This window comes from Vulpes lagopus, chromosome 18 (genome assembly GCF_018345385.1).
Source record: "Vulpes lagopus strain Blue_001 chromosome 18, ASM1834538v1, whole genome shotgun sequence".
Taxonomy (NCBI): Eukaryota; Metazoa; Chordata; class Mammalia; order Carnivora; family Canidae; genus Vulpes; species Vulpes lagopus.
Genome location: NC_054841.1, coordinates 10,173,102 through 10,317,280, shown reverse-complemented (window position 1 = coordinate 10,317,280; position 144,179 = coordinate 10,173,102). Strand labels below are relative to the sequence as shown.

The 144,179-nt window shown below is 47.9% G+C and overlaps 1 long non-coding RNA gene across 1 annotated transcript; it reads left to right on the top strand.

Moving 5' to 3' along the window:
• The first annotated feature begins 65,744 nt into the window (after positions 1–65,744).
• LOC121477771 lies at positions 65,745–123,185 on the top strand. The gene is made up of 4 exons (XR_005984367.1): positions 65,745–65,904; positions 74,176–74,265; positions 122,284–122,457; positions 123,089–123,185. It is a non-coding gene; the product is annotated as an uncharacterized LOC121477771 (long non-coding RNA).
• The last annotated feature ends 20,994 nt before the right edge of the window (positions 123,186–144,179 follow it).

Below are 144,179 nucleotides of genomic sequence, written 5' to 3'. Positions count from 1 at the left end.
CGTGGAGTCGTAATCCGTGGAGTGGGGAGGAGGGTCCACTTCCCAAAGCCCATGGGGCGTCATTGCCTGTTGCCGTGGAGATGCTAGGTAGCTTCAGGAGACCCTACCTGCACCCTACTTCAGGGGCCGCCGCCTTTCACGGCAGAAGGGCCTGGCTAGTGCTCGGAAGGTCCATGGCTCACCCCGTCCCTGGGGCTCCTCACTCTCCGGAGCCTATTTTCATCGTCCTCAGTGCAAATAAATTTTTATTTCACAGTTTTGTTGGATTTTGATGGATTTAAAAGCATGGTGTGAACCCTAAAGTGCGATGAAAATGTCAGGGTTTCTTATCATTATGCGTAGGAAGGAGGGCCCGATGGACCCTCCTCGTCTAGTAGTTGATGATGGCCGTGGGTGGGGTGCTGTGCGGTTGGGAGGAAGGGAGAAAGAGCCCAGCTTTGTAACAGTTGCAGATTTCCTTGGTGCAAATCCTCACATCACTGCTGATTTCCACCACGGTTGCCATCAATGATTTCATAACCCGCTTGTAAAATTCTTGCATGAGCAATGACTGGATTCCTGGGTATCGAACAGCTGGCTTTCTCAAGCAGGTAAGAGCCAGCTCCAGCTCACCCTGGCCCAGCTCAGGTATCAGACTGCCTGGATTGGAACCAGCTCTGCCTCTGACTACATCTGTGATCTTGTGCCTCATCTGTAAAATGGGGATAAAATAGTACCTGAAACAGAGATTAAATGAGATCATGGGTATGAGGTGTTTCCTACGTGGAAAGTGCTCATGAAGGACCACCAGCTGTTGTTATCCATGCTACATCGCTTGCTCAACTGATGGTGCGAGGGTCTGTGTAGACACACTCACACCCCAGGGTTACCCGGTCCCTGTCCTCTGAAAATTGTTGGCTCACCCCATTTCCTGCTCAGGCCCCTCCTGGGCACCCAGTCTTTTATATACACATCATTTATTCATCTTGTCCTGCTGAGCTCAGAGCCCTTGCCTTGGACCAGGCTCCTCACAAATAACACCTCACTTAATCCCTCACAGCAGCCCTGTGAAGGAAGTACACTTTTACTATTCCCATTTTACAGATGGGACAATTGAGATCCAGGGAGACTTAAGTGAGTGTCATAGCTGCAAGTAAGGAGAGGCAGAATTTCAATCCTTGCATCTAAACCTTCCCCCACTGGTTTTGTTGTTGTTTTTTACAGGAAAAAGCCCATTTACTTAATTTCCTGGTGTTCTTTATCCCTTTTTTTTATAGCCGTTTATTGAAATTAAATTTACATACATAAAATTCCTTTTCAAGTGTGCAACTGGATTTTTAATATATTCACAGAGCTGTGCAAACATCATCTTTGTCTAATTTTAGAACCTTCCCATCACCCTAAAAAGAAAACCCAGAGGCCCCCCCAAAGAAACTCAAGAGACACTGGATGGCTCTCTCGGCTGGCACAGAAACCAGCCTCGGCCCAGCCGCCTGGGGACGTGGGGGCACCGGGGAGCAGGAGTCTTTTGCCCACATTCATTGACACCTTGTCCAATCCCAGGAAGCATCGCCTGATTCTCCGGAGCCATTTGTTCTGTCCCCTGCCCCCAATGTGAAGGGAGACAATTTAATTATTTCCAGGGCCACGGGCCCTTCTCATTTTGTTGCCTGGCTCCATCTCCTCGCACATCTTTCCTGGTTTTTGGAGAAAGGTGGCAAGTGGGGAGCACTGGTACCCTCTTTGCCTCTGATTGGAAGCCCTTCTGGTGAAAGCTTTTGCTCTCCTAGTCCCCTGCCTCCTCTCAGCTGCCCCTTCCCACTGTCAAATATCATCTGATTTCAGGCACCGAGTCAAGGAGCTGTGATTGGGACCCCCTGGTGCGCCAATCAAACATAGAAATGAATGAGTGGTTTTTCCAGACAAACCTGGAGGCTGATGTTTGGTACTTAAAAATCAGGCTGGGTTTAATCCCGTGGGGGGGGGGGGTTAGGGGCGGGGGGTGGGGCAAAGGGGGGTATAGGCCGCAATTGCCATCTGATCATAGTATTGTCTAAACAGCCCTTTGAATTTATAAATGACACGTGGGGGGCTATTTTTAGCTCCCCAGCCTCAGAAAGCACTCCCCACCCCCAGGACGCTTCTCACGTGATAATCTCTGCTTCTGTTCTTTCACCTTCCTTGGGGCTGTTTAAACATGCAAATCACGTTCGCCGGCCCTCACCTTTCAGACTTTTTCTTTGTTCCTCGGTGGCAGGTGTGAAGAAGAAAAATGTGGTGGGCAAAATAATTTAGCTTTGGTTGTGTTTGAGACCGAGAGTCTTTCGATTTGTAAGCGGTGCCTTGTAGGTGAATGCACCTACATTGTTTCCTGGAGGCTTTTTTTTTTTTTGGCAGTGAATTCTGTGGATATCTGGAAAGAAAGAATTTCAGCAACATTCCAATGGATCCCACGGTAAGAGAAAGACCCAGGCCTAGGCCCATCTCAAGACCCATAAAAGGCTTTCAGGGACCCTCATCCCAGTGCCCTTGGGGATTACATCCCGGGTGGTACATTCAGGCTTAAAGAACAGGGCTTGGGGCAGCCACGGTGGCCCAGGGGTTTAGCACCTGCCTTCAGCCCAGGGTGTGATCCTGGAGACCTGGGATCAAATCCCACGTCAAATCCCACGTCAAATCCCACGTCCAGTCTCATGTCGAGTCCCACGTCGAGTCCCACGTCGGGCTCCCTGCATGGAGCCTGCTTTTCCCTCTGCCTGTGTCTCTGCTTCTCTCTCTCTCTCTCTCTCCCATGAATAAGTAAATAAAATCTTAAAAAAGAGAGAGAGAGAGAGAGAAAGAGAGAGAGAGACCAGGGCTTGACCTTGGCCTTCGAACAGGATGTTTCTCTTCTCTGTGGACTGCAGGCCCTTCCCGTGGAGGGAAGTCAGTGAATATTTGTTAAATGAATAAACTTTGGGACTAGGCGCAAGGATGCTCCTGGTGCCTTTTCTTCTTATTGTCAATAACCCCGACCCCCCAGTTGCAAGAGTGTGTGAACATCATTCTCCAAAATAATAATAGCCAACTACATGGGAGGCAGCCTTCCATGTACTTTACATGAACAAACTTTTTATCTTCCGAGATGGCAGGGTTTCTCGGTTTGGGCACTGTTGATATTTGGGGCAGACAACTCTTTGTTGCATGTGGCTGTCCTGATGCTGATGGTGTCGCCAGCCCTACTGCACCCACTCCCCTCATGACAACCGCAAGGGTCTGCAGACATCACCAAATGTCCCCTGGGGGTGGCAATCACCCATAGCTGAGGACCACTGGAGCATTTGAGGAGGTAAAAAAGAAGTGGAAGAAAACCAGTACAGAAAGGTGAAAGAGGAAGATAGGAGAGAAACCCAAATAGAGGAAAGGTGAGGTGTGAGCACAGAGGGAGACAGGTAAAGGCAGAGCGGGGCTCAGGAGACCTGGCCTTGGGGCTCCACCCCAAGACTGAATTGGCTGTGGGCACCCTAGGTAAGTCTTCATCTTCTTTGTGCCTTGGTTTTCTCATCTGTAAAATGGGCATCTGGCACACAAGGTTTGTTGTATGGAGCACATGAATAGCGAGTAGGGAAAGTGCACTGCAGATCCACATAATTCTTTTTTTTTAAATTTATTTATTTTGGAGAGGGGGAGAGAGGGTGGGCAGGGGAGAGGGAGAGAGAGAAAGAATCTCAAGCCAACTCCCCACTGAGTGAGGAGCCTGATGTGGGGCTCGATTTCACAAGATCATGAGATCATGACTTGAGTTGAAACCAAGAGTCGGATGCTTAACTGACTGAGCCACCCAGGTGCCCCAGATCCTCATAATTCTAATTTCTTTTCTTTTCTTTTTTTTTTTTTTTATAATTCTAATTTCTGCCTGAGTGTTAACAACGTGCACATGGAGTCAGATCGGTTATCTTTGTCCAAGTCTGTTGGGTGAGCAAAGTGGCTACTCTTGTCCACCCTGTGAGGATTAGGAGTATATCACTGCATTCTCATTTACGATCCCGAAATAATCTGATTTTTTCTTTTTTTAAATTCCCTAATACTAATTCCCTTTTTTAAAAAAATATATTTTTAAATATTTTATTTATTTATTTGTGAGAGACACAGAGAGAGAGAGGTAGAGACACAGGCAGAGGGAGAGGCAGGCTCTCTGCGGGAGCCCGATGTGGAACTCGATCCTGGGACTCCAGGACCACACCCTGGGCCGAAGGCAGAGGCCCAACCACTGAGCCACCGAGGCATCCCATAATCTGATTTTTTAAAAAAGATTTTACCTATTCATGAGAGCCACAGAAAGAGGCAGAGGGAGAAGCAGGCTCCCTCTGGGGAGCCTGATGTGGAACTCGATCCCAGGACCCCGGGATCACCGCCTGAGCTGAAGGCAGATGCTTAACCACTGAGCCACCCAGGCGTCCCAGGAAATGATCTGATCAAAGGCATATTTGGATAAGGAGCAATGCAGCCAGAGGTGAGAGGGTTTTGTGGAAGGGAAAATAGATTTGGGATTTCCAGGTGTAGATGCCTCTGGATGGCCCCTCCTACCTCCCTTCTCTTCCCTGCAGAATTCAGCTGCAGGAACTTCTCAAGTAGTTTGGGGAAATGCAGCACTGAAAATTATACTTGGTAAGTATGGCTCTTTGTCCAAGCACTCAGGAGGACAAGAAATAGAACATTTCTTTATTTTCTTAAGTCTGCTTCAGGCCCTCCTCCTTGTTCTTGGGACTCCCTGCACCACCATCATCCCAGGGCAAAGGCGGGTTTGAGGGACGTAGCCTCAAAGCCCAGGTCAGGCCCTGTGGTCATTTGTTCACACTGGTCACTTTGGAGATGTGTATCACCCAGATGTTCCCATGCCCTGGCCATTCTTGGTCAGATTGAGGACCAGTGACTGTTCCTTTCCAAGGACACGACACTCCTCCATGTACCTGCAGCACGGCCCAGGGCCGGGGTCCCAAACCCCTTCTTAAAGGCCCACGGCCTCCAGGAAACTCTGTGCCCTGGGGTCCTCCCTCCCTCTCCCCTTTTGCATTCTTTCCGGGTGCTCGTGTCCTCTCCTGGTTTTCCAGGACACACGGCTGAAGCTCAACCAAGGGTTATTTGTCCTTTACAAACCAAGCTAGTGATGAGATTGCCTTCCAGACCATTCCAGCTTCTATGCTCCTGCAAACTCCCTGTCTTCTTTTCTCCGCACAGCCCAGACAAGCCGGCACAGAATTGACTTTGCAGGAATGGGGGACGGGAAAGTGAATACGTCGGCCCCCCAAGCATTAAAATTTCAAAAAAAGGTCCTGCGTTCTACCGGTCATATCCAGAATTCTTGGTCCACCTGGCCAAGGTAGCCAAGCATGGAGAATCCATGCAAGACCAGAGCCAGGAGAGGCGGACGGTGCTGGTGCATAGTAAGTGCTCAATAAACGTCTGGTGAGCGAGAGCGTGCATGGTGCTTTTTCTTTGCAAAGTCAGACTCCATGCCCCGAAGAGGAAACCCATCCAGTGGGTGAGCAACCAGAGGGAGCTTGGGTTCTGACATTACCCCCCAGTCTCCTTTTTTGGTGTAACAAGGAGTCATTTTCGTTCCGTGCTCTGCGGCTCAGTACAAGTCGGGGATCTGCTCAGTCATGCCAAAGGGGCTTTTTTTCTTCTTTAATGTAGCATTGTTGCTCTGACATTTCTCCAACTCTCCACTTCCCTCCATCTTCCTGGTTGTCAAGGAAACAGTTTCTAGGACAACCTGTTGACTTATTTGGCTGCCTAGTTAGTATTATCCAGTGTGGGGAGCTGTCGTGGAAGATTTTTTTTTTTTAATGTCACCAAGGTAACCGCCAGCAGCCGCTTAATTATAGTTTTAGGTAAAGATGAATTCTCTTTTGCAAGTGTTAGTGTATTTTGGGGCTGGGGTAGGGGGTGGAGAACCGCCCAGAGATTAACATTCTCTAATTATACGCTTTGGTTGTGGACAATTCAGTTTCATTTGCAACTAAACTTGGTTTCATTCAGGATTGATTTTTTTTCCTCCTCTAAAAATCATAAGGAAAACAAATGAAATAATGAAAACAAAGAGGAATTAGGGAATCAGGGTGGCAGGAGGAGGCTTTGAGGGTGGTGGGCACGGCTGGGATGCAGGCATCACTGACTGATGGTTTTGGGGGCCGTGAGAGGTAGTGTGTACCGTGGTTACACGCCTGGGCTCTGCAGCCAGAATACCTGGGTTCACATCCTGGCTTGCAGCCTGCGAGCTGCCGGACCTCAGGCAAGTGACTTAACCTGTTTGTGCTTTAGTTCTCACAGCTGCAAAATGGGGAGATGAGAAGGAATTAAGCTTCACTATAGATGTGTTGTGAGGGTTAAGATATATTTACTAGGCCCTTAGAAGAATAAATCTTTATTTCATTTCTTTCTCCCAATGAGCCTGTGAAGTAGATATTATTGTGATGTCCTTTGGGCCAATGAGGAAACGAGGAGGGGAAAAGTCAGTTTTGTTTTAATTAAAAGATCAAACTTTTGGGACGCTTGAGTGGCTCAGTGGTTGAGCGTCTGTCTTGAGCTCAGGTCGTGATCCCGGGGTCCTGGGATTGAGTCCCGCATCGGGCTCCCCACCTACTTCTCCCTCTGCCTATGTCTCTGTCTCTTTCTCTGTGTCTCTCATAAATAAATAAATAAATAAATAAATAAATAAAATCTTTTAAAAAAGATAAAAATTTAAGGAATTCTTTGAGCTGTGAGTAACTTCGTTTCACGTTTCCTACTTGGCTACATGGTATTGCTCAAACCAAAAACCGGAAATGAAGCCTGTTGGGGTTAACCCAGGAGTAGGGAGTGTCATCTGGAGAGGAGCCCCTGGGGTTTGGTTGGGGAGGCTCTCAGGAAGACACCAGATAACTGCAGATTCCTTGGGCCCTAAGCAGCTGCTGTGATGCTCATGAAGTCCTGGGTCCTGCTCAGCCTCCTGCACCCCAGCACCCTTTCCAGGTCTGGGGACAGTCAGGCTGCAGAATCACTGAAGAGCAGGTGCATTGGGGCTGAGGGCTCTCCTCCCCCGAGTCCCCCCAGACAGGTGAGCCGGGGATGATGATGGGGACCCCATTCAATCCCCAGCCAGACATCAAAGGTCTAGCTGTGTGAGCCGAGGCAGGAGTTTCCCTTATGTTCCCAAGGGTCTGTACTTATGAAATCAAAGAGTTTAAATAGACCGTCTCCAGCACTTACCAAGGATTTAAATACTGTGATTCTGTAGCAGAATTGAGAGTTACGGACCTGGCCCGTGCATCCGGGGAGGCCTGACTCCAGAGCCCGTCTTTGCAGCCGCTGTCCTAACGCCTGCTGTTGTGATCAGTACAGAACCTGTGGCCTCTGAAGTCAGTGTCCTTGGGTCAGAACCTGCCATCTTCTAGTGGAGTCACCTGGGCAAGTAATGCAGCTGTCCATGCCTCAGTTTCCTCATCGGCCAAATCAGAGACAGCCATAGTGCCTAGCTCTTGGGGTTGTTGGAACCAGGAACGAAGTCAGGACTCCTGCAGTGCTTGTAACATCGTAACCCTCGGATAAATGTTAGGTAGGGGTAGAAAGGCTCAACTCCACTGCGGTACAATAACTTACATCCCTATGAACGGGCTGGGGGCAGAGCTGTGGCTGAAATAGTTAACACGCAGCCAGGTGTGCGCCGAGTGTGATGTGCACATTTTCTCACTTAATCCTCACCACTATTATATTCCTTCTCGCATAGTTCCTACACAGATTTCTGAACCACTAATCTTGTTATTTTATAACCTACATTGTGTAGGCATGCTTCTCTCGCTCCTTTTTCATAAATCTCCCATTGGGGCCCTTTAAAGAAAACCTTCCTTCAATTGAGATTCAGCTTTGCAAGCTGGCGCCCATCAGATGTGCCATGCTAAGTCCACTGGGGAATATTTGCTCTGTGTGCTTTTCCCCTCTTCCTGTGGATTATGTATACTTGCATCATTTTAGAACGAAGACCTGAATAGCAATAAACATGTTGGTCAAGAGCAGCTGGAACACTTGGGTTTTGGCATCAAATGCCCCGTACTCACGGGATGGAATAATTAGGGTACCCGAGGCTGCTTCTCAGGCCAGTGGTTTCATAGAGGGTGAAGACCAAGCAGCCATACGGCCCAGTCTACCTCCTCCCCACCCCACCTGCTGCCTCGTATTTTTTATTCATGACAGTCTTTCACGAGGAACAGCAATCAGTAACACAAGCATGACATCTGTCTCTGCTCACTTGCCCCTCCAGGGACCACGGGAGGTTCTTTCTGGACACTGAAGATATGTCTCACCCACTCCCCACCCCATTTTTTAAAAAGCCTCGGTGTTGGATTGAAAAGCACACATCCCAATAGGATGATTGAGGGAAGGCAATTACGTATTATTAAATGCAAAAAAACAAAAAAGAGAAAAAAATTGTTCTTTGCAACACCCCTATGGCTTGGCAGAAATAAAAATAGCCAAATGTTTAGATGGTTTTCCTGCCAGTGGGATGAATGGATGCCTGTGCTCTTGAGTTGAGGTCAGTGCTGTAGGGACTGTGCGCAGCACCAGTGGAGACCCTGAGGACTGGAGACGGATGGCTCCATTGTGGGGGCCTTTGTGGGGACTTGGGCTGCAGAGGCGGAGGGAGGCAGAAGGAAGCACAGAGGAGATGCTTTCTTGTGTGTCCCTTGGCTCAGCTGGTCTCTGTGCCTTTGGATAAGATCTTTTTTTTTCTTAAATATTTTATTTGAGAGCGAGAAAGAGAATGAAGGGGGGTAGGAAGGAGGGGCAGAGGGAGAGGGAGAAGCAGACTCCCCGCTGAGGAGGGAGTCCCAATGTGAGGCTCAGTCCCAGGACCTGAGATCATGACCTGAGCCAAAGGCAGGTGCTTCACTGACTGAGCTATCCAGGCGCCCTGGGCAAGACCTTTCTGTGCAGGATGGGGATAGTAATACTTAAATATCAAAATTATACCCTAAGTGGCCTTGCACTTTAAAGGTTGCAAAGTGCAGTGGTGTGGGGTGGAAATGAGCTTGGGCTGAAGGGCCCAAGTGCCTGGGTTGGCATCTTAGCTCTGCTGTTTGGCCGCTGTGTGACCTTGGGCAAAATACTTAATCTCTCTGAGCCCCCATCATCCCACCTGAAAAGAACGAGGGTGATAATGTTATTTACTTGCTTTACAATTGCTGCAAAATGAGTTAATACATCTAAAGCAATCAGAACAGCGTCTCCTAGGCACTCTCTTGTGTTCGTTATTATGATTACGTTCTTCTTCACATCACCAATATCCAAATAGACCAAGTCAGCAAAACTGGCTTGGTTTCACCCCAGAACTGCCAAGTGGAAAAAACCCAGGATTGAAACTCAGGACTTCGGACTCCAAATCTTGTTGAATTTTCTTTATGCTCCATAGCTGCATTGTGACAGGTGTTCATTATTTGCAAAAACTGTTTATAGCGTCAACCAGACCTAGATACTAAGTCCTCCGCAGTCGGAGGACTCCCAAACTTTTCGAACCTACCTTCCTGGTCCTCTGCATTTCCCTCTCTCCGTAGAATCGTCTTTGTGATCAAAATCATGACACGACATTGCTCGGGGCAGGAGCTCAGCTCCAAACCAATCCGAAATGACAGTCTGCAGGGAGGTCAGAAGCAACCAGGCCACTGTCCCCTGGGCCCTGGAAGGTCAGCTGATTTTCCATAGGAAAACTGGGAATGTCTTAAAAAGCAGCCGGGCATTGAAGTTCAGATTCCAGAGTTTCCAGGTTCCCCGGTTGTCCTTGTTTTGACCCTGAAAAAGGGAATCAACTCAGACTCCCTTTGCAAGAAGCTGCTCTCTCTTCTCAGCTAAGTTCACGCACAAAGTACATCTGCTGGGTACTGTCTCCTTTATACAACTCAGAAGAAGGCAGCAGCCTCAAGGAGGGGCCCCATGTTGCCTTTTATTGAGTTTTCGGCTGGAGTCAAGCACAAGGTCAACCGATGAAGTTGAAAATCCACCGGCTCAGGTAGGTTGCTGTGAGCAACAGAGGAGCCGAGGCAGCCAGGCCACTTACTCTGGGACTAACTGCTCAGTCCGGGGAAGCGTAGGGATTAGGGAGTGTAAACGCTTTCCTTGAGCTGTAGGAAGCAGTTCCCACGGGCCCTGGATGCTTGGCTCAGGAGACCAGCTCTGGTTGGGCACAAGGGCCTGTGCCCCTGGCAAGCTGCCGCCAGCCCCATTCCGTGTGGGGTTTTGTGGCTTCCGGATGACAGAGTGTGGCAGGGAAGCTGCATGGTGTCCTCTCATTACATATTCATGAGATGCTGATGAGAAAACTGCTACCCGGGCTGGGAGTTCACTGTGTGTTAAGTGTTATATTTATATAACAGTGTGGAGTGTTGCTGCCACGTTGCTAGTTGCTTCCCAATGTCCATCCTTTCCTTGCCTGCTAACTAGACCCCATCTCCTGCTGGGGGGCCACATGCCCAGCTCTAGGGGAAATCATGATTGTTTTAAGGCTTAAATTTTAGGCCCATCCTCACAATCCTGTTTCTCATCACCCCCCACCCCCCTCCCCACCCCGCCCCAGCTTCCTAGGAATCTGTGAAAGGCTTCGAGGACTGTTGTAGACCAGTGAAACTTATACAGAGGTCTGTGCTGGTGGCTCTTGAGAAAGCTTCATTTTTCTTAGGTGAAAGAAGCCGATATGACTGGCACAGCCCTCTGTCATGCTCAGTCCCTTGCTTGCAAATGTGATGGCTGGAGCTGGAGCAGCCACTTCGCAGCCACAAGAGAAAGGCTAAGTATCTTGTCATTGGAAGTGTGGCCTCAGGGCCAGATTGTTACAAAGGCAGGATCTGACTCCACTTCACATCTCCTGAATCCAAATCTCCATTTTAGTAGGATCTCCAGGTGATCTGTGTGCACCCTGGGGTTTGGGAAGCCCTGCCTGGAGAGTTCCACAAAGAGCTCTGTCTTGAAGGTGTTGCTGAATCATTGCCAGTAAGAACCAACTTCTGGGTTTTTTGTTTGTTTGTTTGGTTGGTTTTGTTTTTAAGAGGGAGAGAGAGAGAATCTGAAGCAGGCTCTGCACCTAGCCCAGAGCCCGACGCAGGGCTGGATCTCACAACCCTGAGATCATGACCTGAGCCAAATCAAGAGTCAGGTGTTTGTTTAAATGACTGAGTGGCCCAGGTGCCCCTGGAAGTTTTTTAACAGAGGTTTTCTGTTTGTTACTTGTCACCAAAAGCATTCTTAGCTGATATAAGCACTTATAAGCCAAACAGCCTTATGTAAAACACCCCCTTAACCTACCCAAGTGCTCTATGAAGAAAGGACTATTTTATCTACTGGCCCCATTTTACAGATGAGGAAACAATCTCCACACTATTTCCCGGGGTAAGACTGGTGACCTTGGTGAACCTGGGTCAGGCTGGCCTCTGGACCTGGACTCTGGGGCACGGTGCTGTGCTCCCTGTCACCATGGCTCTCCTTCGGGGTTTCCTATCAGCCAGCCGCACAGCCATCACGGCCACTCAGAAGGGCCTCCCCCTCCCCCTGGCCCCTGAGCACAGATCCCTGCTCAGCCCTACCCCATCTGTCTTGCTTTGTAGCACTGGCCTATCTTTTCACCAGCAATCCTGCCCTTCAGCTAGTGCTGCCCCATTAGCTTCAGAGCTCAGAGGAGAGCACTCTCTGACTCCCTTCACACAGGCGTGCAAACCTTTCTCATCCATTACCTTCAGGCTTTAAAGTGGGAGATAGACACCCCTTTAAATAGTGTGCAGGAGAATCACCCGAGGGAGGGGCAGATGCATTTAAAAGCCAGATTCAAAGGCCTGAATGCCCAGAGGGTCTGACTCAGCAGGTCTGGGTGAGGCCCCAGGAATCAGCCTTCCAGATGCCTCCTAGGATCACATCTGGGACACACTCATCCCCGCTGGAAAAGTTTGGCAGGGAAATGAGGATGGCAGATGAAATGTGAAAGACACATTTTTTTTCCCCTCCCACAGCCACTTGATTAATGTTTTCTCTGGGTAGTTGCAGGCTGCTTAGTGTTGGCTGCATAAAAACCCACTGAATTCCTCTGTGAATGCAGTTTTCTTGTGGCAAAAACAAGTGAACACCTCTGTATGGATCCCAATTCAGGAGGCTGGAGTTGGTGGGTGTGTTCAGCTCCAGGCAAACGTTTGGAGTTGGGACAGCTGGGACTCATCTGGATTGGATGTGGACTAACAGGCCCACTCTGATGTGTGGAGTCAGGTGATCAAGAAGGGAGATCAATGGATGCCTGGGTGGCTCAGCGGTTTAGCACCTGCCTTCGGCCCAGGGTGTGATCCCGGGGTCCTGGGATCGAGTCCCACATTGGTCTCCCTGCAGGAAGCCTGCTTCTCCCTCTGCCTCTGCCTATCTCTGTGTGTCTCTCATGAATAAATGAATAAAATCTTAAAAAAAAAAAGAAAGGTCAAGAAGTTTTGAAATTAAGAGGAAAGAGTCTCGGGTCTCTGTTAGGCAGAATGGCCCTGCAAAGACATCCACATCCTAATCTCTGGAATCTGCCAGTACATTATGCTACTTGGCAAAAGGGACTTTGCAGATATTATTAAGTTTATAGATCTTAAAATAGGGACAGTAGCCTAGATTTAGGCAGGTGGACCCAATCTGATCACGTGAGCCCTTGAAAGCCGAGAAATTTCTCCAACTGGAGTCAGACACAGCGGAAGGTGCCTTCAGTAAGAGTTGAAACATGAGGGGGCTCGAGCTGCCGTTGCTGGAGAGCCCGTGTGGCAGCCATGAGAAGGATGTTAGGAGCACGGGCCAGCTGGGTGATGGCCAGCAGGGAATGGGGACCTCAGCCCTACAACCACAGGGAACTGAATTCAGGCAGCAACCTGAATGAACTTGGAAGTGGATTCTTATCCAGAGCTTTCGGTAAGGAATGCTTCCCCGCTCCCACCTTGATTTTGATCTTTGAGACCCTAAGAGGAGGACCCCGTCCAGCTCACCTGGACTTCTGACCATCACAGACTATGAGATAATAAATCTGTGTTGTTTTAAGCCATATTGTCTATGGCATTTGTTGTGGCAGCCACAGAAAACTAACCCAGGGTCCCAATCCAGAATCCGGGAAAGGACCTTCACCATGACATCTACTCATTCTCTCCTTCCGGCCTCACCTTTTCGGGTGGGCTCTTAAGAAATGAAGTCATAATGCATAGAGTCCCCCCTGCCCCTCATGTGCTCCCTTGGATTGTTACACAGTCGTCGTCCCTGGCTTTGTCACCTCCACCCCCAGCTACCATTTTAGTGTATTTCCTTTCAGTTCTTTTTCTCTGCATTTTAGTCACAAAGTTGAGATGCACAAAATGTATGAGTGTGTATCCCGCTTTGTTCCTTCCATGAAGTATTCTCACACGCTGAGGTCTTCACAAACCTCACTTCTGACACCTGCCCGATAGTTCACCTGAAGGGGGTATTGTCATTGTCCCTTCTCCCATTCCTGGACTTTATTTTACATCCTTCCTTCTCTTCCCCGATGATAAAGAATTTATATTACATCAATATCTCCCCGGTGTTTTATACTACATAATTATCACAGGTTCCCAGAAGAAAAATTAGTAGTCCAAAGGCACACACTTTTTTGAGTCTCTTGATACCAATGCTGAATTACCCCCAGTTCTTGGGCATGGTCTAAGCAGTTTCATCTTGCTCCCAAAGGGTGGTAGAGGATCCGATGTCTTCTCTGTCTCCTCCTAGGAGCCCTGCAGGGCAGTGAGCACTGCCCAGCGTCCTCTTGTTTCTTCGGCCTCCTGGAATCCTCATGACAACTGCTCTGTAGACAGAAAGGGAGGGGGTTTGGGAAGCCGTGTATCACCATCCACCTAGGAGATTCACTCTGCCGTTTCGCCCTTGTCGGAGACCTGGAACCCAGCCCACAGCCTTGAGGTGTCCCCCCAATACTGCATTTCTTGCTTGTTGATGTATCTTAAAGCCACTCATGCCTTCTCTGAGCCGCTGTCCCATTGGGCAGGTGGCATCACCTGGTACCGTAGAGTCTTGGGAGGCTGTCTTAGCAACAAGCCGTTGTGTTTGAGGGTGAACATCTTTCCCAATTATCCCTCCTTTTGGCTGGAAGCTCTGCTCTCTCCAGGGAATAGAATTCTTTGCCAAAGGTCCTACTTCTCTGGGGTCTTGCCATCTACTTGGAAGGGGCAGGGACTGCTGCCAAGTAGGGCACTGGAGCCCTAGAGCATCATCTGCCCCTCATTTTGCAGATTCTTGCATCTCTCTCCTTGCTTTTTGTTTCGTCCATGTGGGCTGCTGTAGCAATACTCCAGATCAGGGGGCTTAACAACAGATTTATCTCCTATGGTTCTGGAGGCCAGAAAGTCCAAGGTCAGTGCACCAACAGATTCGGTGTCTGGTGAGGGCCCGTTTCCTGGTTCATAGACGGCTGTCTTCTCACTGGATCCTCCATGGGGGAAAGGGCAAGAGGGCTCTCTAGGGTTTCTTTTCTAAAAGCACTAAACCCATTCACCAGGGCTCTACCCTCATGACCCAATCACCTTCCAAAGGCCTCCACCTCCTAACTCCATCACGATGAGGTGAGAATTTCAACATGAATTTAGAGAGGACACATTCAGTCCACACCTTTGAAACCCACTGCCCTTTCCCTGCTGCCAGAGGACCCCTTGCGTTCATCCCCATGCTCTTTCCCTGACTCACTAAAGGCAAAGAGAGACTTTGGTTAGAGGCTGCCTCAGTTCCCACCTATAATAACCCCCCAGGACCAGAAAGCACAAATGGGTCTCCAAGCCTTCTAGGTACAGGATCTGGGAAAAGGTAGGAAGGAAGAAACCCACACATTAATTTTTCTTTTAAAGTATTCTTTCATCCTCAAGAAAGGCTCTGAGAAGTCCTGCAATAAAGAAACATACCTCATTTCCTTTAATCCAGTTTTTCCAAGGTCATTTTATGAGGAGGCCTTGCCTTTTGCTTAACATATCCTAATTAGCACCCTTACATGAGCCAGGACTTAAATGTCTGTCATCTGAGAGAGCCTTTCCTAGAAAGGGTGAAGTAAATCAAACTCCTTTTCAAGCAAACCACATTTTTATTCTATTAGGGTTTCACTGGAAGAGTCCCATTTCATATTTGTTTTTAATAAAGCAATGACTCCACCTCCCCCTCCAGTTTATCATTTGTATTCTGGATTTCATATTTCAGCTTTTGCATTTGGCCGGGCTTGGAAGGGTCTCAGAGGACTTGAGAAACCATCTCAGAATCCAGAATCTGACGTTGCCAAGCCTCAGAGCCCAGTTTCTGTCTCTGAAAACTGAAGAGTGGCATGGCTTCCTTGCCCAGGGGGTGTCGGTCTGTAGGGCTTGGAAGCTGCTCTCAAGATGTGAATAGTTGATAATGTTCATGTAGACAGAATGTAGCCGATAAAGAAATATCCTGTCTCAGGCTCTGAGAGTGAATGACAGGGGAGTTGGGAGTGGGAATGGAATGGATTGAAACTGTTCGCAGCCAGACAATGTGCCAGGTGTTTATTTTTGAAATTATGTTTACTCTTTAAGTAAGTAATACATTACCAGGGCACAAAATTCATACACAAATGTGAACCATCCCTCCCACGTGTATGCCCAGATGGTCAGGTACCCTCCCAGGAGGTGACCAGGGTTCATTTCCTGTGTCCCTCTACTGACATCCTATAGATCTATAACAGCGATGCGAATAAGGTGAACATAGAAATTAGCTTACTACATATACTATTATGCACCCTGACTCTCTTGCATGACGATTGTTCCGTGTCCTTTCACAAAGGGCTGATTTTTACCTGCCGAATAAATTTCACTGGATGCACATGCCATGATTTATCCCATAGATTGCCTACACATGGACTTTTAAATTGTTTTGTTAAGCAGTTGCTCAAAACAATTGTTCAATTGTTTCTCATTTTCTCAAAGTTTTTAATCTGAATTTTAAAAGTTTTAATCTTCTTAAAGTTGAGTGGTCCCCAACTCAGGCCGGGTTGGTACCTCCCCCAGACGACATGTGACAACATTTGGAGAGACTTTTGGTTGTTACAAACCGGTGAGGGCGGTGCTATTGGCTTTTAGTAGATAGAGGCCGGGGATGCTGGTGAACACTCCATGATGCATGGGAGAGCCACCTGCAACAAAGAATGTTCTAGCCTAGAAGGACAGCAGTGCCAAGGCTGAGGAGGCCCGTGCTCAATGATATCTCCAGCACGTAGGCTGGGTGTAGGGAATCAGGGAAGAATGAGGTGTTGCCTCCAAAGGCACGAATGCTCTTGCAGGGAGGATGCTCCTCCTTCCAGAAAGGAGAGGAAAGCTCCCAAGCTTCTACCTCCTTAGAGTCCAGAAGAGACGCATCTGGAAGGAGTCCCCACCCTCAGCAGCGCAGGACCCCCGTGGTCCCTCTGTGCCATCCAGCTCCTAGGTTCCAGCTAGGAACTCCGGAAGAGACGCAGCTATCCTCAATAAACGGACACAGTCATTAAATGGGATCATGAAGCTTTTAATTACCAGTATATTAGCATATTACGAACGGGGAAGCAGCGTTTAGTATATAATGGCAGAGGCAGCGGGAAGAAATGCCTATTTTTACTGCTAATTAAGAGAATATTACTGAATAGTTAGAGAATTAATTGTACTTTGGTACTTCTTTATAAGGAAGATAATTGGATAAAGATTGTTTCTTCCTTCCCACATCACAATATTTGCTGGCAGATGGCATTGTTCTGGCTGAGAAAGTACGGCGATATCAACACACACCATCTCCTCCCTCAGAAGCATTTCGCACGTTAGCTGGGGCCTCCTCCTCGTGGGGTGTTGTTCCGGGTACTTGCTCTGGGCGGCGCTCCTCGGCCTGCAAGTACACCACATGCACTAGCATGTGGCGCCCTATGGGATCACCAGGGGATTATCATCCCCTTGGTACGGGTGACAGAGCCTCTTGGAGATGGGCACCTGGGTGGCTCAGTCCATTAAGCTTCCAGCTCTTGATCTCAGGGTTGTGAGTTCAAGCCCCACATTGGGCTCCACGCTGGGTGTGGAGCCACCTTAAAACAAAAGCAGCTCAGAGAGACTTAAGTGAGCTGTTAAATGCCAACAGCTCAGATCAGGTGCAGCCAGGATCTGAATGTCAGCCCCCATCGGCGAAATGTCTGCTTCTGGACTGTGGATGTTTCTTTATTTTCTCTGTAACCTGGATGGTCTGCCCCGCCCCCCCCCGCCCCAGTGGATGTGTATGAAGCGTTTGACTGGGGAGTGGGTGACATAACCAAGTGAGAGCACAACCTTTGTGGCCAAGAAGAGCTGGGTTCGAATCCCAGCTCTGGTTGTTTGACTTTGGGAAAGTGAAGTAATGCCTTTGAACCTCAGTGTGTCCTCATCTGTGAAAGGTCATGATTCTTGTGGGGCTGTTGTCAGGTTGCCCAGCGTGGTGCCTGGGGCAAGGTGGATTATAGTTATTACTACTCCTGCCTGAGTTTGCTGGTTTCTCAAATGTTTCTGACTGTATCCGGGGCTTCACGGACGTCTGTCCCAAGTGCATGTGGCCTCCATAGCCCGTTTTGGGGCCTCTTCTGGGATGGTGCTTGATTCTAAGCCCTACTGGTCCTGCCCATGCTGAGGAGCAGGGCCTTTGGTCATCACCCTGGTCACCAGATTTCCATCTGCACGGTAACGGGTTGGCCCAGCAGCTAAGGAGGGGAGGGCTCTTGCCTTTGGGGCACGTGCTAGTGGAGGTCACCCCAGTGAGCTGCTGGTGGCCTGACATGGCGCTGTGCTTGGAGAGACGACTGTCCATGTTATACTCATAGCCAGGGTGAGTGGACGTGGGCAAGGTCATCTGGGTGAGTGGACGTGGGCAAGGTCATCTGAGGTGAGCCCAAGGTCTAGCCCTCACACTGCACCTAGAATCACTCCTTTGCTTCAAATCCCAGGCTTAGCTGCTTAGAGTCTGTCCATGAGATAAACTCTTCGGAGCCTATCTGGATAATGGTGGTTCTGGTTTGCCCAGAATCCCTTCCTCCTTATTTTGGTAACCATCCCTCACTTTTACTTTGGGAAACTACCTGTTCTCCGCTCTCCTGATGTTCAAGCAGGGCTCACTCCAGATCTTTGGTGCCAAGAGTGGCCACGTGACCAGGCCTGACCAGTGAGACTGCTTATTCCATTAGCCACGGAGATTGATTTAGGGATTGGTGTGTCACCAAGTCAGACCAATCAGAGCCAAACCCAGGACTTTTGCAGGAATTATTTGAAAAGAGACGGTTTCTCTGCTGTGGTTGCTCAGGGGGCAGGCTGTACACCTGGGACTGCAGAGGCCATTTTGTAAGGACATGGGGGACTCTTTCCAGGAAAGAAGCCAACACAGAGGATAAGAGAGACCAGAGATGGCCAGACACATTCCTGATTCTGTCATAAGCCCCTGGATCCATCTCTTCCTGAAGACTGCAAGTTTGAGCTGAGTTTCCATCATGTGCATTCAGATGAGTGCCTGCTTTTCAGGGTCCCGTGTCTACCCCTGGCATTTAAGTTCCTTTAAGGCCTCCCTCTTGGGCCTACCAGAAATGCAGAAATTTGCCTGAATTCCATGTATAGGCTGACTTCAAATTCTCTTCACAGGGATCTAAGGCATCTAAGTAAACCGATACACCTGCAAGAGGAGGATGGAGAGAAAGGAGAGGGAAAAAGTATGTCCTAACTTCCCATGCTGAGTCTCTCCAGCCTGGCCAAGACACCATCTTACATTTTCTTAGGCTTCTTTTCCCCATTTATTTTCCAAGGCCGATTTTGAAACTGGCCATTTTCAAGAGGAAATGACATAGATTATTTTTTCATGATGGCTGCCCTTTTGTAACCCAGCAGATGTTTAATTAAAATTTTTATTACCTCCTAAAGTTAACATAGAAATTCATCTATTATGGCAGCATAAGGACCCATCTTTGAAACTCTCCTTTTCTACCCTGACCAAGCATCCTATCCTTAGCTGAACCCCAGCACCTCCTCCCTCAGCATCTCTGGATAGTGCAGGTGACAGTTTTATTGCCTTGATCCCGAGCTTAGATGCAACCTCCTTTATGGCACTTCCCTTGAACTGGCGCCCTCCCAGCACCCCCAGGCACATCTCCTTTTCTGCTCCATTGTTCCCTGCCCCGAGCCCTCTCAGCACTCTGACATGCTATGCTATGACTTGTTGACTTGTCAGTCTTCCTTCTCATGCTCCTTGAGGCCAGTGACTCCATCTTCTTCATACTGGAGTGTATAGGTATTTTGGTCTGGTTTTTATTCATCGTTATCTTCCCATAGCTTAAAACCATGCTTGGAACCAAATAGGTGCTCAATAAATGCTCATTAAATGCATTTCTGCATCCCGCACACCTTGCAGAGGGCTCAGCACCTGTAAGAAGGAAGGAATAATGAAAGTCATTTCCAGTGGCTCTGATACCATTTTCTCCAAGGCTCAGCCACCATGGACTTTTCTCTGTTTTTCCATTTGATCAGACACCAGCTGCCTTTCTTTTCACGTATTCATTTCATGTATGCCCCACACACTTATTGGTGCCCAGGCTGTATCCGCCTAAGCTGGGGTAAATGGAGAACACGTACCACATACTCTGCATAACTAGACTCATTTAATCTTGACCACAGGGCTGTGAGGGAGGCATATTGCTCCCACTTCACAGATGTAGAATCTGGATTCCAAGAGGTGAAAAGGTCACAGATCACCTAGTTTTAGTGGTAGCACTTGGCTGAATCCTCTTTTGCCTTTTCTCCCATTGTCTTACACATGCATCTTATCTACCAGTTATTGTAGCCATTTCTGGAAAAGTAGGATGGGTGTCTTCTGTTTTGAGGGAAAGGCTCGGTGAGGCACCCAAAACAGACAGCTGAATGTGATCCAGTGGGTGGCCTTTTCTCCTCTGCAAGGGAGACCCAGTCATCTCTCCTTTCCCAGGAAGCATGAGTCCCTCTGTGTTCTCTGACAGCCCTGATTTTGAACCTTCTGGGCTCCTGGCAGATACCGTTAGCTACTCCTGACTTCAGGATGGACAGAGTAGCTGATGCCCAAGAGACGAGGGAGTTTGCAGCACTACTTAGAAGGGAGTCACTTACAACAGAGTTAATGGGGACATAACATGTCAATGTTGCACATACATAGCTGTATATGACAGTGCTAAACAATTCAGAGAGAAAGCTGGCAGCTCAGTGCCTTTTAATAGTAAATAATTCAAGTAGCCTTTACATTTCCCCCGCCGGTAGATCTGTGTATCTGCCTGCCGTGGCTAGAGAAGCAGGAGCCAGAGAATAAAGAATGTGAGGCCATTACGACTAGAACATTCTCCCCCATGTATGTTTACATAGTGCAGTGGGCAATACAGTTTGCTTCCGCCCTTTGATTTAGGGGCACAACTGTTCAGACTTGCGGCATGCTGACTCTTATTACACATTTTAAAGAGCAAGGGAAATGAGAAAACAATTTCCCCAGATGTCTACTTGATTAAAGACCAGCAAGTGTGCTGTAGTGTACATATGCATTTGTTAGTGATTTAAGTAACTCTCCGCCAACTGTTCAAACTGAGTTATAGGCTTGAGAGCTGTGGGCACCTTGAGCCGTGCAGCATCCTGGTAGGTAACTCGGGAGTCTGGGTTCTTACCTCACTAGCCACGCAACCCTGGGCAGGTGATGAAAACTTCTCATGCCTCAATTTTCTCGTCCACATAATGGGGGCAATAATAGTACTACTGGATGGGACTATCAGGAGGGCCAAATTGGGAGTATATATGGAAATTGTTTAGCCCAGGCCTGGGCATGAAGAAACTGCCCAGGATCTGTTGCCAATAGTAAGTCAAACCCCTCCCCCTACCAAGGAGGTTGCTGAGGCTCAAAGACGGAGGTGATAAACCCAAACAGCCCTAACTAGTAGGATGGGGCAGAGGTCCAGTCCTTACCTCACCATCTAAGTGAACTTATGGCACAAGGAAGTGACAGGGATCTGGGAAGTGCCAAAAGACCTTTCTTTCTTTCTTTCTTTCTTTTTTTTTAAAAAAGAGATTTATTTATTTATTCATGAGAGACACAGAGAGAGAGAGAGAGGCAGAGACACAGGCAGAGGGAGAAATAGGCTTCTCACAGGGAGCCTGATGTGGGACTCGATCCCGGATCCTGGGATCACGCCTTGAGCCAAAGGCAGACGCTCATCCACTGAGCCACCCAGGTATCTCCCAAGAGACCTTTGTAGCTAAAGAATTCTTTGGATTATTCAGTTTGAGCATATGGAGTTTGCATTTCTTTAGTATAAAATAACATTAATTCTTTTTATTGAACACATACTTATTTAGCCCCCTGGCACTGGGGATATAGCCATGAACTAGATAGTCCAGGTTCCCACTGGCATGGAGACAATAAGTAAACCAACTGGCAGATCATTTTATATTATGGTAAGGAAAAAAGGAAACCCTAAAATATGGTAAGGGCTAGAGGGTGATTGGTAGCTCCTTCTACCAGGGGTCTGGGGTTAGGGAAAGTCTTCTACCCTCCCTGGGAAGATAGGAGGTGATATTTGAGCAGGAACAGGAATTATGAGAGGGAGCTGGGCATGCAATGAGCTAGGACAGAGAACAGCAGTATAAGGGTCAGTCTGTGCAAAGGCCCTGGGGTGGGGCAAATTCAACTACTTAACTTCTCAGAATTTGGAATAATTTTCATGGTTGTATTAGTTTTGGGGCCCGCGGTGACAAATTACCACCAACTCAGCAGCTTTAAACAACAGAAATGTGTTCTCTCATAGTTCTAAAGGCCAGGGTCTGGAATCAAGGCCAGCAGGCCATGTACCTCCGGAGGCTCTAGGGGAGAATCTGTTCCTTGCCTCCTCCAGCTCTGCTGGCTCCTGGCAGTCTTTGCTGTTCCTTGGCTTGCAACTGTATTATTCCAATCTCTGTCTCCATCTTCATATCACCTTTTCCTCTCCCATCTGGCAAAAACGTGCCTCTGTCTCACTCTTGTAAGTGGGTTTAGAAGAGTGATTTTGTTATTAGATTTAGGGCCTGCGCAGATAACCCAAGATAAGCTCTTCCTCTCAATATCCTCAAAGTAATCCTATCTTTTGCCATATAAGGTAACAGCCCCTCTTTTACTGTATAAGGTAACATTCACAGGGTCCAGGGATCAGGACATGGACCTGACTTTTGGGGGCCACCCTCCAGCTCTTGAAGCTGTTGAGGAAGACAGGCCGGGCTCTGGACACCGAAAATGACAGCAGAGAGGCAAAACCTCACCTCTGTATTGAGTGAGCTGAAAACAATGGTTTCCAGTTGTGATAGATATTTCTGACAACTTGGGCTTTTACACATTCAGAACGAGCTCCAAACATGCTGCGGGGCAGCGCAGTGCAGGCCTGGACACGGACGTGTGGCTCGAGGTTCTTCCCTCCGTGCTTTCTGAGGTCCTGTTTTGTTTTGTTTTGTTTTGTTTTTCCACTGACGACTGGCGAGGTGACAGGCCCTGCACTAAATGTACGTGATCCTCCTCGGGGAGCTTGTTAGGTGCAGGTTCCCGGCTCCTCTCTCACGGGGATTCTCATTTACTAGGTCTGGCCCAGGCCCGGAAGCTGCATTTTAAACAAGCAGAGCAGGTGACTGATTCAGATGTGGGATCTCTGAGAATGGCCAGAACCAGGCCTGGAGACATGCAGGTGCCAGGGGGCCGGGGCTCAGGTTTAACTACTTAGATGGTGGTGATGGGAACAAATTCCCAGACCCACACTCCATTTGGTGCAGGTTGAAAAACACAAACACATTTGCAGGAAGGCTCAGGCTGCCTGGAATGCTTTTCTCCTGGAGGGTGCTCACCCAGGGAATGAAGCCTATGCAGGCCTATGCAGGGGTTGAAGGGAGCTTTGCAGGGAGGGACCTAGAGCGAGAGCCCCACACTCAGGAGCCCGAGCAGACTCTTGCTTCTTGTGCATTCACTGGCCCTACGGGTCTTGGCAGATCACACCCCTCTTTGAGCCCCATCATCCCACCCTATGAACAGGGCTAGCTGATTACCTGATCCATCTCACAGATGTGCCTTCCAGAGGCGTTATGTTTGGAAGTTAAGAATCCCGAGTACGTCTGGACGTTCCTGGTGTCTGAGGGCTGCTCCAGTAGCCTGAGTCAATGTTTCTCAAAGGCTGTGACACTGGTGGTATGTGGGGGGTCCCTAAGACCAACTGGTCTGGACTGATGGTCTGGACCAACTGGACTGATGATCTGCTGGGAGACTCACAGGGCTCAGCATATATGCTCATCCTCAGAGCTGTGATTTGTGACAGTGAAAGGCCAGGAAGCAAAATCAGCAAAGGGGAAGTTTGGAGGAAAGCAGGCACAAGCTTCCAGAGGCTCTGCTCCCGGGGAGTCACCCAGGATGCGACGAATTCCCCCGGCTATGAATTGTGATGACACCTCTGCAATGCTGCCAACCAGGGAAGCTGGTTAGAGACACAGCACCCAGGGTTTGGCCTGGGGCTGGTCACACAGGCAGCCTCTGCCCGGCATGTCCCCAAATTTCAGGCTCCTAGAGAGAAAGCAGGTGTCCAGCACAAAGTATCCTGTTTGTAGAAACGCTTTAGGCATATAGGGCCTAAACCTGAGGTGATGGTGGGTGGGACTCCCTACAAGAATCTAAGTTCCCAGGTGCCAGCCGAGGACCAGCTTTGTCTTTCAGAGGAGGGCAGCCAGGCCTGCTGGGTGAGCTGTCCTCTGCACAGACCATATAGGTCATGGTCATCTCTCATTCATTCCTTGACATTCAGGTATTGGAAACCCCCTTCTGTGCCTGGGGGTTGTCCCATCTTCTGGGACAAAAATCCAACTCTCATGAGAGAAGCTGAAAATCTCAGATACTCATTTCCTTAGCCACCTTTGCAGCTAGGGGGCAGGTGCAGGAGTTTAGTCTTGCCAATCAAAGGAGTCCACCCAGATTTTGAATTGGACACTAGTGACATAGAGAAGGGGGGCACGCTTGTTGTTCTATTTCAGGGTGGCGATGGAGGCAGCTCTGCCGTCAGGGGCCGGAGCCCAGTCCTGGTGGTGGTGGTGGTGGCGGCATATTCCTATGCAAATCCTCCCCAGAACTGCCCCTCCCCAGATCTGCTGGATGCTCTGGGTACCGCGATGTGGCCAGCGATGTGGCCCAGCCTGAGTCTCTGGTCCTCCCAGAGTGTCAGTGGGCTCCCCAGTGGCCCCTTAGGAGACTCTTAAGTTAGACAGGGTTGGGTTTTGTTTCTTGGTAAGGCAGGTAGTTTTAAGATGATGCTAAACAAGATCAAGTCACAGAGACGTGTTCCCTTTCCAAATTCTCCTTCAGGCTTTCTGGTTATTTAGGAGAATGTCGGCTTGTTTCCTTGTCCATAATCCCTTTAACCACCTTCTAATACTTGTGACTCTCCCTCTTATTTATCTTTTTCAGCTTTGTTGAGCTATAATTGACATATAAAATTGCAGGATATTTGAAGTGTACATCATGGCAATTTGATATATGTATACACCATGAACGGATCCCCCTTCCCACCTCTGCCATGCAAATCTCCCTTTTAAATAAAGACAGAGCTGGCTGGAGGCTGGTATCCGTACCTAGCTTGAATTTAATAATGGAGATATTGCAAAGTAGTTTATTTATTTCATGGTTACCTCCCATCGGTTGCAAGTATTATATGGTAACAATATCTTGTTTCCTTTTAAAATAAAAGCATTTAAGTAAAGATCACAATCCAATTCATGATAAATTAAATAATAGTACAGTAGTTTATCATGAACATAGTTCGTGAATGGAAGACTTTGGGGAACTCTGCAACTGGGACTCAAATTTGGCCTTTTGGGGTCTACAGAAGTTGGTGGAGGGTCCCTCAGCAAGTGCGGCCGAGCTCCCTGGAAACTGAGCTGTGGGGTGGGCCGATCCTTTACCAGCCACTGTGGGGGTGAGCCGGGGCCTCTCAACCCTGCAGGGAAAATGCAGCAGGTGGCCCCTCCTCTGCCAGTGTGGCATCTGTGGTGTGGGGACAGAGTGACCCTCCTGGGATGATCAAGCCCCCGAGCTGGCCCAGTTTAATGCTTGGCAGGAAATTCTGTCACAAACCTCACTGTGACTGGAAGAGACGGTGGGTGTCGTTCAGTGTACCCCCTCATTGCAGAGCTGGAATGGTGCAGGGGTAGGCTCCTTGGTCAGAACCAGTCCTAGGACCCTGGCCAAACTGTCTTCAGCAGCCTCTGCTTTACTTTGGGCAGAGTAATGGGGCCCGGTGGGGGGCAGGCCTGGCCCGCAGGCCCCACCTCACCCTCTAGCTCTCCAAGCTTAGGCCACACAGGCCTCCCCCTGTCTCTCCAACTCAGCACATGTGCTCCTGCTTCAGGCCCCAAGCATCTGCTCTTCCTTCTCTGGCCCAGAAGGTTCTTCCCACCCATTTCCCGTTGCTGCCCTGCTGAACGCCCCCCACCGTCACCTTGTCAGGGAGGGCTTCCCTGCCCACCACCAGCCAGGGTCACCGGTCACTTGCCAACACACATCTTAGTTTGCTTTCATCATAGCACTTTTCGCGGCCCGAAATTAGGTTCTATTTAGTGCCAGTCACCCCATTAGGAACGTGAGTTCTCCTAGGGAAGGGCTGAGGCTGCTACATGATTTTGGAGGCCCAGTGGAAAATGAAAATTGGGGCCCTTGTGACTAAGAACTGAATGATTAAGAATTCCAAGATGTTCACAACAGAGCATGAAAGCGTGCCTAGGGCCTTGTAAGTCTCGGCTTCTGTACTAGGATGCAGTTAGCAGCCCTGGAAACCAGCCATGGCCACGGGCTTTGTCTTGTTCACCACCGACTCCCAGGCCCAGAACAAAGCCTGGCACACAGTAGGCCCTCCATAGTGTTTGTTGACTGACTGACTGACCGACCGACCGAATGAGCTATATCACTCCAGAGCTGACGGCTTTAGTGGCTACTTCATCTGAAAAACAGAAATAAAATACTCTGAACCATTTATTACTGAGATCAACTTATCTGTTAAGATTTAAGGCAGGGCTTTAAAGGATTTCAAGGCAGAGCTCTGGAGGCCGGGCAGGGGTGGGAGGTTTATTCTAAGAGTGATTCTAAGAGGCTGTAGTGAGTCTTTGCAGCAGGGCCGGGACGCGTGGAGATCACACCGTGAACTAGCGCCCTGGCTGCAGCTGCCAGCAGCACAGTGTGAAGGGGGGGAGCCAGCACAGAAGCAGGGCCTGGGGCACGCAGCCCTCGGTGGCCGCCCCGATGACCACAGTGGTGGCAGATGGACGGAGAGAAGTGGGGGTTGCTGGCTTAAAGCCACATTGGGTAGAGCCCGGGGTCCTGTTGTGCCCACTGCAGACGCCCTGGAAGAGATGTAAAGGCCAACATCTAGCTGGGAGGGTTCACGGTGGAGTCAGTTCTAACCACACAGGCCCCAGAGCCTTTCCTACACACACATTCCCTTCCATGCCCCAGCCCTTCCCCAAATCCCATGGGCTGGAGGAGATGGTTTATGCTGAGGGCACTACGTGTCCCATAAAAGTTAAGTGTATTTATACATATCAGGCAGGCCTGGTAGGCCCGTGGAGGAGTCGTCATGGGAAGAAATGTAGCCCTTGGAAGAAACCTCTTAGGACCAGCGACATGAAGCCAGGGACTGGGACTCCATCGGGAGGAACCAGGAAGTTTCCTGCCCCCTCAGGGGAACCCAGGAAGTTCCGGTCTCAGCTGAATTGCTTCCAACTTGCAGTGGCTCCAAGGCATGAGCTGAGACAGATTTCAGACGGAGCTGATGTTGTGGGGTAAGACAACCGCGTTTTCAGGGAGCGGGGATAATTCATAAGCCATAGGACACCTTCCCGGGCACAGAGAGCAACTTCTTTGGAGATCACCAAACACAAAGGGAGAAAAAAATGATAATCCCAAGAAGTCCCTCTTGAGTGTTTTATATGCCCAGCCCCTCTCCCAGGCATTTACAGGTCTTCAACTCATTTAATTCTGACCACATCCTGTGAGGTCGATACTAATGTCTCAGGTACAAGAAGGCTAATCCTTTGCCCAGGGTCATGGATCAGAAGGCTGCAGAGCCAGGGTTCAACTCAGGCATCTGGCTCCAGGCCCATGCTTTTATTTTATTGTATTTTATTTTATTTATTTTTATTTTTTAAAGATTTATTTATTTATTTACTTACTTACTTACTTATTTATTTATTTATTCATGATAGACAGAGAGAGAGAGAGAGAGAGGCAGAGACATAGGAGGAGGGAGAAGCAGGCTCCGTGCAGGGAGCCTGACGTGGGACTCGATCCCGGGACTCCAGGATCGTGCCCCGGGCCAAAGGCAGTTGCTAAACCACTGAGCCACCCAGGAATCGCGTAGGCCCATGCTTTTACCACAACGTAGAGGTGTCCCAGCCTGGTGTTCTGGTGGCTCTGGTGGCCCTGGCAGCATGGGTTTGCCCTGCTGGCCAAGTGCTTGGAGGCTTTCACAGACCCCCAGAGCATGCCTCACTCGTGAGAACTGGTACCCAAAATCAGCATAGTGGCAGGACTCAGTGGGAATGATCACATTTGATTCTCATGCCTACCCCTCATGCCCATTTTACAGGTGAGGAAACAGAGGCCCTGAATGCTTACACACATTGTCCAAGGCCCTGCAGCTACTAGGCAGCCAAACAAGGCTGGACATTGGGGCTGAACAAAGCCTTCTCTATGTTTTTGAGAATTCCCGGCTGTGAGCCTTTATTTCTGTGTTCTTCAAAGCCAGACTATCTTGTTCTTTTGATAAGCATTGAGACTCAGAGAGGTTAAGCACTCTGCCTGAGGTCACAAAGCTGGTAAGCGGGGAGGTAGGACCCAAGTACAGGTTGATCCAAATCCAGTGCTCATACACTTGCTACTCTTGCAAGCCATTTAATCTGACCATGATTTTAAATTATGGGGCGCCTTCCTTTTTAAAGCAGATTTTCCCAGGGGGGTGATGTGGGGCAATAGCCTCTGGCCAGACCAAGAGCTTGCACTGGGGAGTCAGAGGGATCCAGGTTCTAATTCCAGATCTGCCTCTCGCAGGCAGTGTGACCCCTGCAGGCCATTGTCCTCTCTGAGCCTCGGGATGACAGTAAGAACACCACCTCCAGGCTGGTTGTCTGGATGAAGTGAAGTAATCCCCCAGAAAACTCGGGCTCCCAGGGTCAGGAATCTGTGTCTGTGTGTTCCTGTGATCCGAATCAGCATGTGCCTGACAAATTCATCTGGAAGACGGAGAAGGAAGGAGAGGGGAGGGAGGATAGGAGGAAGCCACGAAAATGGTGGCTATTAATATAATCTCATTCATCCTCAGAATATCCTTCTGAAGAATGAAGTGGACAGAAGAAGAATTTCTACCTAGGGTAGAAATCATTGCAGGCAAGCCCAGCGCTACTAGAAGAAATTTCTTTGCCTCTTGGTTCTTAACTGTGATCTTTTTTTGTTTGTTTGGTTTTTTGGCACCACAAAATGTCAGAACTTCAACCTGACAAAGTGCAGGACAAATCGAGGAGGAGTGGCTCAGGCTCCCTGGCTGCCCCACCGTGGCCCCCGGGGCCGGGCTCCCAGGCCCGCCGCCCAGGAGCGCAGCGTCCACCCTCCGAGTGTCCTTGCACACCACAGCCCCTCCCCGGGGAGGAGTCCGCAGTGTCTCTCCACAGACAGCATCTTCTCCAGAGTCCAGGGCTCCGAGGACACGCAGCCCCTGCAGGTCCCGGGGCCGATTCAGACTCCGTGTTTCATCTCAGAAGTGCAAGATTGAGGTGTCAGCCTGCCCGTCTGGCCCACAGGGGGCCCAGGACTTCACAAGGGCATTGCCACCTGGGACGGGCTGCCTGTTTGATTAATTTCTAGCTAATCCATCTTTATTAAGTCTAGCCTTGGTTTCTAGAAGCTTTGAAATCCAGTGAGGGGGCAAACCTCAGCTGGTGTGGATCATTGGGTTTTGATACTAGTTGCTAAGATAGTGGCAACAGCGAGTTTCTTCTTAAGCCTTTGAGCGCCTTCCTCCACCCCGGAACCCCTGCGCCCCCCTCAGACCTCCACACTATCCTGCAATAAAAGGGTTAAAGTCTAGCCTAGTGGGAGACCTGGCCACAGCCCTGGAGTCATTGTCCGTTCTGATTGGTCAGCCCTCTTGATTGTTAAATATTCTGCATATTATTCTGGAAGCAATACAGGCAGAAGCTCTACTAGTGGAACAAGCCACCGCAGAAAATACTGCAGGTGTCATAAGGGCCACAGCAGCTTATAACGACCCCTCATGCAGTGGGCAGCAAGTTTCTTTGGAAGATGTCCACCCTCACCCATGCTGGGCCAGGCCCCTTCCTATCTCACTGGAGTTTTTCCTCAGCCTCCAACTTTAGCCTTTTCCCTGGCCCTCTTGCCCCTTACCCCCAGCTCCCCTGCCAATGCATCCTCCACTCACAGCCAGCCAGCCAGATCTGGTCACATCCGCTCTGGCTTAACACCATCAGAGGCTCCTTGCTGTGCTCAGGGCCGGGCAGAGGCTCGTTCTGGGGCTGCCTCTGCAGTTTGGAGGTCCATACTTGTGGTTTTGGTCTCCCCCGCAGGATCTCAAGTCCACCAAGCCTCCTCAGTGTACATACCCAGCGTCTAGCAAGTAGATGGACCAAGTAGATGCTCAGCAGAAAGAGAAGGGTTGGACGACTGGGCACTCACTGTGAGGTCTGCTTGCACCTAGAGAGGACCAGGGCTGCTTCCGGGCTGGGTTACCACCAGCAGGCAGAGGCTGGCCTTCAAGGCAGGGGGACAGCCAAGCAAGGGCCAGGAGGTGGGGGTGGGGGTGGGTTCCTCTCTCATAAGGAGGAGATTGAGAGCTTGGGGCTCCGAAGCCCCCAAAGCCAGGTTCAAGTTCCAGCTCCACTATTCCTAGCTGGAGGCCTTGAGAAATATATCACCTTTTTTTTTTTTTTTTTTTTTTTTTTTTTAGAAATACATCACCTTTCTGTGCCTTGGTCCCCTCACCTTCCAAATGGGGACAATGATGGTATCTACCTTAGAGAGTGGTGTCCGAGGACTATATGAGCTAACAGGTAATGGGTAAAAAGCCAGTCAGCGTGCTCGATTCTAGGGACGGAAATCATGCTTGCTGAATATTTTCTGTGCACTCTTGGAGCTGAATCAGTTTAGGTCTTTTAGCGATGCTGCAGGTTTTACCCCAGAGTCCCTGTTTGACAGATGAATCCAAACATTCACCCCTAGGAAGCCCACCATCCCCAGCACTGGGTTTATTGTGGGTGGCCCAGCACAGTGATGGTGAATCCTACTGAGGCATTAGAATCCCCTGGGAAGCGGGGGTAAAATACCCATATTTGGGCCCATCTAAGCTGAATGAATCAGAATTCCTGGGAGTGGACCCAATATTAGTGGTTTTTTTTGAAACTCCCCAGATGATCCTAATGGGCACTTAGGTAGAGGGCTAGGTCTAAGTGCTGCTAGTCTAAGTTTGGGGTTTAAAGATCATGTGGTTGTCACGAGTCACAGGAGAACAGAGATGGGGTGGGGTGGGGATGTGGGGTTGGGGGCTGTGAGTCACTTCCCACCCTGGCTACTGAGAGCAAAGTCAGACAAGTTACCTAGAGGGAACTCAGACACCTGCTAGCACCCAGTGTGGGCATTGTCCCAAAGTGTGACCTCGAAGTGCTCAGCACTATTGCCTAATAGGGTCTATGAACCCTAGGCCTCCTTCACTTTTATGGAGCTCTCTGCTCCAGGCAGCTGACCTGTATCAGTCAGTGAAGCCTCACTGTCTTTCATAGTGGGGTGTAACAAAAAGGACATGGGAAACATGGTGATTTTCTCTGCACCTGCCTGGAGCTGGCTTTGTTAGAAGAATGTTGGGGCCTGAATCTGGCTTTCCCTAGAACCCCAGGCCTCTCCCACAGCAGTTTGTTAATGTAGGTCCTACTCCTAGGAAAAATGAAGAAAGATACTCAGTTAAATTAGACTTTTTACATAATACATAATAAATAATATTATATATGACATAATTATGTTAAAAATTATTTCTTGTGTATTGGATAGTCTAATGTACCTGGGTATCCTATAGTTTATCTGGCAACCCTACCTGGGCTTCACTTTCTGGGCCTATTTCAGGGTTAATAGTATGGATCTTGGTGCCAGATACATCCTCATTGGAACTAGCTCTGTCCCTTGGTGGCTACTGAGATGAGACATCTGAGCCTTCATTTCCCCAGAAGCAAGTGCAAATAATGATAGTAATAGTCCTTGCCTCTTGTCATTTTTTTTAACTCTAAAACAAATTCTAAAACAATGCATGAAAGGCACATTTTAATCTCTTAATAAATAGTAATTGTGAGGAGGAAACAATATCAAAAACATGGATAGCTTTTACTTTAGAATTCTAAGAGTAATACATGCTCTTTTTGGAAAATTAGGAATTGCAGACAGGTATAAGAAAGATAAAAGAACCTCACTCTATGTTCACCAAAGATAAGTATTTTTATTATTTTGGCAATCATTCTTCTAGCGTTTTTGTTTGTTTGGTTTTGGGTTTTGGTTGTTGGTTTTTTTTTTTTTAATCTTAAAATCTGTATCTACATATGCACAGAAAAAAATCAGTTTTATGTCCTGGGTCCTGCTAACCACCCCTCCATGGTAACATTATATCATAAGCATTTCCCCAATTTGTTAGATACTCTTTGACAATCTAATTTTCACTGTATGGATACATACACATTTATTTAGCCAATCTCCTGTTGACCATGTAACTTTTTGCCACTGTTCTGCTGTGAGTTCTTTACCCTTTATTAAAAATTGTGTTTGAGGGGATCCCTGGGTGGCTCAGCAGTTTGGTGCCTGCCTTTGGTCCAGGGCGCGATCCTGGTGTCCCAGGATCCAATCCCACATCGGGCTCCCTTTATGGAGCCTGCTTCTCCCTCTGCCTATGTCTCTGCCTCTCTCTCTCTCTCTCTCTCTCTCTCTCTCTCTCTCTCTATCATGAATAAATAAATAAAATCTTTAAAAAAAAATTGTGTTTGAGTTTGGTCAGACTTTCAGAGGCCCGTCCCAAAGGGCAGTCTCCCGGCCACAGTTCCAGTTGGTCAGGCTCAGCTTCTGCCATAATGCTTATGTCTACACCACAGACAAATGGATTTCAGCCTTGACTGGTGGGCCCAGGACAGCTCTGAGGTCCAATGTGTCACTCCCTGCCTCTTGGGAGCAGGGCCCGTTCTCTGCTGAGATGTACAGACACATAATCCTTTTCGATCAAAAGGGAATCCTTTTCCTGGCATTCAATCTCAGTCCATTCTGCTTCTAGTTGCATGTATGAGATCTTCATTTATTGCCTTTGTGTTCCTGGTTTCATGGAACTGGGGGGAAAAACATCTCTCCGGGTCCTTAAGTCTTCAGGCCTTTAGCAGTCTGTCTCTATCGGGACATTGTTCCTTGTCTTTTGCTAGGACCTTGAGTTCTCACCTCTGAGACTGCCTGCCAGCCTTATTTTGTCTCACAGTATGCATTGCTAAAGCCTCCTGACTTAGGACGACCAGCTAGTGGCTTTATCCATTCTCAGGATCGTGCCCTGGAAGCCTTGGGGAGAACCACTTAACATGATGGTCATATTAATCTACTTTTGGGCTCTTCTGGGTTGAAGGACATTCATGACTTTTGATAATCCCGTGGCTCTTTGTCTTTGGGGAAATGGGACTGACCCCGAGATGACTACTGGAAAGCTCAGTTTCAGCAGCAGTAGGAGAAAAGAATCTCTGAACACAAACAATGCTACAGAGAGAAGAGTGCTTGCAGGCAGAAACGAGGCATCCTGAAGCAAGTCGGCCCTGTTTTATGTGTTTTTGTTGTTTTGACATTTCACATTCAGAAGACACAGCTTGGTTTTATAAAAACCGTTTCAGTCCAGAGGGCAGGCCACATAAAAATGTCTAAATGAGTCCTTATGGATGGAGGCCAGTACAAAGGACTCTTTACCTGCTTTGCCCTCCATTCTTGCACCAGAACCTTCTGGAATGGAATTTTCAGAGCAGATTTGAGATGGTGAATCGACTGAAGTGTGGGGCTCCCGTGAGCCCCCGGCATGTCTTCTGGCACGCATGGATGTCTTTTCTAAATTGGTCGAGTTTAAAAATGTAATAATTATACTCGAATTTGCACAGCCATTTTCTTCCTGGACAGTCGATGTGCTCTGCATGTGTTATTTAGCTGCTGGATAGATGAGACCCATGCAGCTCTTTGCTGTTTTTTCAGAGGTGCTGAGTGCCATCGGTGAAGTGTCCGGGCCCAGGAGGACAACCTGGATGATTCAGGCCTTGTCTATTCCCAAGTGAATATACCAGCTGAGTGTGGGGCAGCAGGTGCCAGCTGGCTAGGGCTTGCATCCTAGTGTCTCTGTATGCCAGCTTTGAGAACTCGGTCTTTCTGTGCCTCACTTTTCTCATCTATAAAATGGGGATAATAATGCTTCCTACCTGGGACACCTGGATGGCAGTCAGTTGAGTGTCCAACTCTTGGTTTCAGGTCAGGTTGTGATGCACAGTGGTGGGATCAAGCCCCGGGTCCAGCTCTATACACTCAGTGCAGAGTCTGCTCGAGACTCTCTCTCTCCCTCTGCCTTTCCCCTGCATGTTCTCTTTCTCTCTCTCTCTCTAAAATAAATAAATATTAAAAAATAATAGTCCTTACTTCATGGAATTACTTTGACTCATAAATGAATCACTAGACACCAAGCGTTTCAAATACTGCCTGTTGTTAGCTACTATTTATTGTGCTCCAAGTGGTATTTAGATTCCTTAAGTAAGAATCACCCGGAGCAGGGCTTCTCAAACTGTAATGTGCACATAAAACACTATAGGTCTTGTTTAAACACAGATCTTTTTTTTTTCTTTAAGATTTAACTATTTATTTGAGAGAGAATGAGTGGGGGAAGGGACAGGGGGAGATAGAGACCAGCAGACACCCTGCTGAGCAGGACTCTAACCTGATACTCTGGATCATGGCCTGAACTGAAGGCAGATGTTTGCTTAACAGACTGAGCCACCTGGTGCCCTAAATACAGATTCTTGGTAGGTTGGAAGTGGGGTCTGAGGGACACCTGGGTGGCTCAGTGGTTAAGCATCTGCCTTCAGCTCAGGTCATGACCCCGGGGTCCTGGGATCGAGTTCTGCATCGGGCTCCCTGCATGGAGCCTGCTTCTCCCTCTGCCTGTGTCTCTGCCTCTCTCTCTCTCTGTCTCTCATAAAAAATAAATAAAGTCATTTTTAAAAAAGGAACTGGGGCCTGAGAGTCTACATCTGTGACAGGTTCATGCCAGAGCCACGCTTCTATTCAAGGCACAAGGACCTTGAGAACATAGATGAAAATTGGAGATTTCCAGACCCCGGCTCAGACCCACAGATTCAGGATTATTCTTGAGCCTTAAAATCTCACGAGATTTGCCTTGCTAAATTTTACATTTGTCACCTCTTCTTTCCCTTTCTTGCCTTTGTGGCAAAAATGTCTATGCTCTCCCTGCCCCAGCATCATATTTCAGATGCCCATGGCTTGTCTGGTGTCTCAGGCTCACAGCTGGAGAGCAGCTCTGCCTCAGGATGAATTGTATGTACCCTGAGTCTCGCTTGGACCTGCTTTAGATGATAGTTAGATGAGACTTTGGGATTTAGATTTTAGAGTTGATGCTGGAACAGTTATGACTCTTGGGGCTGGTGGGACGGGATGCATGCATCTTGCATGTGAGGAGGACATGAATTTGAGGGGCTGAACAGAGAATTAACTGAATTTTGTCCCCCCCCCAGAATTGGTATTTGGAAGCTCTCACCCCCCCCCCCCAAGGTGATGATATTTGGAGGTGAGGCCTTTGGGAAGTCATTAGGTTCAGCTGAAGTCATGAGGGCAGGACCCTCATGGTGAGATTAGTGCCCTTATAAGAAGAGACGCCTGGGCTCTTTCTCCACCTTCTGGGGATGCAGTGAGCAGGGGCCTGATTGCAAGCCAGGAAGAGGGTTTTCTCCAGAACCTGGCCATGCTGGCACCTGATCTCAGACTTCCAGCTTCCAGAACTGTGACAAATTAGTGTCTGTGGTTTAAGCCACCCAGTCTGGGGTACTTCACTGTGGCAGCCCGAGCCAACGGAGACACTAGAGGTGGAGCTTAGGAGCCAAGGGTTTAATCGCCTCTAGATGATTTGAAGGCCCCCGAAGTTTGGCTAGACCGAGTTAACTTTACTGTAAGGAAGACGTGGTTGTTGAAAATGTGTGCGTGGGAGAGGATGTGCCATTCTTTATTTAGGGCTTCGTGTTCTCCCTCTCCTCTTTTGTTTTTTATCCTTCTTCTCTTTCTCCCTTTCTCCTAGGCCAGGCAGCAGAGTTCAGGGGTAAGACCACTCTGGGTTTGCCTCCCCCCCTCATTCACAGCTGGATGGCACCTCTGTTGAAGCACATCTCACACGGGGGGTGTGAGATGGGAACCCAGGGGCAGACTTGAGAAGCTGGTAGGCACTGAGTCATTGACCACGTCCTGCTCATTCTGGGCCCGTTGCCGCCGGGGTCGTGGGGGCAGAGTCCTGTTGTCATACATGGTCTGGCCATTGTTTGTCTAGTGGTGGCTGTAGGTGAAGGTGTCTGTGTTTGTCCTTTTCTGCATGATGGGCACCTCGATCATGATGCCCTTCCGTGCTCTGCTCAGGATTTCCTCAGCCTAGAACATGACACTCAGAGCTCACCAACACTTGTGGAATGGATGGATAAGAGACAAGATGCAGCCGCCAGCTTCTAGACCACTGAAGGTTCATACCTACCTTAACTCAAGCCAAGAAATATCAGTGGTCAGGTACCTGGTGTCAGGGCCCGTATCTGAGGCCACAGAAGGGCCTGGGAATGGCAGGGGAACTAAATAACTAGAATCTCTTGGTAAGATTTCCCGTTAGCTCGCATTTGGGGAGTGATTATCCTGGAACACCACCAATTATTCAATCAACAGTTGTACTACACAAACAAAATTTGCCCCTACAAATTGTTGTTTCCAAAATGATGTTAACCAACCTGTTCTCATTTAACATTTAAAACAACATTGTGAGGTAGGTATTATTACCCCATTTTACCTATGAGCAAACTGAGCTCTGAGAAGATAAATGGCATTTCTGGCACCTGGCAGCATGGGACTTGAACCCAGATCCAGAGCTCAGCCTATGCCACAGACTGGAGGTGAGCATGTGATGTAGATGATGAAGGTTTAGGCAGAGAGAACAGAGGTGCTGTTTCCATGGAAGGGCGAGGGATGCTGGGTGGGTGAACACAGTGACCGGCTCCGCACCTAATGCCCCACCTGTGGCTCCGTCATACCCTCAACACCGAGCACATACATGAGAGGCATTTCCTGAGTTTGTAAAATGGCAACAGGTTCAGCAGCCTTACGAGTGACTAGATGGCTAAACTGAATCTTACCTAATTTCTGGATTTTAAACAACCTTTGGGGAGGGAAGCAAAAAGCCACACCTGTGTTTACACACAACCCCCCCCAACACCACCCCCCCCAACCCCAGGGAGAGCTTAGCACAAGCAGGAGAGCACAGGAGGGTTTCTTGGCTGTTCTGGGCCCGTGGAGGGGGGAGAAGAGGTGCAGGTACATGAGGCCACTTTGTACTGAGTACAGACTTGACAGCTGTGGGGTTCAGCCTTCGGAGAGGTAGAGCTGATGGAAACCAGAGCGGGACTGAATGCCACCATGGGGTGTCTGGGCTCAAGGAGCTTTCATCCTGTCTCCATCCACCTCTGAGATCATTTAGGCCCATAGTGTGGCCTGGTGGGACCTGTCAGCCCCTCCGGCAGAGGGTAAATGCCTCCAAAACCTATGCCGGTTGGAACCCCACCTGGGGTATTTTGTGCCCATAGAGACCCTCTAATAACATCAGCGATGCCTAAGACAGCCTGCCACTGTCTGATCTTGGAAGAAATTCAATATCACTGGGAGTGAAAGAGAAGCACGTTAAAACCAGATGCAGGGATGCCTGATGGCTCAGTGGTTAAGCATCTGCCTTTGGCTCAGGGCATGATCCTGGGGTCCTGGGATCGAGTCCTGCATCAGGCTCCCCTCAAAGAGCCTGCTTCTGTCTCTGCCTCTCTCTGTGTCTTTCATGAATAAATTAATGAAACCTTTAAAAAAATAAAAATATATATATAAAAAAACAAGAAATCAGATGCAGTTTTATTGTTTCTTTTCCCCCTTGGCTGAAAAACTGGCCAAGATTAAAAAAAGGATAATACTCCATGTGGCTTGGGGGTGAGAAAACAAGCCCTCCCCCACACGGCTAGTAGGAGCTCCAGGATTCCTGGGAGGCCCTAGGATGGGCATAACCTTCCACCCCAACAATTTTCCTTAAAGGCAATCACCTTAGAGATGGTGAGAAATGTGCACAAAGATGTACATGCCAGGAGGTGTGTTGGAGGGTTTATATTTGGAGAAAATTTGATGTCCAACAAGAGGTAACTAGTTTAAATATACTTTGGTATTTACACGTGGCAAAATTCTAAGCAGTTATAAAATTGGGGCACAACTTTATGTGTTGCTATGGAAAGATGTTCCAGATATATCGTAGGGTAGAAAATAAGGTGATAAAGTAACATGCATAGTATGATCTCGGTTTTGTAAAAAACAAAACCACCTGCCTACAGACAGATTATATATAGATGAAAAATGTGTGTATATATATACGAATGTATATCTGTACACATATATGAATGTGTAATATATATGGAAAAATATTAATAATCATTTCTGTACGTGATGCTACTGTGGGTGAACTTTGTGCTTCCTGAATTTATTTTAAAGAGAAAGCAACTGCTTGAATAACACAAATGGAATTTCTTTAGAGGCAAAGAACCAGGCTGGAAGCCCGTGAGGGTAGAAGGATATATGGTGGTTGAGAGCAGGGCACCAAGGTCACCTTGGGCCTGGGTGCGAATGCTGGGGCGGCATGTTTTGTCTGTGGGGCTCTGGGCAGGAGATGCAAGCTCTCTGAACTTTGGAGTTCTCCTCTGAAGAAGGGCATCGGATGATCTCTATCTAACTCATAATGGTGTTACAAACAGTAAGTGGGATGATATTTATTAAGTGGCACATAGTAGGCACTTAATAAATCTTAATTATATGTAAATATACTATCAAGATAGAATAACCATATTATCTATCTGTCTTCTATCAAAATACACACACACACACACACACACACACACCATTAGCCACATATCTAAAAGAATAGACCTGTTTTCTAAAGCTCCTGAGAGTGGAACTCACAGGCAAAGTCACAGGGAGACCAATTATAGTTCCAAATTAAGAATTTTCCAGTTCTCCAAAGGTGAGAGTGGGAGCCCCATCCCTGGAGATACTCGGGCAGGTTCTGGGTGAACAGGTGGCAGAGATGACATTTGGGGCCAGGGGATTAGGCTGACCAGGACACTGCAGCCCCTTCTGGTCCCCAGATTGAAGCTACTGCCAAAGAGGGTGGGAAGGTGGCCCTGAGTCAGGCTGCCTGGGGCTGGATCCCAGCTCTGCCCCTACCAGCTGCTGGGGAGGCATCTCCTCTCTGAGTGTCAGTGTCATGTCACTAAAATGATCTCTACTGTGTGGTTCTTGGCAGAATTAGAAATAATGAAACCTAGCTCCTGCTCTTATGATTATTTTTGTTCCAAGAACAGAGGAGCTAGGGCCCGAGAAAATCATTCATTCATTCATTCATTCATTCATTCATTCTTGTATTCATTCCTCCCGCAGATACTTATCTAGCAATTTTGTGTGCCTTTCTGTAAGGGCAGGGCCCTTTTAAGCCTTCAGTGATCAGCAGAATTACTGCTGAGACCCCTAAATCCTAATCCCAACCATTAGGCTCTATCTCCATGCTCCGTACAGGCACCAAAGGGCAGCAAAGAGGCGCAACAGGAGGCTCTTCTGAGATGTGCAGGCTCCATGGAACATAGGATGGGAAATAAGGAAAAGCCCTCAGGCCGACTTTAAGATGGGAGGGAGCTACCCAGGCTGTGCTAGAATGCTGTGCCAGGACAAGTGACCCCGAATGGGCATCTTGGACTTCCTGGCTCTACTCCTGTTCCTTCCTCCTCCCCAGCAGTGGCAGGAGTGAGATCTGGGAGCCCACAGGCATCCTGCTCTGAGGGATTTCCTGCCTTCTTGTCTACTCAAGGCTCCGTTCCACTCACTGCTTCTCAAGGATGTCCCCAGCTGCCCTGGCCCACCTTCCCCCACAAGAAAGCACAGTCACACCCTGACTGGACTCACCCCTGTATAACCGCTTGCAGGTGTGAGGTTGTCCTCTGCTGGCCCCAAGCTCATCTGCAAAGTGGGTCACACAGAAGGTGTGTAGGGGGTAGGGTGTGGGGAGAAAACCGTAGAACATTGATTTTAGTTTTTTGCATGTGTTATAATTTGCATAATACAATTTAAAAGTGGCACCCAAATGCAATTTATAAATAAACATAATTAATCGCAGAGACTCTTGGATAGAATGAAAAAGTTTGATCAGAAAGGAAATACCTTTCTTAATAGGTGCCTACGATGTCACACATTGCTGGGCTCTTGAACACTTGAAGACACATCTCCTGGCCCAGGTTTCCAGAATACTAGGCACTCGAGGTGGTGTCTAAAATCTCTTCTAGCTCAAAAAGCTTACGTTCCTAAAAGCTGGGTCATTATTTCTCCCTTCTCAGTGAGTCCTTGGGAATATAGGGCTTTAGGACTTGGCTAAAGCCGTGTCCAGCATGCCTAGTGCTAAAGGGTCTATTTCCTTTCTGGGGTCCACACAGACTGTGAGCTCCAGGGTTGGCTCTTCTGGGTGGCCTGGAAATTGCAACTTGAATGTAACAAGTTGAATCTGCCCGGCTGTGGTGTTAAACTGCATCCCTATCACTGAAAATCTGATTTTTGTTTCTCAAAATCTTCATTGGAAATCTTGAGCTGAAGCAGAGAATTATATTTGCTCAAGTTCCAATGTGGTTTACTGTCATTCGAACAAAATGGGTCTCTCTCCCTTGAATTTGTACACTCTCTGTTAATCATTTTGGTGATTTTTCTCAAAAAAAATGATCATTTGGTTGAATCCAAACATAATAAACAAGCCCCCTCCCCATTTGCTAGTAGATTGAGGCAAGTGGAGGTGAACTTATTCAAATCCCAGAGGGAAAATGAGGCCACAGACTTCTGTTCTTGGACCCGACCCTTCTGGAAGGAGACTTTGGAGAAAAGGCAGAGTCAGCAGGTCTAGTCTTTTTTTTTTTTTTTAATAATCTTTCTAATGAAGATGTATCAAACTCGATATCTGTGTTCTCCTCACATGGCCCCAAAGGCCCTGAGAAGTTGGCCTGCCCACCTCTTCAGCCACAGAGAGGTTTAGCAACTTGCCAAAGGTCACTCAACAGGTAAATGGAGAAGCTGGAATTTGAACACAGGTCTGGCTGACTTCTGGAGCTCTTTCTACTGTGTAACACCTGGACACACTGGTGAGAGCTGGGACCTAGGGCTCCTTGCTCCTGATTCTTTTCTGCTTCCTGCCTGGCTGGGGCCTCGTGAGAGGGTCTGTGCCAGGGACAGGTGTATTTGGAGCGGGGCAGAATGGATGCAGCTGCTTAAGGAGTAGAAGGAACAGTTTCTCCCTCCCTCCCTCCCTCCCTCCCTTCTTCCCTTCCATTAAATGTTTATTGAGGATCTTCCATACATAGTGACAGTCCTGGGCTCCGTGGCTATTGCAGTGACAAAACAAGCTAAATCGCTTTGCCCCGTGGAGAGCTCATATGGTAGGGTGGGAACACTAAGCAAAATAAACAAGGAAAAGGGTGGTGACAAACCGAGGCAGGGAAGGAGCGTTGCAAGTCAGGAGGGGACACGCAGTTCAGATAGGGTGGCCAGGGACAGTCTCGCTGAAAAGGTGATCTTTGAGCAGAACTGAGGGAGGTGAGGTGAGAAGCAGCATACATCTGGAGGAAGCGTGTTCCAGGGAGAGGAAACAGGTGCAAAGGTCCTGGGGTGAACCTGGTGTGTTTGGGAGCCAGCAGGGAGTAGAGTGGGTGACGGGAGATAGCGTCAGAGTGGTGATGAGGGGGCAGGTCGTGTAGGTCCCTGAAGGTCGAGGTGGGAGGAGGCATTGGATTTTATCCTGAGTGGGGTGGGGGCCACGGCAGGAAGTGAGCAGGGAGGAAGGGGACCAGTCTGGCTGCTGTACTGAAGACGAGGGCAGAGTCAGGAAGCTCAGGGAGGAGTTAGCACCTGGTTGGTGGTTTGAGTTTGAGCGGATGGGGACTGGGCCCCGGGGTGCAGCAGAGGAGGGCGCAGGAGGGACAGGTTCCTGAGACATTCCGAAGAGAGGCTGGTCTGGCTTTAGTGTTGACTGGACGTGGGGGAGGCGTTGAGGTGAGTGAGAAGACCGAGCCCCGGACAGCTCGGGTGCTGTGTGGAAGGTGCCAATCCTGACGACAGTCACCAGGTTCCCGGGGACCCATTGCATCCACGCTCTGAGGAGCAACCCCAGTGATCTCTCTTCAGTGATGATCTGGTTGTCTGGCCTGGTTTCCTCCAGAAGCAGACCCTATGGCAGGGGTGCGAGTCTAAGGCCACCACAAGTGACACTGTGGGGAGTGGGGAAGCGACAGAGGACGAGAGCACAGTTCCTGTTACTGCGCAGGCAACCGCAGGCAACCGGACCTGCTGGGAGCAATGGGAGCAGTGTGGTGGGGGAGCCGGGGTATGGATCCACTGCTTCCCTGGCTGCCACTGGCTGGGGGCTGCAGCCTGCTGGGGAGGGGATGTCCCCACCCCCCTGCACTTTGCCTGGTCCTGCTCCCTGGCAGGAGGGGCTGGCAATGCCAAAGACACCCCTCGGGTAGACTCGCAGGTGTTGGCACGAAGCAGCCCTATCCAGGTAGAACAGGTGACAAGGGGATGGAGTGAGGGCGCTGGCTGACAGCATCTGCTACGGAGGCTACTTTACCTCCACTTCCAGATCTTTCAGCAGCTCCCTATCACCTCCTGGGTAAAGTCAACTCCTGGGCATGGCCAACAGTGTCCTACGGCAGCCGCTCCTCACACTGTCTGTGCAAAGGTCAGCAAGTATTCACTGTGGAGCACCGGAGAGCAAACACTTCAGGCTTTGCTGGCCACATACGGCCTCCCTCTGCTGTTGTCACCCGAAAGCAGCCACAAGAAACACGCAAGTGAACGAGGTGGCCGTGTTCCAAAACTTGATTTACAGAAACAAGCATTGGCCACATTTGGCCCAGGGGCTGTCGTTTGCTGCCTTATATAGGACGGGTGGGAATCGCCGGGTAAGTGGGAGTGTGGGTGTGCTGAGGATGTTGCTAATAATAATGGTAAATAACTGCCATCCAACGAAAGAGCACTTCCACACGCTGCGGGGATTGGTGAGAGCTTACCTGAGCTCTAATTATACAACACACACAGTTTAGATCCAGATGCATTTCCCCAGTATTATGTCTTCCTTCTGAAAATCTCAAAGCAGTATTTATACTAGAGGAAATTTAATTAAGGCCACAGAGAGATCTATGCTTATACAACTAACTGCCTGGTTTAGCTCACAGTTAATTTGAAGTCATTGGAGCATCGTTTGGATGTTGTGCTCTAGTCTGGGGCCCGCAGCCTTATTCTCGTCCCATAATCAAGTCCTGTGGTTTGGTGGCTTCGGAGACCATCTGGCAGTAGTGGGGTGGATATTTCATTCCCTTGCCATCAGGGGCTAACTTTCTCAATATGCTGGAATCGACTGAATTCTCTCACCAAGGGGGATCATCTTTATTCAAAAGCCTCAGTAAAAACATGTGGCTTGCGGTACAGAGAGCTTCTGTTTTTCTTTATCATTAGGGTCCCAGATACGAGTGAAAATTCTCAGTTTTTCCTTATCTTTATCACCTACTTTAAAATCATATACCACTCTCGGGAACAGGGTAAATTTGGACAAATCTGGGTTGAAAAATCCAATTTAATTATTTACTTATTATTTGGGTGACTTGAGAAAACCAGTTTTCACCTCTCAAAGTTTTAGGTCCCTTGCCTGCAAACAGAAAAAAGGGGTGCTGGGTCCCTTCTTGCTCTACTTCCCACCCTGATGACAAAGGGAACCACAAACATTTATAGAGTGTTTTGATGTGCCGGGAGCCTTGTTGAAAACATTACAATCGTTATAACAGTCATCACAAAGACACTATGGGGTTGGAACTCTCCTCATCTTCACTCTAAGGATGGGGAAACCGAGGCACAGAAAGGCAAAGGCCCTTGTTAAGGCCCCACAGTTAGTCTATGTCAAAGCCAGGAGCTGAAGACACCATAATAAAGGAAAGGTGCTTAGAGGAGGCATGACGGGGCTAGAAATGGGGCAGTTCTTGGCCTTTGTAGGCACTCAACACATCGTTTACCAAGTGATGTTGGGGTGGGGGAGCGTCCCTCCTCTTGACTTGGCTCTCTTCTGCACGGTAAGCTTTTGGCTTGTCAACCAATTGATTTCTCTCTCTCTCTCTCTCTTGGTTTTTTCTTCAATGTGGCTGGCATGGTAAGACTGGGTCTGTGGATGCCTCATGCTTCTGGAGGTGCCCCCAACCTTGGAAGTCCCTATAAGATCAGAGTGGAGCCCAGAGAGAAGGAAAATAAGGAGTAGGGTGCTCTAGACTTTATGGGCACAGCAAAAGAATTCTTGAGGGTTCCACAGTGTTATCTGTTAGGATGTGTTGGGATACAAGTAACAGTATAATGAACTAACAGTGTCCTAAGTAATACATAAAGGAATCTGGGGGAGGGTTATCCCGCAGGTGGTTTGGTGACTTAATTGTGTCACCAGGGCCTGAGGCTCTTTCTACATTCCTAGTCTACCATCCTGAATCCATTGACTTTCCATCCTTAGGCTTGCTCCTAGGTGATAAAATGGCTGTCATAGCTCCAGGCATCACATCTTCACCAAATCTCATTAAAGTAGGAAGTAGGAAGAAGCCTCCTTCTTGTGACTACTTTTATCAGGGAATAAAAACCTCCCATCTCTCTTCTTGCATCTGATTGCTCAGAACTGGGCTGCATACCTTGTCCTAAATCAAGAAAGGAGAGTAAAATAACCGTGCTGAGGACCATCTAGGTTCATCCTCTGGGGCTGAGCAGAAGTACCACTGTCCCTGAACATGTTAGGCCCTACAAAAACATTGAGGAGGGGACTAGTTGTTGGGTGTGCAAAGAATAGCTTCTGCCGCAAAGAGAGCCATAGTGACAAGTGGATAAGAAGTAGGTCATGCACTTACTTCTGTCACAAGAGCCTAAGATAAGGAGTCGTGGCTCACCTGCCTTAGAGACCCCACCCAGGGAGTCAATACTGAAGTCCCAACTCCTAGTAGAGTCCTCCAGGCTGTGTGTGATTCTTACTGTCTGTGCCTCGATTTCTCACCTGTGAAGTGGGGATGGGTAGAGTACCTGCCTCATAGAGGCGCTGTGAGGATTAAGTGAGTTAATCTGGTGAAAATGGCCAGAGCTCTGTAACACGCAGTATGTGCATATCATGTTTATCAGGGCCGAGTAGGTATCTAAGATGGGCAACTGTGTTGGGTTGTGCAGGACTGGGAGGCTTCCTAGGACGTGGGACTTGCAGTGTGAAGACCAGAGCCATCTGGTGCAAACCGAGATGAGCTGATCACTGGATAGGGACCAGAAATGAACGAAGTGCGCCGGGAGGCCAACTGGAGAATGTGCGCCATGGTTATTTCACTCCGCCTGGTTGTGACCCTCTTGCCAACCAGTGTGGTCAGAGCTGAGTTTTCAAGAGAAGCCAGACAGCTGGATTTTTATGTTAAATTGTTTATGTAGTTTAAACATTAAAAAAAAAAAAACAACCAACCACAGCCCTTGTTCCAAACAAAACGCACTTGCCCAGTGACCGCTTGGGCCCTTGGCGGCCCCCTCACTTCTTCGGCCCCTCCGCTGAGTCTCCATCCCTTAGGACAGGGTGTTTCTGGGTTCTAAAACGTGTGTGTTTCCTGCCTTGGCTCCTTCACTCAGTTTTATTTGTGTCTGCAGGAAGCACAAGACAGAAATTAAAGAAGAAAAATGTTGCCTGGGTTTGGTGGCTATGTGTCCAGAAACATTCCCCTGGTAAATATTGCTCCCAATCGCTCATTTGTGAAAGCTGCATGATGTGAAATTAAACTTGGGCTGGGAGTTGGGTGGAGGATTCTTTCTCGGTGGCATGAAGGAAATAAAAGTCATTCATCTCAGGCCAGTGTGACCAGCAAGACCGTCTGCTTTCCTTGTCACCTCACAGCTGGCTGCGGGACATGCAGACCTTCCTTTTTTCCCCAGGCAATTTGTTCTTATTCAATCAGTGGTTTTCAGTTTAGGAACTCAGGAAGCTTTTGAAAAGGAGAGGATTTGCTCCCTTGTTGGTGAGTGTTAGGTCATCCTTTAGGCCCCAGAGAGATTGGTTGGAGATGCTTAGGAAAAATGCATCTGAATCCTTCTACAAAATTCTTTCCACTCTCTTGAATCTCAGACACCCAAGTGAAAGTTCTCACTTTCTCGCCTTCCTGTTCTGATGCTCACACTTGTCTCTGCTTAGTCTTGGGGGCAGGCATCCGGGGTGCTAGGGAGGGTGCTTGATTCCTTAAAGAATGTTAATATCTGAGATGAGAATCACTGGGGAATGGATCAACCAAACCCAAAGAAATATGTCTCCGACGACGTCGGCATTTCAGGCAGCTGACCATCCGGCCTCTGCTTAACCTAGCTCCTTCCTGGTTGAATAAAGAGTCTTCCCTCTAATAAGGAAATTGAATTTATGATTTAAAACTGTTTCACAAAGAAAGCTTCAGGTCCAGATGGCTTCACTGGCAAAGATGTTTGAAACAACTAAGGAAGGAATAATACAAATATCAAAAATTCTTCCAGAGAATACAAAAACATAATGAGTCCTTCCTTATTTACTTTATGAGGATATAACTTTGATAAAACCTAATAACATTACAGGAAAGAAAAATTATAGGCCAATCTCCTTTTTGAGCATAGGTGCAAATATTTTGAACATATTGGCACATCAAATTTAATGATATATTAAAAAGTAATAGGTCATGAGCAATCAGATTAATTGTAGAAATACACGGTTGGTTTAAGATTTAAAACTAACCAATGCAATTTCTCATATTAATAGAATAAAGGCATCAACATCATTCTGCTATTTCAATGTAAGCAGAAAGTGTTTGGTAAATTACAGCATCCATTCATTAAAAATTCATTAAAAAATTCTTACCAAACTAGGAATAGAAGGGATCCTCTTTAATCTGATAGAACATATCTACAAAAAGCTTGGTAAAATGCTGAAAGGATGTTTGTATCATGGCTGATACACAACTAAGGTCCTAGCCAGTAAAATAAAGCAAGAGAAAGAAATAAAATTATCAGAATCAGAAAGGAAGAAACAAAATCACCCACAGATGACTTATTTAAGTAATTGGAACATCCAGAAGAATCTGCAGATAAATTACTGATAAATAATGAATTTTATTAAAGTCTCTAGACACAAAGTCAACATACAAAAATTGATTACTTTTCTATATAATAAGGCACAATAAAGAATTAAGTTTTAAAACAACACTATAACAATATCAAAAATCAAATACCTAGGAATTAATCTAATGCAAGATGTGTAAGAATTTATGCAGAAGACTCTAAAATCTTAGGGACACAAATATTAAAAGACATAAATGAATGGAAAGATATGGTATCTTGCAAATTGGAAGGTTTAATGCATAAAGAAGTCCATCATCCTCAAATTAATGTACAAGTACAGTACAATCTGTCACAATCTTAACAGGTGTGTGTGTAAACTGATAAGCTGATTCTTCAATTTATATGAAAATGCAAATATCCAGGAACAAACCAACCCAATCTGGAGGAAGATCACAAAGTTGGAGACTTTCCACGACTAGATATTAAGACTTATGAACAGTGACAGCAATCAAGACAGGTGGATGGTGACAGGGAAAAGGCTGGGCGAGCACAGTGTGGAGTTTGAGAAAGATTTGGGAGGGGGGAAGGACAGCACCAGGTGCTGAGTTGGCTCGGCAGGTGGTGGTGCTGGTGGAAGGCACCTGGCAGTACTAGGGCATTGGCAGCAAGTGCTCGTGGAGGGCAGCAGGGGACAGGGGGACGGAGGTGCACCTGCAGAGACAGACACAGCCGCCCCCAGCCTCCCACTGGGCGCAGCGCTGCCGCTCCTGGCGCATCTACATCCGACCTCCTGTTTTTACCACCAAGCCCCAGGGAGGCTGCTGGGCGAAAGCAAAGCCTGGCGCTAAAGAGGTGCCTAACAAAATAATTACAGTGTCAGCAAGAGAGTGGTGAGTTGCAAATAAAACTCAAACAATCGGAGCCCTGCAGCCAAGATGGGCAATGAATTTAAAATACACCATGCATTGTTTGGGGTCCTTAAATCACTTTCTGACCTGGATCCTCTTTCCAGAAGCTGGGACTTAGCCTGAGTAATTTGGGATCTCCGGGACTCCGGTGGGTCTGATATTTGGCAACGTGTGGTGGGCTCAGTTCCTAGAACCCGCTGCTGCTAATGTCTGTGTTGACCATACGTTGTTCTGGCCAACCCTGCCCACATTTCCGTTTCTTCTGGAAAGGGCATCTCAGTTTCCTTTTGGGGGAACCTCCCTCCCGTCTACTCCCATTGCCCTGACTCCACCCCCAGCTGCAGGTGGCCAGACTTAACCACTCCTGCAGAAAGAGAGGTCTTTTCTTTTTTGTTTTTTTTTTAAAGATTTTATTTATTTATTCATGAGAGACACACAGAGAGAGGCAAGAAAGGTCTTTTCATAAAAGTTCCTGCAGGGACTGGATTGGTCCTCTTTGGGTCCTGTGCCCACTCACGCCCGCATCACCGTGCAGAGGGTTGGGGCCCGGTGATTGGAGGGACCTGGGTCACATGCCACCTCCGAAGCTGCGGGCGGTGGGGTGGGCAAGCGGCCAGATCACCTGCAGCTGCCCTGCCTGGGGAATGGGCCCCATCAGATCTGAGGGGGAAGGGAAGATAGGCAACCTCCACTCCTGCTTCAGTGCACAGCAGCCTGGGAGGAGCGCACCAGTGTCACCCAACTCCACAGAAAAGGAGGGGTCGCTCAGGGTGGCTTCATTGCTCAGACCAGGTCACAGCAGGATTTGTGATCCTTTCCTTAATGGGGCAGAAGAAGGCTGTAGGGAGCTCAGCACCCAGCTACATGTGAATCTCCATCTGCTTGGCGGGCCTCTCTCTGGGGCACTTGGAGGATTTCTCTCCAGGACAAGAGTGTGGTTCTGTGAGTGGAAGCAGGTTCTTGGGTTCCACTAGTCCTATATGGTAAAGACTATGGGCAGACTACCGATTTGGGGTCACGCAGCTGTGTAAATTGGGCAAGTAAATGACTTAGACTTCCTGAGCCTCGGTTTTCCTGGTCCATGTAAAAGGAGCCATAGCAGGCCGTTCGTCAGGATCGCTGGGAAGACTAAAGGAGTTGATGTCTGCAGAAGTCCTTTGGAAATGGTGGTAGCCCCGTGGATTGGCTCTTCTCCTACTCTGGTCCCCACTCATTATGAGAGGGGTCCCCAGGGGGGTCTGCTGGGAGGGAGCACTTGCAGAGCTGATCAGTATATTGGATGTCGTTGGGTTATGAGCGGCCCTCTGGGACCCAGAAGAGCTAATCATGGCCACCCATGAAGTGTCCCAAGCACTGTGCCCGGGACTTCCACTGCAGTCACCCGACCCTCACCTTACTCCCCCCGAGGTAGGTTATGATTGTGCCTCCCCTGTGGATAAGGACGCTGGGGACAGAACATGCAGGAGGACCCTCAGTTACTAAGGGCAGAGCTGGGCTTTGAACCTGGGTCTGTTGGATTTGGAGAACTGTGTTCTTTCCTCGGTAGTAGCGTTTGTGCTGCTGATGTTGGGGATCCTGTCGTGGTGGGGAGTGCCTGGGGGAGAAGCTTTGGGCCAGCACTGGGCAGGGGCTTTCTTGCCTCATTAGAATGATCGAAATAGGCAGCTTCCTGCCTTTGCTACTTGTGGGTTTGTCCAGAGTCTTGCAGGGCACTTAGGGTGGGAGTGGGGAATGTCGGGTGAGATCGGGGGTCCCTGGGGCTTCGCAGCACAAGCGGGCAGCACCAGTGGTTCAACAAATCAGCAAATGTTTATGAAACTCCATTCATTCGTCTGTGTATTCATACGTGGCAGTCACTGGTTTTCGGGTCTACAGGCAAAACGCCAGGACTGTAATGCACAGTCCTTTCTGTGGCAGACGTCTGATGCTCTGCGAACCCCCGTCCTCATTTCTGACCACAGCGCCAGGTGGGTGGCCCTGTTCAGGTGGTTGGGTGGGGGGAGGGCCACAAGTAGCTGTTCGGAGGTGGGTGAGCCCTGGGCCCTCCAGGGCACTCTCTTCTCTCTGGGTTTGTAGAGGTGGATGGATGTGAGCCCGAAGATGCTGAGGACTGTCTGTCCTGCCCCCGTGTTGGGGAGACCCCGTCACCAGCAGCCTGGAGGACAGCAGTGCCAGGAAATGGAGGATCCAGAGAGATTTCTTAACCTACAGGACCCAGCTGGGCACGTCTTTGGACTTCTCAGGTAGGGGAGACCGTCAGACCTTTAAATTATCAACGCAATTCCAGTAGGGTTCCTACCTTATGTACACTTGAGCACAAGCACTTAGTGACCTCATTTCAAAACCAAGAAGCAACAACGTCCCACTTGGTTACAATACTTGCATGTGCATAAGGCGTGCATATCTGCTTTATGTTTAAGAGATTTTTCTATACCACGGCGACCTGGATTTTAGTTCTGGCTTCGTCTCTAGGTCATGGCATGCATGACTCCACCTCCTCCCCAGTCTGTAAAATGAGTGCTCTGGGCCCACTGCCTCCGGAGGTCACTCTCACCATCTCTGAATTTAAGATTCGTATCAGTGCAATGAGACCAAATAATGAGAAACCGAGAAAACGAGTGTGCCATCTGCAGGACTCGGAGTTCTGTTTGTTGACGCAGGAAGGAGGGTGTCCGAGTGCGTGCGGCTGGGGGAGCAGGGGTGAGTTTACGGGAGGCCGGAGCGGCCCGCTGGGCTCAGCGGCCCCTGGCAGACACGTAAAGCGGCGGTAATGATTAAACCTGCCTGCAAAGCTCCCCTCGCAGATGGCAGTGGGGCTGCACGCTGAGCTCCGGCAGGGAGATGTGATAAGTGGAGCAGCTGGCAGCAGATCAGCAGATACAGGCGTGGGGCTGTGCCGTTTTTAACACAGACCTTGAATGCCCGTGACCTGCAGGAGCGGTGGCCGGGGTCCCAAACTGAGGAGATGCAAAAATCCGAGTTCCAGCTCCTTCGTTTCTCAGGCTCCGGACATATACGTCCCGGGTGGATCTGACAACCAGCCTACAGAGAGAGCTGCCCTTTTTTCTCGAGTCATCAGTGGGACCCGTCCGCCTGGGCTGAGCTAACCATTTACACCGTTGATTGATCTTATTTGTAAAGGAGAAAAGCCTTGTTAGGGTGTGTTAGGCTGTTTGTAGGCTGCCAGCCGCAAAACCCTGTTAGCAGCCGCTCAACAGATGAGAACAATTGCTCTTCCAATAAGAAATCTAGAGACCAAAGTATAAGGATGCCTTGTGCCATAAGAGAGTTACCAGGGGCCCAGGACTTCCCCAGATGCCTCTCTGGGTTGACTGCTCTGTCCTCAGATTTGTCAGCTCACGGGCCTAGGATGGTTACCACAGCTCAGGACACGTGTCCTCACCTCCTTTTAGGGAGGAAGCAGGGTCATGGGAGGGAGGCTCTCTGTTTGTAAGCCTGTGTCTTTTGATCTGAGAAGATCCACTTTCTAGCAGCCTTTCAGAGACCTGCTCATCCAGTTGGGTGGCCTGATGGAGGCACATCCCATCTCAGGCTGTAAAGGCAGCCTGGAGCCTGAGGAGAAAGGTGCTGGCTGGGGGGTTGGGGCAGTGAGAGCACGCACGCCCCTGATGTTCCTCCCACCCGTGTCTGAGGGGCTGAGTCGAGGCTGCCTTGGAGCCCCCCAGTCTCCCCTTGATGCCACCACTTAGTCCCCATGTGACCACAACGAGATTTCAGCCCATGGGACAGAGACCAGAATCAGATCCCAGTGGGCACGAACCCATTGGCAGGTGCTCCAGACTTAAATATTTCTGATTCGTCTTTGGTAGCTATTAAGCCTGTCTAACCAAAGCATCTCCCTGACCATGAGTCACCAAGCGTGTTGTGTTCTGGCTTAGTCAGGCTCGACTCGCTCTATCATGCTTCTGTAAGCAAACTTTGAAACCTCAGTGGCTGAACCCAGTGTTTGCTGTTTACTGGCACAAGGTCTGCTGTGGGTCTAGCGCCTCTCCAGGGAAGCTCCCCGCAGAATGGTACTCAGACCCCCCAACTGCTCCATCTCTTAGCTGTGTGTGGCTCCTCCATGGTGAGGACGAGGTCTGCAGGACCATGCACTGCATTTTAGGTGCTTCGGCCTTGCAAGGGACACATCTCACTTCTGCTCACAGCCCACAGGCCACACCTAAAAGCATTCACAAGGCCCCAGCTAGCTGCTAGCAGCCAGGAAAGGCTAGGCAGCGGTCAGTGTGTCCCTGCACCCGCCTTTCGTGGTTTTTCCTGTCCTCAGCACCCTGCCTGCCCAGGCTTTCCCCACTCCCACTGCTCCCGGGGCTGAGCGGATTTAGCCAGGAGAGCATCCTTCCCTCACACTTACCCCCTGGCCTTTGCATGTGCTGTCCCTCTGCCTCCTTCTCCTCACCCCTCTTCTCCTGGCTGATCCCTACTCGTCCTCCATGCCTCATTTCAGGTTTTATTTTCTGTTCTCCCTAGGGGGGATGACGCACTTCCGTGGGCCCCATACCTCCCTGCATGCACACCAGTGGTGCCTCATTGCCCAGGCGTTTATTTTTCTGTCTCCTTGACTTTCTCGCTGCACCAGTCCGAGCTACAACTTGATCCCGATAACCCTGTTGTGCCCAGCACCCGGCCCAGGTGTTCACTGGCCATCCGTTGATGAAAGAAAAGCAACGAATGAGCTTTTATTTCAGTTGGCTTGTCCTGGGACGTGCAGAATGAGTTGAGGTAAATCAGTTTGGTTAGAGATCCTTCCGGTAAGAACTGCAGCCTCCCGATGATCCGTGTCTGGCTCTGGGGACGGAGAAGGAAGCTGTGTCACAGCGTCTCCCCGGGGATGTTTGCTCTGCAGCACAGAGCGAAGGGGGGGCACCCTCCCCTCCCCTCTCCGGGGCATGCCTTGCACAGAATTTCATCGCTGCAGTTGGCAACACTTGTTGGCATCGCTTGTTAGTGGATGGAAGCCCTCGTTTTGAGGGGCAGTGGAATCAGGGCTGTGGGCGTGATGGTGAGACGCATGGGCTGGCTCTCCGATCCCAGCTCTGCCGCCACGGAGCCCACACAGCCTTGGGAGAGCCACTTCACGGTTTTGAGCCTCTTTGATAAGATGAGGGTAATAGCCAAAAGTTTGGTGGTGGAGGATGTGTGGAGCAATCAGCACCCCACGGGCAGACGGCACGTTCTCCACGGTTTCAGCTACTGCTACTGTGGTTTGTTATTAGTATGAAACAGGATAAAGTAGTAGGTAGGTAGTCAGGGTCCCGGAATACTTTAAGGGGCTGAATGCAGCTGGTCCTGGCCTTGAGAGATAGGGAGTGAGTTCCGTCCAGGGCCAATCTAGGATCCGTTGTGGGGCCCCTCCAAGCCTGTTTCCTCATGTCTACAATACCCCTGCCCGCAATTTAACCAGTTGGTTCTCAGGATCTTGTTAAGTCACCAGAAAAGTTTCTTTATTCCCTCAATCACACCAACAAGTTGGGCTCCCAGCTCTGCCACTGGCCATGAGGCTTGAGCCACGACCTTAACCTCTCTGTGCCTCAGTTTCTTCATCTGTAAAGTGGGAATAACAGTAGGACTTACAACTTACAGGATTGTTGTGGAAATTGAGTGAAATGCATAAAGTATTCAAAAAGCGCCTGGAATATAGAAAGCGCTCAATAAATGTTGATTGATACTCTTATTATCAGACACAGTGTGTGACAGGTGCTGGGGGTTCCATGGGGAACAAGGGACTGTCCCTCGGGGAGTGCATGGGCAGTGGAGGGCTCCGATGAGCAAGTGGGTAATCGCCACCCAGGGTGGGAAGTTCCGAAACAGGCACTGAAGAGGGGAGCTAGTGCAAGTGGGAGCTGGGAGCCAGACCTTGAGGCTTGGAATTCTGGCCTCATCCTTACTGAGCATAAAAGGGCGATTGGCACTAGGAACTAACTACCCATCTCACCCCGGCTTCAGTAGGATTAACAACCCCAGAGTGCTCAGAGCAGCACCAGTGAGTGTGGTCTGCGTGCTCAGGGTGGGTAGACATTCTTTTTACTCCAGAACTCAGGGTGGAAGTCAGAGGAGAGCTGAGATTGAAGAATGAGGAGGAGCTGGAAGGGCTGGGGGGTGGGCTCGGAGGCAGGTGAGGGTGGGGAGTGAAAGCTTGGTGTGGAAGTCCAGCAGGTTGTATCAGGGAGGGAAGGAGGGAGGGACAGGCAATGAGGCCAGAGGTGCTGGGGCCATCCTCCTGTAGACTGGGCACCTGCTCTTCCGGCCAGTGTTCACTGCACTGCTCTGGATTTGCACCCTGGGGGCACAGCACGGCAGAGACTTGGCTAAGGAGTGGAGCCTTTAGCACTAGCTAATGGGAGAGCCAAGGGAGGCTATTATGCAGGAAAAGGAGATAAACAATGTGCCTTTACAAAAATACAAAGGCGGGGCACCTGGGTGGCTCAGTGGTTGAGCATCTGCCTTTGACTCAGAGTGTGATCCCAGGGTCCTGAGATCCAGTCCTGCGGGGAGCCTGCTTCTCCCTCTGTCTGTGTCTCTGCCTCTCTCTGTGTGTCTCTCATGGATAAATAAATAAAATCTTAAAAAAAAAAAGAGATGCAAAGGCTGAATCAGTGAGGGTTAGGATCTCAGTCCAAGACCAAAGGGCCACTGTGACCCATTCTGACTAGGTGGCCATGCAAAGTAAGGGAGGCCCCGTTAAATGTGAACTTCATACAAACCACGAATAATTTCTTAAGCAGAAGTATATCCCAAACACTGCATGAAACATGCTTATACTAAAACCCCTGCTTTCCCTGGCAACCTGACCTCTGTAGGGTCACGACCAGGCCAGGAGCTGACGGTGCTTTAGTGCTCACCTGAGCTCCGCCCTCATCCTGATGAGGGCAGGGCAACGTCCTTGAAAGATGGAGGTGGAAAGGAGCCAGAGGCACTCCACCCTGCCTCAGAGCCTCGCGATTGGCTTCTCTCTCCTTTCCGGGCAGCTGGCCCTCACCCCACCCTGCTTCTGCAGAAGGCTGGGCCCCCCCACCCTGGCCTTCACCCCCTGCCTGCGATGGTGGAGCAAGGCAGCTTCCTGAGTCAATCTGGATGTTGATCGCTCTGCTGGTTCATTCCAATTCCCCTTGGGGCTGGAAGGTTAGAGCGAGGTGGATACCACCCAGCCCTTCGCGCGCTCAAGGAGCTCAAGGACCCGGCTCCATGCAGGATTCTATGACTGCCTGCCAAGGGCAGATTGTGCAAAGTGCCCCCATGAGCAGGGGAAGCAGGGGCACCATTGCCGAGTCCTTAACTCTCTGGCTGGCATGGAGCAGAGCAGTGGGGTTGTGCAGAACGAAAGGCCTTTGGGAGGCAAACATCTTTGGTTCTAGCCTTATTTTAACCTCCCACCGTGTGCATGAACTTGGGCAAGCTGCTTCTCCTTTCTCCAGTTCAGTGTCCAACCTCGTGGGCTCTTGGGGAGGTGGACAGAGCTGATGCCCGTTGGATGCTCGGCTCCGCAGTGCTCGGCACCTACTCAGCCCCCACCCCCCCCCCCACCCCCCCGGTCACCCGGGCACAGATGCAAAAGGTGTAAGTCTCTGTGTCACTGATGAGGAAACAGGTTCACCTCCCTGAAGAGTCCCAGGGTCACATCCACCAGCTGGCAAAGCCGTACCTTGACCCCGACCCACCTTCCTGAAACTCAGAAGTGGCAACCCAGAAGGGTTCTCCAACTCAAGGCTCGTGTGGGCTTCTCTAAAAAGCTGAAACTTATTTACAAGACTAATGCATATTCATCAAAGATACTTTAGAAAATGCAGTTTTGCCAAAAGAAGAAAATACAACTCACCAACCCAGAGATAGCCACGGCTGACGTGCCCATGGCATGTATTTTAAGACTTTGGGGAAAATATTTAGAAACCGAAAGCTGAGATCCCGGCACTGCTTTTATTCATAGTTTAAGGTTGAAACAGGGTTTTCAACCTCAGTGCTGTTGACATTCAGAGCTGGATCGTTCTGGACGGCTCTCCTGCCTATTGCGGGGTGTTCAGCGCGCAGCTGACCTCTACCCACCTGATGCCAGTAGCGCACCCCTGAGTCCAGATAAGCAAAGATGTCTTTAGGTAGTGTCAAGTGTCCCCTGGGATCAAAATAGGCCCTCTTGAGAATTGCTGGGTTTAGGGGTGGAGATTCTAGGTCAGCCACACTTGGCTTTTAATCCTAGCTCAGGTGTAGACTCAGGCAAGTCAACCGAAGACTCAGCCCCACTGTCCTCGTCCGTGAGATAGGGACAATATCTGCCCACCTGGCGCAACTGTGAGGATCCAAGGCAGTGGTGCCTGGACACAAAGAGCACTCACTATGAGGAAGCTGCCCCTGGCGTCAGCATCCTTGAGGAGGGTGACTTCTCCGAGGAGGCCTGACTTCACAAAACCCCAAACAAATCAACAGTCAACTATTCACCTGCATTAGGAAAGCCCTTTACTCCTGAGCGACAGGCACATCTTGTGTTAGAATTATGCCTCAGAACGTGGCTCCAGAGCCAGCTGGCCTGTTCTTGCATCCTGTCTCTGTCCCCAAACGCTGGTAAAATGTCTGGCAAGTGACTGAACATTTCTGTGCCTCAGGTTTCTCACTTGTATAATTAAGGCAATGGTGGTTCCTACCTCATGGGGTCATGAGGAATCAACAAGTTGACCCAGGCAGTGGCTGTATTAACAATTATTATTGGGGTGCCTGGGTGGCTCAGTCGGTTAAGCATCTGCCTTAGGTTCAGGTCATGGTCCCGGGTCCTGGGATCGAGCCCCGCATCAGCTGCCTGCCCAGTGGGGAGTCTGCTTCTCCCTCTGTTTCCTATCCCCCACCCCCACCCCCACCCAATGCTCTCTCTCTCTCTCTCTCAAATAAATAAAATCTTAAAGAAACAAAGAACCATTATTAATACATGTGCCTGGCCCATGGATATGGCAAGGGAGGGAAGGGGCACATCGGGAAACCACCACATGGGGATCCTGCCTGGGAGAAACGCTGGTGGGGGAGCAGCTCTAGGCCAAGCGAATGACTGCATGTGGTTATCTCCACGTCTGCTTCTCTCTAGACCCTGGGCAGCCACTGTTTCTGTGCCTGAAGTCTTGTGAATGACCGCTAGCTATCCTTGAGGTCTGGGACACTGCAGTCCACATCCCGTGGGAGTTTCACTTTAAAAAATTCATTGTGTTGGATGTGTTGGGGTGTCTGGGAGGCTCAGTCAGTTAAGCATCTGATTTGTGGTTTCAGCTCAGGTCATGATCTCAGGGTTGTGGGGTCAAGCCGGAGTGGGGCTCTGTGCTCAGTGGGAGTCTGCTTGAGGTTCTCTCCTTCTGCCCCTCCTGTTATGTTAATACATAACATCTTTAAAAAAATTCATTGTGTCTTGGGGGCTCACATGTGTTTTTTAAAATGTTTTAAAATTTGTGATAAAATATACATAACATAAAATCTATCGTTTAAACCATGTTTAAGTGTTATGCAACCATTATGTTATACCCTGTTAGGCAACCATTGCCATTTGTCTCCAGAACCTTGTTGTCATCTGAAGCTAAATCTTGGTCCTATGAAACCACAGATTTCTGTTTACCCCTATTCCCAGCCTTTGGGAACCTGAAGTTTATTTTCTGTGTCTATGAATTTGATTATGCACCTCGTATAAGTGGAATCCTACACTGTCCATTATTTTGCTTGCTTTACCTAACATGCCTTCAAGTTTCATCTATGTGGTAGACTGTGTCAGATGTTCCTTTTTAAGGCTGCATAGTATCCTATTGCACCTATCAACTACATTTGGGTTATCCATTCATTGTTGATGGGTACTTGGTCATTTCCACCTTTTGGTTATTGTGAATACTGCTGTGCTGAGCATGGGTGTGCAAACACATGTTTGGTTCCCCACTTTCAATTCTTTTGAGGCTCTATCCAGAAGTGGAACTGCTCAATCATATGCTAATTCTGTGTTTAAGTCTTTGAGGGAGTGCCATACTGTTGGCCACAGCAGCTGCACCTTTTTGCATTCCCACCAGCAAAGCTCCAGGGGTCCAATTTCTCCACATCCTCACCAATACTAAATACTTTAGTCCCAGCCTCCCTGTGGATTTTTACACTCTGAAAAGAGTGGAATGTGTGTAAGGGAAGGGCCTCTCTTCATAATAATTCTGTGTTTTTTAAAAGAACTTCACACATTTCCAATGAGCATTTACAGGTTGGACCCTCATAATAGTATCACAAGATGGGAGAGGCTGAGATCCTTTCCCCTCATCATTCTCTCCCTTATGACTTCCTTTTGAGCCTAGGGAGAAGCTGAAGAACCATTTCAGAGAGTCTAGAAGATTCCAAACTAGAACTCAAGTTTCCTGAGCTCTCTGGGTCTTTTTCCTTAGATCAAACAGTTTGTCTTTTATTGGGTTGTAACCGAACCCAAGTTCATACAGCAAAGCCAATCACTGAGGCATCAGATGTGCAGCAAAGGGAAGAGTTTATTATGGAGGCAGCCAAACCAGGAGATGGGAGGGCAAGCTTCAAATCTGCCTCCCTAAAGAAGGAGTAAAAAAAGTTCTTTATAATCATAGGGGTTGAGATCACATACCTATTAGTGAAAATAGCAGGGAAATTAATGACCATTCAGGAGGAAAGATGGAGCATGCACATTGAGAAACATATATGTAACATACATCACCTGTTTGCTTTGGGGTGGAGACTAAATATCAAAATGAGGTAAAATCCAGCCCCAGACATCAGCATGTTATCCTAGGATAAAGAGACAGGTCTATGGGCATGCTCTCAGCTCTCAGAGCTGGTATTAACCCCATGGGTCTTGGGCTTGTTTTCTTGGGCAAGGAATGCAGGACCCTGTTTGTTCCTAGGCTGGAACCATATCAGTTGACTTTGAGTCCAGTCTTCTGCAGACATCTAGTGGATTTTGTTAGTGGGGTCTAAAAAGACACAATAACCAATGAAGGGTCACAGTTCTCTAAAAAACAAGCCTTAAAAAATAAAAAATGAATCAAAAATAAAAACCAAGCCTTAAACTTTCTGCTAGTTTCAACCTCATTAACCCTCTGGGGCATGGCTTCAATCCCCTCTGAATTATGATCATATCTCAGCCTTAAAGGAATTACGAGGATGACTGCTCTGCTTACTTCTTTATCTCCTTAGGTGAAGTAGGTTTTGAGAAAAGAGTGGTTTTTGTAAATCTTAGCTGTGGGCAAAATTCTTTCAATGATTAGCATGCCTATGTGCAAGGCTAAGCAGAAATGTCTACCTATAGGTCACACAACAAGGAAAATAGAAGTAACACGGAGTCAGACATGCTAGTTTCTTCCCTGTTACAGGGTCCCTATTCACAATGCATTGCCTTGGTCCTGGGAGACTTTCTACCTGCTTGCAGGTGGAGAGAGGCAGATGTGAGAGATGGCTAGCCCTCTATTACTTGCTTGATGAACAAGCTTGCCCACACAATCCTCTCTCATCTGGCTAGTCTTTTAAATCTTTCATGAGATGATGCCAGCAGGACAGTTTGGGACATGCTCATCATTTCTGGTGATTTCCATTCCTTCCTGTAGGTTTGAGTTACCATCACTTGGTGTCCTTTCCCTTCAACATGAAAAACTTCCTATAGCAGTTCTTACAGTACAGGTTTATTGGCGGTGAATTCTCTCAGTCTTCATCTATTTGAAGTGTCTTTATTTTGCTTTCCTTTTTGAAGGATAATTTTATTTGATAAAGAATTGTGAGTGGACAGATCTTTTTTTCTTCCAGCATCATGAAGATGTTATTTCATTCTCATATGGCCCTCATTGTTTCCAATGAGAAGTCAGCTGTCATTCATATACTTATCTTTCTACATGTAATGTTTTTGCCCTCTGGTTGCTTCCAAGATTTTCTCTTTACAGTGACATTTCAGGAATATGATTGTAATATACCTATGTGTAGTTTTTATTGTATTGATCTTGCTGAATTACTTGTATGTTAACGTCTTTCAGCAAATTTGGAAAATTTTGGGCTTTTTTCTTCAAGTATCTTTTTTCCCATACCCCATGTCCTCTCCTTCTAGACTTCAAATTACATGTCTATTAGACCATGTGCTATTGTCCTACAGGTCTTTGAGGTTCTGTTCATTTTTCTTCAGTCTTTTGTCTCTCTATTCTTCAGATTGGATGATGTCTATTGATAGAGATTTCAATTCAGCGACTCTCCTGCATCTAATCTGATGTTATATTCATCTACTGGCGTTTTCATTTCAGGTATTGTTTTTTCAGCTCTACAATCTATATGTGATATTCTTTTGGTTTACTTTGGTTTGGTTTCTATATCTCTACTGAGATTCTCAGCTATTCATTCCTGAAGTACATTTTTTTAAAAAACATCCTTAATTGCATTTATAATAGCTGCCTTAAATTTCTGGTCTGAAATTATTTCAACACCCAGAATCATTTTCTGTAGACTGCTTTTTTCTTGATGATGGGTCACATTTCCTTGCCTCTTGTGTGATCAACCATTGGATATTATGTATGATATGTTATAGAGATTTTGGACTCTGTTGTATACCAATGAAGAGTGACTTTTTTTCTGGCAGGCAATTAATTTGGATGGATCCATACTCCAAACCATGACTCCTTCGCGGTCAGCAGGAACTGAAAATCCACCCAATTCTATTTGTATCTTCCCCTTTATTGCTGTAGTCCCTAGATTCTCCTCCTCCTGAACATAGTTTTATAGTCATCCATGGAATTGGATGCATTTTATATGCAGATATTGGGACTCATTCTAGATACAGCTCTTTCTCTTTCAGAATTTTCTCCCAAATTTCTGGCTGTTTTTCTAGCCCTGAACTCTGTTTTCTGATACCTCAAAGCAGTAAACTTTCAGCTTTTTGTCACTCTGAAGGGCCTGGAGATTGGTGAATACCCTCAGGCAAAAAGTCACAAAGTGCAAATCCCCCACATCCAGTTCCTGTCTTTTAAAGGTAAAGTTTCTCCTACTTTCCATCTATTTCTGGTTGCTCTACAGAACTTTCAAGTAGTTGTTTTTAAACAGATGTTGTCCAGATTTTATAATTCTGTGTAAGAGAGTTAGTCCAACCAAGCTGTACTCCCATTCTTATGGCATTTGATAATTATGACAAAGACAACAACTTGGAATTTGATGCCAACATGAAAAGTTGGACTAGTTCACAAAAATCTGGTTTGGAGGCTGCATTCCTATGTGGCAAAAATGGTTTGGTGTTAAACGTGGCCACTTCTTTATCCAGTGACCCCCTTGAAAAGAACATGGCTTTTCCAGTTTGCTGCTATTGCCACCACTCCCTCTTGTCTTCAGACTAAAGCCAACTGTCAATTTCTTTTTATCATCTTCAGTGTGGTTTTGTAGGATTTTCTTTCCAATCACACTGTTTCAATTTTTCTTCTTCCCAAACCTGGACCCAGAGTCAATTCCGTAGCCTACTTGCCTGTCTCCTCTTTTCCCCTTGATACTGTGCTCACAGCAGCTTTTTCTTCAAATAGTGTTTCATGCTATTAAACATTCCTCAACCTCCTCTTTCCCCTCCCCACCCTCCAACCTTTCCTTTCTCCAACATTATCTGAGCACTTACTATATGCTCACATTGTTCTATGGGCTGGGGACATAGCAATGAAGAAATCATAAAAGAAATCTTTGCATTCATGGAGCTGACACATGAATGCAGGATGTGACAATGAACAACTCGTGATAAGTACCGTGGAGAAAGGTAAAACTGAGTAAGGGGATTAATGGTGATGGGCATTTGCAAATGTTTTAGTCTCTCAGCCTCCTGCATATTCTGTGTTTGTTCATGTTTTTCACCCTTCAGGTAACATACTGTGCTCTACGTTGGGTCAATCCTAGCTTTCAACTTCTTAGCTCTGTGACTTTGAGAAATACCGCCATTCCTATGCCTCAAAAGATTTTTCAGTAACATGGGGATAAGAACAGTACCCCCTTCTTAGAGTTTTTGAGAGGATGAAATGAGCTACCATATGACAGTGTTTAACATAGTGCCTGGCATATGGTAAATACTCCATAAATATTAGCCATTTTCACTAAAGATATAAATCACTTAGCACAATGCCTGACACATCATAGGCAATAAATAAATAGTAGTAGTAGTTAACATTATTTCTCCAATTCTGGAGACTGACATCCAATTAATTGTTTTTCCTTCTGCCAGGCCAGCAGTATCTTGTCTCTCTTGTTGGAGCTAATGGAGAATGGGCAGTGAAAATCAATAGTCCAGAAATTATGTATTGGCAGCACCATTAGAAGCTATTTGGGGAGAGTCCAATGGAGAGTTAGGGCTGGAGGCAACTGCTCTTGGGAAGGATTCCACCTCCAGTTGTTACTGATGTGTGAAATCACAATTCGAGAAGTGAGAAAATATCATGGAAGTATTCCAGGGGCTAGACCAGCGCTATAGACCTGATGGAGTTAGGTCAACGTTGGAGATGCTTCAAGAAATGACAATTCTTTTCTTGTTCTAACACTTTCTATGCTTGCCCAATACATTCCTGCCAAAACCCACTCCTTCTTTCCCTGCCATCTCTGGGTGGGTATTATTTAGCTTGGGCTCATTTTCCCTCCACTCCCTAATGAAGTTTTGATTCCCCTCATTACCATCATTTGCCATTTCCCAAATTCTCAAAGAGCTCAGGGAAGAAGGTGTCAGAGTTTTGCCAGTCCAGCTGGCTTTGATCTGATATTTGTCAGTGCCTGGCATGCTTGGTGGGGGCTGTTTTGATTTTGTTTTTGTTTTTGTTTTTGTTTTCAATTTCTGCTGAGGAGCTGGCTTATAGGAGGCATTATTAAGAGGAACTGTCAGAAGGAATGGATCTGTAGCACCAGATTGCTTGTAGGTGGCAGGTACGGGGATTCTGGTCCAGGCTCCACCTAAATGGATGACTGTTTACAAAGTACCACCTGTGGGCCATGACTCATCTACCTCTCTTGTGCTATAGTCCCACAGCCAGGTGTTCTGTTTCTAAGAAAACAAGGACTTGATCTGTGAACTGGGAATAGTGAAGCCTTGGCATTTCCCTTCCTTGCTGTGACCTTATATTAATTTTGGAAATGTTTGGCTCTAAATAATGCAGATCTAAATAACAGTCAAACAAGGTAAAAGTTTATTTCTCTTTCATGTAACAGTCCAGAGGGAGGCTACTCGGTTCTGTTCCAGAAAGTCCCCAGGGACTGTGGGTCCCTCTAGCTTGTTGCCTCACTGTGCATGGTGTCCATTTTCCCAGGTCACCTCATTGTTCAGGGGGGGCTATTGAAGCTTCTGCCATCACGGCTACATTCCAGTCAACTGGAAGGAGACAGAGCAAGAGTCTTGAAGAACTTTTTGCCAGAAGTCACACACATTTCTTCCATTCACATCCCAATTGGCTAGCACTTAGTCATGCGGCTTCTTCCAGCTGCAAGAGAGGCTGGGAAATGCAGTCTGTATTCCTAGCAGCCGTGTTCTCAGCTATAAGAAAAAGGAAAATGATCATTGAGAGGAAAATAGCAGTTTTTTGGGGAGTGATGATGCCATGGAAAACATTGCCGAATGCATCAGAGGATGTGTGTTTGCATTGTAACCTGCCCTACTACTCCCCCAGCCTCAGTTCCCTCACCTGTAAGGTGGGGATGATGATAATTCTCTCATAGTTTGTGAAGATTATATGATATGTTGTATTGGAAGATACTTTCTAAGGCTCTCAAAACATCTGTGAACACTAGGATCTGCTGTGGAAATTCATTTCTGGTGCTAATATGTGTATCAAATTTATGGAGGCCTTTTTTCTAACAAAAGATTACATTTATTCATAAAAGACACAGAGGGAGGCAGAGACATAGGCAGAGAGAGAAGCAGGCTCTCTCCAGGGAGCCCGATGTGGGACCTGACCCCAGAACTTTGGGATCACGCCCTGAGCCAAAGGCAGATGCTCAACCACTGAGCCACCCAGGCATCCCTATGGAGGCCTTTGTATGAAAAAATATGCACCTGTCTGCAGATCTGCACTTGCCTGGGTCTGAAAGCCTCAACTTTGTAGCTTCGTGTGGCTGGTTGGCAAGAAAAATCATTTATCAGGTTCCCAGGACCTATTAGTGCTGGTGTGGTGTCAGGAAGCCCAGATGGGGCATAGTGAGAAGTTCTTCTAAACTGGTGCGCAAGTTGAGTTTAGATGGAAACGTTAAAACATTTGTTAATAACAATATGCTTATTTTAACATATCATTGGAAAAAAAAGGGGGGGGGAATGACTATCCAAACTGGGACTTTCAGAGACATTGTGACTTAGGACAAGACTGAGTTTCTTTAAAGTGAGTTTAAAGAAAAATTAAGTTTCTTTCAAGTGGTACTTGGATTTGGCAGAAACTGAGATGAGAATTGTATCTTTGGCCAACACCTAGATTTCAGCGTGGTGAAACCCAGAGCAGAGGACCTGCAAGCCCTTTTCTGGACTCCTGACGTGTGAATGGAGGCTTTGACATAATATTTGCACCATTTTAAGCTGCCAAGCTTGTGATAATGTGTTCTACAGCAGCAGATGACAAATACACATGGTTAGGGATTAAGACATCAGATGTGTCATCAACCTTGACATTGTTTGTTTCTTAAATCAAACCATATCCTCATTTGGACCCTGGTGACAAAAGTAAGTGCTTGTATTGTTGCTGGAAGAACAAGTGAGGAGAAACAGGTGAGTCCTCACCTAACATGAGGGACATGTTGAACTTAGTAAGTGTGGATTAGAACACAGGGCATAGGATCAGTCCCCACAAGGATCACATTTGCCCAGTTCCATGACTCCAGGGATGGGTGAATCTTTGCTAATCTCAACAAAGCTTTAGATTATGCAATCTGCCAGAATTTACTTTATGCCCTAGTAATTTAGTATCTTGTGCCTTAAGAATGGTGTCTTACCATTAGCAAAAGGGTCTGAAGTTGGATGTAGGCCTAATGAGACAGTTGAGCATGGAAAATTCTGGGCAACTCATCATCTTTACTGGGTCAAAATGAGGCAGATGCTTTTGGGTGTGGGGTCAGAAGCAGGACACGTAGGGGACAAGCTCTGTTGAGCTTCCCGATGAACCTTTCTGTTAGGGTCTGGGGAAGAAGTGCTCTGCCCATAGGTTGGTTAGGACCACAACTCAGAGGATCCCAGATCAAAAACCTTTTCAAAATCCACTGGAAATGATTTCTATTTTTTAAAGATTTTATTTATTTATTCATGAGAGACACACATAGAGGGGGGCGGGGTGCAGAGGGAGAAGCAGGCTCCATGCAGGGAGCCTGACTTGGGACTCAATCCTAGGTCTCCAGGATCACACCCTGGGCTGAAGGCAGCGCTAAACCTCTGAGCCACTCAGGCTGCACTGGAAATGATTTCTTAACAAGGAGAGGGTACCAGTGAGAACAGTGTCTCCGTCTAATTTGAGTTTTAGTAAATAGGGAGATTGATATTCTAAAGCAACTTCACTGGAGATAAGAAATCACCTGGGTCACTTGTTTTAAAACATTCCCAGATCCTCCAGCCCCACAGCCAGGGAGTTGGATTCAGAAATGTCAAGTGGTTGGCAGCCCCACCCTGGAGACCCGGGATTGAGTCCCACGCCGAGCTTCCTGCATGGAGCCTGCTTCTCCCTCTGCCTGTATCTCTGCCTCTCTCTCTCTGAATAAATAAACAAATGTCAGGTGGTCTCCAGCTGTCTGCATTTTTATCAACCCGCCAGGGGACTATGGTGCATGCAAATGTTTGAGGACTGCAGGTGCCCTGACAGATGTTTAACAACCAGCATTCTGGGAAAGTAAACCCTGATTTGTAACGTTTGCAAATTTCTGAGCTGTAAATGCTCAATGGTGGCTGATGGCATTGACCATCAAGAGGAAATACACAGTAGCCTATCATTACATAGTATTTCCACCATACATGTACGAAGAGGTGTTAATGACCTCAAGAGCATAGAAGTATAATAGTTAAATGTAGTCAAATAGTTATGAAGGCCTGTGTTTTGGGTATTACCTTTATTTTTAATATAATTTAATTTTAAGCTGATATAATTTAACGGTTAACAGTGGATCTGTTTACCAACGGGCTCACAAAATTCCTGAAAACTGAACAATAGCGTTTTGCAAGCCAGTGCAAGTCAGCTCCAATAAACCAATGAGCTGAGGGATGTTGATTTGATTCTAGGCCATTTACGTGATTCCTGGGGGTAGGGCCTGGGCAGCTTAGCTCTAAAAGCTCCCCAAGTGATTCTGATGTTTTTACAGGGCTGAAAACCACTGACCTAAACCCTCAGTACTCAATGGGTGGTCCATGGACATGGGCAGTATCAGCACCACCTGGGGGCTCATGAGAATGCAGAATCTCGGGCCCTGCCATAGACCTGCTGAATCAGAACCTGCATTTGAAGATCTCAGCTGATTCTTATGCCCAATAAAGGTAAAGAATTCGGGGTTCTCAAACACATCAGCTTGTGACAGTGACATGGCCATGCTTTAAAATGCAGATCCCTAGGTTCATCACCAAGGGGTCCCCAATCAGTGGGTCTGGGGCTCCAGAGATCTCTACTGGGGTGATGATCCCCATGAACTTCTGGGTCTAAGAACATGCTGCAGAGAATTCATTTCAAATATAGTTCTATACGATGGAATGGAAATTCCAGTAAGAGAGAGAGAGAGAGAAATTCTTTAATCTGTCATAAGGTAAAGCATGAGAACAAAAAGGACGCTGTGGAGAACATGTAATTGTTGAGGAGTCCAGGTGGACAGGAGGCTAATGAGATAGAGGCCTGGCTCATGAGGGTCCTCAATCAGTGGTGTCCTTTCCGTGGAACGTGGAGCTGCCCCAAGGCAGGTGCAGACTCTGGTGCTAAAGGGCCCGTCCCCCTCGAGCAGTTTCCTGGCTTCCTTGTGTCTCAGTCTGGTCTGCTGTGAAATGGGGATGATAGTCCCTCCCCTCACAGGGTGACTCTGAGAAGCAAAAGCGTGTAGAGGGCCGGGCAACCAGCAGTCTCAGCACAAGACAGCTGTGGCCAATAGGAAATCTCGCTCATGTGCATGCATGTGTGCGTGTGCGTGTGCATGTGCGTGTGTCTGTGGGCACGTGGGTGGTCATCATCATGGGTGTGCAAGAAGACGAGTAGGAGGGTAGCAAGATGCCTGGGCTGGCTGACCCCAGAACTCTATGCTGAGCTCAAGGGCAACTGGAATGTCAGCAGGAGTGGAAGGAGTCTGGCTAATTAGAAAGGGCGGGAACTAAACAGCACAGCTGTGGGGGATGCAATCGGAGAGGCCAAAGCCTTATTATGCAAGAACGGAAAGAGTACAGATGCCCATGGCTGCACAATGCTGGGCAGAAGGAACGGAGGTGGAAGGGACTAGGGTTCTCCGTGTCTGGAGGGAAACACGCCAAGGAAAGAGGCTGGATATAGGCTATTTTCTTTACGATCGTCTTTTCAGTCCAGATAAGCCATAAATAACCAGCTGGAGCACTTCCCAGCTAGAAAGTCAATTGATAACAGAGACTGTAGTTAGAGATGCAGAAGATCTGGAAGCATGAAACCCGGGGGCCCTTCCCACGCTCCTCCCTAGGCTCCTCCCCTGGCTCCTCCATGAGCTTAGCAGATATCGCCGTGCAGCTTTTAGCCATTACTTTTGGAAAGTGCACAGGAACAACCCGCGTCTCGGAAGAGCAGATGTGCAGCAGCTTGCAGAAGGGCGTGTCTGGGAATAGGCGGCAGTGAAGTGCCTGGCGCCACAGAGAGTTTAGGGCCAATGTTCATAGACTCCTACTGGAAGGTGTTGCTTATGTCTAAACCCCCAAGCCCTGCAAGTAGCTCCTGTTAACCTGCAGGGATTAGCAAGGAGGATGGCAATGGATGGAAGAAGCTCCTGTTAGAGCAGGTCCAGCCCCTTGTGGATTTGTGCACAGGCAATAGGAGTGGAGCTGGGTTAATAGTCATGCATCTGTCAGATGCTTGAAGGGGACCAGTTCACCCCACCGGTGGCCGTGACTCTTGACACAGCACTTGGTCAGTATCTACTAGGGCCATCTGTAGATTCATTCAGATATTTATGGAGTACCTGCTATGAGCCAGGACATGGCTGGCTGCACATTTTGCAGGATCCAGTATGAAATATAAAGCTTATTCCTCTCTTCTGTGGTCTCTCTCTCTCATAGCGTTTTATACTTGCTATTTAATGTTGTTCTACGTAAAGCAAAATTAAATTCTAATAATCACGAAGTTTGTTGTTCATCTTATATTGCACAATGCCTGTTTAGAATGCAGATGTAAGCATTTAACTCATCCGTGGAATTACCAAGATCACACAAGGTGTATTCCGTAGCTTATACCTGGATCTTTGGTTGGTACCAGAATGGTGGGGACCTGCACAAAAGTAACTCGACTGCTTTTACTTCGCTTCTTGCCGCTTGTATGTTCTGCCAAAATTCTCTGCCTCTGTCTCACTGATGAGTGGGGAAGGACACACAGAGGAAGGAACTGTGGGTGGTCTTCTCTTTCTCTTGCCTTCGGTGGCATCGTCTTCAGCATGAACAGTTGGCTGACACGAGACTTCTCAGATACCAAGGGACAGGGTATGACAGGGCTCCTGGGTTGTTCATGTTTCTCGGAGTGTCATTGCGTTATTTCTGGGATTGAGGCAGGTTTTCTCCCCAGCTTCACTAAGGTGTAATTGGCCAACGAGACCGTATATATTTAAAGTGCACAGCGTGATGATGGGACGGACCTATACATTGTGAAATGATCACCACAGTTGAGCTAATGAACCCATCTGTCACTTTGCATAGTGATTTATTTTTCTTTTTTGATGGAAACAGCTTACCATCTACTCTCTTCACGGGTTTCAAGTATGCAATACAGTGTTGATTCCATGAAGCAAGTTCCAAGTGGAGCAGAGTGTGCTTCTTCTCAGGCTTACTGCTTACCCAGCCATAGATGTAACCTGTACCTTGTACTGATTTTGGGCCTCAGTGAACCACCATGCATCCTGGGTCCACTGCAATCCTACGTTCAAGGGGGCATTCTGAGTCTTCTGCGCAAGGAAGGAGGGACACACGGGTTGTGTGTATTTCCTCTGCTCATGCACATGCTCCACTGTCCCATCACACTCTACTTACAAATCATAGGGTCAAGGATAAAATGAGTAAGAGTATTAATAAGGGGACAGCAAATTGAACCAAGCATGGGGGACTTCTGAGTGTGCAGGGCCTGTGCAGCTGTACCGGCTGCATGTCCTTGAAGCTGGCCCTGGCTGGGTACCACACAAGGTGGTGAAGTAGTCAGACCAAGTCTCTCCCTCAGGGGCTTCACCTGCTAGTGGGGCAGATGCCCTGGAGTGGGAGCCAGCGTGGCGTGTTTGAGGGACAGAGGGGCAGCTTGGGGGCCAGGGCACTGCTGGGTAATAGGAGAATGACAAAGTCCTAATGAATGAGGGCAGTGCAAGGAGCACGGGCTTTGGCGTCAGATGGTCCTGAGTTCAAGTTCTGGCTCCATCACCACCAGGATGATGACCTTGGGGAGATAATGTACCTTCTCTGAACCCCCACCTTCCACATTTGCACAATGAGGACAAAAGCCAAAACTATGCTCTGCTGACCACTTGGGGTTGTTGTGAGAATTGGTGAGAGGATGCATTTGGAAATCTGTTGCATACTCTGAGTTGTTATAGAATCATAAGGAGTTAACAAGGGAAAACGCAGTCAGATGAATAAAAACAGTGAGGGCCCTGAGAATGGTGGGGAGGCCTGACGTACATCGGGAGCTTTCCAATGTGCTGACAACATCCCCGTTACAAAGTCCAATGGAAAAGATCTCACGTACAGTAGGATCTGGACCTCTGAAAGACCTGGGAATAAATCAAACGGGCAACCGAAGGACCTTAAGCAGAAAGCTCCATAATTTTCCTGGGGCACAGAAAGAGAAAGTAAATGGAGAGGCATGTTCTGCTCCCAGATGGGGAGAATCAGTAGAACAAATATGACAGTTTCCTCAAACTCTGATGAAATTATGGACGATAACAAATCAAATGTGACATAGCTAATAAATTTTGAAAAAAGGAAATGAAGGAAGGAAAAGAAGGAAAACGAATTTCAAATATCAAAAACAAAACACAACCCAAACCTACAAAAGCAACCCATAAGTCAAGGACAGTGTAAACAACCTGGTCCTGGTGGAGGAAGTGAGAGCTCATATAGGGCTCGTGGGAATTTAGGGCACCCGAAGAGTGACACCCACATTTTGTGGAGACACTATGGCTGCCATTCATTGTGCATTGTGCTAGGGGCTTCACTGTCCTCTCACTTAATTCTCAGGGCAACCCTAAGAAGCCGGTGCTTCTTTTCCAGATGAGAAATCTGAGACGCAGAGCTTAGGTGACACCCCTGAAATCCCAAAGCCAGTGAGGGGTGGAGCTGCTTTCTAGCTCTGGAGTTCACATCTGAACCACCAAACAAGTGTTCAATAAATGGTGCTGGAATACTTGGGATCTCACCTGGGGAAAAAGTGAGATTCCCCTCCTCATACCATAGGTCCCCTTACCTCCTGTCCTCCAAAAAAGTCCCAGTCTTAAACATATTAAACCACACACACACACACACACACACACACACACACACACACACACAGAATTGGAGAACATTCATGTAATATTGGGCTGGGAAAGCCCATTTTAAAAGCCACAAAGTGGGCAGCCTGGGTGGCTCAGCGGTTTAGCGCCACCTTCAGCCCAGAGCATGATCCTGGAGACCAGGGATCAAGTCCCATGTCGGGCTCCCTGCATGGAGCCTGCTTCTCCCTCTGCCTCTCTCTATCTCATGAATAAATAATAAAATCTTAAAAAAAAAAAATAAAAGCCACAAAATCCCAAGCCATAAAAGACTGACTTTTAAACTTCTTTATGGGCAAAGACAGGAGAATCAAGTTACAAGACAATTGCAAATCTGGGAAATGTTTGCACCCTAACTGACAAAGTCTCTATCTCCTTAAAATGAAACGCCCTTACAGATCTATAAGGAAAAGTCAGACACCACTATAGAAAAATGGGCAAAGGTCACACAACAGACAATTCACAGAAGTATAAATGATGACTAAACGTGGGGAAAGATGTTTTACCTCAAATAATATATGTCTGTTTTGCCTCAGATTGCCAATAATTGGGAGAGAAAGGGAGGGAGGGTAGGTGGGAGATGGTAATAGCCATATCGGTGAGGGGTGGGTAAACACAGAGCTTTATATTTTGGGTTGGGAGTGCTCTTCCCTCTGTCCGGAATGTTCTTCTCCCTCATATCTATCACTTCACTTCCTTCACATCTCAAAGAAATTTCCTGTCTACTTTATCTAGAATAGCCTCCACTCCTGCTCCATTCCATCCCCTTCCCTTCTACTTCTTCCTGTAGCTCTTGTTATCATGTGACACACTGCAGCTCTTGTACCTGTGCATTGTCTGGCTTTCTTCTCCAGACTGTAAGCTCCATGAGGATAGGGCCTTTCTTTTGTTCACAGCTACGTTCCCAGCACCTAGAAAAGAGACTAGTACATAAAAGGTGCTCAACTAGTCATTAAATGCATAAGAAAGGGGCACCTTTCTTAAAGGTTGAGCATCTGCCTTTGGCTCTGGTCATGATCCCGGGGTCCTGGGATCCAGTCCCACATGGGGCTCCCTGCAGGGAGCCTGCTTCTCTCTCTGCCTCTCTCTGTGTCTCTCATGATTAAATAAACAAAATTTCAAAAACAAACAAACAAACAAACAAACAAACCCCAAAACAAATGCAGAAGAAAGAATGGAGGTATATTGGTGCAGATTTCTGGAGGGCAATTTATCAGTATCATCAACTTAAAATGCACACATCATTTTGCTTTATAGAATTTTTAGAAATTCTACTAGAATCTCTCACTCGATATACTCAGAAATACAGAAATAGTCGTAAGAGGCAAAAATGTGTGTGTGCATGCATATGTGTGTCTGTGTTTGTTGTCTGGTGTGGAAATGACCCATCAAAAAGATGTGTTTGAATAAGCGTGGGATACATTCATACAGCAGAACACGATACAACTTGCACAAAGAATGAGGTAGCTTTGACTCTGGCTGTAGATGGGGCTAGATGTAGTATGGATACAGACATGGATATGGATACGGTTGCAGTGTCCTCAATAAAGGGAGAAAACTAACTTTAGAGCAGTGTGTGTAGAATGATTCCACTTCTAAAAAAGGAGAATTAATGCATAGACAACTGGGTAGAAATGTAGGAAGAAGTCTGGTAGGGCATTTAACAAACTGTGACCGGTGTTTGCCTCTAAGGGATAGAAAGGAAACTTCCACTTTAAATTTGTCTACATGTTTGATTTAAACATTTTAATTCAATGAGCGTGTTTCACTTTTTAATTTTTAACTTTTAAATAATTAATTATAGACTCATAAGCATGCATGATTTTTTGTAAATATAAGATACAAATGGTAAGGGAAAATGGGGAATGGAAATGAAAGGGGCTGTGATTCTATCTAAGTAGCAGAGATTTGCCCTGGTTTTTAAGAAGTGGAGGGTTCTAGAAGTTACAGCCAGGTCTGGTCACCCTCACTCCACCCTCCTGTGATTGCTACTGCGTGCCCGCAGGGTGTGGGCTAGAGAAAAAAGAAAGGACGACAGGTGTATTTGGTCCTGATTTGTGTCGGTACTTAACAAACAGGACAAGTGTGTGTCCCTGTCTTTGCATAAACACTCTTTAACTGTCCAGCTCACCTTGTCCTTTTTTGCACGGCGAGAACCCAGCATAGTGAAGGTAATGGCCCTGAATGCAGTGGCCACTGCCTTCAGCAGAAGTTGGTGGATGATTGTTTTTTGGGTCCAAATGAGTCCTTAAAAAAAAAAAAAAACTTCATGTTTTAGATATATGTTAAAGTTTTTATTTTGGCATAGTTTTACATGTGACACCCAAAACGAAGTATCTCTGTGCCAAATTATTGTAAATAAGATTCACGCATCAAGGAGCAAAACTTGCATTTAGTCTACGGTGTACGAGCTGTGTGTCGGGCCAAGTCTGGGGCAGAACTGTCTCATTTATTGAGCAAATGTTGATTGATTGCCTGATTGATCTGTCCTAAGCACTGTTTTAAGCTTTGCAAAGATCGCAGAGACAGGAGAGATAATAATTCCTGCCCTCAAAGAGGTTTCATTCTAGCTGTGCTGGGGTTGAATAAAAAGTAAATGCCTTATTTCATAAATTCTAAAATGCAGTCCGCCTCCCCATGTTAATACCTTTGACGCTGTGATACGTTTTATTTCTGCGGAACTGTTCTCCTGTGCTTGCTCTCAAGGAGACAATTGTCATATGTGGTTGTCACTGTATGTTCATGTGTAAACATCATTATAACTGTTCTTATGGCTGTCCCTCCTGCCAAGTTATGTGCATTGTTGGAACGACATGTGTTGGCTTAATTTCCATTTAAAATATTGTAACATTACACTCTGTTGGATTCAGCATTGCTATTATGTATGCAGAAGGGTATGAGAATAGAGCAGCAGGGCATTATTTTGATGTGAGTGAACAGACGTCATTGGAGTGATAATAGTAATTCCATTTTTAATTGTAAAGCAACACCCACAGGCTTTATAGGCCTAAGCAAGGAAAGTACTCAAGGAAAATGCAACTCTATTGCATTTGGTTATTGAAATAAGTCTAGAAGGATCTCCTGCCATGTGCCCATCAGCACTGATACAGGTAAAAGAAATGATCAAATCTCCTTAGAAAAAGGAAAGAAGTTTTAAAACATTGAAACATCAATTTTAAATCATTGATTTATGTAACAGATTCAGAACTATTGTTAAAGCATCATGTCATTTAATTGGCAACTTGTTTTGTTTCTGTTTTTAGTGGTACCTAAAATAATGGTGTGTCTCACAGCAAATGGCATCTTAGATGCAGTGAAAACTGGTGGTGTGAGAAATAGCAATGGGGAAACAACACAATCCCCTGTGTGAGGGGCAAGGAGCTGGGGATATTGTGGTTTTTAAAGGTGTGATCAGAGAAAACCTCATTATCATTATTACAGTATTAAGGCCAGAGACTATGCCTTGTAGAGAACCTTGCTACTCAAAGTGTGGTCCATGGACCAGCCAGGATAATTTTAGAGAAAATTGATACTAATTTTGAAAGCAATGAATGTAAATGGAAGGTCTTTGGAGCGTGAAAGAATACTTGTTTGGGGGAAATTGGCCTGAAAAAGAAAATATCTTTGATCCACACTCTGTTGAATTGATATATCAATTATCAATTAGTCTAGCCCACCTACACTTCTGAAGATCTCACCAAAGTTTCATTGACCACACAGTTTTTACATTGTGTTGGATTTTATATATTTGATGTTTGTGAAAGAATTTATTTACTTTGTATATTTTATTTTCACCATCTGGCTGTTACATTTTTGCCTTAGCATTTGACTTTTGACCATTGGTCAATAGTAATTAAATCTTAAGGTGGAGGTTGTCTATAAACACACTATAGAGAAAATACTGGTGCCTTATTATTCAGTATTTTTCCCATATTTTAAATGCCAACAAAAATGTGTGACAATGCCTGTCCATTGCCTTCCTCCATCAAATAGGCAAGTTTTCCTTTACTGATATGATATTTAGAGATTTTATTATTGCAGATGATGTTACAGTGAGCATTTTCCTTGTTTTTATCGACTCTAGAGGCAAGGGTGTTCCTGCTGGACTGTGCTGCTCAACTGGACTGTGAGAATCTTGCAGCTGAGAAGCCACTCCTGACACCTCCTCACACAGGTATAGCAAGTGGTCAGTAAAAATAAAAAGTGATGGATAGATGAGCAAACGGGTGGTTTGAGAATCTCAACCAAATAGTAAGTGACTCTCCAAAAACCTCTGGGAACTGTGTTGTTTGATGTCTTTGTTGACAACCTGGGGAAAGGATTTGAGAATATGCTTTTGAAACATGTAGATGATATAGAAGAGGCAGTGCTCATGTTCTGGAAGACAGGAATAGAATTCAAAGAACTTTGAACAACCAGAGAAAAGGCTACTTGACAGAGTGAAGTGAATTTACACTAGTTTGTGAACAAAAACTGGTTTCCACATAGAGTGGGAAGGGTGTGGGTTTTGGAGTCAGGGATATGTGGGTTCGAATCCTGCTGCTCCATCAGTCCTGGGCTGTGTGATCATAGACATGTCACAACTCTCTGAGCCTCAGTCTCTTCTTCTATGAAACAAAGACAGTGTTACCTCCCACGGTGTTGTTGCTGTAAGGGCCAAATTGAATTAAAATAGGTGAAGGGTCTGGCTTGGTTCCTGGCACATAACAAGTATTCAATAAATGCTACTCATTTTAAATAATATCCTGAGGCCCCCAGAAAAGAGCCCTTACAAAAAAAAATCATTTAGGAGTGGAATAAGGAAGTGTGAATTAGATATAACCCCTCTCCCAAATTGCAAGAGGAACACTGATCAGGAGAGACTGTCCCCTAGATCAAAGACTGTGATAGGTAAGGTCAAGATCATCCTGTAACTTGCATTAGGCAAGGCTTTATTGGAATTTCAAAACCCAGGTTTGGCCACTCATTCTACAAAGAGCACAGAGATGCTCCAAGGAGTCTAGGGAGGTGTGGCTGTGATGATCAAAGGGTCGAAAGCTGTCCCACGGAGGAGGAAGGAATTTGGAGTCAGAGTAACTCAATTACTGAAGCCAATTTAAAGAACATTTTAAATAAGTATACTAACATGGACATTTAATTTTAATTATTCCTTTACCCTGGGGGCAGGCAGTGGAGGTAATCATATTCCTCATTTCATGGCTTGCTATATTAGTTATGAGTGCTGGGTAATAAGTGACCACAAATTTAGCTTGAATCAACGTAAATTCATGACCTCCCAGTTGTACAAGGTCAGGAGTTTGGCATGGCTTACTGGGTCCTCTGCTCTGGGACTCAAGGGGCTGTGATCAGCGTCAGCACAGCTGCGTGGCTTTCTGGAGCTGGGCCCCTCTCCCAAAAGTAAGCAGCTGTTGCCAGAATTCGGTTCCTTGTGGTTGTAAGACTGAGATGCCGCTCTCGTCCTGGGAAGAGGTCAAATGCAGATCCTAGAGGCCTCTGCAGCAGCTTGTCACGTGGCCCTCTCATGATGCGTGACATGGCTGTCACTGCTTGGCAGCTGATGTCCTCAAAGCCAGCAGGAGGAGAATCTCTCACTCTGACCTGCGAAGACAGGGCCTCCTAGAACATCACAGTCAGGGGACTGGCTATGGTCACATTTGCTGTGTAATGTAGTCCAACTGGGGAGACACTCTTTCTTCACCTTTGTCATGTGCTGTTGGCTGGAATCAAGTCACAGGTCCCACCTGCACTCAAGCGAAGGGAATCACACTAAGGCAGGGCTCACTGGGGCTTCCTAAAAATCTGCCAGACACGCGCTGTCATCATTTGCATGCGAAGCCCTTCATTTATATTTTTTTAAATTTATGTTTCCTACCTCACTCTGGATCCCATGCGCACTCCCTACTCACTGCCACCCCATCCCTGCTGTGGGCATCCTGGGTGTGATTTATGTACGTGGAGGTGTATGTACATTGTGAAATACTTAGTGTAGTTCTGGTGCGAAGGTGCTTTTAATTCACAGGAATGGCTTTGTGCTATAAATCTCATTCTGTTTCTTTTTCGTTCAACTTCAGTTTGAAGATTTATTCATCTTGCTATATGTAGTTCATTGCTTTATATATATCTTCAAAGATGAAAGTGGGATCATGCTATGTATATGGATTAGTAACGTGCTTTTTATTTTTACTATGCCTTTGCCATCTTTCTATACACATTGATTGTCCTTATTTCTTTTAACCACTGCATAATTTTCCATTTAAGGGATTTATTCAATTCCTGTCTTCTCATGCTTCAAGGGTATTTGAAGGCCGCAGAGGAGTTTTTTGATGGAATGGGACAGAGGGATAGCCCTAGTGATCAGGGGCTTCCATCCCAGGGTTGGTGGTCCCTCTGATTCTGAGAGCCATGGTGGTCACCTGTCTCTGCTGCTAACCGTGGGTCTGCTCCTCTCTCTGGCTCAGTTTCCCGGACTGTGGGAGAAGTGCCAGGCCAAGTCTGGTCACCCAAACTGGTGTCCACTTGGGGTCTGATCCAGAGCATCCCCGCTCCTTTTCTACTATATTTGAACTATAGACCCAATCAGATTGGCTTGTGGCCAGCCAATGAATTTTCTGGATTTAAGTCAAGTGCTCACTTTTAGTCCAATCAGAAAGAGCAGGGAGCTGAGCAGTCACATGATATAATGTGGACGAAGTCCCCAGGGGCGGGTTCACTAGTCAACTCTGGCTGACTATCCTCTGTAGGCATTGGGATTTGCAACCATGGCCTTCTCTGTCAGCACTTCCCAAATGATCACACACACGGACTCACCAGGGGCCCATGTCAACAAGCAGACTCCATTCTTCCTGGGGCGCAGTCCTGATACTGCTGGCACTGTGGATCGGGGAGATGCTGGGGACCACAGCAGGAAGTAGTCACTGCGCCTCCCGTGAGCAGCCCCAGGGGTGTGTTAAGCCCTTCCATCTTCAGTAGCCTTGGTGAAGGCACTTGGAGGTAACCTGACTTGTTCACAGCTCATGAAGAACTGGAGCTGGATTCTGACCAGGTCCACCTGACTCCAGAGCCTCTGGACATAACCTTTTAAGGAGTTGGGGAAGGGAGACATAAAATTGCAGAGAGGGAGAGGCCAGGTGGTGAAGGCTGTAGGAGGGGAAGGGAACGGTGTTCCTGTGGCCGAGGACTTGAGAGCCCAGACCCAGCACCTCGGACTGCCTTGAGGATGCCCACCAATAAGTAGCCACATAATAAGCTGCTCACATCAGAAAGGTTGGCTGCTTTGTAAGGAAAATATTTGCAGTCATTAATCTTTACTCTGGGGCAAGTTCATGACCATCAACAATAGGGAGTTCCCAATGGCTCAGTTTTTTGCCGGCAGGGATTGTGGGCGACGGAGAAGCATTATTGCTAATAAGGACTTGACAAGATAAATGAAAGGAATCACTTAATAATAAGTTGAAATGAGCAATAAAAACATTAATAGCTTATCTAGCACATACTAGGACAACAGAATACTTACTGAGCGCTTACAGTGTACCAGGCAGTAATTTAGTGCTTGACCTGCATTAACTCACAGTTACAATAATCTTAAGTGGTAGTTATGATTGCTCCCATTTCCAGGAAAAGAAGAGAAGGTCAGAGAGGCTGAGTGACTTGCTCGAAGTCACACAGGTGGGAGAAAACAGAGCTGGTTCTTCTTACTCTCCTGCTCACCCTGTGAAGTAGTTCACAAGAAGACAGTGTGGGTTGGGGGGCTCCATCCTGTGGTACACAGTTCCCAGAAAGCACCCTGTGGGCGGGGGTGTGTCTTGTTTGTTGCTGTAAACAGAACTTCTGGCGATATAAAATGATTTTTTAAATTTCCTAAATTATTTTTTTAAATCATTCTTTGCTTTTGGAAAGAAAGTTGAGTCCTTAGGAAGGACTTCTCAGAGGAGGAAGCTCTTGGATGGCACTTAAATGATGGGCAGGGACCAAGCTGGGAGGACAGAAGGAGATGCCCAAACAGAGCTTGGCTTATCCCAGGATTGCTCAGGAGCCTGGTGAGCGAAAAAAAGGAATATATTCAGATGGTCAGGAAGGACAGTGGCTTAGAACCAAATATTCTTTCATCTTCCCCACCTGACAAATGAAGGAAGCATTGGACAGAGTCCCTTGTGGGCTGGGCAGCCTTCCTCATTGTTCTTTCTGCTTCTTGCCTCCTCCTTCCCTGTGTGCGTGTGTGTGTGTTTGAGCAGGGGGTATATGTTTGTGTGTGTAGGGAGAATGATGGTATGTGTGTACGGGGGATGTACATGTGTACAGGGGTGTGTTGTGTGTGGAGAGAGGATCTGTGTGTGTGTGTATAAAAGAGATATGTGTATGTAGGGGGATGTGTGTGTGTATATGGGTGTGTGTGTGTGTAAGGGGGACGTGTGTGTGCATGGAGGATACATGTGTGTGTAGGAAGAGATGTGTGTGTATAGGGGGGATCTGTGTGTAGGGTGTGTGCATATGTATAGGGAGGTGTGTGTATGAAGGGATGTATGTATAGAAGGGATGTGGATGTGTGTGTGTGTATAGAGAGGATATCTGTATGTGTGTATAGGAGGGATATTGTGTGTATGTGTGTATATGAGGGTGTGTGTGTGTGTGTGTGTGTGTGTGTGTGTGTCTGTATGTAGGAGGGATGTGTGTGTGTGTAGAGGTGATGTGTGTGTGTGTGTGTGTGTGTGTGTGTGTGTGCACATGCAGTGCCGGGGGCTCAGTGATTGCAGAGGCAGGAACAGCTTGAGTAAGGAAGAGGGAAGAGTGAGACGCCCCCCTCCCACGGCCTCCATGGTCCAGAAGGAGGAAACCCAGCCAACAAGCTCTAGGTAGTTGAGTCCAAATCCATCCGCCATCCTAACCCCAGGAAGGACCTTAGAGACCTCTCCTCAAGGTTGCATAATGTTATTTTGGCAAAAAAAGAATATATAGTGGTGCTGTGGCCCGATCAGCTCCCACTGGGTGTCCAGTTGAACAAAACCCACAGCTGCTGAACAACTGAGGGAAGCAGAGGTTTCCCTCCGGGCGGTGACGATCGCTGATCCTCTGCGTCTTCTCTTCCAGGCTCCCTTCTGCTCCTGCTCAGTTATCCTACCAACTTTGACAGTGAGTTCCCTTCACTGAGGGGGTGGCCGGCTGTGACAATCTGGGAGGAGCCAGGAGGATCGGATCCTGTTGTGGGTTCCATTCCTGACTTACTCTGTGACCTCTTGTGAAGGGTTTGGTCTTTCCCCAAAGTCTTATCCTTTGGCTGCTGGGTAGATCAACACTTAGTTTCTCCTGGATGTTTGAAGAGTTCTCTGGGTCTCTTTTGACTCATGTCTGAGACAACAGGACCCAGATACTTTTAGCACCTCTAATAACTGTGTTTCTGGCATCTTGGATTCAAGAATCCACTGTCCTACGTGTGTGCACCAGCCAGTTCCTTCCCCTTGTCACTTTTTTTTTTACTGGCCACACCCATGGACTGTCCCATGTCACCACTGTTGGTCATCTGCTCTAGTTTTTCCAGTGTAGTGCAGGGCAGAGACCACACACTGGCACCCACCCCTCAATTCCAGTTGGGTCCCCCCGCCCCATTTTGTTTAGGATATAATTTACATACGGGGGATCCCTGGGTGGCGCAGCGGTTTGGGGCCCGCCTTTGGCCCAGGGGGCGATCCTGGAGACCCAGGATCGAGTCCCACATCGGGCTCCCGGTGCATGGAGCCTGCTTCTCCCTCTGCCTGTGTCTCTGCCTCTCTCTCTCTCTCTCTTTCTGTGTGACTATCATAAATAAATAAAAATTTTTAAAAAATTTACATATGGTAGAATTTACCAGTTTTTACCACACGGTTCTGGGAGCTTCGACAAACGTCCAGTTGTGTAACCACCGCCACAGTCAAGACCCAGAGCATCCCCATCACTCTCTTGGACTTCCTCCTGCTGCCTCTTTATGGTCAAACCCTCCCCACTCTCAGCTCCTTGCAACCACGGATCTGTTTTCTGTCCCCGTAGTTTTGCCTTTAAAAGATATCATGTAGGGATCCCTGGGTGGCGCAGTGGTTTAGCGCCTGCCTTTGGCCCAGGGCGCGATCCTGGAGACCCGGGATCGAATCCCACGTCGGGCTCCCGGTGCATGGAGCCTGCTTCTCCCTCTGCCTATGTCTCTGCCTCTCTCTCTCTCTGTGACTATCAAAAATAAATTAAAAAAAAAAATTAAAAAAAAAAAGATATCATGTAAATTGAGTTACACGTTACACTGACTTTTGAGGCTGGCTTCTCTCCCTGGCATGCTGCATTCGAGAGTCATCCATGTCACGTGTATCTCCAAGGCGCTGCTGCCCCTCAGATCAGTGTGAGTTCCCAGCCACCAAAGTCCCCACACAGCCTGCATTTACTTCACCTGCCCGTCCCAGAGGGCACTCGAGTCTGAATCTCCCTGGCAGGTGGCTTGCAAGTGGCATGACCCTTGGAAGCAAAGGGCCTGGGATCAAGTCACAGTAGCCGTGTGCCCTTGGGCCCCTGTGTGACTGCACACCTCCACGCTTCAGCTTCCCCATCTGTCAAACGGAGTGCTCGCACCCCTGCCTGAAAGGGAGACCGATGAGAGCCTTGGATGCCAAGGCATGGTAAGCACTTAGCACGGACCTGGCCCCCAGGTGTTCAGTTATGGCTTGTTGCGCTCATCGTCAGCGTGGCTGAGACCAGGCTTCTACGGAGCAATCTGTGCACAAGTAGCAAACGAGTGGGACAGTTTAGCCACTCACTGAGTCATGCAGTGCCCTGCCCTGTGGGGAACATGAACACACTTACTGTGCATCAAGCCCTGCTCTCAGGGCAGGCAGGATCTTAACAGATAAAAAAGGACTCAGATGAGCAGTGTTACTCCTCATGGTTTGCTGGCCATCCGAGTCTAAGCCCTTGTTCTAAGTCACAGCCCGCTTGTTGAGAAAATTTGGAAAAGCCTTGGGGCTCTCATTGCTGTCCTCTCCTCCCATTTCAGCTGTTGTGGATCATCTCCCAGGAGACCTTTAAAAAAGAAGAAATGGCAAGCAGCCTGGCTTTTCCAAACCTCTGGTCATTTCTAGCACGATCTGTTTGCATTTTTTTCAGAAGATGGAATTTCACGGTGGTTTCATGTGGGGCTGGGAGGGGGGAGGGAGATGGCTGGAGAATTATCCAGAGAGAGGCAGGGGTGGGGGTGGCCTGCCCTCTGCCTGCGTAGCATAACTTTGCAGGAGGCCAAGAGCTGGATATTGGGGGATACATGGAACGGCAAGTCTGCGCCACAGCGCCATGCAGCATCCCCGCCCCGGTGGGCCCCGAGCACAGAAGCAGGTGCAGTCGTGATCAAAATAGTCACGTTCTCCCGCTTGGTTGTGTTTTTGTGTCACCTCCCTGGACTGTCACAGCCCCGTCGGTGAGCAAGCCAGGCCTGGTGTTAGCATCTCATTCTACAGAACAGAACACCGAGGCTCAGCGATGGGAGGTCTCATTGCACAGTCACACAGCAAGGGAGCAGCAGGCGCTGCTAGCTGAGCCAGAGTCCTTTGACTCCTGCTTCTACTACTGTTGCGTGGATGGGCCTGCAGTGGGGTCTCATTACTGGAAAGCCTGTGGGGTTACCGTCTGCCTGTACTGGTTACATGCTGAAGGTAGAGGTGATAGGATTGGATGTGGGACGGTGGGCAGAGGGCAAGGATGACTGGGGATGACATCCGGTGTGTTGAGCACCTGGAGCTGCCGTTTTCTGAGATGAAAGACTCATCAGGATCAGGGGTGGGGAGGAAGTAGGTGAAGGGTTGGGCTGCAGATAGGCTCTGTTTGGGATCCTCTAGACATCCAGGTGGAGATGTCAAATGGGTCATTAGATTTGAGGGTCTGGAATTCAGGGCAGAGGCATTTGGGGGGCACCAGATGCAATTTCATGAGAGTGCTGATGGAGAGTCCCTGGGAAGAGGCCTGGGGACTTGGCCCTGGAGCCCTCTGATGTCTAGATGTTTCAGAGACAAGAAGGAGCCAGCGAAGGAGACCGAGCAGGAGTGGCCAGGGAAGCAGGAGGAGAGCAAGGAGTGGTGCCCAGGAGGGGGAGGCCATGTCCTGAAGCCAAGTGCAGCAAGGGTTTCAAGGTAGATGGAGTGGCCGAGTGTGCCAGTATGTGGCCGAGTGGGACTCCAAGTGAGAATGACCGCTGGATCAGCCACGGTCAGCCTCAGCCATCGGAGGCCACTGATGACCTAGCAGAAGCTGCCTCCGTGGGTGGCCGGCGAGCACACGCAGTGGGAGTGGGCTCCGGAGACAAGGCAGGGAGGATGGGGAAGCTGAGCGCAGGGTCCGCTTGGTGAAGGTGCTTGTCTGTAAAGGGGGCAGGGAGATGGGGTGGTAGCTGGAGGAGGATGCGGGTCTAAACCATGGGTGAGCCATCAACTGAGAGAGAGGGTGGGCAGGGAAGGGAGGGGAAAAGGGAGGAGGAGGGGGAGGAGGGAGAGGAGCGGAGGAGAGGGAGGAGGGGGAGGAAATAGTCATCAGACCCCTGGTCATTGTCAGGATGGCCAGGCGTGGCTACAGAAGGGTTCCCTTGGTCAAACATTTGGCCTGGAGAAAGACACTGCCTGGGATTTTTAATAACATTTCACAGCAAACTAGTCAACATTTCTAAGCAGCTTCCCCCATCACTAAAGGATGCTTTGAAACAATTGAAAGGTTTTTATAAAGAAATCTTTCTTCCTGGGATGCCTGGGTGACTCAGTGGTTGAGCATCTGCCTTTGGCTCAGGTGGTGATCCTGGGGTCCTGGGATCCAGTCCCGCATCTGGCTCCCCATGGGGAGCCTGCTTCTCCCTCTGCCTGTGTGTCTGCCTCTCTATGTGTCTCTCATGAATAAATAAATAAAATATTTTTTAAAAATCTTTCTTTCATCCCAACGTGTTCTGTGCTCCTGAGCACACCTGTGTCTGTGTTTTGTGAGCAAAAGGAGCCACGGGATGCCCTGCTCCCAAATGCATCTGAGTCTGTCCCTCACACCATCCCCAGGTGTCTGGGACCTTCCCCTCTGCTCTGCAATCACACCTGCCCCGGGGTTTCTCCCCCATCCCCATCCCTCTTGCCCTGTCAGGCTTTGCTCCCTGGCTTGTCCTCCACCCCCCTCACCCAGGCCTCCATCAATTCACAGTTGATCTAATAGAAGCCTCACTGCAGCCTCTCTGACTGCAGTCTCTCTCCCTGCCCTATTCATCCTGCCTCAATAATATTGAGATACCACATTCCCCATGCTGCACAAATGCAGTTGTGTCTGGTTCCACGGGCAGAAAATAGCCCTGACCTGGCCTGACTTCATCTCATTTCCCGCTGCATTTCCTCAGGATACATCCATGCTCATTGAAGGCTGTCCTCTGAATTCCCAGGTTCTTTTTGCTCTTCCTGCTTTTACTGTCTCCCATTGCTCTTAGGCTAAAACCCACGTCCTCGCTGGGAACTTCAAGGCTGTGTGCCATCTGCACCCTGTTGGAAGTTCAACACCAAACAACCCCAGCCCCCAACAACATAAGCACTATCCCACCTCAGGACCTTTGCACTTGCTATTGGAGTCTGGGATGCTCTGTCCCATCCCTTCACATGCCCGCATCTTATTTACTGTCTTGAGTTTACATGTCACTTCTCGAAAAGATCTCTCAAGCTTTCTGTCAACAATATCCCCCTCTGTACTTTATTTCCTATGGTGTTACCTTGTTGATTTGCCTCATTCATACAATTGCCACATTTTGAATTGAACTTACTGATTTATCACCTGGTCACCCACTGGAATGTCAGCTCTATAACATCACTGCCGGCTCCTCAGTGAGATCTGCAGTTGCTCAATAAATAATTCTTGAAAGACCAGTTGAAATTAGCCCTGCATGCCATCCTCCTTCACCCAGGAATGCAGTCCTGTGTTGCTTGTGTTCATGGCCAAATGTGGCTCCATCCTACTGTTTGTTACCTGGGGTTCTTTCCAAAGTGGTCCACTCACCACTGTTACTATGCTCACAAACTCTGATGAAGGAGGCCATGTAAGCTCCTTTTTACAGATGAAGATGAAGGGCAAGAGTAGGGAAGTCTGCAACTTGCTTCCAGCCCCATAACTGGTAGGTGAAGGAATTCATTGAGGGAGCATGGTGGGGCCTGATGGGGCATGATGGAACATGATTGAGCATGACAGAGCATCATGGGGAATGATGGGACATGATGGACCATGAACAGAGCATGAGGGCCTGATGGGACACGATGGAGCATGATGGAGCATGACAGAGCATGATGGGGAATTATGGGACATGATGGACCATGAACAGAGCATGATAGGGCTTGATGGAACACGATGGAGCATGATGGGCCATAATGGAGCATGATGGAGAATGACAGAGCATGATGGGGTCTGGTGGAGCCTGATGGAGCACGATGGGGCATGATCGAACATGATGGGACATGATGGAGCATGATGGGGCATGATGGGGCATGGTGGAGCCCATGATGGGGCACGATAGAGCATGACAGAGCATGATGGGGCCTGATGGGGCTTGATGGAGCATGATGAGACATGATGGGGCATGGTGGAGCATGATGAAACATGATGGAGCATGATGGGGCATGATGGAGCATGATGGAACATGATTGAGCATAACAGAGCATCATGGGTCCTGATGGGACACAATGGAGCATGACAGAGCATGAGGGGGCATCAGGATGTCTTAATTATCTGAGCATCACATGGAGCATGTTTTTTAGCTGTCAGACTTAACATTCTATCTTGATAACAACTATTTTATAACATCCTCTTTACCATCCTAAACTGATACTCATAGATAATATAAGTTACAAATACACGTTTTTTAAAATAACATAATATCAAAACATAAGGAAATAAATAAAAGGAGAGTAACTTATATATTTAAGTGAATGCTCTGATATGACTTAAGCATATGAAGTGGTCATTTATTCTTTACCTAGTAAATAAAATATTCAACTGAACCTCTTTGGCACTTTTTATTTTCTAGAAAAATAGGGCTATACAAGACTCCCTGTGATGTGACAGCCACAAACACAGACCAATACAGGTGTGTTATGTTGTGACTCCATTACCACGGGCAGGGTTGCTTGCAGTACATGGGGCAGCTCTTTCTCCTTCGGTACTGCCCCTTTCATGGCAGGGCAGCCGGCATCCCTGGCCCTCACTCTCTAAATGCCAGTAGTGCCCCTAAGATGCCCCTGTGAATTTCCAAAATTGCCTCTTGGGGGCACTTCCATCTCCATCAAGAACCACACACAGTGGGAGACACAGCTTAATTTGAACCCTACAGAGGTGAAGGGATCCCCTTGGGGTCCCTGAGTGAGGTGGATAGCCTCACTGAGCCTCCTTTTTTTTAAAATGGGGGATAATAAGTCTTTCCTCTAAAGAAATGTCTGAGGATGAAATGATCTGAAGTGTGGGCTTCTAACATGGTAATCCCACACACAGTAAGCCCTCAATAATCTGCTAGTTCTTTTCTCACAACCAGGTAAACTTGTTCTACAAAGGGCCAGCTAATAAATATGTTAGGTTCTGTCTCTGCTGCAAGTAACTACTCAGCGCTGCAGTTCTAGCAGGAAAACAGCCATGGATGACGTAGAAACAAACAGGCATGGCCATGTTCCAATAAAACTTTATCCACAAAATCAAGTGGAGGGCCGGATTTGGTGTGTGGGCTATAGTTCACTGTCCATGCCCACGGATCTGTGTACACCACTTCATCTGTCTGCTCAGCTCGAGTCAAGTCTTCCCCAAGCCCATATTTCTAAGTTTTATCATAGTAAGTGAGGAAGGAGGGGGTTTCCAGATAGGGGCTGGAGCAGGCCGGCCCTAAAGGCAGTTGTCAGCGATTATGAATATCTGCAAAATAGAACAACCTCTCATCTCCAACCTTCAGGGAGTGGTACGAGGGTCAGAGGGACCATTAGCAGTGCTGCTAATGACCAAGCTCAGTGAAGATGAAATCTCAGGATAGGACACCATGGGTGAGGCAGGGTGAGATCCCTCTGTGCAGGAGACCAAGCCCTCAATGGAAGAGGTAGTTCATCCTTGGGGGTTTCTGAGGCTTCCTAGTGTTTCAAAGGGAAACCCCAACTTCTCCCTTGCATTTGTTCTCAAATTCTCTTGTCCATCCAATAAAAAAGGAAAAAGTGAAGTTTCAAAGGGGCTGGAGATCACCCAACAAACTGATTAGGACCCTGGAGCCACTAACCACCAAGAAAGAGTCACCAGCATTTAATCCCCTGAGGCAGGAGTTGTAGAATTTGCATTGATTGATTGATTGATTGATTGGAATTCAATTCGCATGAAATAGAATTTGCATTTTAAATTTTGGTGGTGGGCAACCCCGCAAGAGGAGCAAGAGATGCCATGCAGTATGGCTTCTGCCTCAGGTTATGTTTGTTTTGATCTTCACAGGGTCTTGCTTAAAAGAAAATTAGGTTCCCACATGATAAAAAATGTCTATCTTTGAACTTCTCCTGAAAAATTAGAAGCCCCGGGGACTCCAGGACTGTTTTCACCCAGCAACAATTGATGAATGGGCAGAGGCTGGGGGTGGCCGCTGGGGTACATGCTCTCTTGCTCCTAATGGCCCCACTCCTATTTGTCCCACGTCCTGCCTGCTTCCTCTACTGGGGCCTCTGTAGGCCTTTGGGTTTGAGATGTCTGTATCCCTAAGAAATGGCAAGACGGTCTTTCGTTAGCCATAAGAACTGGGGGAAGATGAGGGGCAGCGTGGAGTGGCCCTCCCTGCTTCTACAGCAGCTTCCTACAGTTGATTGTCCATGGAGCAGATGGGAGACGGTCTCAAATACCCGGCTAGTCTGCGACTGCAGGGCTGAATTCCCTCAGTTGCTTCCCATTGTTTTTCTGGACAAAGACCCAAGCCCTTAAGGCAGTGTGCAGGGTCCTGGGTGATCTCATCTCTGCCCACCACCCCGTGGCCTTTCTCCCCCATGCTCTCTCCCTGCCTCCTCCTGTCGAGCTTCTTTCAGTTCCTTGAACAGCTTGTTCAGCCTTCTTGTGACTTTGCGAACCCACATTTTAGATGTACGACTTTCTTGAGACAGACTCAGGGCCGGTGTATTTCGAAGTTGACAGAAATTCGAAACAAACAAAAGGGATGCTTATTTCTCTCGCATAATAATCCATGTGTGTGTGGCCTAGGCTGGGAGGCATGACAGCCCTGTGGTTCCCTTTTTTTTTTTTTTTTTTAAGATTTTATTTATTTATTCATTTGATACAGAGAGAGAGAGAGAGAAAGAGAGGCAGAGACACAGGCAGAGGGAGAAGCAGGCTCCATGCAAGGAGCTCGACATGGGACTCGATCCTGGGTCTCCAGGATCAGGCCCTGGGCTGAAGGCAGTGCTAAACCACTGAGCCACCCGGGCTGCCCCTGTGGCTCCCTCTTTAAGCTGCTCTATTGCCTGTGGCCTCATGATCCAATACGGTGGCATGCAGATTCCAGGTAGAGAGAGAGAGAAAGGAAGGAGAGAGCCAAGGAGGCGTGCATACCACCTCTTAAGAAGGGCTCCTCCCTCGGTGTCCATCGAAAGATGAATGATAAAGAAGCTGTGGTCTATGTATACAATGGAATATTCCTCAGCCATTAGAAATGACAAATACCCACCATTTGCTTCAACTGTGGATGGAACTGGAGGGTATTATGCTGAGTGAAGTAAGTCAATCGGAGAAGGACAAACATTATATGGTCTCATTCATTTGGGGGATATAAATAATAGTGAAAGGGAATAAAGGGGAAAGGAGAAAAAATAAGTGGGAAATATCAGAAAGGGAGACAGAACATAAAGACTCCTAACTCTGGGAAACGAACTAGGGGTGGTGGAAGGGGAGGAGGGCGGGGGGTGGGGGTGACTGGGTGGCGGGCACTGAGGTGGGCACTTGACGGGATGAGCACTGGGTGTTATTCTGTTATTCTGTATGTTGGCAAATTGAACACCAATAAAAAATAAATTTATTATTAAAAAAATAAACATAGTGGTGCATAAAAAAAGGGGGGGGCTTCTCGAAGAGACTTTATAACTGTGTACTTCTTCTCACTAGATTCTGGCTAATGAGGTGACTCAAGGTACCCCTTGAGCAGCAAGGAAACTGGGAAATTTTAGTCTTTATTCCAGGGAGTCAAGCGGCCATAGAAGGTATAACCACACATGCCTGTAAGTACCTCCAGTTGACCCTAATAGTCTCTATGTCCTTTGCCACCAGCATCACCATAAATAGGATTTGGATGTAGAATCATCTCTCCCAGAAGCTGTGCTCTTAACTATTTGCTACATTGCTTCCTGACATGCAGCGCACACAGAAAGCATTTAATACATGCTCACAGAGTAGCGAGCTATGGATTAGGGCTTGGGTACTCTTGGGAAGTATTGGTCTCTGAAGGCAGGCTGCTTTCGTTAGGTTTTTCGTAGGAGTCTGCTAGGTGAGTCTTAGAATTTATAAAATTTTAGAGCTGGAGGGAATAGCCCTTCTTTTTTAAGTTTAACTCCCTGAATTAGATATAATGCTTGATCCGTAAAAAGCACACATCTTAAGCACACATTTTGATGAATTTATACAAACGTAAACACCCTTGTAACTGTCACCTCCATCAAGATATAGAGCATTTCCATCATTTCAGAAGGTTCTCTGTAGGCAGCCTCCAACCCATGTCCACTCCAGGGGCCCCTGATTGTTTTCCGTCAATATATGCTAGTTGTGCCTTCTCTCAAACTCCACGTAAATGGAATCACGGAGTTCTGGCTCATTTAGATCTGGCTTCTTTAGCTCAGTGCTTTGTTTTGCAATCTATGTTGTTGCTTATATCAGTACTTGTTCCCTTTTTATTTTTTATTTTTTTGGACACATTGTGTTCCGTGACCCGATTATACCTCCAATTGTTTCTCTATTTATTTGTCGATTGACATTCAGGTTGTTTCTAATTATTGGCTATTATGAGTAAAGCTACTATGGACATTCACATATGAGTCTTTTAATTTTCATTCTCTTGCTAACTACTTAAGAGCAGAACTGCTTTGTCACCTAATAGGGATATATTTACCTTTATAGTAAATTGCTACATGTTTTCCACTTTGCATCTTTGCCAGGGTGTGTGAGAGTTCCAACTGCTCCATCTTCACCAACACCTGGTATCATCGTGTTATTTTGTTTTTTTAACTTGCGCTATTCCAATGGATGTGCGTTGTATCTCGTGTGGTTTACTTTGCATTTCCCTGATGACTGACAATGTTGAATCTCTTTGCATGTGTTCACTGGCCATGTCTGTGCCTCCTTTTTCAATCGTCTGTTAGAATCTTTTGTTCATTGCACTATTGACTTTCTGTCTTATTATTTAGTTGCAAACGTTATATATATATTATGTATTCTGGATACAAGTCCTACGCCAGATATATGCATTTTGAATATTATCTTCCAGTTTGTGGCTTGCCATTTTGTTTTCTTAATGGAGTCTCTTGAGCAGAAGGTCATAAGTTTGATGAATTTATCCAGTTTTTCTTTTATGCTTGGTACTTTTGTGTCATGTTTTTAAAACACACCGTGCGCCTGCTGTGTAGGTAATCAGAAAACATTTGCATGAATAGTTGATCTCCTTCAGAGCAGGAGTAGCTTGTAAATCTGTGAAGACATGACCTCCCTGGGCTCTCTCCCCTCTCCGTCTGGTTTTGGGGGATCCTTGTCGGAAGGCTGCTCCTCACTCTGGCCTCCTGTTACTCTAGGGTTAGGCTGATGGAAGGCCATAATCTGTGTTTGTGTGTGTATATTTGTGTGCACCAAAAACAAGTGAACACTTTTGTCGTCACTGGGTGAGGTTTTTTTCAGGTGCCTTCTTGGCCTGATATTCTCGGGAAATGTTGCTTCATAAATCTTGAATTGTGTCGTTACCTTCTGCACACGCCGCCAGCGACTGGTTCCTAGAAATGGATTTGGAGTCGTGCAGTAATTACCCCTGCAAGTGTTCATTCAAGTCTGAGAGCAGATTAAATAATGAATAGCAATGTCATTTATTCGTTCCAATTTAAAACCCTTGTCTCATTATTTCTCTGGATAAAATTGAATGTCAAGAGAGGGAGAAAACTTGAGCGAAGGGGGAAGTCAGGCCGGAACACGAGGAAGGTATGTGGACTCACAGTGCATGATGGCAGAGACGGGGTTCTTCAGGGGGGAGCAGGACCCTCTGCCTCTCCAAGGTAGGAGGGCTGTAGGGCCAAGAGGGTCAGGTAGGCATAAATGGGGGTGTGCTCACAGATGCTGTTGCCCTTGCTCCTGGACCACCACCATTTCTCACCTTAGAGAGAACATAAAGTGTAGAAAAGAATTAAAGGAGAAAAACCCAAAGATAAATGTTATGGAGCATTTCTTTTCCCTGCCTTCTTTTCTCTACTGAGTTTTTTTTTAAAACACAACCTGAGACCATACTATAAATATGATCATATCTCCTGTTGTGTGTGTTAATTTACCTTTAGGAGGTAAGCGTTTTTAAATAGGATTGTGGGTACTTTATACTTTATGAGAAACAAGCTCCATGGGCTCTGGGACCTTTGCAGCCCCAGTGCCCAGCTGATGCCTGGCAAGTGTGTTGGAAGGACAGGTCACTTTTAATGCCTGAATATCATTCTTCAATAATAGCAGCCAGCATTATAGGCTGCTTGTAGTGTGCCAGACACACGCTAAGAGTTGTAAAGAGTCTACCTTGTTTACCCTGCACATCACCCTCCTAAGAGACTGCACTCTTCATGGCTGAGAGCACAGACCCTGGAGCAAGTCTGGCAGCAGAGTGTCATGCTTGAGAATATGGGATTTGGAGCTCAACTATCAGGATTTGTATCCCAGATCCATTGCTTCTTAGCTGTGTGACTTCACCTCTCTGAGCCTCAGTACCTTCAGGTATAAAAAGCTCTAATTGTAATACCTACTTTGTAGGATTATCAAAGAATTCAGTGAAATAACCAATCGGTGAAATAACTCTGACCTGGCAAAGAGAAGGTGGTATGGACTATTAGCTCTAATTACTATTATTATTTATCTGGGTGTCCTTGAGAACGTCATTTTACCTCTGATTCCTAGTTTAACTGGAAGATAGAGAGTGGTTACGATCATTGCAATGAAATAAAACATGTGAAGAGCGGAGTCCAGAACCTGGTCATGGTCAACAAGGAATAGTTATCAATGCGTACTAAAGAAAAATAAGATCTATTGAGCACCTATATTTCCTTCTAAACTCATCCCAAGGGTCACCTCCTTCAGATGCCTTCTTTGATTCCTCTTCTTCCGCTCCCCCATCTCCTTGTTCCTCCAGTGCTCTGTGCTATTGTCTATGGCAGCACCTCTAATCCTGCTCTGTAATGTTTTGGCTTGTCTGGGTTCTCACCAGACCCTAAACTCTTTGAAGGCAGGGGCCGCCCACCACTCACCACTGTATCCCCAGACTCCAGTGTGTTGCACACAGTAGGCGCCCTACAAAGTATTTGCGGAGTAGAACTGTGATTGGAGCAGTCAGTGAAAACTGTGCAGGCAGCCAGACGGAGAGTGAGAGCTTCTGTTGAGTCATCTCAGAGGGGAGATGTTAGCAGAGGCTTCTGGAAAAATTAGCTGCTGTCATAAATTCCAACTCTGTTTGGTAATGTTTGGCCAATCTTTCTTTTCCTGACTTAATTCAAAATTGGATGGGAGGGAAAGAAATTTGTCTGAGTGACTGTAAGTTAACAAGCTGTAATGATGCTCCAGGAACCGTGTAGCTTGGAGCCATCAATTTGCAGAGAGAGAAAAGCAGAAGTGGAAAAGTAACTACTGGATGTTGGGAGGCGTTGTCAAGGGACAGAAGCAAGAAGATTCTGGGTTTTATCAGAGCTGCTATGTTTCAAACACCTTAGATTACTTGTCTTTAAAATAAGCTTCATTGAGGTATAATTTATGTCCTCTGCAATGCACCAAATTTACCCGTACAGTTTGGGTTTTGACAAATGCACACAACTGCGTAACCACCACCACCACCACCACCATCAAGTTAGAGAATTCTTCTGTCACTCCAGAAATTTCTCTGTCATTCATGCCCCTTTGTACTCGATGCCTTCACCTCCTGCCCTGGCAGCGACTGATCCTCTTTCTGTCACTACAGCTCAGTTTTGTCTGGTTTAGAATTTTACACGAATGGAATCATATGGAATAGATTCTTTTGTCTGGTTTCTTTCATTCGGCATATTGCTTTCAAGATTCATATTGTATTTTTAAAGCAAGATTTAATCCCATTTCATCAATATCCCCATCCCTTTCCGAGATAATTCAGTGCAACAGGTGCTTCGTTGCATGGCGTGTTCTTGTGTGGTCCTGATTCATTAAAGTCCAGCCCAAATGCCCTCTCCTCTGAGATTCCTTTCCTCACTCTCCCCCCAGCCCTGCTGGCTGGGTTGAGGACAATGCTGATCATAACCACTACTTAATACGTTTTTAGCATGTTGATATGTATTTACAAAGATGATTCCGTTATCACAAACCTCATCTGAGTTGGGTATTGTCCCCGTTTCAAAGAAAGGAAACTAAAGCTCAGAGAGGTTGAGTAATAATTGAGTTATCATCACACAGCTAAATAGTAGCAGAGCCCGAGTTTGATCCAACACTGTGACCCCAAGGACTGTGCTCATGGACTGCTCTCCTGTGGAAACTTGTGGGTGGACTGTTCTCTTCAGCGACGGTACTTCCCTTCATTTAAGTTACCTGCAGCTACCTAGGGTCTGGAAAAGGATGATCCTCCTTCTGATGTGGTGTCAGGAGGTAAATAGCAGCCTGACACTAGGCCACAACGCCTAGGTCGCTCATCTCGCTTCACCTCATCACAGAGGCATTGTATGGGGTCACATCATCACATCACACTTCCTGAGGACAGCATGGTAAGATATTTTGAGAGAGAGAGAGAGAGACAGAGGGAGAGAGAGACCACATTCACGTAACTTCATTACAGTCTGTTGTTATAACTGTCCTATTAGTTATTGCTATTAATTTTATTACTGTGGCTAACTCATAAATTAAACTTTATCGCAGGTATGTATGTATAAGCGAACACATAGTACATATAGGGTGTGGTATTATCCGCGGTTTCAGGCATCTGCCAGGAGTTCTGGAATGTATCCCCTGTGGGGAAGGGGGGAAGGGGACCTGTCTATTCCGACGCATGCTAAGAGCTAAGGGGTTACCTAATTTACCCTGCACGTCCCCCTCCTAGGAGAGGGTGACAACACAGCCTCTGGATATTCTAATATCCCCTTCATATGTCCCCTATTGCTTTATAGTTCATACTGTCTTTTTCCCCTTATCAGCCCGAGTTCTTTGTTGCAAATGATGGAATCCATTCTAGACATTTAAATACAAAGCAAATTTATTAAAGGAGCTAAGATAGTTCCCAGAATCTCCAGGAAGACCAGAATCAGCTTGGAGGCTCTGCCGCCAGGAACACAGCTAAGATCTCACCACATACCACAGCCCCTGCTGCCCGGAAAGCCAGACACCCTCCCTGCAATGAGATTCTTTGGCATCTGTGTCTTCCATGCTCACATCTGAAGCCAAGTGTCACATGATGCTGGCTGATTGGTGGGGCCTATGGCACCATTACCATGCCCCAGGGGCCAGAGATGCAGAGACAATAAATGGTCGGCCTCAGCCAAGGAAAGGATGAAATACCCCGGAACTCGAGGAAGAGGTTCTGCAGCAGGTGGGCATCTAGAAGACATGACAGGTGTCCATTATAGTTCCTCCTAGACCCTACCTTCCTCTGGGAAGGGAAGGTGTCTGGTTTCTGTATTCCCAGCTCAGAGAACATGGCAGGCGTAGTGTAATGAGCAAGGACAAGCAGATGAATGAGGGGATGGATGGGTGAATATGCATCTGACATAGGGAAGACCTCAAGATGGGAGGATGTGCTGAGTCATTCTGAGAAGTGATTTCTTGGCTTCATCCTTGAGTCATTCTTTCATGGAGTTGAGGATGATTCAAGCCTGGGAGAATTTCTGGGTCCTCAGGCCCAGGGACCAAGGTCCCTTCTCTGAGTGAGGCAGCTCCATGGACTGATCTAAGCATGAATGGGGGAAGCCACCATTATTTACCCAAAAGAGGATTCGAGGATGCCCAGAAGCAGAGTGTCAGCCACGGGTAGACAGGGGGCCGTGGACTCAGCCTGGTGACAAGGTACTAAGGGAGTGAGAAGGTAAGCTTAACACTTCTAGAACCCTGCTATGCTTTAGGCAGTCCACGTTCTCTAACTAAGCTCTTACAGCAACTCTTCCAGGTAAGACTCATATTCCCATTTTATAGATGAGGAAACTGAGTCTCAGAGACATGGAGTAACTTGCTGGAGACCATCTGGCTGCTTGGTTTAGAATTCTAACTCAATGGTAGACTTTTTTTTCTTTTTTAAGATTGTATTTATTTGAGAGAGGGAGCACACACTCATGAGCAAGAGAGCACAAGCAGGGGGAGCAGCAGAGGGAGAGGGAGAAGCAGATTCCCTGCTGAGCAGACAGCCCCACGCAGGGCTCAATCACTGAGATCATGACCTGAGTAGAAGGCAGACACTTAACCGCCTGAGCCACCCCAATGCTCCCGAGGCTAGACTTTTTAATTATAGTCTGGCTCTACCACATACTAACCACATACAAAATGAGCATCAGAAATATTAATGTCAGTGTGCATACATGAGCATCAGAAATATTAATAATGATGACTTCAAAGTGTATTCTAGAGGACGCTTGGGTGGCTCAGCAGTTTAGCGCCTGTCTTTGGCCCAGGGTGTGATCCTGAAGACCCAGGATTGAGTCCCGTGTTGGGCTCCCTGCATGGAGCCTGGTTCTCCCTCTGCCTGTGTCTCAGCTTCTGTGTGTGTGTGTGTGTGTGTGTGTGTGTGTGTGTGTATGTGTGTGATGAATAAATAAATAAAATCTTAAAAAAAACCCAAAGTGTATTCTAAAGATGAAATATGATGCTACATGGAAAACATTTAACCTGATGCTTGACGTATAGTAAGTGCTCAATACGGATGTCCAATTGTTCCAGCATAATTTGTTGAAAAGACTGTTCTTTCTCCACTGAATCATTTTTGTGTCTTTGTCAAAGATCAGTTGACTGTATTTGTGTGGGTCTATTTCCGGGTTCTCTCTTCTGTTCCATTGATCTATTATCTATCCTTTTCACCAATACCATATCACCTTAATTATTGCAGCTTTATGCTAAGTCTTGAAATCAAGTAGTGAGATTCTTTCAACTTCGTTCTCCTTTTTCAGAATTGTTTTGGCTGTTCTAGACCATTTGCCTTTTTATATAATTTTAGAATTAGCTTGTCCATACCTAAAAATGAGTTTTCTGGGCTATCAATTGGGTTGTTACAGCCCAGAGTCTGTAGATGAGATTGTAGTTAACATCTTAATGATACTGAGCCTTCCAACCCATGAACACAATATACCTCTCCACTTATTTAGATCTTTTGCTATTTCTCTCCTCGGTGTTTTACAGTTTTTAGCATATAAAGCCTTTACACATTTTGTTAGATTCATAGCTAAGTATCTGTTGTAAATAGTATTTTTGTAATTTCAAGTTCTAATTGTTTACTGTTAGCATATAAAAATGTGATTTACTTTTGCATATTGAACCCTTTGAACTCATTTATTCTGGGATTTTTTTTTTTTTTTGGTAGATTTCAACAGGTTTTCTACATAGATGATCATGTTGGGTATAAATAGGGACATTTTCCAATCTGTATTCCTTTTATTTCTTTTTCTTTTTCTTGTCTTACTAGACGGTTCTAAGCAGTCCAATCTTCCAACATGATGGTTAATAGGAGCCATAGGAGAGGAAACCTTTGCTTGGTTTCCAACCTGAGGCAGAAAGCATTCTCTTACCACTGAGTATATTAGTTGCAGAGTTTTTGTAGATGCCCTTTATTAGGTTGAGGAAGTCCCCCCCCCTTTTTAACTAAAAACTGTTTTTAAAACAGATTTTATTCTTTTAAGTAACCTCTACACTCAACATGGGGCTTGAACTCACAACCCTGAGGTTGAGTCACATGATCTACCTACTGAGTCAGTCAGGTGGGCCCCAAGGAAGTTCCCTTCTATTCTTTGTTTGCTGAGAGTTTTTTAAATCATGAATGAATGTGGAATTTTGTTGAATGCCTTTTCTGCAACGATCATATTTTCTCTTATTTAGTTTATTAATATAGTGAATTACATCAGTTGATTATTTTTCAATTGATTTTTGAATGTTGAAATAGCCTTGCATTCCTGATCTAAACCCCACTGGTCATGATATCCTTCTTACATACTTTGCATTTTATAGATTATTGGATTATATTTGCTGCTAATTTGCTGAGGATCTTTCTCACCTGTATTCTTGTAATGTCTTTGGCTTTGGTATTAGGGTTCTTGGCCTCATACAATGAGTTGGGAAATAGTTTTCACCTCTTCTATTTTCTGGAGGAGATTGTGCAGAACTGGTATTATTTCTTCTTTAAATGTTTAGGAGAATTTGCCAATAAAATCATCTGAGTCTGAAGCTTGCTTGCTTTCTTTCTTTCTTTCTTTCTTTCTTTCTTTCTTTCTTCTTCTCTCTTTTTTCCTTTCTTTCTTGGATGATTTTTAACTACACATCCAATTTCTTGAATAGATATAGGACAATTCAGGTAATCTGTTTCTTCTTTTTTTTTTTTTTTTTTTTTTTTTTTTTTTTTTAATTTTTTTTTTTTTATTTATTTATGATAGTCACAGAGAGAGAGAGAGAGAGGCAGAGACACAGGCAGAGGGAGAAGCAGGCTCCATGCACCGGGAGCCCGACGTGGGATTCGATCCCGGGTCTCCAGGATCGCGCCCTGGGCCAAAGGCAGGCGCCAAACCGCTGCGCCACCCAGGGATCCCAATCTGTTTCTTCTTGAATGAATTTTGGTAGTTTGTATCTTCAGGGAATTGTTCTGTTTCATCTAAGCTGTTGAATTTAGGAACATGAGTTGTTCATAATGTTCCTTATTGTTCTTTAATGTCTGCGGCTCCAGTAGTTATGTTCCCTCTTTCATTTCAGATATTGCTGACTTATTTCTTTCCTCTCTCTCTCTCTCTCTTTTTTGGTCAGTTTTATTATTGGTTTATTATTTTATTGATCTTTTCAAAGAACCAGCTTTTGGTTTCCTCACTTTCCTCTATTGCTTTTCTGTTTATAATTCAATTGATTTTTACTTTAATCTTTATTATTTCTTTCCCTCTGCTTGCTTTGGGTTTAATTTACTCTTTTTTCTCTAGTTTCTTGAGGTAGAAGCTTTGGTTACTGATTTTAGATTTTTCTTCTTTTCAAATATATGTGTTTAGTGCTATAACTTTCCATCTAAACACAGCTTTGGATGTGTTCCATGAATGTTGGTATGTTTATTTTTATTTTCATTCAGCACAAATATTTTTAGATATCCCTTGAGATTTCCTCTCTGAGTCTCAACGAATGGCTTAAAAGTATGTTATTTAATTTTCAAAGATTTGGGGATTTCCCATGTATCTTTCTCTTTGTGGTAACTGATTTAATTTTTTATGATCTAAGAACATGATTTTTTGAAGATTTTATTTATTTATTCATGAGAGACACAGAGAGAGAGGTAGAGACATAGGCAGGAGAGGCAGGCTCCTCATGGGGAACCTGATGTGGGGCTCAATCCCGGGACTCTGGGATCATGCCCTGAGCCAAAGGTAGACCCTCAATCCCTGAGCCACCTAGGCATCCCTAAGAACATGATTTATATGATTGCTATTCTTTCAGATTTGTTAAGGTCTGTTTTATGGACCAGATTATGGTGTATTTTGGTGATACATCCACCCACAGTTCAGATGGATGTGTTCCTGTGTTGTCGGTAGAGTGTTTTATAAATGTTCGTTAGATCTAGTTGGTTGGTAGTATTGTTTAGATCTTCTGTATTGATAATGATTTTCTGTATATTTGTTCAATAATTACTAAGAAAAGAAGGGTCAAGGCATCCAACTACATTTGTGGATTTGTCTGTCTCTTCTTTCAGTTCTATTACTTTGGGCCTCATATATTTTGATGCTCTGTTGTTAGGTACATACACATCGAGAATTGCTTTGTCTTCTTGGAGATTGGGTGCCTTGATCATTATGTAATGCCCCTCTTGATCCCTGAAACAGTTTTTGTTCTAAAGTCAGCTCTGTCTGAAGTTACAGCTACAACTGGCTTTCTTTTGGGTGGTGTGGAGGAGGAACAGAGGGAGGAGAGGGGTGAGCAGGCGAGATAACGTCTTTTTCTAAACGTTGAGCAGTCAGCATGTTTGCATAGAGCCATGCCCAGTGGGAGATGAGACTCTGGATTCCCAGCACTGTCAGTAAGGTAGGCACCTGCATGAGATCTGTGGCCATTATAGCCTGTATGTCCATGGTTAGATTGCTTAGGGAGAGGCAGGTGTGGCAAGAGGCCACCATGGCTTTGGAGGCTCCTCTAACTTGGGATTTAAGTCATTCTGTGTTTCCAACCTTTCTTCATTATTGGGAGCACCTGGCAACCCCCAGAAAATCATCTTTTAAAATACAAAGGTGTGTGCACTGGAGGAAAAAAGGCAGAGGGATATCTGTAGGTGTATTTTTTTTTTTTAAAGAAGCTCTTTCATAAATCCCCCTGCTGTGTAATTGCAAAGTGGGCTGTGGGAGGAAAGGGAAGCATTCCAAGGTTCAACAGGAAACACACAAAAGACTACAGCGGATGACAGGTCCCAAGATCATACCTGGAAGAGTAAGAGTAAGTTCTGCAACTTGGCCTATGGCCAGCTCCTAATTATTGGTATTCTCTTGGAGTTTTAGCTCAGCAAGGACGGAAAGGGTGGCAGGGAGGGGAGGAGATGTTACTACAGCCCTCATCTATATTCGGTCTCCAAGAATAGCCTTCCGATTGTAATTGAATATAATTGGAGACAGAGTCTGGCTGGCTGGAAGCTAGCTGATTGTCTACCTTCACAGTCTTGGGGTGGGGGTGTGGGACCAGGGATGTGGGTGGCACGGTGGAGAAGAAAGTCCTGTCTGTTCAAGCTCTGCTCTGTCCTGAAATTGTGGGCAGCAAGGCAGGGGTCAGACAGGCCTGAGTTCACATCCCACCTGCTAGCTGGGTGACTTAGCCATTCTCTGCCTCAGGTACCTTATCTGTAATGTATATTTTGAGCACAGTTGTGAAGATGAAGTGAGATAATCCATCTAAGTTATTTCTCTTGCTTGCTTCTCAGAAGTGGTGCACAGACCAACTGCAAAGGATTCCCTGGCTTCCCTAGGGAGCCTGTAGCAACTGCAGACCGTCTGGCCCCACCTAGCATCTGCATTTTAACAAGATCACAGGTGATTCCAATGCCTGTTGAAGTTGGCAACATTCTGCCTTTATCCCATTGCCTTCTTTCCTAGTGTAGCCCATTCCATTTTTGAGGGGCTTCCCTCCACCCACATGAAACAACACTCAATATCCAGAACTTTGGAGAAGACAATTTCCTTTTGCTTTGAGGAGCCCTGGCCTTTCTCAAGAGTATTAACGCTGGATTCCCTCCTTCCATCCTCTTCCCCTCAACCCCCAAACCAATAAATCACCATCCCTTTGAGCATTTATTAACATTTATTAACATTTGTGAAGACATAGCCTTTTGGCAAGTTAGATCCCATTTTTTTAAATGTACCTAAGGGAGCCTGCCATTTAAAGAGCACCCATGGTGAGCACTTCAGCAAAGTAAATAATCACCAACTAATTCATCTATTTTTACAAAGCTCAAATTTTGCATTTGATGATTTCAGAACAAAGCAGGTTGCGCTATTGGGAGTTCTAGTTCTTAATTAGCAGTATTCAGTGTAAAACAATTTTTCTTTGTGTAGGTGACCTAGGTCTCCTTTCCCAGTCTCAGTGGGGCATCAGGATCACCTTTGGTTTGATTATTTTACGTATGTATACACCCATGCAGATAAGATGTGGAATGTTTAACACCCCTGAGTAGTTTCTTCTGGTTTGGAATTTCAGATAATGGAATTAAGGCAGGAGGGAAGGGGGACTAGGGAGACACATTAACCAAAGTAAAGCTCCCTCCCACAGCAAAAGCCACGTAGGCTGGACATTCTTGAAAATTGTACCCCATGGGTAACTCCACACTCCTAAGACAATGGAAAAACTAACCACCCAGTGTAAATGTTAACCCGTAGTTAAAGGGTCAGCCCCTCTCTAGACAGCTATTTCATAAAAAACAAACAAACAAACAAAAACATAAAAATCTTGGTTAGAGGCAAAGGAGGATCCTCTTCATCCCTGGGAGATACCACTGCTTTGTCTATGAAGTAGCTCATTTCTTACTTCTATACTTAATATATCCTTGTCATTTTCTCCAAATGGCTTGCTCTTGAATTCTTTCTACTTTTTCTGATAGGGTAGTTGCTTCGTGACTCTGAGTTTGGATTTGTAAGTTCTGTGAGACCAGGGACAGGATTTTCTTTTGTTATTTTCCTGCTCCCAACTGGCCACCAAGAAGGCAGTGGTTTCTGGATATATCTTTGAGGTCCTAACTCCTGGTTTCCTCTTAGGAGTGAGGTCTGTGAATTCAAGCACACCAGTACCCTTTCCTTCACATTCTCCTGTTCCCATAAAAATACAATTCCATTTAAACTGTAAGGCATAGTGAGTCCTAATTACTGTATTTATAAAAATTATATACAATTAGAGCAGAGTTTCAGGAACCAAGCTAATTCTCCTGGGGGAGAATTGAATACATTGAATTGAATACATTGCATGCACATTTTGAAAGGGCAAAAGATGCTTTGAGCATCACATCTTACAATGTGACATATTCCAGGGCCATTTTGGTCATTGGTTTTTAGGGGCAGGATATAGGTTCTTCCTGGCTGTTGGCTTTAGCTTGAATGCAAACTATTCTTAAAACATCAGAAATTATTTTGGAAATGATACGGGAAATGGTTGTATTTTCTGAACCAAACGTAAGGCATATGGTTAGCTGATCTCGATGCACTTGCCACATCTGAATGGCAGTGTGAGGTCAGAGGCCACCCAAAGGTGGACTTGGAAATCAGAGGGAGACAGAAATGATATGATGGTTGGTGTAGGAAGTCCCCAATGCCCTCCAGGCATGGAACAAAGTCCCGCTGATTGGAGGTCAGAGCCCTGCTAATGGAGGTCAGGCCTCCAGTCCTTCTCACCAAGGCTGGCCCAGGTGAGACCAACCCAACATTTTTGGTCTCCAACCCAAATTTCAGAGCTCAATAGTTTTCCATGCAAGGCAGAGCCCATGGAAATTTCATGCAGGCCAGAGAAGCCTGAGCCAGAGAGAACATTTCCCCTGAGCACACTCAAAGCTTCAAAAGACCCTGGCTGCATCCACCGTGCATCTCCCCTCTCCCTGCCAGCCTGGCAGTCCAGCACACGGGTGGACTTGATGTCTCCTGGGGCCTCTCACCCTTCTAGGCCTCTGCACAGTTTGTGAGCTCTGCTGGGGCCACCATCACTTCCTTTGTCCACTTGTCAAGACCCAATCAACATGTTCATTTCTGGTGCACTTTCCCTGATGCCCACCCACACAGAACACAGCGCCTCTCCTCTGAGCTCACTGCTCACCCGATGCTCCAACTGTTGGCTGGAGGTTGGTCCTCTGCAGCAGAGGCCAAAGTAGGAGTGGCTTGACCGAGGTGCATTCATTCTCAGCTCTTGCCCTCATAGTACAGGGGAAGTTCAGGCCTATACATGCTGCTCTGTGCAGGGAGCCGGGCGCCTGCTGCCCTACTGCTCCACCGTTCCCGAGGGTGTCTTCATCTGTACAGACCAGATGCTCTCTGTTAGCAGTTCAGAATTCCAGCCAGGGGAAAGGGAAAAGGAGGAAGGAGAGGCCACACCCCTTTCCCTTAAGGGTGCATCTCCAACCTGCACTCATTCATTCACTTCACACATACTTACTGAGCATTTTTCACATGCCAGAAACTGCTTTAGATGCTGGGGATTCAGCAGTGAACAAGCCTAAACCTCTGCCAGGTTGGAGTTTACATCCTATTGGGGACAGGGAGATAGCAATAAAACAAAATATATTGTATATGCTGGGTAGTATGAAAACTACCAGAAAAGAGGAATCTTCCATCTTAGGAAGCTTCCAGTGCAAGGAGGGTGCTTGAACTTCAGAGGGAGTTGTTTGCATTTAAAAACTGTTGGATGGATCTTTCATGGGTGATCAGAAGGTAGGGATAACTGGGAAGCCCAAGTGCTCCCTCCTACAGGTGTGGCCCCTGAGCTCATGCACTGGAAACCTGGCTCCCTGAAGGAAGAAGGATGATGCTGTGGCACCAAGGGGACCTGACTTGGACTCTGTAAGCCTTACAGAGGAAGCCTTACTCCCCCTGGGTGGACTTGGTGGCCATGGTAACATGCAATCACTTGGCAGTGGCCAAGTTGAGACAGATTCCATGGGCAGGATATTCTCTCTCTCTCTCTTTTGTTAAAGATTTCATTTATTTATTTACTTGTTTATTTATTTATTTATTTTAGAGAGTGTGTGCATGTGCACCAGCACGGGGAGGAACAGGGGGAGGGGAAAAGGTGGGGGAAAGGATCTGGAGCAGACTCCCTGCAGAGCGCAGAGCCCATCTCAGGACTGGATCTCAGGACCCTGAGATCATGACTTGAGCTGAAACCAAGAAACTGGGCACTCAACCGATTGAGTCACCCAGGAGCTCCCCCAGGAGCCTCTCTTAATACTGACACTGAACAGAAGCTGCCACCATCTCTGGGAAGGGAGACACTCCTCACAGGAACTGCAAGCATTTCATGTTCCATGTGTGGTGATATGTGTAAATGCCCTTTGGAAAATACGAAGTGTTTGCAACATTATTTAAGGATAATCCTCAATGTGGACTAATTTTGTTTCCCAGCTGATAAGAAAAATCATTAATTGCTATATGCAGAGTAGGAGACTTCAATTCAACAATGGGCAAATTGCCCGAGGACCCCCTCCAAACACCTTGCATAATTCTGTTCGCTGGAGGACTTCCCTGTCAGTTTATAGAGGACTATTCTGTGTTTTTAATGGCTGCATATGTGATGAGAATGTATTTTATCTAAGTGGTATTGATGTGCACTTAGCTTTCCAACAGAGAGGCATTAAGGGATGTCAACTGAGAGCCTTTGGTTTCAAATCCAAGCTCTAGCACCTTCTAGCTGGGTAATCTTAGACAAGTCACTCAACCTGTCTGTGCCGCAGCTCCCTCATCTTTAAAGGGGGGACAGTCATCACACCTATCTCATAGGGGATTAAAAGAGGTAATTCATGCAAAGGATGGAGAACAGCATCGGGGACATTGTTACTGCTTGGTAAGTATTAACGGTGTTGGTATATTTGTGCATTTCTTACCGTAACTAGAAAAAATTCACAGTGCAACAATTTGATAATTTGTGCATGCTTCCTTATCTTCATGGTACAGAGTAGTGTTTGAAAGCAGGTTTTCAGAAACTGGTTAACTAGTAAAACTAGAAAATATCTGATAGTAATAGACATTTTAGAAGTAGAAAGAAGAAAATTACCCCTGTAATTACTGCTACTCTCTTTGGACTATTTCTTTCATCTGCTGGTTCTCTCTCTCTCTCTCTCTCTCTCTCTCTCTCTCTTCCTGTTTATTTGTTTTGCTGACATTTGGGGGTGAGTTTTATCAGCCTTTATTTCTATGTGTGTGTAATGTGAATCATACTAAGCCGAGTTTGTATCCTGATTTTTTCCTCTTTTATTTTTAGGTTCCCCTCCCAGCTTTACTGAGGTACGATTGGGAAATAAAACTGTACATATTTGAGATGTACAATGTGATACGTGGATGTACACATATACTGTGAGGAGATTACCACAATAGTTAGTTACCTTGCAGAGGCACCATGTTTTCGTGTGTGTAATAAGGATACCTGAGATTTTCTCTCTTAGCAACTTTTAAGCCCACGTTACATTATTAACAACTATAGTCATTATGCTGTGCACTAGGTCTCTGGAGCTTACTCACCTTATAACTGGAAGTTTATCCCCTCTGATCAGCATCTCTTTTGTTTTGTTTGATTCCCCTCTGGTTTATTTACTTTTATTTTTTATTTTTTTGAGAGAGAGAGAGCACACACTTGAGCTGGGGGAGAGGGACAGAGGGAGGATCTCAAGCAGGCTCCACGCTCAGCGCCAAGCCCAACACAGGGGCTCAATCCCACAAACCCTGAGATCATGACCTGAGCTAAAATCAAGAGTTGGATACTTAACCAACTGAGCCGCCCGGGTGCCCTTATTCTGCTCTGTTTTAGAGCAGGTTTAGGTAAATAAGGGAAAAGGAGGGGCAAGTGTGTGAATGAACATGCTTAGCACAAAATACAAACTTTAACACTGCAATCCGCCTGAAAAAGAGACTGTTGATCTAAAGGCTTGCAATCACCCCCCCTTCTCTCCCAAAACTCAAGGGGTCCCATGACATTTGGGGTCTCCCCTTTCCCAGCACGCGTGTTGTGCGTGCTTGTACCGGGGAGTACGTGTGCGTTTTACATTTCAAGCATGTGGCACTCAACAGCTTTGTCCAATGGGCCCCTTCAGAGAGCCAGGCCAGGAAACTCTCCGAGTTCAGAGTCGGGGGCTCTGGTTTCTGAGAACACATTACAGAGCTGTTTTTGATAGAAGAGTGACTCTCGGCTGCTGAATAAGAAATAGCCCTCATCCATAATGCATGGCCCTTTAGAAGAAAAGGAGAAAAGGAAGTCTAAATCTAGCTTAGGCTGGAAAAAGATGGTGAGTGATTGAGAATACCATTCAGAACAGGCTGGGCGCTTTTCTCAGCTAATTCATGCTTCCCTCCGGCTCACTGAGGAGGCCCCCAAGCAGGGGGGCACTTGCCCGGTGCGGGGCACTGGGGTCAGGAAGAGCTGCGCAGGGAACTCTTAGGTGGCAGGGAACAGGTAACACGAGACGGAGACCAAAGGCTGATAGGAGATGCCTTCCAACTCAGAGATCACTTTACTCAGATATTCTCCATCCATCTGAGGTTCTTATTTTGGGATCCTCATTTTGGCTGTAGTGTTCACCAACTGAAACACAACTACAGAAATCGGGGGAGGGGAACATATGGGTTTGGGGGACCTTCACTGAATTACATTCCCACTGGCCTAAATATACCACCCAGACACAGGAAGGAGCCTGTTTCACATTTCGAGTGACATTTCTAGCGCCTGTCACCATCCATACACTGTTGCTTCTTGTTTGTTCAATCTTGGTGACAGTGGAGGACTTCCCAGAGCCCGCAGCTTCTAGAAGGGTTACTTTTGGAAACACTGTGGGAGATAGGTCCCAAGTCCTAACCCTCTGTTCCTGTAAATGTGACCTTAATGGACAGTGTCTCTGCAGGTGTCATGGAATCAAGGACTGAGATCATGGTTTTCTGGATAATGTTTTCCTGGATTAGACCCTAAATCCAATGACTGGTGTCTTTACAAGAAAAGAATAGCTCACACAGGGAAGATGCCCATGTGACAACAGAGGCAGGGATTGGCGTGATGTGGCTACAAGCCAAGGATGGTGAGGAGCCCCCAGAAACTCAAAGAGGCAAGGCACGATCCTCCCCAAAACCCTTCAGAGGGCACGTGGCCCTGGGAGCCCCCTGATTTCGGGCATCTGGCCTTCAGAACCGTGAGAGAATTCATTTCTGCTGTTTTAAGTCACCCAGTTTACAGCAGCCACAGGAAACAACTAGAATGTTCTAGGCCTGAGTCCGTCTAGGCCTTGTCGTGTCCCACTCACTTGTCACTTGAATGCTCTAGCCACACCACCTCTCCTGCACTTTCCAGGTCTTTCTGATATCTTTTTTAAAGATTTATTTATTTATTTATTTATTTATTTATTCATGAGAGACACAGGGAAAGAGGCAGAGACACAGACAGAGGGAGAAGCAGGGCAGGGAGCCCAACGTGGGGCTCTATCCCAGAACCCCAGGATTATGACCTGAGCTGAAGGCAGACACTTAACCAACTGGGCCCCCAGGTGCCCTCTCTCTCTTTTTCTGCCCCTCCTCCCACTTGCGTATCCTCTCTCTTTTTCTCTCAAATAAAAGGTTTTTTTGTTTTGTTTTGTTTTTTGTTTTTTTTTTTTAAAGAATTAAATGGGAAAACAGCTAGAAAGCTTAGAACAGCACTGGTCCACAGTTAGAGCTCAGTGGATTCTAGTTGTTGTTATGGTTCCTGTTATTAAGAAGTTATAATTGGGAAAAAACAGCGTGGAGCCCAAACAGAACTGGCCCGGAGCCAAGTCCTGCCCGCGGGCCCACTCTTCTCTCCCAAGGCAGGAGTGAAGGAAGGAGGCTGCTGGCTGTGTGCAAAACCACACAGAGCCCCTTGCTGCTGTCTCCGGTTCTCTGGCTCTGGGTGTGAGTGTCACTCCCTGTCACACACACACACACACACACACACACACGGCCCCCTGTCTGCTATGTCACCCACATAATTGGCCTGGCAGCCGGCTCTCCCAGTGGCTCTGAGGCCGCAGGGAAATGTCTCAGAATCGATTTCCCTTCCAGGTGAGCCTGCAGGAGTGGCAGGCCAGCCACCTATTGCTGCTCTAACAAATTAGCACAAACTTTGTGACTTAAAACAACATGAATCCGTTATCTTATGATCTAGAGGTCAGAATCTCTGTGGTCTATTCCTTCTGGAGGCTCCAGGAAAGGATCCGTTTCCCTGCCTCTTCCAGCTTCTAGAGGCTGTCTGCATCCTTGGTTCGTGGCCTCAGGTCACTCCGACCTTGGCTTTTGCCATCACATCTGCTTCTCTGACTCTGACCCGCCTGATGACCCAGGCAATCCAGGGTCATCTCCCGATCTCCAGATCCTTAGCCGAAGCCCATCTACAGAGTCCCTTTTTCCCTGTGAGGTGACAGGATGGCAGGTTTGAGGGATTAGGATGTGGATACCTTGTGCGTGGGGTCTTCATTCTGCCCACCACACCCCCAGAATTGGACACGGCAGCCCAGCTTTCCCAGAAGATCTGGGGCTTTGGGGGAACTTCCCAGAATCTGCTTCCTTCCAGATGTGAGCCAGGTGGCCTGTACTACAAGCCTCTGTGATGCTTCTTAATCATGTCCGGTTTGCTTAATAGACCCTGTTGGGGTTCACCCCCCGTGGATCAGGGACCATGCGGGATTGAGGGGGCCCCGTAGGTGGGTGAGGTTATCCTCACCTCATAGTGATGTGAGCTAGGGAGGGAGGGCCTGTTTGACCCCCTCCACCCTTCCCCAATTCCCACAACATCCATGTGTTTCTCTTTTAAATGTCTGCCTTTGGCTCAGGTCGTGATACCGGGGTCCTGGGATCAAGTCCCACATCGGGCCCCTTGCAGGGAGCCTGCTTCTCCCCTTGCCTATGTCTCTGCCTCTCTCTGTCTCTCATGAATAAATAAATAAAATATTTAAAAAAATAAAAAATAAAAGGATCTGTATGAATGTATTTAGGGTCCACCCAGGTAATCCAGGACAAGTGTCTCCACTGGAGACCCTTGATTCAATCACACTTTGTGCCACAAAAGGTACATCTCTTGTATCATACAAGGCAATAGTCACAGCTTTTAGGGGCTAAGGTGTGGGCATGTCTTTTGGGGCCATGATCCAGCCCACTGAAGTGGGGAAGGGCAAGCTCTCTGGACACAATCAGGCTTGGAGTCCAGCCCAGGTTCTGATGATTCCTGGTTTCATGAGCTGGGACAAGTTACCTTCCCCTTCTAAAGCTTTGGCACTAACGTGGGATTAAGAATCCAGTTCATAGATCTGTGGCAGTGGTTCAACCAGCAAATGTGTAGACGGCATGGAGCACGGTGCCTGGCACTTAGTAGGCATTCCCCACGCGCCAAAAGAAAGCAAACAATGTGCAGACACCAACTACTGCACATCCTCTTGGACTATTCGGAACGTGTCTTATGCTCTGTATCTTACGTGAAATATGTCGAGCATGTCTGCTGCCTTCCCAGGACATGTGTGTCTTCTCCTTTCTGGGGAGAAGTGGTGAGAGCAAGCAGGAAATAAACGTGTGGGTTCCTCCTCCCTGAAATTTCACAGCGCAAGGTGCTGCTCAGACATGCTCCTGAGTTTGTTTGTTTGTTTGTTTGTTTGTTTGTTTGTTTGTTTTTTACTGCTTTGGCTTTCGGCAGCTGCTTGGGCAGGTGTGGCCACACCTATCTGCTGGATGGGGAACAGAGGAGCAGGGAGGTCAGGTGGCTGGCCCCATCTCACCCAGCCAATTAGTGGGGAAGCCAGGAGGAGGCACCCCTACCCTCCATCTCTGGACCCTGCACCCAGTGGAATGTTTGCACTCAGCAGCATCTGGAAATTACTTTCATCTTCTCCTGTTGTTTTACAAGCAATTTGGGGAGAGTGAACTGAGTCTGAAACGTTACCCACCTCCTGATTGTAATGAAACCAGTTGGGGAGAGGCATATGTGTTGCTTGGAGTCCCCTGGGCACATAAAACCACATTCTGACTAATAGGAACCAGCACCCCCATTGAAACACCGGTGGAACATTTACTCCCCTGAGCACACCTGAGCGATTCTGGAGGGTGGGGATGCTGCTGTTGGCTTCTGGTAGCTGTGGTTCCTAATGAGGAGCCTGAAAGCTCTTTAGATTGTGACTTACCTAATTCTTCCATGATGGGCAGTGGAGGAGGGCACATTGGCCAAAGAATGCCAGAGAAATCCTCACTGGGCTATTATATTTCTCCATAATACTGTAAAGTTTCTGAACAGGGGAAAGGAGACTCGGGAAACAGAGTCCTTTGCTGTAGGCCACGGAGCAGGACTATGCATAAGGATATCACACCATGGAGGTGCTCAGAGGATGGAAGGAAAGACTAGAACATCAGGTTTGGAAAAAATAGAGTCCTGCAGATTCAGGGGGGTCTGCCTGATGGTCTCATCTGGGAACCGGAGCTGAAATGAGCTACCTCTGTCTTCCATCTGGGTCCTTTTGATAAGATCCCACCATTTCGAACACGTCCTCACTCTTTGCACAATGAGCTGTGTCAGGCTCACCTTGTCGTTTCCTGTCCTGAGCCTAGACTCGGCCATTCCTCAAGGAGTCCTGGTTGCTCTTTGCGGGGAATGGCATTTAGAAACCAAGATGGAGTGAAGAGGCACTCCCTGGTGCCAGGTGACATGGCTTCTTGGCCTCCCACGGGACAAACCATATATGTGCACCTGCACACACGTGTGCATGTCTGTGCATAATTTAATGTGACTTTGTACTTTTCATGCCAGCCTAATGCCACATGGCTCCTCCTTGCATTTTTGTGTGCCATGTTGGTGTCTCCCTTCTCCCAGGCTTTCAGCACAGCCAACATATGTATTCATTTATTTAATCCTACAACACACATAAAATCATTTCGGTATCATCACAGCCAAGCCACTGCAACAGGGTGTCTACTAAACAGAGTTTAGGATTCATTTGTGCCTTTTGTGTCATCAAACTGAGGGTCGATAGCCCGGGAGCTAGGTTTACAAGGTAGGTGGGTTGGTAACCTCTGCTTGGCTGTGTAATTGCTTGAAATGCAGCTCATTTCCTTTGGTTTTGTTTTTATTCAATTTTAGGGATTTTTTTCCCCTATTCTTGTTGATATGATATTATTTTTGAAAATCAATTATTTAGTTTAATCTTGTTAATGATTACCCAGCTTCCAAAAGACTAAACTAGGCAAAAACAGTATTGTCAGTGGGTGGCCCTCCCTCTCTTTCATACCAGGCTCCCTGCCCACCCCCCCACTCCCCCACAAACAGGAAATCAGTGTCATTAATTAGTCTTTGGTTACCAGACTTGTACATCTTGTTTCAAAAATAAGCAGGTACATATGAAACCATAACAACGGTCATCTAGGGAGGAGGGTAGAAACTGTGATTGTTCTATGACTTTAAAAGAGAATGGACTAAGGTAGCAGGCCCTTAAATGTTAATTTTTAAAAAATAAATAAAACCCCTACTCCTGGTGGTCCTCACGGCGCAGACCAGCCCCATGCCTGCAGCTCTCAGACTGTCCTTTGCCACCTTTCGAAATCTTTTTCTGGTCGCCAGGACAGATGATGCTAAAAATACCCACGCCTGTCTTCATTGACAGACCCTAGTTCCTGGAGGCCCTGGGGCCCTTCTGCCACAGTGACTCACCAGCTGATCTTGGGAGGCAGGACCGCCTGGATGCACTTGGCTGGCAACAGGGTTGGCAGATTCCAAGGGGAGAGTGTTAAAAGCGGATTCCAGCATTCAGACCTTCCTCGAGGCATCCTGGAGAATATGGCTTAGATGAGGCCTGAAACAAAGTGAGGTACAACCTATTGTGCTGGGGTGGGAAGGAGAGTCGGGTGCTCTGACCCCGACCACCAGCACCCACCTCCCACATTGCCCCTCCTTCACCAAGAGCCTGCTGCAGAGCCCTCTCTTGGCCTATTGCCCTCAGGAGTCTGCACTTGCTGTTTCCTGTACCAAGGACGGTCCTCCTGGAGATGTTCGCCAGGTGGGTCACTCTTGTCAGCCAATTCCAATGCCACTTCTTGGCAAAGGCTATTCCTGACTATATTCACCTGCTGGGATCGCCGTAACAAGGTACCACCACAGGCCAGGGGGATCCAAAGCACAGAAATTTATTTCTTATGGCTCTGGAGGCCAGAAGTCCGAGCTCATGAGCTAGCACAGGGAGTTTCTCCACCTTGTGTGTAGGTCTGTGTCTTCATTTCCTCTTCTTGGAAGGACACCATCCTATTGGACGGGGTTCCACTCTAGGAACCTCATTGTAATTTAATTATCTCTTGAAAGACTCCACATATACCACTGACTACAAATATAGTCATATTCTAAAGTCGTGCCAGTTAGGGCTTCAGTGTATGAATCTGAGGGACACGGTCAGCTCGTAACACTGACCATTCCACTTAAATGCCCTCATTCTGCCCCCTAACCCCTTCTCTCTTCTCTCTTCTCTCTTATCCCTGCCTTCTTCAGAGCATTTATCACTTTCTGAGATCACCTTAAACAATATTTGATTATTACTTCTTTTATGGCTCATCAGCTACTCAGGATCAGTACTGTCCGATGGAAACATGTAATAGAATACAGGTGCAAAGGTAGCCATATAAATGATTTTAAATTTTCCAGTAGCTCTGTTGAAAAAAAAGGTAAAAAGAAAATGGGTGGAACTAATTTCACAAATACATTTGATTAATCCAATATATCAAAAATATTATCATTCCAACATATAATCAATGTGTTATTGATGATATATATCTACATATGTATATACATGTATATAAATATTTTATTTATTTATTCATGAAAACAGAGAGAGAGAGAGGCAGAGGGAGAAGCAGGCCCCATGCAAGGAGCCCACTGTGGGACTCGATCCCAGGACTTTGGGATCACGCCCTGAGCCAAAGGCAGACGCTCAACCGCTGAGCCACCCAGGCATCCCTATTGATGATATATCTTATGGGGATTTTTTTGGCAAGTCTTCGAAACCTGGTGTGTATTTTACACTTAATAGCACATCTCAATTTGGCCTCGCCACATTTTAAGTGCTTAAGAGCCACTCGTGACCTGTGACTCCACACGGGGCAACACAGCTTTAGATTATAAGTTCCAGACCCTCCCTTCCTTTTTTTTTTTCCCCAGACCCTCCCTTCCTTATGTGACCCTGTATCCCTCATGCCTGGCACATGGTAGGCGTCCAGTATTTGCTGAGTGACTGGATGGATGGATGCTGTGCTGTGTGTGATTGGATCCCCTTGTTGTACCCAAGGCAGACTTATTCATCAGAATGGTCTTTCCTAAGTGTTTGGAGAAAATCCTATAGTTTTGTGATTGGTGCTTCCAGGAGAATGCATCTGTCATGCGAGTTGACCCTGTTGGCCATCTCTGATCTAACCCATACCCAGGTCACACATCCTTGTTTTGCACCAAGTAGTCATGGTTGTTTGCCTCGAAGTTTTGTTGCTTGTCAGGGGTGTATGTGTTGCCTGCGTGAAAGCTGGACCCAGACACTCAGGTGCTAAGAGGCACCCCCGACCCCGGCTGGGAGATGTGGTGGGGGCAGCAGGTCCAGTATCCATCTAGTCTGATTGGTAGAAAGTTTGACTTTGGGGACTTTCTTGCTTCCTCAATATAAATCCTGGAGCTGGAAACAATGGCAAGCGTATTTATTTATGTGCCTGGGAGAGCCCACCACACTTCATTCTGCTTGATTTCTTGTTCCCTTCATTGAGCACTGCTGAACTTTATGTTGTGCTTGAGTCATGATCCCGCTCTAAACCATGCTAATGAAATCCTATTCCCGGATTAGTACAGCCCGACCCAAACCGACACATTATTTACAAGAATAATGTAGCTCGTTGGTAGGATGGCATTTCTGCAGGCGTTTGCCAGCCACGATGGCTTTGGTCCTGTTTGCAGCTGTTTACGTACAGAACTGGTAGCTGATATTCATGTCTGATAGCTCAGAGGCTGCCGGGAGCTTCAGTGGTCCCCGACGGTGCTATGTCAAGAGATCCCTCTCTCCTGCGCTCTGTGGGAGCCCTTGGGAGCCCTTGGGAGGCAGTAGGGTCGGGCCAAGTAAGGCCTTCAGGCCCTGGCAAGGAGCTGGGATTTACCCTACATGTGCTGGTAAGCTATTGGAGGGCTCTGAGCAGGTTCCATAGGGTCCCTCTGGCTATGAGAAGATGGGACCAGGGCACCAGGGAGGTGGGAGGGCCCCGAAACAGTTCAGGCAGGGGATAAAGTGGCCTGGCTAGGATGCAAATCCAGTGGCTTCTCCTTCATCCCCTTCCCGTCATCTTCCTCCAGAGGTGAGAGGAGTTCATCATCGTAATGTTAGGATCGTCTGGAGGAGTTTGGTGGAACTCTGAGGGAGCTACCTGTCGAGTTCTTCTAGAACATGCATAATAAGAATGAATGAGGTGTCTGCTCCAAAGTCTGTCATTCATGGAGTGTATTAAATCATCTAAATTTCAATAGGAGTCTAAGAATGGTGCCAGTCCTTCAGAGGAGTGTGTGGTCAGTTAGACTAGAGGACTAAAGGAATGTTCTAGAACCCTTTGGGCTCCCAAGTCGGTGTCTCACTGCTGCCTGAAATGTCACCACTATACTCTTGGGGCCAAGCATTGCCTCATCCTGCTTTATATCCTTACCCCCCACCCCCAACCCTGGGTTCTCGGTTCGGACACTGCAGAGTGTGTGTGTGTGTGTGTGTGTGTGTGTGTGTGTGTGTGCGTGCATGCACTTTCTACTATCTTCCAGCCATAATGACGTGGAAGCAGTAGGAGCAGAGTGGGAGGACTTCCTAAGTGAGGAGGTCACGGAAGAGGACAGGAGGATACTTCGGGGTTCTTTAAAATTGCCCTGAAGCGGTAGGTGGTTGTCATGAGGGTAGAAATGGGCACTTGCATGGTGAAGCCCCTTATAGCTCTGATTCCAAGGGGAAAGGGTCACGGAAATCGACCCCGCCTCAAACTTCTAACAACTTCCTCTCGTTTATAGATGCCTTCCCTGCCCCAGGCTGCTGTGGACCTGCCATGGGAGGTGTACTTAGAATTTGTGTTTTAGAATCATATCTGAACTTTATTAGAAGAGCAAAGTGGGTCCAGTTGACTGGGGGGAGTGAGTGTTGCTAAGACAACTTCTCTTAAAAGTCTGGCTGGGTGTCCTGGCTGGGGAACACAGGAACAGAAAGCAGCAGCAGTTTTGAAGATAGGGACCCATGACGGAGGCAGTGTGGTGCAGGACTTACAAATCCAGACTCGGAGATCCTGACTCAAAGTCCAGCCCTATTACTGACAAGGTGTGTGAGCTCAAGCGTGTTAGGAAACCCGGCTGGGAATAATGACCCTCCCTACCTCGGGGAGTTATGAGAGATACACAATCTGGATAAGGGATTTAGCAAATAAAGCAGAGAGAGGGCAAGTCGCTTGCCCAAGGTCGTGCAGCAGGTACATGGCACAGCTGGGATTTGAACCTGGCCAGTGTGACTCTTGAACCCACATCATAGCCACCAGCTCTGAAGAGGAGCTTGAAACACGTGGCCACGTTTAACCGTGGCCTGTGTTAGTAGCTCATTAGTGTGGGAATCAGTTCCTAATCCTAAACGCACCGTGCTGTGATCGCTAGTGGCTGTGGGGTCCCCGAGTGGTTGCACTCCCTCAATGAGTCTCAGCTTGTTTACCGTTAAAACTGCTCTCTCCCACGGACATCCGCGAGAATTCAGCTGTCACCGAGCACCCAGAGACAGGCTAATGGGTGCTGGTAGGTAAATGCCAGCTCCCTTTCACTTGTTCCCACCTTTGTAACCACATAGGATTATAGAAAGAATTCCTGGGGCTCCTGGGTGGCTTAGTGGTTGAGCATCTGCCTTTGGCTCAGGTCCTGGATCGAGTCCCGCATCGGGCTCCTCACTTCTCCCTCTGTCTGTGTCTCTGTCTCTCTCTGTGTGTCTCTCATGAGTAAATAAATAAAATGTTCAAAAAAGAAAGAAAGAATTCCTTTTGTTGGGTGCCTTTGAGAAAACTCGGTGGCAGCCCTGCTCTCCATGTGACAATGACCCCCACTTGACGTGCGTCTACCACCCGCCGTGCTGCTCAGGCCCAAACCCTCACTGCCAGGTCCTGAATCCATCCGAAGTCCTCTTGTCTCCCCTCTTCCATGCTCGTTGAAGCCACCATCTCTCTGTAGACCGCTGTAGAAGCTTCAGGATGTTCTCTGCTTCTCTTCTTACTCTGTGTACCTCGAGTTCACATTCTAGAGCAGACGTCGGCTCACGGAATTCCCCTGCTGGAAACCCTCTGGAATCTCCTCAGTGCACTTGGAATGAAAGCCAAACTGCTCCCCGAGGCCTGCGTGGCCAAGCCTGACCCTCCCAGCAGCCTCCTGCCACCTTCCTCTGGTTCACTCTCTCCAGCCACGCTGCCCTTCCTTCCATTTGTTGACCGGGCCGAGACGGTTCCCACCTCAGAGCCTTCGCCTTTGCTGTTCCCTCCGCCTAGAACACTGTTCCCTCATCTGTCTGCGTGATAGGCTCATTCTGTTCTTCCAAGTCTTAATTCAGATGACTTTTCTCCAGAGGGGTTTGTCCCCCAATCATCAGATTACAAGTGGCCACTCAGGTCACACTCATCACTGTTTTATTCCCTTCAGAGCAGTCACTGCTAATGGGAAGGATTTTTTGTCTATTTTTTATCTACTCACTTACCATCCACCACCTCTGTGCTGTAAGCTGGAGGGATAAGGATCTGGGCTGTCTTGTTCGTCACTGCAAGCAGCGCTTAGAAGAGGGTCTGGCACATAGTTAAGTGTTTGCTGAATGAATAAACAAGCTCATAGCTCCAGCCGCCCAAAACCTATTTCCAGTTTTAGTTTTTTCCACTAAGAACCTAGTGTGGTTCTTAGGCGAGAGATGCTGATGGGTTCTCTCTCGGGCACGGTGTGCTACGGTTACCTGGCACTGACGGGGCTTCCTCGGATGGGCAGCGCCTTCTTGATGGGATGGGAGGAGTGCCTGAGGGGTGCTGTGTCACTCCCTTAGCCAGGCCCCCACATCACGTCCCATCACCCACAGCGTCAAGGCTATGAAGTCTTTACTGGAGGCCAGCCCGGTGCTGCCTCTGGCTCCCCTGTTCCCGTGTGCTCTCATCCTGTGCTTGGCTCCCTGTGTCCCCACCTGACATCTTGCCCCTCTCCGGCCTCATTCAATAAGCTTGGAACTCTCCACTTTGCCTTCTTCTTCTTCTTTTTTTTTTTAAAGAACTTGTGTGATTCAGGAATTAACTCTTCCCTAAATGTTCTGTAGAACTCACCTGCCAGACCATCAGGGACCTTGCCCCCCTGGCTCATGGATGCCTTGGCAGCTCAGACCGTTCCATGAGATTGCAGAACACAATCCATGTCTCTCTGTCTCTGTCTCTGTCTCTATATCTCTGTATCTCTATCTCTCTCTGTCTCTCTCTGAGGCCACGTGAGGACCTCGCGAGAAGGCAGCCACCTGCAAGCCAGGAAGACAGATCTCTCCAGAAGCTGAATTGCCTGGAACGTTGACCTCAGGCTCCCAGCCCCCAGAACTATGAGAAATGAGTTTCTGCCATTTAAGCCAGCAGCCTGTGGGCTGTGACAGCACCCCGAGCTGGCGGAGACTAATGCCTTACTCTCTCCTCAATATTTTATGTTCATTTTACCTAACCCCGAGCTTGGCCAGAGTGTCCTCATTTCACAGAAGAGGCAAGCACGTGGAGGCTTGCTCAGATAAATCCCTGATGTCAGAGAGGTCAGGTCTAGCCTTGTTTGAGAGGGGTAATAATTGGTGGCTCCTGAGCTCTATCTTGCTGACTTTTTTTTCTTATTAAAAATGAAAAAAAAAAGCATTTCTTTTTTTAAGATTTTATTTATTTATTCATGAGAGACACACAGAGAGAGGCAGAGACACAGGCAGAGGGAGAAGCAGGCTCCCTGCAGGGAGCCCGATGCGGGACTCGATCCCAGGACCCCAGAATTACGCCCTGAGACAAAGGCAGATGCTCAACCACTGAGCCACCCAGGCGTACCCCCAAAAAGCATTTCTAATGTTTACAAATTCAAGATTTCATGTGAACATAGAAATTTTCGGCTTCTTTTTGAGTTTGCGTTCCCCTGGACAAGAAGTAAGAAGTGTTGTGCCTGATGTTGGTCTGAGGGCCTTGCTGAAAACAGTAGGAAATGGGCCTAGCCACCCTGCCTAGGTCTTTCCTTCCCGGGAGCATCATCACAGCCAGGCCCTGATTTTGGGGACCCCAGGTGTCCACCCACACAGGGTCTTGGTCTCTTCCTGGACCAGAGCTGTCTGGCCAGGGAGGGTCTGCTTTGTCACAGAAAAACCCAGAAGCCCTGGGCAGGTGAAGAACAGAGAGAGTGATTCTAGGTGTACTGTGGGAAGGCAGAAGTAGGCCCCATCTGGAGCCTGTGTTAGGACTTTCTCTAGAGCGCCCATTTACCTGGTGACGTCCCCACACCCCTACTACCCTGTGAGCCAAGAGGGTGAGCCCTGGAGGGCCGCACGTGACACCTGGCTCTGCTACGTCCCAGCCCTGTGACTCTGGGCAAGCTCTTAGACCTCCCGCCTGGGCGAGAGGAGGGTTGTCAGGAGGACGAAATGCGTTCCTGAATGTACTGGGGCCACGCTACCTGCTTGGTGCTGGAGGCTCTGCCCCAGACTCCTGACAAATAGAACCTGCGGGATTCACCCAAGGACACGCACCTAAGAGGAGGTGGGACTTTTTCTGCCCATGTGGTCCCTTCTCGACCCCTACCTTCATCATACAGCTTCCTGGAAGAAATGCTAGGTGACAGAATGGAGTCCCTCGGTCATCGTCCAGTGGCTCTCCAGTGTTCCTGAAGGACGGGAAGCATGAGAGATGCTGGCAACCTGCCCGGGCACGCAGCAGAGCCGAGCAGACTCCCCACATGAGCACCCTGCAGATCCCCCACAGCCCAAACTCCGGCCCAGAGATGCAATGGGACTTTTTTTTTTTTTAATTTCTGCCTTTTGGAAGCTGTGGGTTTTTTTCTTTTTTAATTACTTCTGGGTCCCTGGCCGAGCCCCTAGCAATGCTTGTTTTGTTTTGTTTTGTTGGGATGGTGTTTCCTCCTGGGCTAATTTGTCTTACCACCTGTGTGCCGTGCGACCTCAGACAGTGAAAAGAATACCTCATGCCTGGGAAGTGTTTTCACAGTTCCCGGTGCCCCGTCACCTACATCACCCCGAGGAGGAGGGGGGGGCGGTGTGTGTGGCCTGCCCATTTTATAGTTGATGAAGCTGAGGTCGGAAGAGGAGAAGTTTGCAGGCGAGGCTAGCCTGGAGTCACTTGTGTAGGAGTGATTTCCGGCCCCCCAGGGGCCCCTGCTGAGCCAGGCACTGGCCACTTAGCTGCAGGATCCCAGGAGGTGCCCGGGGAAGGGGGAGGGCAGCTCTGGGGTTGCAGGAGGGCACTTGTGTCTCAGAACAGGAGCTACTTGCTGACTGGGGCAGCTTCTTTACAACCGGTGCTGGGACGCAGCATCGGTCCTGGGCAGCAAGCAGCAGCTCTGGCCAATTCAAGCACTAACGACTGTCGCAGTTCAGGTGGAGAACCGAGAACCACATACTGTGGCTGAGGCAACGAGCACTTACCTGTCACGGCTCAGGAGGCCGGAAGCCTGGGATCACCGCCAGCACGTGGGGTTCGGGCCAGAGCCTCTTCCAGGCTGCAGTGGCCGCCTTTTCCCTGTATCCTCACCTGGCAGAAAGAGTGTCCGGAGGCTTCTCCTTAGAGGGGCCCTCACCCCATTCATGAGGGCTCCACACTCAGAACCTAATCACCTCCCGGAGGCCCCACCCCCTCATACCCTCACACTGGGATTCAGGTTCCACTGGATGAAGTTGGGGGGATACAAACATTCTGTCCAATTGCAGGGACTCTATATAGAACATGGGGTCACCTACAGAGTTGACGGGAAGATGCCCAGCAGACTCAGGAAAGGATGGGGAGCAGAGAGCTCCAGGAACCTCTGGGGCAGAGGGTCCCGGCAATTCCTAGGAGCACTGCTCTGGGGATGACCCAGCTCCAGCATCTGCTTGCTGCACCATCCAGGGGAGAGCCTGGTTGGCCCAGCCTGGGTCACATGCCTGCCTTGGCCAGGGCACGGCAGGGTGCCTAGACCAACAGCCCCCTCAAGACTGTGTGCAATGGGGGATGAGTGACTCCCCAAAGAAATATTGAGGTGTTGTCACCTGACAAATGGGCAACAGAAGCTGGGTAGGGGAAAGCAACCAATGTCTATTGTGACAGGAATGAGGGCAGCTCAGAGAATGTCGGTGCTGAGCAGGCCTCTCCTTGAGCAAAGGGGAGTACGTGGGCCCAGAGAGGCTTGAGCCTAACCTGTGATCACACAGCACGTGCCATCACCACAACTATCTGGGGCCAACCAGTGGGCAATCTTTTCTTCCCCAAACATTGACTGTCTAAGAAAACTTCACTCCAACCAATAGACTCCGTAGATGTTGGCTAATCTCTTTATTTTTAACACACACATACTGTGTGCCAGGCCCTGTGTGGTTGCTTTGACTCATGTTCTCAAACCACCCCCCCCCCCAGTACTTCTCCTGGAGTATATCCTAGCATTATTGACCCATTTTGCAGATGAGTAAATAGAGACACGGAAAAATTATGCAACTTGCCCAAATACTAGGGCCAGAATTTTTAAAATAAACTTTTTATTTTAAAAATGTTAAGAAATGTATACAAATATTAACTTTTCAGTTTGAACTTATACCCAGTGCCAGGAGACGAGTCCCTAGCTCGAGAACCCGATCATTGCTCATGTCCCCTCCCACCCCCACGCTCCTGACTTCCAGCACTGGGAATGAATTTTGCCTGATTCTGAGGTTTTTACAAATGGAATCATACATGTGTGCAATTCTGTGTCTGGCTTCTTTTTTGCTCAGTGTTACGTTTGAATATTCCCATATGGTGTGTGTAGCCATAGTTCCTTCCTTCTCGTGATGTAGGATAGGATTCCTCAACCTCAGCACACCACTGACATTTTGGAGGGGGTAAATCTTTGTCTTACGGGGGCTATCCTGGCAGCGTAGGATATTTAGCAGCATCCATGACCTCTACCCACTAGGTGCCAGTAGCACCCCCAGTTATGACCGCCCTAAATGTCTCTAGATGTTGTCAAATGTCCCCGGTGGGACACAGTTGCCCCTGGCTGAGAACCACCCGAGTGTTGCACTGAGTACTCCGCAATTGCTTCCCCTGGTCTGCTGCTGAGGGCTGTCTTGTTCCTCCCCAGTCTGGGCTTATAATGAATCATGCTGCTAGGACCATCCTTGCATATGTCTTGTGGGACATCTCTGTACAGATTCCTACCATGCAGGCACCTAGGAGTGAATTTTTTTTTTGAAGATTTTATTTATTTATTCATGAGAGAGGCAGAGACATAGGCAGGGGGAGAAGCAGGCTCCCTGCAGGGGAACCCAATGCGGGACTCGATCCCAGGACCCCGGGATGATGACCTGAGCCAAAGGCAGATGCTCAACCACTGAGCCACCCAGGCATCCCAAGACTGAATTTCTAGAAGGCGCATATGTTTAGCTTTTATAGGATTCCGACACATTGTTTTTCCAAGTGTTTGCGCCAATTCTCACTCCCCCGGCCACGGATAAGAATTCCAGTGGGCTCCACGTCCTCAGGAAGCTTGACTTAGAACTCTGGGTTTTGGGAAGTTGGGACATGGCTCTTCCTCTTTGCTGTTCACACTGCCTGGCGTAGTGGATCACACACAGCAGACACCACTTGCCAAACAAATAAAGACAGGATTCTGGCCTCCTGCTTCAAGGTCCTATCACCCCGAGGTCGCGATGCTCAGCTCTGGTCCTCGGGAGCACCTACCCCTGGGGAGCGGCTCCTTCCTCTGTTGGTGGCGAGGGCTCCCGCGTCAGCGACTCCAAGCGGCTCATGAGCCCTGGGGACAAAGCCACATTTTCACTTTCTAGGCGAGTTTCATATCCTGCCAAGGCTGTCAAAGCCAAATGTCAAAATGTGATCTCACAGGTTTCCTGAGATGGTTTCAAGCTTTGTCATTCAAACGACAATGTCAATCAAGGGAGAATCTGCTGCTTCTTTCCTGCTGTGGCTATATTTTTACGAGACGGGACTCTTTTGTGACTAAGTTGAACTGTTCTAGCAGTTATGCATATTCCTTAGATGTTCAGTGTGCTGTAGGCAGACCCTCCACCCTCCTGGCTTTTTATTTTTGTTTATTTATTTTTGTATATTTTTTTAATTGGAGTTCGATTTGCCGATATGTAGTATAACATCCAGCGCTCATCCCGTCAAGTGCCCCCCTCAGTGCCCGTCACCCAGTCACCCCATCCCCCCGCCCACCTCCCTTTCCACTACCCCTTGTTCGTTTCCCAGAGTTAGGAGTCTCTCATATTTTGTCACCCTCTCTGATTTTTGCCACTCATTTTCTCTCCTTTCCCCTATAATCAATCCCTTTCACTATTCTTTATCTTCCCCATATGAGTGAAACCATACAATGATTGTCCTTCTCCGATTGACTTATTTCACTCAACATAATACCCTCCACGTTGAAGCAAATGGTGGGTATTCATCTTTTTAAAACACATCACCACCACTGGGTCATCGTTGTCGTCACCGTCACCGTCACCACGCTGCTCATCTTTGAAGCTTTCTATTTCCAGAGTGTTTTCACACATCCTCTCTCCTTTGGGCCCCACAATAAATCTCGAAACACAGCAGAGCGGTGAGCCAAGCTTTCACTGGTGAGGAAATAGAGAAGCAAAGAAGTTGAGACTGAGCCATAGGACAACGCTGGTCACGGGCAGAAGAAAAACTCTGAGCTCCCCACATCGATTTGGATGCTTCTGTAGAGGGTCTGATTTTTCAAACCACACATTCCGACCTGCAAAAAATGTGTGCTTTTTTGGTACAGCTGACCCTGATTCCTCATTCTGCCCAATGGTGAACATTTTAATCAAGTCAAAGGAGTCATTTCCAGGTTTTTCCCTTTTGGCCATTTCAGATTTCAGCTCATCCAAAGATCATCACTCATCTTTGGAGGCACATGTCATTTTAAAGACACGTCCACCTGTATCGGCTATGTTTTGGAAGGTTTTCCCCCCTCTATTGAAATATCCCGCTGTAGATTGCTGTGGATCTCCACCAGAGGCAGCAAGCTCAGTTTGTGCCCCCAAAATGCAGGGGAAGGGCGATGTCTACAGGCAGAAGGGACTTGTTAGGAATGATGAATCACAGACATTTAGAAGCAACACATCACTGCCTACACTAAAAGGTCAACCAGGATTTAACCTACTGTGAAATTAAATGGAATTTCAGGGGAGACTATCCCTTGAGGTTAACTTTAGGAGGGTTGGATGAGCTTTGAGAGATCCCCAATATTTCATCTCATGTTGAACCTAATGATAGGAATAACGAATGGACTAATTAGTGCTATTCCCCTGACTGTGCCAAGTGCACTTCCATAGTCACATCAACTTTTTGCAAAGAGGCAGACCGCTCACATCATCCCTGTCTTACAGGTGAATGGAAGAGAGACTTGACCAAGGCCCTTGAAGAGGAAAGGGATGAGTCAAGATTCAACCCAAGTCTAGCAGACCCGGGCTGGTCCCTGCCTCGGACTTCCAGCCTCCCCTCTTGAACTTCTGAGATGTGTGGGGCTCAGAACCTTTTCCAATTCTCTCTACCACTAAGGGGTAAGCATTTTTACTGCCTTGTACAGTAAATGCTGAAAGTATCACACGTTCAAGGTGAAAAAGCCACCCAAGTTGGTTTAGCGCCTCTTTTTTTTTTTTTAATTAATCTTCTTGAAAAAGTAAAGTGAGGAATGTGCAGAGCTCCTCTCAGCACCAACAGGCTCACCCCCTTATCACAGGCTCTGATTGGAGCATCACAAGAGACTTGGGAAATGGGAAGGAAGGAAGCAGTGGTGCAACCTCCAGGTCCTATTTTCAGGATCCCAGGAGGTTCTCGAGCCTTAGTGACACATAGAAAGTTTATGGAAGATGCCAGTAGTCGGGACTCACCCCACAGCCTTCCATTCTATAACTCTGGGGTGGGCGAGAAGTTAGGTTTGGGGGTTTTTAGGTTATTTTTTTAAGAGTTTATTTTTTAGAGAGGGGAGGAGGCAGTGAGAGAGGGAGAGAGAGAGAGAGAGAGAGAGAGAGAATCTTAAGCAGGTTCCATGCTGAGTGTGAAGCCCAAGGCAGGGCTTGATCTCACGACCTGGAGCTCATGACCAGAGCTGAAATCAAGAGTGAGTCGTTTAACCACCCAAACCCCCCAGGAGCCCCACAGAAGTTAAGTTTTTCCCATGTTCCCCACCAGCACTTGGGTGCAGGAGATCTGCAGACCCTGCTTTGTGGAATTCTACATTGAACCTTCCATCCCTGCTGGAACAGCTCCGAGGCTGAGCTCCAGGATGATGCTAAGACTTTGAATTGGCTTCAAAGCAGCGCGGTGTCTCGGGCTTAGGAGACCTTCAGCCAAGTTCAAGCCTCATTCTACACTAGTCTGTAAAGCTTCTCTGAGCCTCAGGGAGTAACTGTGTGAGCACCGACTGGAGTGACCTCATAGGAGAAATGTCACCTAGTTCATTGTGGCTGGAATGGAGTGAGTGGGGCCTTGTCAATCCCCAGAAGTCTGAACTTCTGGCTCTTTGGCAGTGGTAGGCCCTGAGAAGATCTGGAGCAAGGAATGGTGGGAGTGGGGGCAGGAAGACAGGTCAAGAGGCTGGCGTAAGAGTCTAAGCAGGAATGCACAGTGGCCTGACCTAAACGGGTAGCACCACAGATGGAAAGGAGCAGGCTGGAGAGGTAATAGGGAGAGGATGAAGTCAAGGTCCTAAAGACTGATCCAGTGTAGGAGAAATCTGGGCACCCCTCCATGGTTAACATCCAAAGCAGTGCCTGGCACATGGTAGACAGCCAAAAATAATTATTGGATGAACAACTGAGTGAATTATCTTAATTCTAGACCCTGGCTGGTTATGGGGAACAGATGAAATCTTTATATGAAAACACTGGAAATGTGCATATATTCAGAAAGTGGTTCAGCTACTGAAACAGAGTCCCAAATGGTAATGGCTATAACATAATAGAAGAGTTTCTTTCTCTCTCATGTAATAGGCTGCCTGGGCATATGGGGCTCATAGGGTCATTTCACAATCATCTGAAACCCAGGCCTTTTCTCTCCTGTTCTTCCATCATCCAAACATAGTTTCCATTTCATGGCCCAATATGGCTGCTCTAGTTCCTGCCATCACACCTGCACTCCAACTGTCTTCATTTCACCTGTGTTTGGGCCAGTGATAAAGGAGAAAGGGCGTGCACTTCCTTTAAGGACATGACCCAAATGTTGTAAACATCACTTCTCGTCACTTGTTATTGGCCACTATTTAGTTATGCAGCCACACTCCTCTGCAGGAGAGGCTGGGAACTGCAGTCTTATTCCAATGCTCAACTTCCCAGCAAGAACATGAGGGTTCAATTTCTAAAGTGATGAGGAGCACAAATACTGGGAGACAACTAGTCTGCTGTGGGATCCAGCACTGAAGCCCCTCTAGCAAGTGTGAACTCTTGTTAAATCTGGGTGGTGTATCCACGGGTGTTAATTAGAGGATAGTCTGCATTTTATGCTTAAAATGTTTCATAATGACACAAAGTGCTACACAGATGTGAGCACCCCGCATCATTTATCTTCGTCTCAGCAAGTCACCTACCATGATGCCAAGGCTCAGTTTCCTCACCTGTAACGTGGGTTCATGGTGAGGAGTCAGTGAGTGCAAAGCAGTGCCCATCCATGGGGATTTGGGTACTTGGGCTAAAATAAGGACATCCCAATATTGGGATTGTAAATAACAGAACATCTGATGATGACCAACTTACAGGAGAGAGGCATTTGCATTATCTATTTTTTCAAAAAGATTTTTATTTATTTGAGAGGGAGAGAAATCAAGAGAAAGCATGAGCATGGGGGAGGGGTAGAGGGAGAAGCAGACTCCCCACTGAGCAGGGATCCCAGGACCCTGGGATCATGACCTGAGCTAAAGGCAGATGCTTAACCAACTGATCACCCGGGCATCCACATTTGCATTATTTAACCAGAAATCAGAAGAAGGGTGCTGCTGGCATTATATCAGCAGCTCACTCATATCAGGGCCCTTAGTCAACTCGGTGATTCTCTAGACCTTTCCTCATGGTCCCAAAATAGTTATCACAGCCCCAAATGTCATCTATTCCTACAGCTGTACCCACCTCAGCACTATGAACATTTGGAGCAGATCATTCTCTGCTGGGGGCCCATCGTATACGGTGTAGGATGTTTGCAGCTCCCCCGCCCGGCTCCTGTCCACCGGATGCCACTAGCAACCCCCCACACCCTAACCAAGTTGCAATAACAAAAACTGTCCCCAGATATTTCCAGCTGTCCCCTGAGGGACAAAATCACCCCCAGGTGAAAACCAGTGGTTCAAAGTAGGAACAAAAATATTCTCTTAATGCAGTATACTCTGTCTTCAGGGAGGAAAATACTGCTCAGGAGCCTTCGATCACCCCCTTGCTTTCCACTGGCCAGGGCGGGTCACGTACCAGGTCCCCAAAACGGAGCACCTGCCTTTGGTGCTCTTCTAGGAGGAGGTGGCTCTGCCACTGGGGAAACAGGAGGGGGGTGATGCCGTCCTGGGCGCACCCAACAGCATCTGCGTGAGGGGTTTTCACAGGGGCTCCGGGTGTCTTTCCAGAGGTCTTTGCACTTCTGGTAGGGACTGACCCCCCCGCCTGGGCCTGGCCGCCTGGTGCCCCCTCGGACAGCTGCGGGGAGCTCAGCATCTGTCAGCCGCCGTATTCAGCCCTCTACACACGTTGACATGATGAATTGTCGCTTCACCTCTGTGGAGACAGGCTATTTTTGTCCCTGCCTTGGGGATGAAGAAATTGTGGCTGAGGAAGATTGAGCTCCTCCCTGCAGGTCCCAAAACCCCCCGAAGGGCGAGGTGGCCCCTGCACGTCGCTCAGAGCCCCGTCGGGGGACATCACACCAGCTGCTTTCACCGTGACTCACAGACAGAGAGGCTGGGTCCTCAGGTATTAAAGAAGCACAGAGGCGGCCAGAAAACAGGAGGAAGGCACGCGGAGGAAGCGAATTCTGGGAGCTTCCAGCAGGCCAGGGCCGGGGGGATCCAGGGAGGCTGGCCCTGCCCCGACACCGGGGCTTGGAGCAGGGTCCCGGGGCGGGGGGTTGGGGGGGGAGGCTGGGCCTCTGGAAAACCTACACCCGGGGACACCCCGCCCCTGCTGGGACCGGCCGCACTGGCCAGATGCTGACAACATCTGGACGGACAGATAGATGGAGCGGGCGCGCTTCCCATGGCCTGTGGCCTGCCCGCTGGCAGAGAGGGAAGGCAGGTTTCAGATTCCTGGCCCAGCATCGCTGGGCAGGGCCCAGAGGGTGGGTTTGGGGCTCGGGGACAACCCGGAATAATCAGCACGACTGCCAGCCTCCTTCTCTCCCTGCCCGCTGCCCGGGGCCGGGAACCGGGAGGGCTTCCTGGAGGGGTTAGATGATTGACCATCTGCTAGGACTGGCCCGGGAGATAGGCCAGACGCCTTCAGGATGCTGCAGGGAAGGCCTCTCGCTCCCAGGGTCATGGCCTTTGCCGTGGGGTCCCAAAGCCACCCGCTCTGGGGGCCGTGTCGGGGTCTCCACTCTCCTGATGCAGGCAGATGTGCCACCTCCCTCGGTGGGCCAGGTGTGGGTCTTCCCTGGAGACCCCACCCACGACGGCTCCTGGTGACCTCCCGGTGGTTTCCATGGGCCACAAATGCTCACTACTAATGTCTCTTCAAAATAGGTAGAGTGGTTGTGCAGCTGGACTCTGACTACCTGAGTCACACCTGCACTCTTCACGACATTGATTCCATTTTACAGGTAAGAAAGCTGAGGCCAGCAGTAGCTGGGCTTCCTGTTCGAGGTCACACTAACTAGTCAGCGTCAGTGTCAGACCCACAGTGCGAAGCCAGGTCTCTGTCCCTTCCCACCTGACCCTGGGAGGATGTGAGGTTTTGTTTTTTAAGATTGATTGATTGATTTTAGAGAGAAAGACCGAGGGGGTGGGCAGCGGGAGAGACCCTTCCAGCAGACTCCCTGCTGACCGTGGAGCCTGACGCAGGGCTCGATGCCACAACTTATGAGAGCATGACCTGAGCCCAAACCAAGAGTTGGAGGCTTAACCAACCAAGCTACCCAGGTGCCCCAGACGTGATGTTTAAACTGAAGTGAGGGTATCCCTGGGTGGCTCAGATGTTTAGCGCCTGCCTTTGGCCCAGGGCGTGATCCTGGAGTCCTGGGATCGAGCCCCACGTCGGCTCCCGGTATGGAGCCTGCTTCTCCCTCTGCCTGTGTCTCTGCCTCTCTCTCTCTCTATGTCCATCATGAATAAATAAATAAAATCTTTTTTAAAAAAATAAATAAATAAAATAAACTGAAGTGAGAATGTGGTCTGAAGCCACATTTAACTTGCAAATCACAAAGTGTGTTCCACTTTGATGCTGAATTAATCTGAGCCTTGATTCCTGTTTGTTTCAATTGTATGATTAAGAAGAGCATAATGATTCACCTGCCAGGTCAAGCGGCTGGCATTGACAGAGCCCGGCACACAGCCAGGAGCTCTGCAGTGGGCGGCCTGTGCTCCTGACTCTCGTCACCAGCCCCCGGGAATGACTCCAGGCCAAGACGGTATAGAGGGGTCCACCATTTATCAGGCACCTACTATGCGCCAGGTGCTGGGCCCCAGGGTGGTACCCATGATCCTCGCAGTGTCCCTGCGTCGTGAGGACAGCCACAGTCTTGTAAGGTCAGGAAACATCGCTCCTTAGGTCACGGTTATTAGCAGTTGCAGGGTGTGGCTGCAGCTCTGACCTGCTCAGCCTCTCATCCTCCCCCCACTGGTAACAGCACCTCTGTTTTCCTTTGTGGGGGGCCTATCTCTCCCACGCCCTCGGGCCATATAAGGTTTGGTTGGCACTTGCTCTTCCTCGTGCCCCACTGTAGGGGGAATCCATGACTTCCACATTCTAGCCCCAGATTGCAAGGATTCAGCCAGGGGCTAGTTAGCGCCTTGACCCAAACAAGGCCAAGGAGACCTGGCCCTGCCACCACTCTTGAATTACTGAGAAAGAGAAACTGGATGGACCTAAAGACATACACATAGAGCTACTGGGATTATAGGAAGACACAGGAAGACAACGGGTCAGAATGTGAAACCCAGGAGGTGGGATCGGCAAAAAGGAAGAGCCAAAATAGAGAGAGAGAGAAAGGAGGCAGATTCTTGATGACATCATTTACAATGCTGGATCCAACCCTACCTGAAACCATCACTTCCCACCCAAAGTTTCTTCATTATGCAAGACATTAGAGTCTTCACTTGGCTCAAGCCAACTAGGGTTGGCCTCATACTTCCTTGAACTCTACTGTCTCCTGACAACTGACCAGATCTTTTTTCCAAGCATGACCCATATTCTTTCCACCAAACCAAGCCCCTCTCCTCCCAGCTCTAGATGGGTTGAGCTTGGATTGCTCTAAACGACAAACCACAGAACTTCTCTTGGGTTGCCACCCTGGCTTCTCATGTGACAAACATTCAAGATTCAACCAGTCAGTCACACTTCTTTTATTCTCCAAAAACAACTCTAGATTGCCTACAGATGCCACCCACCAGATTGCCCAGAAATCCACTGTCACCCTCTGGGCTCTCTCTCTCTCTCCTGGATGGTCTGTGAGCACTGGAACACAGTAGGAAAATTCCTGGAGGGAACAACTGAATTGAGTTTTGAAAAGTGTGTTTGTGTTTTTCTATCACAGACAGCAGGAGGGGTGCTCCCCAGGGGAACAGTCCACCTGTGTGAAGGCAAATACACAAGAGAGAGCAGGGCGAAGGGCTTGGAGTTTTATAATGGGATGCAGGGAGCTCCAATAACGTTTGTAAAAGATGTTCCACTGAAATACGTAGAGAAAAGTGCACATATTGCTGTACAACTGGATGAATTTTCACCAAGAGAACACATCCTTGGCCCCCGCATATGGATCCAGAAGCAGATCACAGTCGGAACCCATGAAGCTTTATATCCCTTCCCGTCTCTGTGTGTCCCAAGGGTAAGTTCTCTCCTGACTTCTCATATTCACATCATGGATTAGTTTTTGCCTGCTTTCAAATTTATAAAAATAGAATCAGATTTGTCCTCTCTTGTCACTGGCTTCCTTAATTTGACATCGTGACATAAAGATCCTTCCTTATTATTGTATGTAGCTATACGTTGTTTACTCATGAGGCTGTAGGGCAGGGCTTAGCAAACTTTTTCTGGAAAGGGCCAGAGATAGGAAGTACCTGAGGCTTCCCAGGCCATTTGATCTCGAGCACAAAGCCTCATCACCTCTGCCGTTGTGTAGGCGATATTTAAACCAGAAGATGGCTGTGTTCTAATAAAACTTTATTTACGAAAACAGCAGCCTGCGTTACAGACACAGAGCTATAAGTTTTCTGAGCCCTGCTGTAGAACATTCCAGTGTGTGAATATACCACATTTTATTTATCTGTTCTGCTGATGAGGTTTTGAGTAGGTTGCAGTTTGAGACTATTTATGAATAGCGCTGCTTTGAACATTCTTGTACATGTGTTTGGTGAACATATGTTTGCATTTCTGATAGGTATGTTCCAAGGAGTAGAACTGTTAGGTCAAAAACTCTACATATGTTCAGTCCAATAGCTTTGCAAAGTGGTTGTCCCAATTTATTTCCCCACTGTCCGCACACAGCCGTGCCTGGGCTTTCCACTTGCTCCACTTCTCTGCCAACGCTTGGTATTTTCACACTAACCTTTCCAGTGGGTGCGTCCCGGTATTGCTTTATGGTCTCAATGTGCATTTCCCTGAGAAGTAATGAAGCTCAGCGCCTTTCATTTGTTTATAGCCGTTTGGAGCATCTTTGCAAGGTGTCTGTTCCAATAACATTTGTACCTTTTATATTTGCATAAATCACATCCTGCCCTGATGATAAATCTGGCAGCCTCCTTTGAAGAGTTTGGTTTTCCTTTTCTTCTCTAAACTCAGGAGTCCTCAGGGGCCCGTGTTCTGCATATGTCACACTAATTTGTCTTTAATTCCAGAAGCTACTGTGAGATGTTGGCCCACCAGGAGTTTGTTGAAGTCCTCTTTCCTTAAGGAATTTTGATCTTGTGTCTTGCATGTATAACTACTGTTTTGAAATGCAGAAGCCTAATAAGCCTAAACTGTCAGAGATTGGAACATAAAAGAATTTAGACGGTGGGACCCTTTCTGGGCTCAGGCTAGGGGGGCATGATTGTGTGCCCTGGGGTCCATCACTGAACCCACCCGGGTGCCTGAATGTAGGTGTGAGCGGTACTGGATGCCTTGATTCGCCCCTGTCTTCTTGCTCAGAACCCTAAAGATCCTCCACAAGTAACTATAAATTGTAGTAGTCACAGGGGAGAAAAATTTCCAAATGGGGCAGGTTGAGAAGTAAATCTGAGAAGGGAAGATTAGTGATAGTGAATATCATTTGGCAGATTCCGAAATAGACTCCCTTGTGTGTGTGTGTCAGAGCGGGAGAGAGAGAGAGAGAGAGAAGGTGACCGATGATGGTGATAGAACTGTGGCTTGTGTAACCCACATAAAACCTAGGGGCACTGAGGTCCAGCGTGGCGAATAGCCCATGTAAAAACAAAGAGTGTAGCAACCCCAAATTCATTAAGAGTTATCTGAATATATATTGGGGCCTTCCAAAGAGCATACCAAAGAAGGGACCTGTGGATAACATATATCAAAACTTCTTTTTACAATTCTTCTTTCTATAATAGACAACAGCTGCCATGAAGTTATTTTCTCCTCTTTATCTCCCACATTTAAACAAAATGAAACAAACCAAAAAACACTAACTCAACCTTCTCGGGCGTTCTGATTTTGATCCTTCCCTTATTTCCCAAATCTGTTAGAAGTTGCCAGCCGAAGTTCCCGCAGTTCCCACAGGAAACCCCCGCTAGCCCTTCCTCGGCTTGTCTCCCTTATTGATTATTGCGTTCAATTAAGAAAAGGCTCAGTAGCCAATCAGACAAGATTCCTTTCCGGAGGGTGGAGGAAGAGGGCAAAGGCAAAGCCAACAGAATTTTCTTTGGGGTTTAAGATAAAAGAGGTCATGAATACCCTCATGAGTTCCTATTTGTGTCTTGCCATCCTTAGATTCTTGGTCCATGCAAGTATATCCTCTGAAACTTTAAAACAAACAAACAAGGTACTTTTAGGGAAATGGGGTCTCTCTGATTTGATTCTTGTGAGCAAGGGCACTGAGTCCATGACTATGAAGGGAACTCATATTGAGGCTTCTACTTCTGAAGACTAATCATGGAGCAGGTACCAAGTGCCCAAGCTCCTTACTGGGGCCGGCCACCCAGGCACTCTCTACCTGGCATGCACTAAATTTTGCAAGAGCAAAGCAGGTGTTCAGCAGAAGCTGCCCTGTCGGTGCGCACTGTTTGGCCACCGTGAGCCACTCTCATCAGGGAATGGTGGGCACCCTCCTGAAACCCACCTTCTCACACGCCACCCAGGGCCAGCCCTGGATGCAGGCTTTTCAAAGGAGAGCAGCCAGGCCTGCTATGGTAACCGTGTGTGCACAGCGAGGATGAACCCTCTCAGCAAACCCTGTGAAACTGTGTGATTATTCTCCCCGCTTGGAGAAGAAACTGAGGCTCAAAGGGATAGAAAACTTTTCTATTGAAAGCTAATAAGTGGTAAAAGCTGGAAGGAGACTCTGCTTTCACCATGCCCTACTGCCTCTCATTTATTTCAATTTGTAACTACTTAATTGTCAACATTTACTCAGTCTTCTCTATGGGCCAGGCACTGAGTTAACAGCTCATTTACACCTCATTTCATGAGATCTTCTGGTACTATCATCTCCATTTTACACGTGAGGAAACTGAGGCACAGAGATACTGAAAATTGAACATTGGGTCATAATAATCATGGCCATGCGCTGGCTGCTTTGTAGGGCCAGACACTGCAGTTAGCATTTTATGTGCTTATTAAATCTTCATAATATCTTTATAAAATAGGCCTGTGGCAGGTCCAGAATTCAGGAGTCAGGGATGGCAGTCTGATGGGAAGGAAGGATGAGGTTTTCTATCCCTTTACCTGAGATTCAGGAGATCCAACTGCCCATATCAGGGAGGTGGAGGGGGTACCTCCAGGGGAATGGGCGCCACTTCTGTTCCCAGTTTATGGCTGAAGCACAGAGTATTAAGTAACACATTTAAGGCCACACAAAGCCCGGGGGGGCCCCCTGGTTCCAGTGTCCCAAGGCACGTTCCTCCTGTGTGTCTCTATCTGCTTTGCTGAGTGTCTTCTCCCTGGTGACCCCTGCAAAGCAGAGCTGAATGGAGGTGAATCTTAATGGAGTAAAGCTAGCATGAGAAGGAAATCGAAAGTTCCAGGAGATAAGGCTGATGAAGGGCTCTAGTTCAGCGGAACTGGAGCAGATTGCTTCCAGCAGAAGCAAAAGCAACTTATTTAACCCACTCAAGAAAGAGGAGACCAAGTGGAAACTTCCAGCCTCGGAGCTTTGATGAGCTTTCAATGCAAAGTGCCCCGTTCTGTTAGGTGGTGACAGGCCCAGGTAACTTCTCCCTCACTCTCCCACACATACCCTTGCCTCACTGTGCCCCTACCCATCCAGGAAGGGGACTTACTCCCTGGAATCCTTGGCCGCCAGAGGAGAAGGTGAGGACAAAGCTGATGAGAAAAGCTGAGAATTTACCCAAGCCCCAGAGTGGCAAACCTGTGCCTCTAGCTGACTTGGCAGGCACAGATAGGAGAGAGAACAAGTTAGTTAGAAGGCCACATGGCCAACCAGAGAGCTACTCCAGGTCCCTCTGAGTCACTGCCAGCCCTGCCAACACACACAGCACCTGTCCCGAACTGAAACATGCCCTTCCCAACCCTCTGGAGGAAGTCAACAACTGGTGTTGATTTTGCTGATTCTAAAAAGTAATGGTTACTATTATCCTGCTGATCCTGCAATGTAGTGCGATGTTGAGCTTGTGTTTATGGCAGTAATCATACTGACTGAGAGCATCCTGAGGTCTGAAAGGGACACTTCTGTTATACTTTCCTGCAGTCTAGAGGGAAATTAAATTTGGCATCAGGCCAATGCAGGCATTTACCAAGGACTCAGGAGCAAACCCTCGCAAAGCATGCAGGATTGATTCAAGGGCAAAGGTGATGCTCAGCGGAGAGGTTTTCTACCTGGAAGCCCCACTCACCCAGCGGAGCACAAGGACATGACTAGTACCTCCCAACACCAGGAATCTGAGGACAACTGGTTGCCCCCTTGACTTTTAGGTTCAGGCGAACAGCGTTGGAGGCAGGTAGATCCGGCTCTCTGAGGGCTGTGTCCTAATCTGCAAAATGGAAATAACCAGTTTCCTAGTGCTGTGGTTAAATGAAATGGTGGATGGCCAATGCTGTAGCACATGGTGCTAGGAAGCGCTTCACACACACTAGGTGCTCCTGCTAAAGCCACTGGGACCAGGAAGCCACACTGTGCACGTGTAGTGAGTGCAACCCAAGGACCATGATGCCACACTGTGCGCATGCAAGGAGTGCCCCCAAGGACCAGGAAGCCACACTGTGCACGTGTAGTGAGTGCAGCCCAAGGACCATGAAGCCACACTGTGCGCATGCAAGGAGTGCCCCCAAGGACGCAGGCAGGTGTAATGGCTTCCGTATCAGCTCAGGGGAGTCTGCACCATCTCCTCTTCTGAGAGCAGCCTGTGGGTCTCTGCCACCACCATTCCTTCCCCTTCAGCCTTCCTCAAGCTTCTAGAATTTCCTTCAGGCTCGGACCCCACCCCCACACAGCCCCTGCTTTGGGGAAAGATAACTCCACCCCCGGCCCCAGCAGCGGGCCCTGATTGACCCACAGGGTGAGCCGTCCATTTCCCCACGAACCAGTCATTGGTTCGCAGGCGAGCATGTGGCCCGGGGGCCCAATCAGGGTGCATCTTGTTTGGCAGGTGCGCTCCCACCTGCACGCACCTGCGTGCACCTCCTAGGGGAGGGTGGACCCGCTGGGCCTGCAGAGGACAGGTGGCTGGGAGCAGAGATGAGAAAGAGAAGATACCTGCGCGCAGGTGGCACTGTGAGGCCTCTGGGCCATCCACCTGGAGGCTCAGCTCACCTTCACCTTGTGTCCGCATGACACACATCCCCTCGACTGCTCCATGCCGCTCAAGTTGCTTCTCTGTTATTTGCATCTAGAAACATCCAGTGGCGCTGCGCTTTTATGGAAGCAATGAGGACAGTAAACTCTCCATCATCCTCCGCGCTCGCAGCCTCTCGCCAGGGCCTAGGACACCTCAGGCGCTTAATCATTGTCGAATCCATCAGACAGGACTTACCCTGTGGAACTTGGGTCTCTTTGAAAAATGAGACACACGGTTTTGAATCTAAATAAGATGTGAGACAAGCGGTGACCAAATCCCAGCGCTAGTCCTACAGGCTGTCAATGTTGTCATGCCTAATCCTCCTTGACGTGACTGTGCAATGCTGTCGTGAATGAATGACCAACCCCTGTGAACCAGCTGGGCTTTGGAGGAAGGTGCACGGAGAGGAGGGGAGTGTTTTTCTTTAAAAGGTAAGTTGGAATTGTTACAGAAAGTGGGAGACAGGCCCCCACACAAGGTGTCTATTAAAACACTTCTGGTTCAAATGGGACAGAAAAGTGGTTGCAAAGTGCCTTAAGCACAAAAGAGGCAGAGAGAGGGAGAGGGAACTTATTGATTCATGTGAAAGAACAATCCAGGGGCAGATTGATCCTCAGGAGTGTAAATGTGAGCAGAATCCTGGCTTTTCTCCATCGCTGAGATCTGTCTCCCTCTCTGTTGGCTTCAGACTTCTGCTCTGCCTGGGAGCAGGATTGTGACAGCAACCGCCACCGGTACTCCTCATAGGTTCACAGTAGGTGGCAAGTAGCTGGGGTTTCCTACCTCATTGGCCCACGTGTCTGGGTCGGCACTAGTGGTTGCGGCTGGGAGGTGTTAATGCTTTGATTAGTTTAGGCTTCAGTTGCACGCTCTGCCCCCTTGGTGCAGCCCCACTGTCAGTCCCTGAGATGCTAGGGCACTTGCCAGAAGGGCCGGGTGCCGGGGACATAAACAAGGGCTGTCCGCTGCACACAGCAATGGATAGGAAGAGTGGACACCAAGAGGCGCACACATTTCCCAACTCACTCTGTAAAAGACCTGCCCCTCATCAGACCCCGTGCTCTGAATACAGGGACACAAAAGAGACAGGGTCTGGCTCTGAGGAGCTCACAGTCCAGATGAGTTTTCGCTAGGAGATGCCTCTTTTAAAGGTGGAACTTGTTTCTTATACCTCTGGGTAACACTAGAGCCTGTGTGAGGCCTGGCACACAGTAAGCATGCAGTCAGGTCGAACAAAGAATTTCTCATCATTCTCCCCTACCCCCTGACTTCTTTAGATTTCTAAGACTTGGCCTCAGGGGGTGAATATTGCCTTATGATTTATTTTGATCACTCTACAATGTGAAGCCCAGTGCCTGGCACAGAGTGGGCACTCAGCTGTTTGGTTTCCTGGCACCTCCGTAAATGCATGGGGCATCATCAGTCCACAGAAAAGGAGGGTCCGTATCCTTATAAACCTCGCTATGGGAGTCAGGGCTGACCGATTCTTAAACATGCAGAAAAAGAGAGCGATGGTATTGGAGTTAATGATCACCGACTGAGCACCTACTATATGTTAGACTCTGTGCCAGGAACTTGGCAAGTTGTTTCAAATCCTCCACCAACCCTTCAGTGTGGGTGTTATCCCCATTTTCTAGATAAGGCAACTGAGACATGGAGATGATGAGTAATTAGCTCATTCTTTTAGAGCAGGGATTAGCAAACTGGCCGGTGGGTCAAATCTGGCCCACCACCTGTTAATGTAAATAAAGCTTTATTGGCACATGGCCTCAACCGTTCATTTACATAATGTCTTCAGCTGCTTTCGCACTACAACAGCACAGTTGAGTAGTTGCGACAGAGACCATATGGCCCACAAAGCCTAAAATATTTACTATCTGGCCCTTTACTGAAAAAGTTTGCTTGGTTTAGAGGAAACATTTGAATACTTTCTTTTTGCTAGGCTGGAAATCAGATGGGGAAAGGAAAGAAGACTGGGTAAAAGAAGGAGACTCACTGGGCTGGTAGAGGATTACCACTGCAGGGGTTTGAGCAGGGGAGGGACTATTCCTGTTTCAGGACAACCAGTCTGGCTGCAGCTGAGTGGAGAACTGTCAGCAGCAAGCTGACAGAGTGCGCACAGACAGTGAAACCTGTTGGATCTGTTGAAATAATACAGGCCAGAGGAGGCTGGGTGGAAAATCCCAGTTGGGTGAGACCATTAGGAGGGAGAATCAATAGGAATTGGTAACTCATTTTCTGGGGGTGCAGAAGGGGCAGAGAGGAATCAGAGAAATGCCTCCCATTTGGTGGGGGGTGGGATTAGAGGTGTCATTCGCTGAGCTAGGAGAGGGAGGAGGAGCAGGGAGGAGGAGGAGCTACTGGTGCTGGAGTCGGAAGTTCAGTTTGAGAGGCATTGATTTGAGGTGCCTGTTGGGTGTCTCAGCCAAGATGTCCAGCTGGAAGTTGGCCTCACGGGTCTAGAGCTCAGAAGGGAGGGACAGGCATGAACCAGAAGGTGGTGACTTAGAGGAGGCCCCAGTGTAGACATGTCCACAGCCTGAAGAATGAGCTGAACAGCAGGGTGTGTTCAGACCTGGGGCTGAGTTCTTGAAAACATACATTCTAGCAGCTCCAGCACGGGGCTTCTCCTCATGTCCTCCTGAGACCATTTCTTGAGCCTCAGGGGCATCTGCAGCCAGAGAGGGGAGCCTAGAATCCAGCCAACCCCAGCCCATGGCCTCCCCCCTCCCTCCCCCCATGGCCGGGTCCTGCTCCAGGCCTCGGAAGCAGAGAAACAGCTCTCTACCAAGAGTCAGAGATCCCAGGAGAGCTAGAGGCTGTCACTCTTCCTGAGAAGGTGACACCTGTCACGCTGACAAGGCCTCTTCTGTTGCCTCACACCCCCAGCTGTGTTTCTGCTCCGAGGAGGGGCTCCGGGGAGCTGGGCTCTACCCCCACAAACCCGTTTTCCTGGAGTTGTTTGCATTTGTGGGCTCAGGTGAGTACTCGCCTGTGGGAGCGCTGGAACAGGCCCCAGCTGGCCCTCAGGTACCATCCTGGGTGTACAGAGCATCCAGGACGCATGCCTCGTGTGGGCCTGGGAGCTGATGGCAAGTGGGAGGCATCCCGCACGCTGGAAATGTTTTGCACCTTAAGGAAGGCTGAGGAATCTCTTTCCTCTAAAGATATGACTGCTGCCTCGGATTTATTTTTTGCCATGAAAGATTTCAGGGCTGCCTGAAACCCTGAGGGGGGTGGTGAGGGGAAGCAGGGCGCTCAAAGAGGCTGGGTGCCCCGGCGGAGAGCAGCTCAGGCATCCCTCCATCTGGGAAGATGCTAATTTTTCTGGTCAAAGCCCTGGCTGACTTCTGGCCTAGTCCGCCTTGGAGTTTTGTCTGCCTTTTCCCCTTTCTAGTGGAGACTGTGCCACAGGAAGTGTGCCGAAGGATGGCGCTGGGGCTAGCCCAGGCCCTCACCTCGGCAGGTTTGCACAGTTGGGGAGAGGTGGCCCCCTTCCCGCGACTGGCACTCTCTGCCCCCACCCCACCTCCCGGCTGCCTCCTCACGTGTCTCTACCAACCAGCTACTGACTAATGCTAGCTCTGTGCCTCAGAACAATTTTAGTAGCAAGTGACAAACTCAAGGCCAGCTGGCTTGAGCACAAAAGGGAGTCCACTGGCTTGGGGCACTGCAGATTGCAGGAGTGGCCTCAACTTCAGGTAAACATGGATCCAGGTGCACAAATGGTATCATCTGAACCGTCTGTCTCTAGCTCTGCTACCCTCTGTGCTGGCTCTATTCTCAAGTCAGGCTGTTCCCACGCTGCGGGAAGATGGCTGGCAGCTCCAGGCTTTCATCTACTCAGCTCGGCATTGCCACCCAAAGAACAGCACCACCTTGCTGGTGGACACGTGGTCAGAGTCCTGGAATTCAATGGCAGTGGCGCCAGCTGGAGTCATAGGCACCGTTCCTACCAATCACGGGGCTGGGACAGTGCTGTGTGCTCATTGGCCAGGCCTGGGTCATGTGTCCTGCCTGGGCTCAGGGGCTGGGGGGGCCACAGGGGATGGAGGCCACAGGGGATGGGGGTGGGCTCCTCTGGGTGGGCTCCAGGGCCCAAGTGTGGGGGTGAGCAGTGGTTCTCTAGAGGCTGCACTGGGATTCTATTCCCCAAGGTAGGGTGCAAGAGGCAGGTGGAAGTAACGGATGAGTATGATGCTTGGTGCCTCTGAGTACAGTGATGTGGAAACGGGAACTGGACTGGCCTTCATGACCAGAAGGAAATACTAATGGCAGAGTGTTATATACGAGGCAGCTGTCTACACAGAGTTAGGCCGGCTACAGGAGTCCGGTGAGGCAGGGGTTGTGTGTGAGGGGCTGGGTGGGGGTGGAGGTGTGAAGGGAACCAGCCCCTGGGGAGGTGGGGTAATAGAAGCTCAAGAATGAGGTTGGGGGGATGGGTCCTCAGCTTCCTCCTCCTCGCCCACTCGTCCTCCCACCTTCCTTTCTTTTTCCTCCCTCCCTTCTCAAGTATCTGAGTGTCTCTTCTGGGCCAGGCATGCCATTCAGCACCAGGAACACAGAGATGGAGAGGATGAAAGCATTCCCTGCCCCCTTCGTGCTTATATTCTCCTTGGGGGAAAGAGTTAACGGATAAACGAGACCATTTTCAAAAGATGAGCTAGAGAGCGTCTCGGAGGAGGTGACATTTGGGCAGAGACCTAATGATCTGAAAGAGCTGAGCCCGGGAAGAATAGGGGAGGGACGGCAAGTGTGGTGGCCTTGAGGCCACAGAGAGCCCTGGGTACTGGAGAAATAAGCAACAGCCCGGGCGTGTGGAGCCTGAGGTTGGAGAACGTGCTAGAGGTCAGAGCAGGGCTAGGCAGGAGCTGAAGGGCAGTCCTGGAAGGCCAGGCAAGATGTTTGGGTTTCGGGGATGTTGGAAGGGAGTTGAGCATTGGCGCCTCATGGTCTAGATGGGGGATGATGGAGCCATGCTGTGGCTTGGGCCCAACCTTCTAGAAAAAAGATCAGTGTCCTTCAGAGCCAGTTCTGTGCCAGCTGCCATCTCTCTGTGTCCCTCAGCCTTCAGAAAGACCCTGCGAAAGGCGTGATCCCCATTTTACAGATGACAAAAACGAGGCTCAGCGAGGCGAGTGGCCCCAGGCCTCTTGCTATACTTGGTGGAGCTGGAATTTGAACTCGGCTCTTTTCAGCTCCCAAACTCTTCCTCCTACACGAACCTGCCTCTCGCCACACGCATTCGAAAGAGGCAGCGGTCCAGAGTGATTCATCGCTCCTCTTCCCTTCCCGCCGCCGCGCGTTTCCTTTCTTAATTTCCACATTTCTGAGCTGAAACAGGCTGGTATTTAAATTTGCCAGTAGCAGAGTAGCAGATGGGGGTGGGGGTGGGGGTGGGGGCAGCATTGGCCCCTCCGAGCACGAGGGATGGGAGGCTGAACCCCACCTGGCCGCCGAGGCTGGCGGGACCCCCCCCAAGCCAGATGCTCCCCGCAGCCCGCGCCAACGCCCCCCTTGCCCAGCTCCTGAAATGGTTTCAGAGTAAGAAAGGAGATATGCTTCTCCTAGCACGTAAATGTCACTTTACTTCATGTCTTCCTTTTTTGTCAGTGCGCTGGGAAAGCGCCTGCTATCTCCAAAGAAACGGTTTTGGTTTCATCTTCCAAATGCCACCACAGTTGGTGCCGGCACAGGGCTTAATAGCAGATTATTTTTACAGCTTGTGCTCTTCCCCGTCTTTGAGTCCTGATACCATCTTAGTCAGACACGTGAGCGGCTAAGTGGAAGATTGCCATCATAAACAGCTCATATGTCCTGCGTTATGGGGACTTGCAGGGCCCTTCCTCGGAAACCCTAAGTCTGGGACTGGACACGGGGTCCCTGACATGGGCTCAGGCTTGAGGAATTTACTGCAGAAGAAAGGGTTCCTATTTCACCTAGACATTTTGTAGGGCAGGTCTGCTGATTTTTCCTGCCCAGTCACTCCTGAAAACTGGACAACAGTTCAGGCATGGCTGGTGCCTCAGCCCTAAGTTCATACATTTTGGGTGAGGATGAAATCCATCTCTACCCACCCCCAGTTTTAGGGGCGATCAAATTATCCAGGCCTGGCGAGTGGGCATATTTTTTCCCTGCTCTACCTTGGCGATTCAGACATGAATGGGAAACCCAAGCCAGGCCAGCGAGATTTGGTTTGGGGACTTATATGGGAAAAGAGTAATTGTCCTTCTGGGAAGTGGCTGAATGGGGAAGATGGAAACCAGAAGCTGCTGGCAGCCAGAGTTCTGGGAGAGAGTCTCCTTGAGAATGAGGCCAATCCAGGAAAGCAGAGCTAAACCTTGGAGGAGAGGGAAGGAAAGATGGGTGTTTTAATGACATCACTTGGATGTCTGGATCCAGCCATTCCTGAAGCTAATTTTGGAGTTGATAGCTGCATGCATTCATAAATTCAGTCTGATGGCAAGATTACTGACTAACAGCTGTTGGTATGGCCTTGGCTGCAAAAAACAACCTTGTCTCTGAGTCCCCCCCCCCCCCCATGTTACTACAGAGGTATAGCTCAGGGCAAGAAGGATGGGCAGGAGCAAGGCATAGACGAGACTCCTCCTCACCTATGCGGACCCTATGGGGCCATCTCTTGAGGATTCATCTGCTCCCTGGGGATTCCCCGAGAGGGATGCTCAAAGGATAAAGAGCAGGGCTACCTGCTGGGACGAAGTTGGCATTTGGGGGGTGCAGGTGGGGTCACAGAGTGAAGAGGCCTCTCATGGCCTCATCCTTTCCTTAACACAGGACCTGAGGCCTCCAGTTTGCACTCAGCAAGGGCCCTTCTAAGCACTTTCATCCTGTTTATTTTACTCCCAGAGTTGCACTTAGACTCAGAAAATAGTTACCAGGGAGTCATGCCAGGTACTGGGGTTTGACACACTTGGTCTGGGTTCCTCCATCCTTGTCCCTTAGGAACTGTGGTGTTGAGCAGGGTCCCTAACCTCTCAGAGCTTTCCAGTCCTTATCTGTAGATGCTTCAGAGGGTGATTAGAAGGACTTAATGTTCAGCCCTGGGTCTGGCGCACAGTAAGCAACTCCTAAGCATTTGCCAGCATTACTAGAGATGATTATGTTGGGAGTGGGGGGTAGAAGGGTGGAATAAGGTGGCTCGAGTTTTAGAGAGTTATATACATGGATTATTTCTATGTTGTATAGTTGATAAGATGGACATAAGCCACTTGGACAGGCAGCCCCTGGAGCCCAGGAGAAGGGTCTGATCAGTTGGTGGGATGCAGGGAAGGCTTCCTGGAGGAGGTGACCACTGAGCCGAGCCTTGAGGATTGAATAGGACTTAGACCAGAGAATAGCAGGGGCAGATACTTAGAGGCATAGTGGGAGCAGGAAGTGTGCCCAGTTTGAGTAACTAGATGGTGGAATGTGATAGAACATCAGAGTCCGAGAGTAACATTGGAGAGGGCACTGGAAAGATGATAGCAAGGGTTCCAGGTAGATCCTGGGGACAGCGGGCAGCCTTGGAGGGTTTACTAATGAGGGAGCAGAAAGGTCAGATCTGAGTTTTAGGAGTTTCCCCCACTTGCCCTGCAGTGGGGCGATCAGAGGGAGAAGTCTCCATTGAGCAGGGAGGCTGTTGGGGGCAACTGGACCAAGCTAATGCGGTCCACTACCGGGCAGAGGCGATGGCCTGGAAGGAGGGAGGGGCGGAGCTGGACCCACACCAAGCACCCAGTTTCCCTCCGATCCTTGGTGCCCCTTGACTGTGATTTGAAAACACGTCACACGTGCCCTATAGAATGATGGCTTGTTTACCAGGACCTCTAAATGCTGACAACCTCTCTCCCCAAATGAACCTCATTTTTTTTCAACCCATCTGCCGTAGCGGGACCTATTTTACCTTGATCAACAGTTGTCTCGTTTTCATTTTTTTTCCCATCCTGAATACCAATCCTGACTCTCAGCTGTGGATCTGATTCTCTCTAAGTTCTTTAGAAGTCAGAGCCCTGGACCACTTACCAGATGCTCTCCTGTGCACTTTGTTTTCACGGAAACCCCAGGTAGGAGCTGCAGTGGATATCCCGTCCATTTCAGACACAAAAGAACAGAGGAACTGGGAATTTAACTGATTTGCCTGAGTATCTGTTAGAGCTACCTTATGTGTTTGGGGATTTTTATTTCTGTTTTTGTGGGGACACATTTGTTTTCTGTGCTAGACACTTAAGCAGGAAATTAAATTCTAAAAGATCTTTGAAAAAACAATAAAAATAAAAGATCTTTGAAATCCAGGGGTGCCCCTCGTTTGCCAGGTGGTAGATGTAGTGAACTGGTGTTGGGCATCCTTCCCGCCTGCCTTCTGCACTTGCCCAACTACACTTCCCAGAGTCCCTTGCAGCCGGTGTTCTAGATGTTATTTAGGTCGGGCCAGTCAGTTGCACCCACAGGAGATTTGCACTTCCCTTGAGGCGGTTTGCTGTGTCTTGTTTTAATATTAAGCTTCTGTGACCTTAGCACATGCTCACGGCTGTGTTTGTTGGACAGACTGCAGGGGATGTGTGCAGTCTCATGGTGGAAGGGTATTTGTTTCGGAGGTCGGTCTGCATATTAAATGCATATGCAGACACATTTATCATGGGTTGATGGCCAGAAAATTCTTACTCCAGACAAAGCTTTGCTCAAGTAACACTTGAGTAAACAGCATAAACAGTATCACTAGCTGTATCCGTGAGAACTGTGTTGGCTGCACCCAGAGCAGGAAGCTGACCACCGCTGGCTTAAACAAATAGGGATGGTGGGGGGTGGGGGGGTGATTTGTTCTGTCCCCACAAGATCCCCAGGGGTAGGGAACTGCTGACATTGACTCAGCTGCCCAGAAGGGACACAAGGAACCTGAGCTCACTCTTTATTCCGTCTTTCTACGTTGCTCTCCTTGGCATGACTGCCCTTGCCTCATAGTCACAGGAGGGCTCCTGCAGACTAGAGGTCATTCGTCCTTCCTATTCACTGGGAGAGGCTTTGTGTTGCTGCTCCCTCTGCTCTGGGTTTGGCCAGGATGGCCCCAAGCCCCCATGTCCCATTTGCCCCGAATGCCAACAGCAGCTGACACCACTGCTCCGGGAGCAGCCTGGGCATCCACAGGGGTTGTTGCTGGTGTCGGCGACTAGGGCCAGCAGCAATGACGGCAATTTGATGGTCGTTTCAAGTGTGAAAGCTGATCCAAAGCAGCACAAAATGACGAAAATTCACAAGCTTTGAAATGTGGTGATGAGGACTGCACATCAGCCCGGCTCGGTTCTGGAGTCTGGGTCTCAGGCCTGATGCTCACTGCTTCTTCCCTCTCACCCTGACAGATGTGTGCAAGCAGGCACCTTCTGCCCAGATCTGACAGTCGTGGCTGGTGGCCCTTGTCCATGCCTATTACCTCATCTGGGACACGGGGAGACCTCTAACCACAGGATATATTTCCTGTGGTCCAAATCAGAGGCGGCTCATCCCTTAGCCCCATGCCTGATCCTGTTCACTCTTGGAGGAAGAGTTGGATGTTTAGCCAGAAGATCCTATTCAGGTGATCGCCTGTTTACAAGAAGCATTTACATATATCATCTTGTTGAATCCAGCCCAGTGGGTATGGGCACCCCTGTTTTACAGGCGAATGAACCAGGGCTCAGAGAGACCAAGGTCATAGAGATCTGTAAGTAGTAGAGCCATGGCTGGGACCCAGGCCTTCCTCTACTGCAAGCAGTGGGGCCACGAAAAGGATGAGGCAAGTGAGGTACTTGGCCTCAGGTGCCAAATGTAAGGGACACCAAAAGGCTGAGAAATCAAGATAAATGATATTTGAATGCAGTACTTTTAAAAATTGAAATTCATGCAAAAAGAATCCAAGGCAAATACCCACAAGGCAAAATATCACAGTTTTAAACAAAGACAGGATCTGTCTGATTTTTCCTTTTGCTCAAATTCCCATGGGGCTTGGCATAGCTGCACCTGACACTGCACTGGCCGCAGGCTCCCCCTTGCTGGTGGCCACTGTGGCCCCAGGAGCCTGGGGCAATGCGTCCTCCTCCACGAGATGCACACTGAGGCTGTGGACCCGACTGTCCTCAACTCCTGCTCCTGGGGATGGAGCCCAGCAAGGCGTGA